Genomic DNA, 121,896 nt, shown 5'->3' with positions numbered 1-121,896 from the left:
CAATCCTCAACACCTGCCAGCCCCCCAACATCCTCACCCCCCCAAACCACACCTGCCAGCCCCCCAACACCCACAGCCCCCCAATCCTCAACACCTGCCAGCCCCCCAACATCCTCACCCCCCCAAACCACACCTGCCAGCCCCCCAACACCCTCAGCCCCACAAGCCCCAACACCTGCCAGCCCCCCAACATCCTCACCCCCCCAAACCACACCTGCCAGCCCCCCAACACCCACAGCCCCCCAATCCTCAACACCTGCCAGCCCCCCAACATCCTCACCCCCCCAAACCACACCTGCCAGCCCCCCAACACCCACAGCCCCACAAGCCCCAACACCTGCCAGCCCCCCAACATCCTCACCCCCCCAAACCACACCTGCCAGCCCCCCAACACCCTCAGCCCCCAATCCTCAACACCTGCCAGCCCCCCAACATCCTCACCCCCCCAAACCACACCTGCCAGCCCCCCAACACCCACAGCCCCCCAATCCTCAACACCTGCCAGCCCCCCAACATCCTCACCCCCCCAAACCACACCTGCCAGCCCCCCAACACCCACAGCCCCCCAATCCTCAACACCTGCCAGCCCCCCAACATCCTCACCCCCCCAAACCACACCTGCCAGCCCCCCAACACCCACAGCCCCCCAATCCTCAACACCTGCCAGCCCCCCAACATCCTCACCCCCCCAAACCACACCTGCCAGCCCCCCAACATCCTCACCCTCCCAAACCACACCTGCCAGCCCCCCAACACCCTCAGCCCCCCAACCCTCAACACCTGCCAGCCCCCCAACATCCTCACCCCCCCAAACCACACCTGCCAGCCCCCCAACACCCTCAGCCCCCCAACCCTCAACACCTGCCAGCCCCCCAACATCCTCACCCCCCCAAACCACACCTGCCAGCCCCCCAACACCCTCAGCCCCCCAATCCTCAACACCTGCCAGCCCCCCAACACCCTCAGCCCCCCAAACCACACCTGCCAGCCCCCCAACACCCTCAGCCCCTCTGAACCCCCAACACCTGCCATCCCCCGAACCAACTCCCAGTCCCCCAACACCCTCATGACCCCGCCCATCCACAGACACCGGCAGCCCGCCCCGTATGCAAATGAGCTGGGCGTGCCCTGCTCGCCCAGGGGGCGGGGCGCATCCCAGGTGCGGGCGGGTACGAGGGAGTGTCGGGGGGGGGGGGGCTCACCTGTGTGACGCGGAGGCGAGGGCGGCGCGGATTGGCTGAGCGCGGAGGGGGCGGGGCTCACCTGTGTGACGGGGCGGCGCGAGCCGGGCGGGGCCGGACCAGTCGCCGCGAGCCGCGCTCGGGGATGGGGCGCTGGGGGCTGCTGCTGCTGCTCGCGCTCTGCGCCGGGGCCCGGGGCCTCGAGGGATCGGGGGAGACCGGGGGGAGCCGCGCGCCCGGGCCGCCGCTTTCGGGTAAGGGGGGGGGGGCTGTGGCTCTGAGCGGGGGGGCGGAGGTCCGGGGGGGGGGGGCTGTGGCTCTGAGCGGGGGGGCGGAGGTCCGGGGGGGGGGGGCTGTGGCTCTGAGCGGGGGGGCGGAGGTCCGGGGGGGGGGGGCTGTGGCTCTGAGCGGGGGGGCGGAGGTCCGGGGGGGGGGGGCTGTGGCTCTGAGCGGGGGGGCGGAGGTCCGGGGGGGGGGCTGTGCCTCTGAGCGGGGGGGCGGAGGTCCGGGGGGGGGGGGCTGTGGCTCTGAGCGGGGGGGCGGAGGTCCGGGGGGGGGGGGCTGTGGCTCTGAGCGGGGGGGGCGGAGGTCCGGGGGGGGGGGCTGTGGCTCTGAGCGGGGGGGCGGAGGTCCGGGGGGGGGGAGGCTGTGGCTCTGAGCGGGGGGGCGGAGGTCGGGGGGGGGGGAGGCTGTGGCTCTGAGCGGGGGGGCGGAGGTCCGGGGGGGGGGGGAGGCTGTGGCTCTGAGCGGGGGGGCGGAGGTCCGGGGGGGGGGGAGGCTGTGGCTCTGAGCGGGGGGGCGGAGGTCCGGGGGGGGGCAGGCTGTGGCTCTGAGCGGGGGGGCGGCGGTCGGGGGGGGGCTGTAGCTCTGAGCGGGGGGGTGGAGGTCCGGGGGGGGGGAGGCTGTGGCTCTGAGCGGGGGGGCGGAGGTCCGGGGGGGGAGGCTGTGGCTCGGTGCGGGGGGGGGGAGGCTGTGGCTCTGAGCGGGGGGGCGGAGGTCCGGGGGGGGAGGCTGTGGCTCGGTGCGGGGGGAGGGGGGGCTGTGGCTCTGAGCGGGGGGGTGGAGGTCCGGGGGGGGAGGCTGTGGCTCGGTGCGGGGGGGGGGGCTGTGGCTCTGAGCAGGGGGCGGAGGTCCGGGGGGGGAGGCTGTGGCTCTGAGCGGGGGGGGGTATCGGGGAGGGGCTGGCCCTCACCCGCCTGGGAGGGCTCCTCCGTCCAGGTGTCCCCCCCCCGTGCTGTGCTGGGGGGTTGAGACCCTGTTCCGCGCACTTCGGGGCCAGGCGCCGTGCCCCGAGGCGGGGTGGGGCTGCGGGAGCCCTCCCTCGACGGGGCGCTCCAGTCGGAGGGAGCCGGTGGGGGCATCACACCCAGCTGGGTCTCTCCCCCCCGCCCCCGCTTAGGCTTCCTGGAAGAGCCTCCTGCAGGTGGGGGTGAGTCGGGCACGGAGCAGCCAGGTGGCTGGTGTGGGGGTGAGTCACTCCCCACTGCTCCGGAAGGGGCTGAGTCCGAGCAAACTCCAGTGCCAGGATGTTGGCAGGGTGGGGACCAGAGTGTCTCCTCCACCTGCTGGCTGCTTGTCTCCCACCCCAAGGGGGCTGCTCCTCCCTGGGATGTCCTAGGTCACCCCTCCTTTACCTCCGAGTCTCAGAACTGCTCGGAGGGCCCTTTGCTGGGCCCCACTCGGCGAGGGGGCGATGGTGACCCCCGAGAGCTGGGATGTGGACCCGTGCCTGGTGCTTTCACCGCTGGGGGCAGTGGTGGTGTGGGCCTGTGGGTCCCAGGATGTTGGCGAGACTGGGGTGGGTGAGATCATGTCTGTCCGACCAGCTGCTGGGAGAGGGACCAGCTGGTAACACATCACCTCACCCACCTGGGCCTGTCTCTGGGCTCCTCTTTCCCAATGAAAGGCGCCCTTAAAAATGCAAGGCATTCTCCTGGCCGGGGCATCCCTGGGGCTCTGGTTTCAATAGGAGAGCACCTCTAGCTAGCAGGGTTCTTAACCTGGGGTATAGCCTACTGTTATCTGCCTTATTTCGGCCTGCTAACATGATATTTGCTTTGTTTCAGTGAATTAATAGCTTTTAGTTTATTATTGTTTTCCCTTTATATAGATTTAAATATGTTGGAATTGCAAGGAGCCTGCAGAATTCATTTTCTGTAGGATGGCTTAAAGCAGTAGATAATCCGGGAAATACTTGTTTGTAACTTTCTATAAAGGGGCAAAGCAAGAGTTTATTTTTTTTCAATCCTGCTCTCAATTTAATGTATAAACCTGCTAACATAGCAGTAATGGCCATTTCAAATTTCCTGCGCAATCACAACAGATAGAGGCCCGTAGACTCCTGCACTTTCTCTGTGGTTTCGGGAAATTATCCAAGAAAACATCAGTCATTCGTAATAAATATTTGTAAGATACCCAAAGATTGCTAAAATCGAAGATGGTACCCTCAGAAATCTTAGGCTGCTAGGCCCAGTTATGGAAAAGGGGTGGTATATCCGGAACACTTTGGTGCCAAAAAGGGCATTTAGGCCTAGGGATTTGGGAGATTGGGGCTGCTGGACCGGCATTGCCGAAATCAGTCCACTCCGGAGAGTTATCTTGTCAGTCAGAGAAACTGAATACTCCTCTCTCTCTCTCTCTCTCTCTGTGGCTATGTCTAGACTGGCATGATTTTCCGCAAATGCTTTTAACGGAAAAGTTTTTCCATTAAAAGCATTTGCGGAAAAGAGCGTCTAGATTGGCACGGATGCTTTTCCGCAAAAGCACTTTTTGTGGAAAAGTGTCCGTGCCAATCTAGATGCGGTTTTGCGCGAGAAAGCCCCGATCGCCATTTTCACCATCGGGGCTTTTTTGCGCAAAACAGTTTTTAGCTGTCCACACTGGCCCTCTTGTGCAAAAACATTTCCTGAAAAGGGCTTTTGCCCGAACGGGAACGTCAAAGCATTTGCGCAAGAAGCACTGATTTTGGACAGTAGAACGTCAGTGCTTTTGCGCAAAATCAAGCAGCCAGTGTAGACAGCTGGCAAGTTTTTGCTTTTGTGGAAAAACTTGCCAGTCTAGATGCAGCCTGTTTCTTAAACTATGTTCTGTGGAAAAACTCGCAATAGTGCCGTGACCTCTTCTTTGTTTTTGTCTCTTTATTTTTTTTTTTTTTTGGTCGGATAATTTTTTAAGAACACTTTCATAAGTGTGCCTCAAAAAAATATTATTGTTTGGTGTTCCGTGGCCTCAAAGTTTAAGAGACTCTGCTCTTGCTTTCTCTCTAACTGCTTTCTCGTTTCCTTAATTTTGCTTTTAGGTATCCTACTACCACTTGCTCCCAGGTCTTCCAGGGGAAGGGAAGCCACCCTTCTCCATCCAACCTTGGGATCCTTGTGTGTGTAGGAATTATTATTATTACTCCTCTTTGTCCACTTAGAGAAGTTTGAATTTGATCGTGTTAATGACGTCTTGGGTAGGAATTCAAGTGGTTTGGGTTCTTCCGGCTGGTTTTGTCGTGGAAGTGTTATCGTTATTCCATTAGCGATAAAGCTGTTTTCTATTTCATTCCCTGAGTTAGTGTGGCTGCTGCCAGCCCTCGAAGGAACCTTGCGGTTCCACTGAACTGTAACCTGGGATAGAGGATGAGCCTAGATCTTTTCCTGATCAGACTGGCGAGCCTTACCATCCAAATTTTACCAAAACTCCTTCTCAGGCTGCAGGGAGTTACCTCTGCTCCCCCAGGGCATTTCACAGGGTTGCCAGGTGTCCGGTATTTGAGCTTTCTGTCTGGGAAACAAATTGAGAAAATACCGGACATCGAAATGTTCAGTATTTTCTAATTACGTTTTATTATTATCATGAGTATCAGTACAGAGTTGCGTACTGCCTGGCTGGTAGACCCGCTCGCGCAGTGTGAGCATGTCCCAGCCAGGCAGTACTCAACTACACAGTTGTGGAGGGGGGCAGGGCGGGCTGGAATCTCCGGGGCTGGACTCACCCGTGCACCCCGCCAGGACCATGCTCTGGACAAGCAGTGCCCTGGAATCTGCGTGCGCCTGGGCCAGCCCTGCTCCCCACCAGCCGGTTCCTCCCCCCGGTCTCCCCTGGCGCGCCCCCCCCCCCCGGGTCTCCCCTGGCCAGCCCTGCTCCTCACCAGCCGGTTCCTCCCCCTGATCTCCCCTGGCGCGCACACCCCCCCCCCCCCCCCGGTTTCCCCTGGCCAGCCCTGCTTCCCACCAGCCGGTTCCTTCCTCCAGTCTCCCCTGGCCAGCCCTGCTCCCCCCCCGATCTCCCCTGGTCAGCCCCCCTCCCCCAACCCCATCCTGGCCAGCCCTGCTTCCCACCAGCCGGCTCCTCCCCCCCAATCTGCCCTGGCCAGCCCTGCTGCCCCCGACCTCCCTCCAACCAGCCCCATTCCCCTCCCAGCTTCCCCTGCCCCAATCTTAGATCAAGTATATCTGATATTTTTTTGAAACCCTCGGGTTACCCTGGCGCTTCACGTAGCCTGCTGTAAAACTAGGCAACATCTAGCTAAGTCTGTCCCAGCTAACGCGTCAGCCGATGGGCGGCTCCGAGTGCTACCCGCCGCAGTATAGGCACTGTCCTGATACTCCAGCCGATGCATTTGATGGGGTGTCTGGCTTCGCAGACCAGCCCTTTTCAAAGAGGGGTAAACCACGGCCACGGCCCACACCGGGCTCTGCCAAGGGGGCCTGTAGTGTGCAAAGAGCTTGCCCGTCGGCAGGGATTTGCCCTCAGCGCTAGGGGTGGCAGCACCAGAACTCACAGCGGTTGTTGGGGGGGGGGGGGGGGGGGAGGGAGGGTCTGGAGAAAAGGGAGCTGGAGCAGCGCTCAGCTAGGCCTGGTGACCTGGGCCAGTGGCGTCTGGCTACGGGCTGCTCCTGCCACACAGCTGGGGGAGCCAAGCCCCGGGCGATGGGTGAGCCCTGAGTTGCTGTTTCCTTTGTCCCACCTGCGATCTGACCGGGCTGGCCCCCACGGCGTCAAGGTGGCTCTGCCCAGACTTTTCAAAGGTCGTTGGCCTCTAGCAGGGAGCTTTCTGCAGCTTCCTCCTGTCCCCACCCCGCAGCCACCTTGTCAACAAAACGACTTCCTGGTGCAGGCGGCCTGGGCCCAGCCCTGGCTGCTCTGTGGCTGGAGCCGCGTCTCGAATCTTCGCTCTGGGGAGCTTCCTCCTGAGTAGCCAATGGAACCAGTCAAGCCTCAGCCAGAAGTGGGCGAGGGAAGACGGAAGCTGGGGTTTCCGCGGGGGTCGCTCTTGCAGCAGCCGAGCCTTGCACGGGGCAGCCTGGCTTGTCCTGGACCCATCCAGTTTGCAGCGTGTTGAATTCGCACCCCTGCGGGGGGAGGCAGTTGCGCCCCCGTGTGTGACGTGGGGGAGACCCCCCCCAGGCCAGCTGAGACCGGCCCGGTGTGGGGGGGCCGTGTGGACACAGCGTAGCAGGCTCCCTACAGTGGCTGCACCTCCCGCCCCTCCCCAAATGCCGTTCTGTGCCTTGCCGTGGGGCGTGGCTCGGGGGCCTTTCCGTGGTTCTGTCTCTCGGGCTGTCGTGTGCCTAGTGCAAAACGCCGCCCTTCTGCCGTGGGGCTGCGGGGATTGTGCCTGGGGGCAGGCGGCTCGATGCGCCTTCGGTGACTCATCAGACGGATGGGAGCCTGCGCTGCCCGGCTGGGGAGGGTGCGCCGGGGTCACGGCGAGGTGGCACCCACGCTGCTGCCGCTTCCTAGAGCTGCGTTGCTGGCTGGGATGTCTCTCCTGTGGCAGCCCGGGCCAAGGGCACGTCCGGAGGGGCGCGGGGTGTGAGACGCTCCAGCCCCACTGCAGGGAAGGCAGCAGCTGGCGCTCACACGGGGGTGGCCTCTGCGGGAACTAGAATGACTCACTGCAGTCGGGGTCAGCGCCCCCCTGCCTGGAGCTGCCCAGACTGGTGGGTGGCCGAGCTGCACAGTTTTGAGCCCTCGCGGCCACAGGCAGGTGGCTCACAGCTTCCCCTCTGCGCCTCGGGTTAGGGAGCAAACACGGGATCCGGAGCAAACAGGTTCACGGCCTCTGCCTCCCCGAGCAAGGAGGAAGCGGGAGACTGGGCGTTGGCGGCTGGCATACCAGGGACGAGCCTGGGTTATGTTCGTCCCTCGGTTCCCAGCAAAGAGGAGGGGGCGGGGTGGGGCTGATAGATGTTCCGCCGGGCATCCAGCAGTGAGTTTGCTCAGCCCCTGGCCAAGCCAGCTGGGCATTTCTAGCCAAACCTGTGGGAGGAGCCAGGCCCCTCAGATCCCTGTCCAGCGATAAGCTCACGGGTGGTGCAAATTCTGGGAAGCTGGTGGCATCTGCCCATCAGTGGCTGGTGAGATTCGAACCTGCAACCCCAGGATTCACAGGCTGAAGCCTTAACCCCTTGCCAGGGCAGGAGAGATTCGAACCCACAACCCCACGCATCCGAGGTTCATGCCTGGCCCACTAGGTCAGGGCCCTCCCTTGCTGAGATCACAGAGCAGGGATCTGGGCTTGGATTGCGAGCAGCGGTGGGGAGGGTCTGGGAGGGGACTGCTTTGGGGCAGGGGCTGTCTCTTGGTTCCCTGTTTGAACTGGGGGTGGGCTGGGGGAGCGGCTGGGCTGGGTCTGAGGCCCCGAGGTGCTACCCAGGGTTCATAAGGGTAACCAGCGCTCCCAGCAAACGGCGCGTCGGCTCCGGCATCTCGCCGCACGGCTGCAGCTCGGGCGTGGGAGCCGGAGTGAAACTGTGGGCGGCGGAGCCGGTCCAGCCTGTTTGGGTGACGTCACTGGGGTGACCCAGCAGCTTTCCGCGCCGAAGGCTCTGGCCTGGCTTGTGCCGGGAAGGGGGGGGGCTCCAGAGCTCGGGGGCGGGAGGCAGGCGCCAGCCCCGGCAGTGGCCATGCCAGGTACCTGCGGCTGGCAGCTCAGACCTTCTGAACTCCCTCGAACGTGCTGCTTCCCATAACTCCCTCCCCTGCGGCGCCCGAGCAACCGCCCGGAGGGCTGCCTTCCTGGGGAGCTGCGTTGCGGGCTTGGCTGGCACTGAGCTCGCTGAGCCCCCCGTCTGCCGACTCCTCCTCTTAGTCCCCGAGGGGCTGAGAGTGGGGCAGGGCCTGGGGAAGTGGCGCCTGGTGTACGGCGAGCCAAGGGATTTTTCTGGGGACCCCGACTCTCGGAATTAGCGGGGCAGGAGAGCCGCCCGGCCGCCCCGGCACTGGGAACGCAGTCTGGTGTTTGCACTAGTGGGGGGCGAACCCCCTTGGGGGGCAGGGGGCTGTAAACGAGCCTCGGCCCCTCTCGGGTGCTGCTAGAAGAGCTGCTCAGGCTCGTCTGGGTGACTCGGGGCTGGGATTCTCGTCCGCGCTGTGGGCTCTGTCCAGGCGGGAGGGGCTTGGCTCCTGGCCCCCTGCCTATGGAAAGGGGGTTCCCCCTCCCCGGCTCAGTTCCAAGTTGGCCAAAAGGCTCATCCTGCACCCTGGTGGAGCCGGCTCGCGTGCTCCTGTCTGGAGAGCGTCTGGTGTCCCGGGTGTGGCGCACCAGGCTCTGCCTCGGTTCCCCAAAGCAGGCAGGGCCCTGGGCTGCGGCGTTAATACGGCCTGGGGCCCGCCGTGGGCCGAGACCCTTCTGACACCGCCCTGCCGGAAGCGCCCGGGTCAGCCTCAGCGTTTCCTGCCCCCCGGCCCCTCCTCGCTAGGTCCCTGGGCGCCGAGCGCAGGGCTGAACCGTGTGCCCCCGGGAAGCACGTGGGGGCCTCGTTTAGAAACCGCTCTGGGGGAAGTGGCGGGAGAGCCGCTGGCGCTGCAGTCCTGCGGGTGGGGGCCGCCCGAGCCCCGTGCCGGACAGGGCTGGTTCCTCTTTGCTGGGCTGCTGCTCTGGCCTTTCTCCCAGCCGGCCCCTCGCGCCTGGGGGGCTCCCTGTGGGCAGAGCCTCTCGGGTTGCTGGCTGCTCGGGGCAGGGGCCGTCCATGAGCGCAGCCGGGCCTCAGGCCCCTAGTGAGGGGGCGCTGACGGGGTCCCTCTGCTTCCCTCCCCAGAGCTCTGCCTCTTGCCCAAGGTGGTGGGGAGGTGCCGGGCCTCCTTCCCCCGCTGGTGGTACAACGCCACGAGCCAGGCCTGCCAGGCCTTCGTCTACGGCGGCTGCAGGGCCAACCTCAACAACTTCGTGACGGAGGACGCGTGCCGGCTGGCGTGCGTCGCGCCCACAGGTGAGGCCCCCGGTCTCTGCTCTCCTGCTGGGTGCCCGGCCTGGGTGGGGTCTCTCCGTGGGGTGGGGGCCATGGGCACCGGGGGGGGGGGGGGCTGTGCTTGGCGGATGCGTGGCGCTGGCAGGGCAGTGCGTCCTCACACCCGCTTTCTTCCCAGACGGGGAGAGCTTGGCTGAGACGCCGCTGCCCAGCCGGAAGGAAGTGCCCGATGCAGATGGTGAGTAGTGGGGGCGCTGGGGGCCAGTCCTGCTCTGCTAGGCTCCCTAGGCCAGACTGGGATAAACGGGACCTGCATGGGGCCCCCAGCGGCCAGGTCTGGGACCTCCCGGGGAGGGGGGCATTGCTCTGTGCCCTGCTGGCCCCTGCGGCTGCAGCTCCCCTTGGCCGAGGGGTAGCGGGTAGGGGGCTGCCTCGGAGCTGGGCTTTGCCCCTTCCTCCTGCCTCCAGCTTCCCCGCTCCTTGGGGTGACTCCGGAGCCCCGCAGCCCCTCTGGCTCTTCTCCTGCGCCCTCCTAGGGGCTGCCTTGTGCCTGCAGCTAGCACAGCCGCTGGCTGGGACCTCCGGGCCTTGGGGGACTGGCCCCATCTGAGTCCAGTGAGCAGCCGGGTGTTGCTGGGGAGCACCCAAAGCACCCGGTCCAGCTCCCTGGGGTGATGTCCTGGGGCCTCGCCTTGGATGGGCGCACGGGCGGCGGGTTGGGCGCTGGGGTCTTTGCTTTGCAGCTGCCTCCCTGTGACCCGGCTGCAGAACGGAGGGCGGGGGTGGGGAACGGGCCACCAGGCTGCCTCCCCCCAAAAAAGGAGCCTGAGGCTGCTTCAGCGCCTGCTTGGGGTGTGGGATCAGAGCAGGGAGCTCCTCTGGCCTGCCCGTTCTCTTCCCCCGACTGCAGGGGCGCCCCCGCAGCACGGCCGGCCAGCCAGCAACTCGCCCAGCTATGGAGGTGGCGTGTCTCCCCCGCGGGGGGGGCTGGGTCTCGGCGGGCAGGGCGGGGCCTGCAGGGAACGGGCTGCGTTGCTGCGGCGCTTGTGGGGTGCCAGGGCTCTGCAGGGGCAGGTGGCGGATGCCCGGCGCCGTGGGCGGGACGGTCACCGGGCGGCCTTGTCCCTGCGCTAACGCTCTGGCCTCTCACGCCGCCCCTCCTCCCCCAGAGTCCTGCACGGCGCCGCGCGTGACCGGCCCCTGCCGCGCCGCCTTCCCCCGCTGGTACTACGACCCGGCCACCGGCGCCTGCCAGCAGTTCGTCTACGGGGGCTGCAGGGGCAACAGGAACAACTACCTGCGGGAGGAGCAGTGTCTGCAGCAATGCCGCGGGGCTGCCGGTGAGCGAGCCGCCCGGGAGGCAGGGCTGGGGGGGCGCTGGCGGGGCTGTGGGGGGAGGGGCCCTGAGCTGCTGGAGGTGGTGGGGCCCTGAGGTGGTGGGGCTGTGCAGGGTGGGGCCCTGAGGTGGTGGGGCTGTGTCGGTGGGGCCCCCAGCTGCCCCACGTGGAGGGGCTGTGGGGGAAGGGGCTGTCTTAGGGCTCAGCCTGTCTCTCTCTCTCTCTCTTTCTCTCTCGCAGGTGGCCCGGAGGGGCCTGACGTTCACTCCACCAGAGGTAAGAGGCCAGGCCGGGCCCCCCACCTGAGCCCGGGGGCCCCCCCTGCAGTGCTGGGCTGTTGGTGTGAGGAGGGGGCCACGGAGCAAGCGCCTGCCCCCCACATTCACCCGCTTCCCCTCTGCTCCCCGCAGTGGTGGCGCTGGCCGTGCTGCTGGCCGTCCTGGCGGCCGTCCTGCTGGGTTTGGGGGTCGTGGTCTTTGCCAGGCTGTGCAGGAAGAGCCCGGAGCTGCAGGGGGGCGTTCCCTGGAGGCCCCTGGACGACAAGGAGTACCTGATGAGCAACACCTACACGCTGTGAGGGGGCACCGGCCCCCCCCCCGCCCGGGGCTCGGCCCGGAGCCTGGGACTCGCCGGCGTGGAGGAGCGTCCGTGGGTTATAAACGCCCCCTGCCGGAAGCTGCTGCCCGACGACACTTCCAACTTTTTTTTTTACCACAATAGTTAGTGTGCAAACTGCTCCGGCAGACCCTGGGCACTCAGCCCCTGCCCCTGCCCCGACAACAGGGCCTTGCTGGGCAGCTCTCCCCCCCCCCCCCCCCCCCCATGCTGGAGAGGGGCACCCATGCCCTGTGGGGCTGATGGGGGAGCTGAGAGCACTGCAGCCAGCCTGGTCTCTTCCCAGCAGCTGAATCTGACGGGATCCCATCTGCCCCTGGCTGGCGGGCTCTGAGGGGCCTGTGGTACAGCTGTGGCTCCTGTTCCCTGGCATGGCCCGGCCACGGGATGGGCTGCAGAACCGTGGCTGCTGGGGGAGGCCCTGTCATCTGGCCTAAGTCTGGGGGTTAGGACAGATCTGGGCTCCCAGCCTGCAGCAGGCTCCTCCCAAGGGTCCAGCCCAGCTCCCCAGCCTGGCTGCTGTGCTGAGAGAGGAACAGCCAGTTGCCCCCAGACCAGCTCTCTGCCCTGCTGAGGGGGCCTGGCTCACCCCCCTGCCCGGTGCAGGGGGGGGTTGCAAGCCCTGTTAACTCCTGCAGGCTGTGGGGCTGACCCCTGCCGTGAGGGCAGCCTGAACTGGGCACAGTGGGGCCAGCCCGGGGTGGGGGAGCTGTAACGGCTCCGGAGGGCGAGTCCCTCCCTGCTCAGAGATGCTGGGGCTGTCCCCTCCTGCGGGGTGCTCAGTGGCTAGGAGTAATGCTACAGCCCATGATCCGGCACCTTCCTATGGGCACAGAACTGCCCTCCTGGGCTCTCCTGTGCCCTTCTGTCCAGCCGGCGCCTGGACCTTCTGCAGCCGCTGGCGTCTGGGAGCGGCCTCCGCAGGGTCCGGCCTGTCGGGTGCCAGCACCGCCCGTGCCTGTGTCTGAGCCAGCAGCGAGCAAGCGGTGCTGCCGTGCAGGGGCTGAGCCTTTGGCGTCTGCCAGGGACCCTGTTCAACTTGTTTTTTTACATTCTGAGATTTCTTTGAATAAAGGGGAAAAGGAAACGGTTCCTCTCCTGCGCCTGCCTGGGCCCCGGGGGGCTTGCGGGGCTGGGAGCCGGCCTGGAGAGTGTGGGGTGGGCAGGGTGGCGTGAGCACGGCTGCAGGGCTTTGGTGGGGGCGCTCCGTGGCACCGCAGCGCCCTCCCCTCCATGCGGGTAATGGCCCCATAGCCTTGCACTGTCTCAGGCTGCAGGGAGACCAGCCCTGTCCCCCGCACCTGGGCTCCGCAATAGCCTGGCCCTGGGAGCAGTGGCAGCTCATGGAGGGAGCCAGCTGCTGAGCTGTGTGCATGGTGGTGGAACCAGGGCTGGTACCAGGCTGGCCTGCCAAGGGTCAAGTGGGCCCAGCCAGCCTCCAGGTGCAGGCTCTGAGCTCTACCTTGGGTGGCTGCTCACCTGGAAACTGCCCCCCCCCAAGCTCTGCCCAGCAGCCTCAGGAAAGAAGCAGCTAGGCCTAGCGGTCACAGCTCTGCTGCACAGTTCCAGGCTGCCTGAGCCTAAAGCCACCTCTGGGTCTCTGCCATGCAGGCAAGGGGGGGTGAGTCTATATCAAATGGGGCTGAAACTCTTTATTCAGAGGGGATCCCTCAGGGGTGCAGCATGTCCTGGGTGCCTCTGTCCCCTCCTCCATGCAGGGGACTGGTCTCCTAGGTCCAGGGCCTCTTGTCCTTTGCTTGCTGCTTCCTGGTGCTGGCAGGGCACAGAGGGGCCTTGGAGTAGCCTGAGCCTCACTCTGTCCTGCTGCCTTTGCCCCCCTGCAGCAAGGCCACCGCTCGCCCTCCGGCAGCCAGATTTGTCAGCCCCAGCGGAGGGAGTGATGGGGAGCAATTCCCAGCTGTCCAGGTGCTGGCTGCCAGCTGTGGGCCTGGCCGGGGTAGGGGACAGCGTCCAGCTGGCCCCACCATGATCCATCCAGCAGGGGTGAGCTCTAGCCCCCCAGGCCGCCTCTGGCCTCCTGGCTCTGGGCTAGCCCAGCGTCCTCCGGCCGGCTGCTGTTACAGGTCTGGGGCCGGTTCCTCTTCCCGGGCCAGCGGGCCCCACGCAGGTCTGCAGCCAGCCCGGCCCAGCACTGTGCAGGGAGAGAGCCTGGGTCAGTGAGGGTCCTCCCCACGGCCCCTACTTGGCTCAGGCCCGGCCTCCGTTAGCCGGGTGGGCCAGGGGCTCCTCGCTGCGGCTGTGCAGCCCCCGGTCTCCCCCTCCCTCCCAAGGTGCCCAGCTCTGCCACTGGACCCAGCTGGGGGCCGCCGCTGTCAGCGCTGCTTGGGGCTCAGGGCAGCTGCTGTGGGGCTGGCTCCAGCCAGTTCCCCTCCTCTCCCCCTCCCCCGGGGCCCCAGAGCAAAGGCTGGGTCTGGTTCTGTACCTGCAACCGTGGGGCAGCAGCGGCTCACCTGACCAGGACGTAGAGCACGTGGCTGGGGTCGGAGACCAACACCCTGTGGGGGGAACAGGCTGTCAGGCAGGTCCAGCCCCTCCTGGCCTCCCTGGGGGGCTGTGAGCCCTCCTGGCCTCCCTGGGGGGCTGTGAGCCCCCCTGGCCGTAGATGGGGCTGCCCGTGGGCCGCAGCAGCCAGCCTGGCTACTGAACCCAGCTTGCCTGAGGCTCCCCCCTGCCCTGTCCCACCCCTGGGCTCACTGTCTCTGGCTGCCCCCCCCCCCCCCCCCCGCTATCTCCGGAGCGGGGGCAGCTAAGGGAGGGGTCTGATCTCGGGGCAGGCACCTGGCTTCTGTCTCTCTGGGTTCCCTGCCAACCGCTCCCGGCCCGGCCCCTTGCCAGCTCTGCTCCCTGCCTGGGCCCCAGCCTGCAGGGCGAGGCTGCTGCTGAGTCACAGAGCCCGGGGGGCAGGGAGCAGAACCGGGCCCTCACCTGGGGGCGGGGGGCAGCCTGGTCTGCAGGGAGAGGGGGCGGGGATGGAGCTAGCAAGGAACCCAGGAGTCCTGGCGGGGGCCCCCTTCTCTGACCAGCTCCCCGGGGGGTCCGAGGCCCGGGGACTCACCGCCCGCCCCAGTGGTGGAAGGCCCGGGCCTGGGACACGGTGCAGAGGAAGAGCCAGAGGCTGATGGTCTCCATCCAGAAGATGAGGAAGAGGAACCAGAGGGAGGAGAGGAGGAAGAGCTCGCACGCCATCCTGCCGGGGAGAGGGAGGGGGCTGGGAGCAGGGGCCAGAGCCCCCCCGGCTGCGGGGGGGGGCACTTCCCAGCGGGTCGGAGCTGGCTCTGGCTGGAGCCCAGCAGGGGGTGCGCCCCGACCCAGCGGGGGGGGGGGGGATGAAGCCAGGGCGGGGCCGCCAGGTGCGCGGGAGGGTCCGTGCGCCCAGCACAGGTGCAAAGCGCGTCCCACGCGCGGGGGAGGGGGGACACCTGCCCAGCCAGTGCCCCCCCCGCTCCCACCCCACAGCCCAGCCAGTGCGCCCCCCCCCGCTCCCACCCCACAGCCCAGCCAGTGCCCCCCCCCCGCTCCCACCCTACAGCCGAGCCAGTGCCCCCCCCGCCCCCACCCCACTGCCCAGCCAGTGCCCCCCCCCCCGCTCCCACCCTACAGCCGAGCCAGTGCGCCCCCCCCCCGCTCCCACCCTACAGCCCAGCCAGTGCGCCCCCCCCGCCCCCACCCTACAGCCCAGCCAGTGCGCCCCCCCCGCTCCCACCCCACAGCCCAGCCAGTGCCCCCCCCGCTCCCACCCCACTGCCCAGCCAGTGCCCCCCCCCGCCCCTACCCCACAGCCCAGCCAGTGCGGCCCCCCCGCTCCCACCCCGCAGCCCAGCCAGTGCCCCCCCCCGCCCCTACCCCACAGCCCAGCCAGTGCGGCCCCCCCGCTCCCACCCCGCAGCCCTGCCGCGCCCCTGGCTCCCGCCCGCAGCCCCCCGGCCCCGCTCACCCAGCGCCTGGGAGCTGCCGGGGCTGCCGCGGAGGCCTCTGGCTCGGAAGCCCCCGGACCGGAGTCAAGTCTCGCCTCCCCTGGGTCCTAGCGCCGCCGGAACGCGGCCGGGGCGGAACCAGCCGGAGCCCCCCCCCCCGGTCACACACCAGCCGGGTCGGTACCAGGACAGGTGCGAGCCCCCCCCCCCCGCCCATCTTCGGGGTCCCACCGGGCCCCCCAACTCAGCACAGCACGAGCCCCCCCCCCGCCCATCTTCGGGGTCCCACCGGGCCCCCCTACTCAGCACAGCACGAGCCCCCCCCCGCCCATCTTCGGGGTCCCACCGGGCCCCCCTACTCAGCACAGCACGAGCCCCCCCCCGCCCATCTTCGGGGTCCCACCGGGCCCCCCAACTCAGCACAGCAGGGCTCCCGGTTCTGTCCCCAGATGGGGGGGACCCAGGACTCCTGGGGTCGCGCCCCGGCTCCGCTCAGCTCCGCGGTAACGTTACACCGGAACGGGGGGGGGGGGGGGGGGCAGGCGCGGCCCGGCACGAGGTTCGCTCGCCCCGCCCTGCAGGCCGCCCATAAAACCCCGCCCGGCCCGGCCCGGCGCGACTCGCTGCGGGAGCCGGGCGCGGAGCGGGATGGATTTCGACCTGACGGCAGGTAAGTGGGGCGCCCCCCCCGACAGTCCCTGGGCTCGCTGCGCCGCCCGGCCCGGCCCCCTGGGTCCCAGCCCGGCCGGGGGGTCTCGGCTCGAGTGAGTCTCCCCCGGGCAGCCCCCACCCCGCACGCACGGGCGCGCCTCCCCCTTGTTCTGCCAGGCAGGGGGCCTGCAGCCCTAACCCCCCTCTGCCCCACAGCGGTCGGCTCAGACCCCAAGCAGCAGACGGAGAAGAAAGGGGGGCACCCTGCCAAGCACAAGGTGAGGAGCGGCTGGAGTAGGAGCCTGGGATGGGGGGGGGCAGGCTGGGCCCCAGCGCTGCTAGGAGGCTGGAGCTGGGGACACTGCTGCTCTGTGGCTGGGGGGGGGGGGGGGCGCATCTGCTCCAGGTATCCCCCTCTGCCGCCGGGCCCGGAGCCCCACAGCCAGCGCTGGCCTTGCTGTGCCTGGGGGGGGGGGAGGCTGCGATTAGGATGGGGGGGGCCAGGCTGCGGTTGGGGCCCCCCGGCAGTGCTGTCTCCTCTCCCGCAGGACGGGCACGGATGCTCCTCTGACTCCAGCAGCAGCAGCTCCTCGGAGAGCGATGGGGATCACCACGGCAAGGTAGGGGCAGCCGAGGGGCCGGGCGGAGAGCGCAGCTGCCCCCCCTGGCCCCCAGCACCTGCAGCTCTGGAGGTGCCGTGGACTGGGCTCCTGCCAGGCGATTTCCCCCAGCGGCCTGCCTGGGGGTGGGGGGAGACTGAGCCAGGACTCCTGGGTTCTGCCCCTGCCGGGGGAAGGGGGGCGTGTCTGTTTCCCGTCTGGGGCATCCCCCGCAGACACAGCCCCCACCCTCTTCTTGCTGGGAGGGAACTGGCCGGCAGCCCCTGCACAAGAGCCTGGGTCCTGTCCCTGGTTATGCAGCCCCCCCCCCATAACGGCTCCCCAGGAGGGCAGGATCCTGCTGGCTCTAGTGGGTGAATGCAGTGGGGGGGGGGGGGGAGATGTGCGGCGGGGAGTAGCTGCCTCATGGCAGCTGGGGCCCTTACCCCTCGCTGCCGCTGCACCCCCTCCAGGCCCACAGCGCTGGCCACGAGCACAAGAAGAAGAAGCCAAAGGAGAAGAAGCCCAAGGACAAGTGTAAGGAGAAGTCCAAGGACAAGAAGAAGAAAGAGACCAAGAGCCATTGAGACCAGCGCCAGGCCCAGCCCGGCCTCGCCCAGCCGCACCCCTGGCCTCAGGCCTGGGCCCCAGTGCAGCATCGGACCCAGCCCGGAGGGGAGCGGCTGCGCAGCCAGGGCCTGCCTGGGCAGCTGCACCCGGCCCCGTTATCTTTCCAGCTTAAACCTGCCCTTTGGAGCCTTGATTTGAAATAAACAAGGGTGAGTCTGAGCACGCCTGGCAGCTGCTGTGGTATGTGTGTGCGTGCGTGTGTGTGGGGGGGGGGGGGGGGGATTAGCCTGCCCTAGGCGTGGCCTGACCCACAGAACAGGCTCCTGCAGGGCTGGCCCCACCCCGGGGAAGGGAGCAGCGTGGCAGGTGGCCCTGGGGGGAGGCAGCTCCTACTTCGGGTGTGAGCCAGGCCCTGCCCGCTAGGACCAGAGCGCAGTCGTGAGGGGTGCAGCAGCCGCAGGCTGAACCAGCGTGGACAGCGCACGGGGCAGGTGCTGCGGCAGCTCCCTGGGGGGCCCCACCACTGGCTACGTGCAAAGCTCCCCCCCCCCGCACAGCACACAGCCCCAGTGAAGTCAGCACACGGAGCTGCCCTGGATGCTGTTTATTGGCTTGGGGGTACAGATGGGTGGGGGGGCTCTAGGCTGCATGCAGGCACCCCCGGGCACAAGGCCACGCCCCAGCAGCAGCGATGCTCAGAAACCAACAGGCAGGCATGCACACGAGAGGGGGAGCCACGGGGCCTGCCCAGGCCTTAGCCAGAACGGCAGGAGGTGGCACGTGAGGCCAGATGAGCCGTGGCTGCCTGAGCAACCCCCCAGAGCCTCTTTCTGATCAGCAAGGAAAGGCAAATGCACCCCACACGACCCCTCTCCCTCCCCCTGAATCCTAGCCCAGGGACGCTGGCTGAGCTGGAGCGGAGGCAGCCTTGTTTCGCGCCCGCCGGCCGCCTGGCTGGGGCCGCAGGGGAGCTCCGGGGCGGGGGGCCGTCACCTGACGAGGTGGAACGTCAGCCAGTACATGAAGAGCGGCTGCAGGGCAGCGATGGCCATGGTGAGGTACATGCGCAGCTGGTTCTTGGCCCCCCGCACCAGCACGCCCTCGGCCGCCGCCTCCGACAGGATCTTCAGCCGCAGCGTCCGGATCTGGGGGGAAGAGGGAAGAGTGTTGGGCCCGGGCCGGGCGGCAGCTGCCCACAACCACCGGGCGCCTCCTGCTGCCGTTTCCCCACCCGCCAGGGTCCTGGCACCAGGTCCGCTCCTGGCTCGGTGCAGGGCGGGCGGGGGAGATGCTGCTCCCCCACGGCCCAGCCCCACAGCCCCCGCCCTTACCATGAAGACGAAGATGGCGAGGCAGCACCAGCTGAGCAGCAGGTAGTAGCCGGTCTTGCCGAAGAGCAGGCCCGACACGACGCCAACAATCATCCTGCCATGGGAGAGGCAGGAGGTGAGTTGGGGGGGGGCAGCAAGCCCTGCCCGCAGACAGCACACGCCCTCCTGGCTCTCCATTGCCCATGCTGGTCACTTATGGGACATGGGACACTCCCCTACATTTGCCCCTGGCGCTAATCCCATTGGACAGGGATCCGGAGCCACGCACGTCACATCCCCTTAACTCTGCCCATGGCCCGGCCTGACTGCGCCAGAGCATGCTCCAGAGAACCCCCCCGCCTCCGCGCACTGGCGGGAGCGGCCCCCGCTCAAGCCCGGCGGCTGCAGCTGCAGGCTGGTTGGCTGGCGGAAGGGGGGGGCACTCACCCGACGTACTTGTACCCCGAGAAGGCGACGAGGTCGATGGTGGTGAGGTCTGTGTTCACAGTCACCAGGTAGAGGCTGAGCAGGACGGCCAGCACCTCCACAATCAGCCAGGCCAGGGCCGAGCTAGCCTGCAAGCCCAGCAGGTCGGGAGAAAACCTACAGCCGCACAGCCGGGAGGAGGGTCAGAGGGCCCCAGCAGGACCTCCAGTCCCTCCCACCCAGCCCCCAGGGCAGCCCATGGACCAGGAACAGGGCCAAGTTTCCCCCCCAGCCCCCTTCCCTCTGGCCACAGAGAGCTGCAGGGAGCCCCGGCCCTGAACTGGCTCCTCCGGGCTTTCCAATTGAGGCCCTGGGGATGGGGGGGCTGGTTCAGGCTATGCCCCCCCCTGCTCCCCCACTCCCATGGATTCTCCCGCCTGAGCTCACCAGGCCCCAGTTTTACCCTGGGCCCCCGAGAGCATCAGAACGGCCCATCTGCGTCAGACCACCCCCTGCTGCCCATTCCCACCTTCTGGGAACGAGGAGACGCCCACGAGAACTAAGCGCCCACTGTGGCCCTGACCGACATTGCTAAAGGCAACTTGTGCCAGTACGCGGCCCCCGCACGGCCTTGGGACTGGCGCCTCCAGGGAGAATGTACGCAGCATCCCCCTTTGTCACGAGACTGGTTCGCTGAGCCTGTGCTTTTTAAACGCTCCCATACGCCCTTGCCGCCACGTACGGCGCAGGGGGCGAAAGGGAGACAGCCCCCCTGACAACACCCAACGTCTGGGCACAGGGAACGGCTCGGGAAGGGAGCCCCCCATCACTGAGTGTTTTATGAACCCAAAACTTGCACTCGCCTTCCAAACAAAGGCCAGACACGCAGATTAGACACTGAAACGCCATCCCCCAACACAAGGCTGCTGCGCCCCTGGCCCCCGGGGAGCGCAGACCCCAGCTAGCAGCCTCCTCACCTGTTCTGGGTTCCCAGTGCTAAGCCCGCCACCAGGAGGTAGGTGATGAAAGCCATGACTGCGAAGGAAAGAGACAAGCAGAGTCACCTGCCTGACCTGGGCTCCTAGCAGAGCTGAGAGGAAACACAGGAGGGGCGTGACTCCCACCACCGGGTTATTCCCACACTGTGGCTAGGCCACTCAGCTTCCTCCTGTGAGTGCAGGGCCACGGTCCTAAGACTGCGTACGTAAGATTCTGACCCCAGTCTCTGTTAATCTCTCACGTACGCCCAAACTGGACGGGCCTGATCCGAGCCTGAGACCTAGCGAACAATGGACAAAACACGGCTGAAGGAAAGTTAAGATAAGCAGGAAACAGCCTTCTTTGTTTACCGAGGCATAAGACAAGGAGTCAGCACAACCCCAGGTGCAGAGCAGTAACTGGGGGCTTATCGTGAGTTACATAGGCACATAACTCACAGAGAGGTCTCGAAGTTTGGGAGAGATAACAGTGTATCCTCCCCGAATACCAGCCAGGGTTCAGGGAGAGGGCTAACATGGCAGCAGGAGACGCTATCCGCCCCTCAGAGATGCCAATCCGAGTTCAGAGGGACGCACTGATAAGCTCTACACAACTGCCACAGCTGGGTACTGTTCACTGGTCTCTTTAAGACCCCCTAGGAATGCACCTGAAATCAGGACTTAAGCTACTTCCTGCCAGAGAACTTGAGTAACAGCTGTGTACTAGCAAAGGTGAACCTGAGCCCTGGGCGGGGCATGCATGGAATCTTGTAGACTATTGGCTTGTTGTGCTCATTTTGTCTGGCTACAAGGACCTATCCAGGGGCTTGGGAACTCCCGTCTCCCCGCCCCGCCCGATATAATCCACTGCACCAGCGCTGTGCATAATAAACCCGCCTGCTTGGATTTACACGGTGTCGAACTTCTGTTCCTTCAGTTGGCCACGGGGAGGGGATGCAAGCATGTGAGCTACTTGGGAGCCAGAGACCGACATCCAAAGAGAGGTGAGTACGTTTAATTTACCACCTCATTAGGCTAGGGATCGGAGTCTCTCGTCCCCTTCGGACACATCTTGCCTCCGCTTTTCAGAGTTCAAACAAAGGAACCTAGACACATGTGATCCGAGTATAGAGGTAGAAGGGGTACCACTGGGGAGGGGGACGAGCTGTTAAACTAAGGGGTGTGTTACGGAGGATCTGGACAAGCGACTAGCCAGTAACTGGCTGTGAGTTAAGCCCAGGACTGGCTGGGTACGCGAGCGGCAGGCAGTGCAAACGGGTGGCCCTGCTTCCTTATTGCACGTCCTGACGGAGCGCCCCCCCTCCAGGCATGTGAAGTATATACCCTCGAATGGTACGAGTCCCCAGTAAGGCCAGCGATGGTGTGACTCGAGACCACACACATCCCCAGTACGGTCAGGAGTTGTGGTGATCAAAAGCCATGGCATCCAAGGGGGAGGCGAAAGTCACCCCACAGGAATACTTAGAACATAAATATGTAAAAACCCGGCAGGCGGCCGTTAAGGCAAATTACGCTGCAGCCAGGTCTGAAGAAGAGTTGGTGAAATGGTGGAACGACCAGAAAGTGAAGAAAGCAGACAAAGCGGTGATAATACTATTGGATATCCTCGCTATGAAAGAAAAGGAAATTGAAGCTTTAAAATCTGAAAACGAGGCGCTACGAGACAAAGCCCTTTCTCGGAGCGATAAACCCCCCTCCACCAGGAGTAGCTGTGAGGCAGGCAGGCAGGATCCCAAAGCAGGAGAATCAAAGCTACAAGGCCAAGGGCCCACCCCTAGATCAGAAGAGGGCGAGCTCCCAATCAGCACTTGCCAGCCAACCGCACCACCGGTAGCTTACCCGTGGGGGGATCTGGCAGTGAGGGACAAAGGAGACGGGCTAGAACCCCCTCCATACACGTCCCCGTATGGACCAGCACCTCAAGGGCCAGATCCGGGCACTGCCAGGGCTGATGGAGGGTGGCCACAGGGACCAGTCGCCCCAGATGATCACGTCCAACATGTGGCCCTAATTCAAACGCAGCTAAGAAGGCTCAGAAATATTAACGAGGAGGGGGAGCCAGCGTGGGGATTCCGGATGGAAACCCCCCAGACCTACCGCCCCTTTACCCCACAGGAGAAACAGGCACTGCTGTCCTTTCTGCCCGAACTTCAACGTGATAACAAAAACATGGAGTTCTGGGACAAACTGGACGGCCTGACTGAATTGCACGGCCTGCGTAAGAAGGATGTTCACATCCTGGCCAAGTGCAAGTGTCCCAGAGACATGTGGGACAATTTGGCCAATAGATGGAAAAGTGGGCGCTGGGCCGAGGAACATGACCCCAGACCCGCGGGAGCGGCCCCTGATCTAGAGCCATCCCCAAACCCAGACTCCGGCAGCGTAGCTGAATTCAGGGCTGCGCTTTCCACAGTTCTGGGAGCTCAAGCCACCAACTGGGGGGCCTTGCAATCAGTGACCCAACAGAAAGGGGAGTCGGCCATGTCCTATGCCGAGAAGAAGTGGAATGCATTCCGCTCTTATTCAGGCCTGGACAACATAACATCCCGAGACCACGACGTGTTTCTCCAAATCCTAAAGGAAGGGTTGTCTGCGGATCACCAAGCAGTCCTGGCCTTAGGCCTCTCGGTTGGAGATTCGTTCTCGGCCGTGATGAAGTGGGCCACAGATCTAGAGAACAGGAAGAAAAAGGCAGCGGCGACCCTCGCCTCCGAGGAGGCGGTGGCGGTCCATGCAGTCGGAACCGCTACTTGTTACACCTGTGACAAGCCAGGACATCTGGCACGGGACTGCAAGGACAGGATGAAAACTAAAATGTGCAGCAACTGCAAAAGAAATGGTCACAGGGGTAGGGAAGGCCAGTGGCCAAGCAAGCTAAATAAGACCAATAAACCAAACCCCCAAGAGCAGGAACAGACTAAACAGATCCAGGAGCTGCTCAAACTCCTGGCTGGCAAATAGGACATAGCAGCCTCCGTGGCTGGGACCGTAGGCGACCCAAGGATGTTTCTGAACACAGGAACAGGGGGCCGGTCGTGCAAAGTGTTATTAGATACGGGAGCCTCGGTATTAATAACCGGCCAAGACCTCCCCCGATCCGTCAAACCATATGGATGGAAGGGGCGGGAGGGGGAAGGTTAAGAGCAACCCTAAGCCAGCCAGTAGAAATAGAATTTGATGACATGATCACAGTAAGTCAAATCTGGGTTTGCCCCGAGCAAGGGGACACAATTTGCGGCACAGATCTCCTTAAGGAGCTCGGAGGAGTGATCAATCCCAGAGCCAGCAGCGCTGAATGGACTGGAGGGTCCAAGCAGGAACAGCCATCCGAAAACCGTCTCTACCGCTAACTCCCTGATAACGGCCCGTTCGGAAGCCGGACGGGACCTGGAGGTTAACTATAGACTATACTCACCTTTACAGGGTGACCCGAAAGGCTCACCCGATTGTGGAAAACCCTGCCATCATCCTCAGCTTGCTAAAACCGGAACACTGAAAGCAGCATTAACGAACGCGGTGCTGGAGACCACAGACCTAACAGGCTGACTCAGTTAATGCCCCTTGAATTAATGAGAATGCCTAGCGGTGTGGTCCTACCAGCCGACGGGTCAGGGCCCTTCGCAGACAGGTTGCAGAACTACATTAAAGTGTTAGACAAAGAGTTAAAGGAATTATACCACCAAGTAAAGGGAAACCAAGCCCAGCTGGACGATAGCAGCAGTCTGGACAAACCTGCATTTAAGGTCGGGGATCTGGTAACGTGTCCCGTTGACCCAGAGGTTAGAGGAATTCTAAAACCGAAGTGGCAAGGCCCCATGCGGGTCCTTTTGACCACTAACACGTGTGTGAAGGGTGGGGGAAAGATGGGACCGTCTTGGAGGCACCAAAATCGGTTAACACTGTTTGAACCAGCGCCCGCGAGTGCTAACAATGTCTCCACAGGTGAACAAGAAGAAGGACTGATGGGTGACCGTGAGGCCCCGCGCTGGCCCTGTGGATTATGGTGAAGGATGCAAGGAGGGTGCCGTGTGAAAGGGAGGACTGGGAATGGGTCACTAACCCCCTCCACCGGGCTTGCTCCGCTTTAACTTTTTGGGGGAGGGGTAACTCAGTGGTTTGAGCATTGGCCTGCTAAACCGAGAGTTGTGAGTTCAATCCTCGAGAAGGCCATTTAGGGATCTGGGACAAAAATTTGTCAGGGATGGTACTTGGTCCTGCTGTGAAGGCAGGGGACTGAACTCGATGACCTTTCAAGGTCCCCTCCAGTTCTAGGAGATAGGCAATCTCCATTAATTTTTAATTTAACTGCCGTACTAAAGAAATGCTTCGCTTTTGCAAAACACGCGCATTAACCATCAAAAAGGCCTGGCCAGAGATAGGGGTAGGACCACAGATAGGGCAGGGGCAGGCGGAACATAAGAAAATTCAAATAAAATCATACACGGATTTTCAGGTAGACTCGTAACATCACGATTTCAGTAACAGCCGACTGCCCCGTTACTCCCTGGTGCCAAGTGCCAGAGACTATAGAATTTTTGGGAGCCTTTGGAAGGAAACATGAAATTGCAGAGACTCCCCACCTATAATGAAAGTCACTATCAAATCATGTTGCAGCCCTCTCAGAGGGACAGTGTCTACAATTAATATGACTAGTATCCAAATTACCTTTAAAGGTAACTAGACAGAAACGGGGACTCATGGACACGACTGCGGGGTGGTTCCGTGCAGGTAATTCTGTTGGCAACGCCTATGCCGTAGCACACATAGCTAAAAAGAGAAACCGAATCGAATCAAGCCTGGCAGACGCTGTGCTATCTAATGCTCGGGGAGGACTGGATACTGAGAAAGGCAGTCGGATACTCCTCGACAGCTTAAACGACCTGTCAAACTCTGTATCCACCTCACTGGACATCACAAAATATTTGGGTCAAAGATTAACCAATTTGTTAATAAATGGTACAAAAACAAAGGACTTGGAGGAAAATTATTGGAGAACAGGACAGACATTGGCTGTTAGCACACAGGGAATTATAACAGACCCCCTGGATAGCCGGGTCCACCCCAGCCCTCATGAAAGTATTAGGGCCCCATCTCCCCAGTTCCCCTCCAAGGGAGTGGGGACACAGAGAATCAATGAGGGTCCAAAGACCAGTCTAGACAAGTCACAGCATAATCTTTAACCTCCTAGTGCCTCTGGGCATCCCTAACCCGCACCAAGCTAGAATGGTAACCTCCCTGTCAGCGTGGAGAGGGGGTCACGTCACTAACAGAGGAGGCATCGCGTATGCCGAGGCTGCTGGGAAAGCATTGTACACCAGCGAGTGCTGCACCCGCTCCGATAGAGAAATCTTGTGTGCATGCCCACGTAATACTCCAACGAATCGGTCTCGGTACGAGGTGGCTGTCACAGAGAAGCTGGTCCAGATCAACGGTCCCTACTGGTGTGACTGCCCAGAACCGCTCCATCGAGCTAAACGGAAAGCCCTGCCCCTCGACACACCCATCCGTGTGCATGACGGTCCCTCGAGGGGCAACCCTGGCCGTTGGCGGGACGCGGCTCTACCGTGCTCCGCCAATGACGGGTAACCGAACGTGGGATCCGGAATGGCACTACGGCAGTTAATACCAAGAGGGGGGGCTTCGGGCCCTGCAGGTGAAGATTGAGGAGCTGGTGGCCGAGGCCCAGACACACTGGGGTAGGCCGTCTGAGGTACACTCAGATAGGGGAGACCGTGGACCAAGCCGATGCCAAATATTCAAAGGCATTGAACCAGGCGGCGGAAGTTAAAACAATGATTATGGGCAATGCCATCTCCGGTGATGAAATCTTGTGGGGATGGATCTGGGTGCAATTCTGTGGGGAGTGTCCAACCAGACATTCCTGCTGGTGTTGGTGCTTTACCGGCGCTTCCAAAGTAAGCTGAAAACGTTAGAATGGTTGTATTTGACCAGGCGGGTTAGGGAACCCTAGGGTCAAAGGGGGGACTGGAGGGCCAAGATCCTAATGCGATGTATGTAAGATTCTGACCCCAGACTTTGTTAAGAATCTTTCACATATGCCCAAAGTGGACGGGCCTGGTCCGAGCCTGAGACCTAGCGATCAATGGACAAAACACGGCTGAAGGAAAGTTAAGATAAGCAGGAAACCGCTTGTTTTATGCCCAGTTAAACAAAGAAGATTGTCTCAGCACAACCCCAGATGGAGAGCAGCAATCGGGGGCTTATCATGAATTATAGGCACATAACTCACTGAGAGGGGCCTCAAAGTCTGGGAGAGAGAACAGTGTATTCTCCGTATACCAACCAGGGGTCAGGGAGAGGGCTAACGTGGCAGCAGGAGTGAGGCTATCCGCCCCTCACAGATGCCAATCCGAGTTCAGAGGGAAGCATCGATAGTCTATGCTGGGTGCTGTTCACTGTTCTCTTTGCTTTAAGACCCTCTAGGAATGTACCTGAGGGCAAATCTGTCTGGGAGGTGCCACCTGTCATTTCTGAGGACCTGAAATCGGGACTTAACCTACTTCCTGCAAGAGGAGAACCGGAGGAGTAACAGCTGTGTACTAGCAAACATGTGAACCTGAGCCATGGGCGGGGCATGCATGGAATCTTTTAGACTATTGGTTTATTGTGCTTGAAGGGATAAAATAGCGAATAGCCCATTGATATGTAGGTAAGATTCTGAACCACAGACTCTGGTTAAGCTTTTCCGCATAGGCCCAGGCTGGACAGCCTGGGCAGAGGCATGAGGCCTAGATAGCTCTAGGGAAGCAGGAAAAACACAGGAAAACAACCCCGCCTGTTTATCACAAATGGAAGGAGCTGAAGTGCCATAACATTATGTGGGGAGGAATAACTGAACACCCTTATCATGAGTTTTTCACACACAAGGCCAAGGCCCTGAAAGGGGCCTCAGTCTGCCAACTGGTATGGGAAAAAAAACAACAACTGCCTTCCCAAGGCCTAGCACATCACTAGGCGATAACACCCTCCCCCCCAGATCCCAAGTTCACCCCTCCCTGGCAGTTCCGGCTAGCAGACATACCAGAATAATATTATAAACAACTGCTTTGCTGTGTACCTTACATGGTCTTTTGTTTTAGACCCCCAGAAAAGCACCTATGAACTGCACCTGTCGGGAAAGCGCCGTCATCACTTCTATGGATCCCAATCGAAATGTAGCTTATGCATGGCACAGCAATTTTCGGGGCAAGGAGGGGGGATACTTGTGTTTTAACAAATATGTTAACTGAGCTATGGGCGGAGCTACTATGTAATCTCTTAGACTACTTGCTTATTGTGCTCATTTGTCTTGCTGCTAAGATCTATCCAGGGGTTTGGGAACTCCCACCCCATCGTTTCTCTCTGCCCATTGGTCCCCTATATAATCTATTGTAATCAATTGCTTAGTAGTGTCCACTGAGCCTAAGCAGCAGGGTGACACTCCATCAGCGCTGTGCGTAATAAACCCTCCTGTTTGGATGTATACAGTGTCCATATTTACGTTTCCAACAGTGCTCATTCTGTCTTGCTGCTAGAACCTGTCCAGGGGCTTGGGAACACCCACCCCGTAGCATCTCTCTGCTCATCAGCGCCCAATATAATCATAGAATACTAGGACTGGAAGGGACCTCGAGAGGTCATCGAGTCCAGTCCCCTGCCCTCATGTCAGGACCAAATACTGTCTAGACCATCCCTGATAGACATTTATCTAACCTGCTCTTAAATATTTCCTGAGATAGGGATTCCATATCTGCCAATTGCTTGGCAGTCTCACTGAGCCTAATAAGCGAAGTGACACTCCCCCAGCTGTGCGTAATAACAGGCCTTGTGCCTGAACCTGCACGGTGTCAGACTTCTGTTCCTTGGCCAAGCACCCCAAAAGACAGGCCACACCACCCAGTGCGGCAATCTGCATAGCTAGGCCCTGTGGCGCTCAGGGGGTCAAACCAGAGCAGGACGTGCTGCCCAGCGAGGTACCTGGAATGTACAGATCCGGGGCGTTGATGTCAAACCGCGGCGCTACAGGCCTGTCCTGCTGGTATTGCACCTGCCAGTCCTGCCAAGAGACACCCCCGTCAGACACCCGGCTGCTGCAGAGCCAGGAAGGGCGCGCTGGCCAGGGAGGGCCGTCTCGGCTTGGTGCCCCTCCTCCCAAACCAGCCTCATGGGACAAGCTCGCAAGGGAGCCGCCAGCCTGGTTTAGCACTAAGCTGGCACCCTGCACTGGAGAGTCCCTTCTGAGGTGAGCAGGTCTGGGGGCGCTGCTCTGCCCTGAGCCCTGCCACTAGCATCCCCCTACAGCAGAGCGGCTGTAAGAGGCTGCAGCATGGACCCTGTGGAGTCAGACAGGCTACCCGGAGAGCGCTCCCCATACCAGCTCCAGCCACTCCATGGAGTGGAGAGAACCCAGACCCTCGCTGGGATAACAGGCAGCACCCTGTGCATGCAGGGGATATGACTGCAGGGAGCCCCCAGGCAGAGCTTTGGGGCCCCAGTCAGACTGAGGAGCTGCCTGCACTCACGTGTGAGCAGTGGCACTTTGGAGGGGGAAACGCTAACCCTCCATTTAGGGGTTTCAGACCAAAGAGCCGTTTGCAAAACCCATTCCCCAACCTGATCCGAAACAAGGGCCTGGCACCAGTTACTGAGCAAGGCCAGGTGCAGCCTTTTAGGGCTCACCTGGTGCATGAAGGGGAAGAGAAGCAGCCCCAACTTTTTGCCCACGTAGACAGTGTCCACAGCAAAGTAATATTTCAGCTTGGTCACCGGGATGAAGCGGTCAATCTGCAAGAAGGAGAAAGCAGCTCAGGACACGCACTCAGGCCTGGGTTACAGCAGCAGTGCAGAGGGCAGGACAGGGTTGGAGAAAAGCAGCCACTGTGGGGGGGGGGGGTTTCTCCCCCCAGCTCCTCACCCCCGGCGCTATACTCACATTCTTGTCCACAATCTCCTTGCCCTGGCTGGCCAGGGTGCTGCCGTAGGCCATGGCGAAGTTGGACATGGGCTCGGCCAGGAAAGAGCCCTGTGTGGGGTAGCCGACAGTGGGGGGCTGCTGGGCACTGTAGCCCCTGCCCGCCGGGGTGCTGCTGGAGCTGGTGTCATCGAAGAGCTGATGAGGATCGGCCATGCTGGAGGAGGCGGCTGGCAGCCGGCGCTTGGAGGCTGTGGGAAGGAGAGACAGCAAGTGAGTGGGGGCAATGGAACTCCCCCCCCAACCACCTCTCCTCCAACCCCGCCCTTTCCCCATGGCCCCGCCCTCTCTCCCCACGACCCACCTCTACTGCCCCGCCCCTTCCCCATGACCCCACCCCCTCTCCCCACGATCCCACCTCTACTGCCCCACCCCTTCCCCATGGCCCCGCCCCCTCTCCCCACGACCCCACCTCTACTGCCCCACCCCTTCCCCATGGCCCCACCCCCTCTCCCCACGACCCCACCTCTACTGCCCCACCCCTTCCCCATGGCCCCACCCCCTCTCCCCACGACCCCACCCCTACTGCCCCACCCCTTCCCCATGGCCCCGCCCTCTCTCCCCATGACCCCGCCCCTACTGCCCCGCCCCTTCCCCATGACCCCACCCCTTCCCCATGACCCCGCCCCTACTGCCCCGCCCCTTCCCCATGGCCCCGCCCCTTCCCCATGACCCCAGCCCTACTGCCCCGCCCCCAGCCTCTCCCCCCACGGCCCCGCCCCGCACTGACGCTGCCTGAGCCCCCCGCCGGAGCCGCCGTCCGGGTCCATCCCGCTCCGCTCCTGAGGCCGGGCGCTCTGCCGCTTTAACAGTCGCCCCGCCCACTCAGGGGCAACCGACCAATCAGCGGTCGGTCATGAGCGTCACGTGCCGGCCGGCGGGCCCGCTGATTGAGCAATAGGCGTGGAGGGGGGGGTCTCGTTGCTCGGCGCGCCGCATCGCAGCGCGTACGTCAGACAATGCGCCGGAAGCCGGGGGTGTCACGTGGCAACGCACGTCACATGACGCCGGGCGACCGGAAGGGTCTCTCTCTGTCTCCCTGCCCAAGATGGCGTCTGCGGGGCAGTCACGTGTTGGTCGTCGCGCGCTGCCCGTTTCCAAAATGGCGACCGGAGCCTCTCGCTCAGGCTTTGCCCATTGCTGTAGGCCCAGGCGCGCTGGGATTGCCCCCCCCCCCCCCAGCCACGGCACAGGTCACTCCATGGAGCAAGGCATGCTGGGATTGCCCCCCCCAGCCACGGCACAGGTCACTCCATGGAGCAAAGCATGCTGGGATTGCCCCCCCCCCAGCCACGGCACAGGTCACTCCATGGAGCAAGGCATGCTGGGATTGCCCCCCCCAGCCACGGCACAGGTCACTCCATGGAGCAAGGCATGCTGGGATTGCCCCCCCAGCCACGGCACAGGTCACTCCATGGAGCAAGGCATGCTGGGATTCCCCCCCCCCCAGCCACGGCACAGGTCACTCCATGGAGCAAGGCATGCTGGGATTGCCCCCCCAGCCACGGCACAGGTCACTCCATGGAGCAAGGCATGCTGGGATTACCTGCCCAGCCACGGCTCACGTCATACCATGCTGCAAGGCATTCTGGGACTGGAACCTCAACAGGGTATATTTCGTTCTATACAACGGAACAAAGCATGCTGGGAGTGGCGCCTGTCTAGGCCACAGTGCTTGGTCAACAGTGGAGCAAGGCATGCTGGGACTGGTATTTCCATAGGTCAGGGCTCTCAGTTCAGGGTGGCAAGCAGGGACTTGGGAAATCCTGGCTCGAGGGGGCGTTCCTGCGGACAACGTGTTCCGCCTGCATTATACACACCTGCCTAGTGAGACAGCAGGGGGTTCCTCTGAGCCCCAGGGAACACAGGCAAAGGGGCCAGACCTGCTACTTTGGTCTGGTCTTGCTCACAAACAACAGGCTCTGTGCAATACTCAGCCCCTTGTGTACTCTGTCCTCAGAGGGCCCGTGAGGCTGGGTCGGGTCGGGTCAGTATGCCTGCAGTGGCCCATCCAGCAGCCTCCCACACCCAGAGACATTCCTCCCCCGTTCCACCCCACCAGTGGCTCTGCTTTGTTTGCTCACGGCAAATAAAAGAGGAAAACGAGGCCTTTAGGGACGGGCTGTGGGGTGGCTAAAACCCAGGCAGAGTAAACCTGGTGGTGGACACCCCTGTGTTAAACAGAGAGGGCGGGACTAATGATGTCACCGTGAATGACAGCCAGACCTCACTGTGAAACAAAAAACAGGACTATGTAGCACTTTAAAGACTAACAAGATGGTTTATTAGGTGATGAGCTTTCCTGGGCCAGACCCACTTCCTCAGATCAAATAGTGGAAGAAAATTGTCACAACCATATATACCAAAGGATACAATTAAAAAAAGGAACACATATGAAAAGGACAAACCAAATATCAGAACAGAAGCGGGTTGGGGGGGGAATGTCTGTGAGCTAATGATATTAGAGGTGATAACTGGGGAAGCTATCTTTGTAATGAGTAAGATAATTAGCGTCTTTATTCAAATTTGAGTGTAAAGTGTCGAATTTGAGCATGAATGACAGTTCAGAGGATTCTCTTTGAAGTGCAGTCTTAAAAGGCCTTTGAAGCAGGATGCAGGTAATCAAGTTGTTGAGACAGTGTCCTTTCTGGTTGAAATGGCAAGAAACTGTTTTTTCTTTGTGATCCTGTCTGATCTCAGACCAATGGAGCTGAGCAACAGATGCCTGGAGGGGGCTACCCTTTGTGATTCATGGGGGGCTTGGCAATTGGATTTGGATGCAAATGTCATGGGGGGGCGGGCGGGGAGGTGTGAATTAGGCAGGTGAATGCTTCCTGGGCAGGGGCCTGTGGTAGGAGCCAGGAGAGTGGTGTGGGGGAAGGGATTGGGGGGAGGGAGATAAGTGGGAAGGTTCAGGGGAGGAAGATTTAGCACCCCCCCCCCCCCCAGGCCCCTGAACTCTGCTGTTCCTCCAGGCTCCAGTGCGGAGAGTCATAAATTCCAGGGTGGGCAGACTGCTCAGGAGTCATTGAGCCTAACCCCTGCCCAAAGCAGGACCAGCCCAGCCTTAAACACCTCCAGGGATGGAGATTCCAGCCCCTCCCCAGGGAACCCAGCCCAGCGCTTCCCCACCCGCCTAGGGACTTTTTCCTAATCCCCAACCCAGTCCTGCACTGCACTCCAACACACTGCCCCCCCCAGCAGGCTCTGAGAGCAATGGAGACAACACAGTTTAAATAATAATCTCTGGAGATATCCTTATCTCCTAGAACTAGAAGGGACCTTGACAGGTCATCAAGTCCAGTCCCCTGCCCTCATTGCAGGGCCAAGTACCATCCCTGAGAGATCGGCCTCAGATCCCTAAATGGCCCCTCGAGGATTGAACTCACAACCCTGGGCCCATGCTCAAACCACTGAGCTTTCCCTACCCCCCTTTAAATAGGAGGGAACACACGTGGTGCTTAAGTCACTTGACGGCACCTTCCCAAATCTAGCAGCCACGGTTTTGCGGCCAGTCCCAGTGGCTTAGGGCAGGGAAGTTCCTCTCCATCCAAAACGACTGAGAGCTGCCCACAGCCAACGGGGTCTCCAGAGAGGCCGGGCGCAGAGGGGAAGTAGCTGCAAACCTGCAAGCCCGCGATCTCAGAGCAGCGGGTGCCGCCAGGAAGCAGGGTTTCACCATGGAAGAGCTGGGGCATGGGGCTGCTGTTTTAACGATTGTAAGAATGAAGAGCTACCGCCGCGCCGCGCACAACCAGGCACTGGGCATTGTCAGCATGTAGCCGGCAGCCAGAGTTGCGCCGCACGTTCACCGTCACCAGATTTCACCCGTATAAAACCGTTAAAGGGGGCCCCCATGTAGGTGACTGGCCCTGCACCTCCCGAGGCCGGGCCCTGACCCAGCAAGCTCAGGTTGTTCGATGCCCCTTTCGCAGCGTAATGGCCAAGGGTCCCCCTGTGTCAGAGCCAGCCGTGGGGGCTGGGAATGGAATGGGGGCGGAGGGGGTCTATTCCCACCTGGACAGTGTCGCCTGGAAAGCAGGCGCTGGGAGGCTGCCAAGCCAAAGCCCTGGTGCAACAGCTCAGGGAGGAGCAGCGGGGGAGGCCTGGACCTCTCCTGCCCACAGGGGCTGCCTGCCGATGCCTCCTGCCGCGCCGGGGCCCACGCCAAAGCCCTGGGCCTTGTCTCCACAGCTGGGCCGCGCTAGCACCCTTCCTGCCCCACGGCTCCCTTTGCCTGCCACCGTCTCTGGGGGGGAGCTGGGACCACAGCCGGCAGGGGGTGGGTGCCGGGTGGCCCTGGCGTGGGGCTCAGTCTCCCTGCGCACGGCGCGTTTCACCAGCTGGCGGCTGGAGACCCCGGTGGGACCTCGCCCAGCCGCCGGGGCCCCCGAGTGAGGGCCTGAGGATGGGGGACCCGCGGCGGGAGGCAGCCGGCTCTGGCCAGCGGGAGAGGAAGGGCGGCAGGAGACGACCCCACTGAGCTGAGCTGGCTCCAGCCGGGGAACAGAGGACGGCGGAGAGAGGGCCCCAGGAACGACCCCTCCTCCCCGCCCCGCCGCAGGGAGACCTACAGGGACAGGCCCAGAGCCGCCCTAGTAAACCCTTATTGTACGCCGGCTCAGTCTCTGCCCCCTCGGGCCCAGGGAGGGGGGGCCCACGGCAGAGACAGGCCTTAACCGGGGACAGCCCCTCCCCCGCGCTGCCCAGCCTGGACTGGCCGCGGAGGGGGCTCTGGCCCACACAAGGGGACCGCGAGGGGCTGCTGGCGGAGGGGCAGGCTGGGCTCCGCTTCTGCCCCGGCCGTCTTCACCCGGGCTCCGGCCACGTCCCCGGAGAGCTTTTCTGTTCAGACGGGGACTTTGGGTTGAGACTTCAAACTGCCGGGGGTAGGGAATTCGGTGCAAGGCAAAGCGGGTCCTCTGTCTTCCCCCTCCCCCCGTGCCCAGCCAGCCCTCCACTTCCCCTCCTCTGCCCCCCACCAGTCCCTGTGCCCAGCCAGCCCTTCCGCCTCCCCCCCGAGCACCCTGCCAGCCCTACCACCTCCCCCCCCGAGCACCCCGCCAGCCCTTCTACTTCCCCTCCTCTGCCCCCCACCAGCCCCTGTGCCCGGCCAGCCCTTCCGCCTCCCCCCCAAGCACCCCGCCGGCCCTTCCGCCTCCCCCCCTAGCACCCCGCCAGCCCTACCGCCTCCCCCCCCGAGCACGCCGCCAGCCCTTCTACTTCCTCTCCTCTGCCCCCCACCAGTCCCTGTGCCCGGCCAGCCCTTCCGCCTCCCCCCCGAGCACCCCGCCGGCCCTTCCGCCTCCCCCCCCGAGCACCCCGCCGGCCCTTCCGCCTCCCCCCCCGAGCACCCCGCCGGCCCTTCCGCCTCCCCCCCCGAGCACCCCGCCAGCCCTTCCGCCTCCCCCCCCAAGCTCCCCGCCGGCCCTTCTACTTCCCCTCCTCTGCCCCCCACCAGTCCCTGTGCCCGGCCAGCCCTTCCGCCTCCCCCCCAAGCACCCCGCCGGCCCTTCCGCCTCCCCCCCAAGCACCCTGCCAGCCCTACCGCCTCCCCCCCCGAGCACCCTGCCAGCCCTACCGCCTCCCCCCCCGAGCACCCCGCCAGCCCTTCTACTTCCCCTCCTCTGCCCCCCACCAGTCCCTGTGCCCGGCCAGCCCTTCCGCCTCCCCCCCGAGCACCCCGCCGGCCCTTCCGCCTCCCCCCCCGAGCACCCCGCCGGCCCTTCTACTTCCCCTCCTCTGCCCCCCACCAGTCCCTGTGCCCGGCCAGCCCTTCCGCCTCCCCCCCGAGCACCCCGCCGGCCCTTCCGCCTCCCCCCCCAAGCACCCTGCCAGCCCTACCGCCTCCCCCCCCGAGCACCCCGCCAGCCCTTCCGCCTCCCCTCCCGAGCACCCCGCCGGCCCTTCCGCCTCCCCCCCCGAGCACCCCGCCAGCCCTTCTACTTCCCCTCCTCTGCCCCCCACCAGTCCCTGTGCCCGGCCAGCCCTTCCGCCTCCCCCCCGAGCACCCCGCCGGCCCTTCCGCCTCCCCCCCCAAGCACCCTGCCAGCCCTACCGCCTCCCCCCCCGAGCACCCCGCCAGCCCTTCCGCCTCCCCTCCCGAGCACCCCGCCGGCCCTTCCGCCTCCCCCCCCGAGCACCCCGCCAGCCCTTCCGCCTCCCCTCCCGAGCACCCCGCCGGCCCTTCCGCCTCCCCCCCCAAGCACCCCGCCAGCCCTTCCGCCTCCCCCCCCAAGCACCCCGCCGGCCCTTCTACTTCCCCTCCTCTGCCCCCCACCAGTCCCTGTGCCCGGCCGGCCCTACCGCCTCCCCCCCGAGCACCCCGCCAGCCCTTCCGCCTCCCCCCCCTGAGCACCCCACCAGCCCTTCCACCTCCCCTCCTGTGCACCCCACCAGCCCTTCCGCCTCTTCCCCTGTGCACCCTGCCAACCCTTCCCCCTCCCTTCCTGTGCCCCTCGCCAGCCCCAGGGTCCTGCCAGCCCTTCCACTTCCCCTCCTGTGCCCCTCCCGCCCCACTTCCCAGGTCCCATTGTTCTTCGATCTGGCTTCCAGCCCCTCCCCAGCCCTTGCAAGGCCCGGAGGGGCGTCTTCAGCCTTATCCATTCACACCCCATTCGCTCCCCGTTCAGCAATGGGGCACAAAGGCCTCACTCCTGTTTAGGATCCAGCCTTCCAGACCCCACCTTCCTGTGTAAAAAGACTTTTACTACAAGGCTTGACAAAAGGCGAAAAGGACTTGATACAAAATTAACAACTTCAGGGAGCAAATGACTCATACAGAGATGTGTCTACACCGTGCCCCCCACCAGGCCCTCTGCTCGGCCAGCCCTTCCCCCTCCCCTCCTGTGCCCCCCACCAGGCCCTCTGCCTGGCCAGCCCCTCCCCCTCCCCTCCTGTGCCCCCCACCAGGCCCTCTGCCCGGCCAGCCCTTCCCCCTCCCCTCCTGTGCCCCCCACCAGGCCCTCTGCCCGGCCAGCCCCTCCCCCTCCCCTCCTGTGCCCCCCACCAGGCCCTCTGCCCGGCCAGCCCTTCCCCCTCCCCTCCTGTGCCCCCCACCAGGCCCTCTGCCTGGCCAGCCCCTCCCCCTCCCCTCCTGTGCCCCCCACCAGGCCCTCTGCCCGGCCAGCCCCTCCCCCTCCCCTCCTGTGCCCCCCACCAGGCCCTCTGCCCGGCCAGCCCCTCCCCCTCCCCTCCTGTGCCCCCCCACCAGGCCCTCTGCCCGGCCAGCCCTTCCCCCACCCCTCCTGTGCCCCCCACCAGGCCCTCTGCCCGGCCAGCCCTTCCCCCTCCCCTCCTGTGCCCCCCACCAGGCCCTCTGCCCGGCCAGCCCCTCCCCCTCCCCTCCTGTGCCCCCCACCAGGCCCTCTGCCCGGCCAGCCCCTCCCCCTCCCCTCCTGTGCCCCCCACCAGGCCCTCTGCCCGGCCAGCCCTTCCCCCTCCCCTCCTGTGCCCCCCACCAGGCCCTCTGCCTGGCCAGCCCCTCCCCCTCCCCTCCTGTGCCCCCCACCAGGCCTCTGCCCGGCCAGCCCCTCCCCCTCCCCTCCTGTGCCCCCCACCAGGCCCTCTGCCCGGCCAGCCCCTCCCCCTCCCCTCCTGTGCCCCCCCACCAGGCCCTCTGCCCGGCCAGCCCTTCCCCCACCCCTCCTGTGCCCCCCACCAGGCCCTCTGCCCGGCCAGCCCTTCCCCCTCCCCTCCTGTGCCCCCCACCAGGCCCTCTGCCCGGCCAGCCCCTCCCCCTCCCCTCCTGTGCCCCCCACCAGGCCCTCTGCCCGGCCAGCCCTTCCCCCTCCCCTCCCCTCCTGTGCCCCCCACCAGGCCCTCTGCCTGGCCAGCCCCTCCCCCTCCCCTCCTGTGCCCCCCACCAGGCCCTCTGCCCGGCCAGCCCCTCCCCCTCCCCTCCTGTGCCCCCCACCAGGCCCTCTGCCCGGCCAGCCCTTCCCCCACCCCTCCTGTGCCCCCCACCAGGCCCTCTGCCCAGCCAGCCCTTCCCCCTCCCCTCCTGTGCCTCCCACCAGGCCCTCTGCCTGGCCAGCCCTTCCCCCTCCCCTCCTGTGCCCCCCCACCAGGCCCTCTGCCCAGCCAGCCCTTCCCCCACCCCTCCTGTGCCCCCCACCAGGCCCTCTGCCCGGCCAGCCCTTCCCCCTCCCCTCCTGTGCCTCCCACCAGGCCCTCTGCCTGGCCAGCCCTTCCCCCTCCCCTCCTGTGCCCCCCTCCAGGCCCTCTGCCTGGCCAGCCCTTCCCCCTCCCCTCCTGTGCCCCCCTCCAGGCCCTCTGCCCAGCCAGCCCCTTGTGGCGCAGTGGGGGGGGGGCTGTCTGCTCTGTGACCCGGGGTCCCCCTGCGCTACGAGGTGCGATTCCCACTGACTCCCCCACATGTGGATTGGGTGGGCTCAGCCTGAGGAGATAACGGGATTCCTGGAGGAGAGACAAAGGGGGGGAGGCCGAGACCAACAGGAGGCTGGGGGGGGGTGGGACCGGAAGGGAACAGCCTGAGCTGAGGGCTGAGGGGCTAGGAGCGATGGACCCCCTAGCCCAAGGGGGCTGAGGCATCCTGGCCCTGGCTCCTGTAGCCACATCCCGTCTGTGCCGTGCTGTACCCTGGAGAAGCAATAAACCCCCCTGTTCTACTGCCTGGTGGAGTCTGTTCTGGCTGCTACGGGGGAACCCGACATGGCGTCACCGTGGTGCCAGCGGTGGGATACCTCAGACCCCCCCCCCCGGGTTAGCAGACAGCCCCCCGTTACACTACCCCCCTCCACCCCCTCTGCCTCCTGCCATGCAGACGCTGCACTCAGCCACTGAATATCCGTCCCACCTGGGTTGGCCCGGCCTGGCCCACTGGCGGACGTCGGGCCAGGGCCCGGGCTGTGGAGCCTGAGGCAGGGAAGAGAGGGGCCAGGGTCACACGGGGACAGGCTGGGGCTGAAGATCTGGGAACACCCAGGTCCAAGTCACCCTGCGCCACCACTGGCCTCTGGTGCTCCTGGCTGGCCCAGGCCCCCGGCAGGTGGAGCCTGGCGCAGGCTGCCCAGGCGGGTGAGTCCGGGCTCTCTCTGTTCCCTGCCCAGGGTGATTCCCGTGCCCCCAGCTTCCCCGCAAAGACAGGAGGCCTGATCCCCAAGGGCTGAGTTACAGGGAGACGCTCACAGTTCGGGGGATGCTGGGGGGAGCCGATGTCTCCCACCGAATATTTACTCCACACAAGAGGACCCGTCCTGGGAGACAGAGGTGCCCTGGTCCCAAGCTGTGTGTGCGTGTCTGTCTCTGCACACGCCTGTGCGAAAACCCATGTCACTTCCTTAGCCTTCCCCTCCCAGGGGCCAGACTGCACGGTGGCTTTTCCAGCCTTCGCTTCTCCATGGGAGCCAGGCCTGGACTCCTGTGATCTGTTCCCAGTGCTGCTGTTCAGTCCACCCTTGGCCAAGCTCGCCTGTCCCCGTGCCTCAGTTTCCCCAGCTGCAGCACAGGAAACGTGGTGGTGACCTGTTTCCTTGGGGAGATGGGCGGCGGCGTATAAAGCGCTTGGAGATCCCCGTGGAAAGGCCCGGCAGAGCAGCCAAAGGGGGGGGGGGGATCGGTGCATGTGCCCCACAGGAGGGGATGAGGCAGGGAATCCAGAACGGGAGGGGCATGGAGCCAAGCTGTATAACCCCCCCCCCCCCCCCGGCTAGAATGGAAGCTGCTCCCCGCCCCGCACCCCCGGACAGCCCTCTGAGAGGCGGGAGGGGCCCGGAGCCCAGCCCCGCCCGGCTGGGAGGGGCTTGTCCCCAGCCTAAGAAGCGAAGGGGACCGGCGGGCTGCAGGGGTCGCTGCGCAGCCGCTCGGCGCCCGGCCCGGCTGCTCTCGGGGGCGCCGGCGCGGAGACTTAGTCCGGTTGGCGGGGCCCCGCGTTCCTCCGTTCCCTGGGTGCCCGAGCGGGCCGCGCCAGGGCGCACGGGGGTCCGGCCGTGCCATGAGCCGCTGCGCCCTGCTGGCGCTCCTGCTGCTGGGCTACCTGGCCTACCTGCTGCTCGGCGCGCTCATCGTCTCCTCCATTGAGCGCCCCTACGAGAGCCGGCTGCGCGCCGACCTGCGCGGCCTCAAGGCCGCCTTCCTGCGCGCCAACCCCTGCCTGAACGAGAGCGCGCTGGAGACCTTCCTGGAGCGGGTGCTGCGCGCCAGCCGCTACGGCGTGTCCGTGCTGCGCAACGGCTCGGCCGGCGCCTCCAACTGGGACTTCGCCTTGCCTTCTTCTTCTCCAGCACCCTGATCACCACCGTGGGTAAGCGCCCCCGCGCCGGCTCCCGCCCCCTCCCCAGCGCCGTGCGCCCCCCGCCGGCTCCCGCCCCCTCCCCAGCGCCGTGCGCCCCCCGCCGGCTCCCGCCCCCTCCCCAGCGCCGTGCGCCCCGTGCCGGCTCCCGCCCCCTCCCCAGAGCCGTGCGCCCCCAGCCCCCTCCCCAGCGCCGTGCGCCCCCCGCCGGCTCTCGCCCCCTCCCCAGCGCCGTGCGCCCCCCGCCGGCTCCCGCCCCCTCCCCAGCGCCGTGCGCCCCCCGCCGGCTCCCGCCCCCTCCCCAGCGCCGTGCGCCCCCCCGCCGGCTCCCGCCCCCTCCCCAGCGCCGTGCGCCCCCCGCCGCCCCCCGCCCCCTCCCCAGCGCCGTGCGCCCCCCGCCGCCCCCCGCCCCCTCCCCAGCGCCGTGCGCCCCCCGCCGCCCCCCGCCCCCTCCCCAGCGCCGTGCGCCCCCCGCCGGCTCCCGCCCCCTCCCCAGCGCCGTGCGCCCCTCACCGGCTCTCGCCCCCTCCCCAGGGAGGTGCGCTCCGCGCCGGCTTCCATCCTCTTCCCGCCCCGTGATCCCGTCCAGGACCCTGCGCCCCCCGCCGGCTTCCCCAGGGTCGTGCGCCCGCCTGCGGCTCCCGCCCCCTCTCCAGCGCCGTGCGCCCCTCGCCGGCTCCCCCCGAGCCTCCCCAGCGCTTTGCTCAGGGCCGGGCACAGGCCCCCGGGGGCAGCCGCTCCCAGATAGCACATGAGCCTCCCGGTGCGCCACCCCCTACTCCTGCTCGTCCCGGAACGAGCTGTCCCCTCCGGCTTCCAGCCTACTGCGGCCAAGGGGCCCCCGTCCTCACCCCCAGCTCCCCCCCCCCCCCCCCCCCGGGCTCCGTTCCCACTGAAGCCGAGGCTAATATCCGGCTTCGCTGGGATCGCCCAGGCCGGGGGTGGGGGAATGTTCCCGGTCGTGGGGCCCGGCGCCCCGGGGCCAGGCGCTGCCCAGAGTCCGAACCAGCAGGAGAAACTTTCAGAAAGTGTGTCCGGCGTGTAAGGGACAGTGTCCGAGCCACCCCCCCCCCCCCCGCCGACACTGCACCCCCCCCCGGGACTTGACAGCCCCCTGCCCAACCCACAAAGCAATCACTGCCCTGCCCCCACTTCCAGCCCCCCATCTGCCCCTTGGCCTCTGCCATGCAGGGCCCCCAGTGGGATGGGACTGGGGGGGGGCCTGGAAGGACCCTGTGGGGCCTTTGGATCATGGGGTGTCAGGGCCCGTGCCCGTAGCCAAGACGGGGGGGAGGGGCTGTAACACTGAGGCCCTTTCTCCCGAGTGTCTGCTGGGCCTTGGAGTGACATGGCCTGGGAGCGGGCCCCCGCCCTGGGCAACCCTGCCAAGGGCTTGCCCCATGCTGGGACTCTGCCTCTGGTCTTTTTCCGGGGGGGGGGGGGGGGTCGGGCACCGGCAGCCCCTGCTCCCGCCCTGGGGGTGCTTTCCAGGAGGGGTGGGGGGAGGGCTTTGGAAGAACCCTGCCCCCGCAACAGCACTTGGGCGCCAGGCTCAGAAAGTGAAAGAGTCGGCAGCCTGCCCCCGCCCCCTCCCCCCTCCCCCCCCCCCCCCCCCCGCTCCTGTCCGGGTTAGTTCCTGTCCCCCCTCCCCCCATGCAGGTCCTCCCTTCCTGTGCCAGGATCCCAGAGAGCAGAAGCCCGGCACAGCTGGGTCTAGCCAGGAGCCAGCTGAAATCCCTGGGACCCAGGCGTCCTGGCTCCTCGCACCCGCTGCTCTAACCACTAGACCAGCGGGTCCCAAACTTTTCGGCATCGCGCTCCCGTCTTGATTTTTGAGAACCCTCGCCCCCCCCCCCCCAAATATAGCAGCCAAGCTTGCTGAGCAGAAGGAGGGTTGACGGGGGGGGTGTCACCTCGCACCCCCCTTGGAATTTTTTCACCCCCCCCCCCTCGTCCCGGCACCGCTTGGGAACCCGTGCCCATGACCCTCCCGCACTTGCAGCCGCAGCCAGAACTCCAGAGTCCTGGCTCCCAGCCCCCCTGCACTAACCACTAGGCCCCGCTCCCCTGCCCTGAGCTAACTCGTGAGCGTGGCCCAGCTCAGCTGACCCCTTCAGAAAGGGGCGGTAGCTGCCTCTGGCTCCTCTGCTGTGTGATCTGGGCTGCCCCGGTGGCTCCCGGGCAGGGGAAGTGGCGGCTGGAGATGCTGAGCCAGCTGCTGCTGGCGGGGAAGGAAGAGGGGGGGTCCCCTCCCAGCCCAGCTGACCACTGCCATGCTCTTGCTGGCGGTGGTGAGCAATCCTAGGTGGCCTGGGGTTCATGGTGCAGGCGGCACGGACGCCCCCACACCGGCCTTTGGCCCACACCTGTGGCTGGGCCCTGGCAGGGAGGGAGTTAACCTGGAGATGAGCTGGCACCGGGGCCTCACCCCTGGGCCCGGGCGTTCCGGCCCTGCCCGGGGCAGGCGCCCAGCCAGAGCGTCCTGCTGCCTGCCAGGCCGAGGGCGGGTCCCTTCCAGGGCCCAGCCCCCGGGATACCATGTGCCATGGGGTGGGGCGCACACGGGGCTCAACCTTCGGGGCTTTGCTGGATCCAGGCACCGGCAGGGTCGGGCCCTAAGGCAGCTGCATGACCAGCTGGGCACCTCCCGGGGGGTCCCGTAGTGTGTCTGCTGCATGGCATGGGTCATGGGGGGGGGGGGGCCAGCCATGCGGGGTGGGGGCCCTGCAGCTGCCCCCCAATAGTGGCACCCTCACCTGGCACCCTTCTGGTGCAGTTGGAGCCCGGAAGCTCTGGGCAGGGGCTGGCTGTGGTAGTAGGCTGTTATCCTGATGAGTGGCCCGGCCTGTGTCATCCTGCTCCGGCATCCCTAGATCCCGTCTCGCCCCGAGGTCCCCGCTTGTAAAACGGTGACCGGGCCGGGGCCGTCCCCTCCCCGCACGGGGTCGTGTGCAGCCTGCGGTCCCCGGGGGCCCTGGCTTGGCCGCTGGATTAGCAGCGGGTGCAGCGCTGCGCCCCGCACAATGGAGCCTTTCACCGCCTCCAGCAGCCGCCTAATTGCCCGGCTTACAGCCCGCCTGGGCGTGAAATCTCATTACCCGGCTCCCCCCCTGGAGCCGTGCCCAGAGCCAGCCACACGGAGACCGAGCACATGAGCCAGGGTGGGTATGGACCCTGGGATCTGCTCGAGTGGGCCAGGGCCTGTACCTGGGTTCTGTCCCTGGCTCTGGGAGAGCGGTGGGGGCTAGTGGTTAGAGCAGGGGGGGACTGGGAGCCAGGATGCTTGGGTTCTGTCCCTGGCTCCAGGAGGGCAGTGGGGGCTAGTGGTTAGAGCAGGGGGATTGGGAGCCAGGATGCTTGGGTTCTGTTCCTGGTTCCCGGAGGGCAGTGGGGGCTAGTGGTTAGAGCAGGGGGACTGGGAGCCAGGCCTCCTGGGTTTTCTCTCGGGCTCTGACACTGATTCCTAGGATCCCAAGGACAGTCCCTTTGCCGGCCTGTGCCTCAGTGTCCCCCCCCCCATGCAGCAGGGTAACTGCTCCCCCGTGCCTATTCCAGGCTATGGCTACACCACACCGCTCTCGGACTCCGGCAAAGCCTTCTGCATCTTCTATGCGCTGCTGGGGGTGCCCTTCACCATGCTGGTGCTGACGGCCACGGTGCAGCGCCTGGCCCGGCTCTTCACCCACCGGCCCCTGGAGTACCTGCGGCTGCGGTGCAGCTACAGCTCCCAGGCGCAGGTCCAGGTCCACTTCTTGCTGCTGCTGCTGGCCGTGCTGGTCGCCTTCTTCCTGCTGCCGGCCGCCGTCTTCAATGCCCTGGAGGAGACCTGGAGCTACCTGGACGCCTTCTACTTCTGCTTCATCTCGCTGTGCACCATCGGGCTGGGCGACTACGTGCCGGGCGAGCAGCCGGGCCAGAAGCTGCGGGCGCTCTACAAAGTCTCCGTCACCGGTGAGCGGTGGGGCCGGAGGGAGGGGGGCAGGGCCCTCGTCCCGGCGCCCCGTGGGGCACCATTGCAGGAGAAGGAGCCTCCCGGCTCCGACGCCCGTGAGCAGGATGCAGGGAGAAACACGCACGTGCACACACACGCCCCAGGCAGGCGTGACTCAGCCAGCGTGGAAAGCAGGTTTATTAGTCACGGGGAGGAGGCGTGAAACGGAGCTTGTCAGCCCAGATGGCAGGTGCAGCGAGAGGCTGTTTGGAGAGGCCTGGGCCTTCCCTCCCGCCCCACCCCGCTGCCCCTTTCTCTTCCTCGGAGAGGGCCCTGGCCAGCGGCTGCCTGGTGGGGATCTACGCTCAGGGGGCTAGAAGGCACCTGCCTGGGTCCCTGCCCCCCAGTCCCTCGCCGGCGGGACATGTCATGCTCGGGGTAACCGAGGCACACGCGGCGCTCGTGCAAAACAGTAGGGACCTCCCCACACCCAGGTGTCTAGGGGGGCAGGTACCGTGGTGGGGGCAGGGAGAGGAGGCCCCGGAAGCCTCGCTCTGGGGTAGTGCGGGGGGCTGGGAGCCAGGACTCGTCTTTCCCAGTTCTGGGAAGGAAGTGAAGTCTAGTGGTTAGAGCTGTGGGGCTGGGCGCTCGGCCGCCTGGGTTCCGTCGCTGGGGGGGGGTGGTATCCCTTCAAGGGGTGACCCCTGACAGCTGACCCCTCCCCTCTCTCCCAGTGTACCTGCTGCTGGGGCTGATGGCCGTGCTGCTGGTCCTGCAGACCTTCCACAAGGCGGCCGACCTGCACGGCCTCACCGACCTCATCCTGCTGCCGGCCGGTCGCCCCCAGGACCAGGAGCCCATCCTGGAGCCCGAGGCGCCGCCCGCGGAGCCGGCCCGGGGCGAGAAGCTGCCCACCAGCGCCCAGCTCAACACAGGCGGCCGCACCAACTACGCCTCCATCGACAGATAGCGCCGGCTCCGCAGCGAGCGGCCAGGGGCACCGCCGGGTTCTAGCCCGGGGCGAGCTGCTGGGACCTGCGGCTGCCCCTTGGCTGGCTGGGAGGGGATGGGCCCAGCGCTGGGTGTGGGGTGAGCCTGGCCCAGGCCAAGTTGACTTGTGTAGTTGGGGGGCAAATTCCACCGCTGGCCAAGGCCCCACCCCGGCTACACTCCTTGGCTCTGAGCAGCCCCGAGCCGGAGCCGCCCCTGCAGGGCGCGACATCCCCCACCCCCAGCAGTGGGCCAGCCCACCGCCCCAGGGGCTGCGGGACCTAGCTCTGCCTAGGAGCAAGCTGGGCTGGACTGGGGATCTCCCTGACCCACGGGCGGGGGGTTCCCCCTGCGGCTGGGGGCCACCCCCCCACTCTGGCAGGAGCCGAGAGCCAGGCTGAACAGGCCCTGGGGGGGCGCCTGGCACCGCTCAAGGAGGGTTCTGCCCAGACACGCTGCCCCTCGGTTTGGGGACCAGGGGTGTTTGCCAGGGTCAGCGGCTGGGTGCCAGCTGCAGGCTGGAGCAATGCAAGACAGGCACTGGGCGGGGGGGCCATGGCCCCTCCTGTCCTGCGTGGGGCTGCCCCCCAAGGGGTGTGGTTCACCCCACAGAGGCAGGGGTTGGGCGGCGGGACTCTGATCACACAGCCACACGCCAGCTGTGCTGCCCGGGAATCCACTCAGGGTGATAGGGGGCGGGGGGGAGTTTGCTCCCAGTGGGCCCAGCTGTGCCAGGCGGTGGGGGGCTTGGCTGGGCAGTGCTGGTCTGAATAAAGCCTTGGTGGAAGGAGATGGCAGCTTGGAATTGGGCCTCTGTCCACCCAGGGGCTCCCTGCCCCCTTATTCTACAGCCCCCCAGGGGAAGGGAAGCAGGAACCCGGAGCAGCGGCCTCGGGGGCTGTGCCTGTCGCAGGGGGGAAATTGTGTGGGGATGGGGGCAGTGCCATTCCGCGCCCCTGCAGCCAGCCGGAGCCCCGGCGCGTGGGGCAGCTGTCACAGGCCTCGGCCCCTGCCCCCCTTCTGCCCCAGTGGCAGCCCGCACACCACCCCCACGTCCTCGGCGTGGGTGCAGTCGTGCTGGCCGGGGGGGGCGCTCCGGCATTCCAGCAGGGTGCGCTCCCCCCCGTCGCACTGCACGTCGTCCAGCAGGATGGGCAGGGCCACCCCTTGCCCGAACTCCGCCCGCCGGGCCACCCGCAGCGCCTGCCCGTAGCCCAGCTGCCGGCAGGCCACGGCGGCCGCGCGCCCATCAAAGAGGTCGTCGCAGACTGTGCCCCACTGGCCCCCCAGCAGGATCTCCAGCCGGCCCCGGCCCCGGCCTGGGCCCTTGTGCACCAGCCGCACCGTGCCGGGGGGCAGCTGCCTCCGGGCTCCTGGCCTCCTGGGGTGGGGCCTGGCCTGGGGTGGGGGGGTGATAGGAGATAACACTGTGCTGGTGGGCAGCTGGGGGGTGGGGGCTGGTTGGGGTGGGGGCAGGTGGGGGCTGGGGCCTGGTCCCGTGCTGGGGGGCAGGTGGTGGGTAGGGGCTGGCCTGGTGCTGAGGAGTGGCTCGCTGCTGGGGGGCAGGTAGGTGGGGGCTGGCCCTGTGTTGGGGGGCAGGTGGGGGCTGGGTGCTGGCCCTGTGCTGGGGGGCAGGTGGGGGCTGGGGGCTGGCCCTGTGCTGGGGGGCAGGCGGTGGGGGAGGGCTGGGGGGTCAGTGGGGGGCAGGTTGGCATGGCCCCATTGGCTGATGTTGGCCTCCAGGCGCTCCAGCAGCTGCTGGTACCAGTTGAGGGTGGGGAGGGGGTGTGGCCCCGCTGGGCTGGTCCCAGAGGGGGGCACGCTGGGCGGCTCTGGGGCTGAGCCGGGCTGGGTGGCAGGCGCTGTGGGGGGGGCAGAGGGGCTGGTGGGCTCAGGGCCGGGGGGCGGGCTGGTTCCTGCGGCGGGGGGGGCTGGCGTGATGAATTCTGAAACAAGAAGGGGGGGCGTTGGGGATAGCGCTCTGCCCCTCCATGAGGCCACCCCCAGCATCGATGCAAGGGGGTTAGGTCCATAAGAGGTTGTCAGCCGGGGGGGGGGGGGGGGGCGGTGCCCCGACCTCTGCCAAAGGAGGGCAGGAGCCAAATCGCTTGACCATCGTCCTGGGTCCACCCCCTCTGGCCTGACCCCGTCGGGCCGGTCCTAGGTAACACGGCCTCCCCAACCAGCTTGGCCCCCCCAGCTCCTCCCCCGGCTCTAGCAGTCCCCACTCCCCCCAGCCAGGGTACAATCCAGGCTACCAGCAGCCCCCTCCCGCCCTGCTGCTGCCCCGGGCTGGCTGGGTCGCGCGTGGCCCCCCCGCCCCCGCCACTCACTCTGTGTTGGGTGGAAGTGAACCAGCTTCCCTGCGACGGGGACGGAGACTGGCCTGATCTCGCACTGGCCCGGGGACGCCCGCCTGCGGGGAAGAAGCCCGTTATGGGGGCAGGAGGGCTGGTGCCCGTCCCAGCTGGCAGGGGAGGGGGGGGCGGGTGGCTACCTGGAGGGGTCCACGAGCTGGTACACGATGCCGGCTGGCACGGCGGCGCTGGGGGTGGCCGTGGAGAGGAAATAGAGCTCACCTGTGAAGACAGCGGGGTTCGTCGCTGGCCAGGAAGACCGGTGCTAGGCAGGGGAAACTGAGGCACGGAGTGGCCAGAAGCGGGAGGACCAGCCCACGGCCACAGGAAGTCGGTGGGAGCAAGGGGAAGGGAACCCAGGAGGGCTCCTTCCCCCTCGCCCCTGGATCCCAGACCCCTCCCCGCACTGGGGCCCCCTCGGCTCTGCCCCCTTACCCGCCTCGTCCTCGGCAAAGGAGATGATGTGGGGCACGTGGTGGTTGAGGAGGCCGGGGAAGGCGCACGTCCGCCCCTGCCCCATGCACAGCTCCTTGTAGTGCCAGTGCCCGGAGCCGGCCTCCTCCTGCAGCGACATCAGGCGCCTGGGGGGGAGATGGGAGCCATGGAGACGGGGCCCGTCGACAACACCCCCATGGGAGCCATGGAGATGGGGGAGCCTGTGACCAATGCCCCCAATGGTTGCCATGGAGATGCAGTGCTGTTACCAACCCTCCAATGTCACCATGGAGATGAGGGGCCTGTCGCCAGCCTCCAACAGGCGCCACAGAGCTGGGAGGGCCTGTCACCCAACCCCCCAAAATGAGTCATGGAGACGGGCCTGTGACCAACATCCTGGAGACAAGCGGGGGGCCGTACCCACCCCCTCCCATAGGCGCCATGGCGACAGCTGCACTGCTGCCCCGGGGCGCTTAGGGTCAGGAATTTGCCCCCAGGGCAGAGGCTGCTCCCGGGGAAGGGGGTCTGTGCCCCATGCGGAGCGTCTGAGCTGGCCGTGGGGCACGCTGCTCAGGGAGGGGCCCTGGGTGCAGCTGCACACGCCCACACCCCCTGGCCAGCAGCAGTAGTAGGTTGTTGGCCCAGGGCCGGCCCCAGGGGCCCAACCTACCCGCTCATGAAGTCCCCGAAGACGTAGAGGCCCCGCAGGTTGGGGCTCTGGCAGCCCCGGTACACGTAGCCCCCCGTGACCGAGCGCCCCAGCTGGTGCGAGTAGGCAAAGATGGGGGGGACGTCGTCTGCAAGACACGGCCGGGCGCAGCTCAGGGGCAGCCTGCCTGGACCCTGCCCCTCTGGGCCCGGGGTGCAGGGCCAGGACGGGAGAGGGGTGCGTGGGGGGGGGGAGAATAAGGGTTTATCATTCCCGGGACCCCAGACTACCGGTTCCCTGCCCCCACCCCCATGAGCGAGCCGGTCCCCTGCCCTCGAGGGGGGCAGGCCCGTACCGAGCGAGGCGTTGGCGCACAGCGCCTGGTCGTAGCAGGCGAACCCTTCCTTGGCCCGCCAGCCGTAGTTGCCGCCCGGCACGATGAGATCCACCTCCTCGAACTTGTTCTGGCCCACGTCCCCGCAGAAGATGCGCCCGCGCCCGGCGCCGCTGGCGGGGTCGCCCCGGTCCACGGAGCAGCGCCACATGTTCCTCACGCCGTAGGCGTAGAGCTCCGGCCGGGCCCCCGGCACCCCCACAAAGGGGTTGTCGGGCGGGATGCGGTAGGGGGGGCTGGCGGCGTCCGGCTCCACCTGGATCCGCAGCACCTTGCCCAGCAGGGATGACCTGGAAGGCAGGCAGGGGAGCTGGGAGGGGGGGAGCTGGGGATGGATGTTTGGGGGGGAGCCGGGGATGGACGTTGGGGGGGCAGAGATGTGGATGGATGTTTGGGGGGGAGCTGGGGATGGATGTTAGGGGGATCGCTGGGGACAGACATGGGGGGAGCCGGGGACGGACGTTTGGGGGGGAGCCGGGGACGGACGTTTGGGGGGGAGCCGGGGACAGGTGTGGGGGGGGGGCAGGGCTGGCTGCCCCACACAAGGCCAGACAGGCTGCATTTGGCCACCAGGTGGCATCTAGGAGCCCAGCTCTCATCAAGCTCCCCCCCCCCCCCATTGCTCAGCTCAGCTCCTTTCCCACCCTCCCCCACATTTCCTGCCAGGGACACCCACCACCCCTCCCCCCATCCCATGCAGTCCCTGGCCTCCCTGCTGCCCCGTGCAGAGCCCCAGGCACCCTCCCAGCACCCCCCCCGTCCTGGGCCCCCCCGTCCCCCCCTCACTTGTTCTGGGCGTTGCCGAAGGCTCCGAAGGGGTCCCCCGCTCGGCCCCCGTCCCCCGTGAAGATGTAGAGCATCCCGTCGGCCCCAAACAGCAGCTGCCCCCCGTTGTGGTTCGAGGCCGGCTCCAGCACCTCCAGCAGGACCCTGTGCGGGAAAGGAGCTGGGTGGAGTGTGGGGGGCCATGGGGGCCGGTGGAGCCCGGGGCAGGAGCCAGGGGAAGGAGTGTGGCAAGGGCGCAGCTCAGAAGCAGAGAGGACACGGATCAGATGCCCAGGTTCTCCAAGGGGCTCGGAAAGGGGGCCAGGGGGCCCGGGTTCTCCGAGAGGCTGGGGCCAGGGGGCCCGGGTTTGCCGAGGGGCTGGGGCCAGGGGGCCCGGGTTTGTCGAGAGGCTGGGGCCAGGGGGCCCGGGTTCTCCGAGAGGCTGGGGCCAGGGGGCCCGGGTTCTCCGAGGGGCTGGGGCCAGGGGGCCCGGGTTCTCCGAGGGGCTGGGGCCAGGGGGCCCGGGTTTGTCGAGGGGCTGGGGCCAGGGGGCCCGGGTTCTCCGAGAGGCTGGGACCAGGGGGCCTGGGTTTGCCGAGAGGCTGGGGCCAGGGGGCCCGGGTTTGCCGAGGGGCTGGGGCCAGGGGGCCTGGGTTTGCCGAGGGGCTGGGGCCAGGGTTCTCCGAGGGGCTGGGGCCAGGGGGCCTGGGTTTGCCGAGGGGCTGGGGCCAGGGTTCTCCGAGAGGCTGGGGCCAGGGGGCCTGGGTTTGCCGAGGGGCTGGGGCCATGGGGCCTGGGTTCTCCGAGAGGCTGGGGCCAGGGGGCCTGGGTTTGCCGAGGGGCTGGGGCCATGGGGCCTGGGTTCTCCGAGAGGCTGGGGCCAGGGGGCCTGGGTTTGCCGAGGGGCTGGGGCCAGGGTTCTCCGAGGGGCTGGAGCCAGGGGGCCTGGGTTTGCCGAGGGGCTGGGGCCAGGGTTCTCCGAGGGGCTGGGGCCAGGGGGCCTGGGTTTGCCGAGGGGCTGGGGCCAGGGTTCTCCGAGGGGCTGGGGCCAGGGGGCCTGGGTTTGCCGAGGGGCTGGGGCCAGGGTTCTCCGAGGGGCTGGGGCTAGGGGGCCTGGGTTTGCCGAGGGGCTGGGGCCAGGGTTCTCCGAGAGGCCGGGGCCCCTGTGGCGAGGCGCGCCCGCCCGGCACACACCTCTCGGACCGGGGGTCGGCGGCGTTGGGGTCGCGGGCTGAGGCGCGGAACTGGGAGACGCGGATGGCCTCGCGGGCCCCGGCGCGGGCGGAGTAGTAGACGTAGAAGGCGCGGGTGGCGCGGAAGCGGGGATGGAAGGCCAGGCCCAGGAAGCCCCGCTCGTCGCCCGCCCAGGGCGAGGTGAGCACCGAGGCCCGCAGGTCCAGGAAGGGGCGCGCCAGCCGGGAGCCGTTGGCCAGGAAGACCCAGACGCAGCCCAGCTGCTCGGCCACGAAGAGGCGGTGGGAGCCGTCCCCGGCGTGCGCCATGGCCACGGGGTTGTGGAGCCCGTTGGCCACCTCGCGCAGGCAGAGCTGCAGGCACCCGCGGGCGCCCTCCTGCACCCGGCCCAGCCCCTGGCTCAGCGCCATGCTGTCCCGCACCGCCGGGTAGCAGTAGGTGGGGTCACCCAGCTCCAAGGCCCCGCAGAAGCGGGCGCGGTCGCCCTCCAGCTCCAGGCTGGCGGGGTCCTGGGTGAGCAGGCTGAGCACGGAGCGGCACCGGAGCCAGAAGGCGGCACAGTAGGCAGGGCACAGGCCGGGCAGCGCCCGCCCCGGGGAGCTCCCGTCCTCCGCGTCGTACAGGTGGGCGGCGTAAGGCGAGCACTCCTGCGGGGCAGGGAGAGCGGGGTGAGGGGCGCCCGGCTCCCCCTGCCCCAACCCACTGGGCCTTGCCGCCCTCCCGGAGCCGAGAGAGAACCCAGGAGGGCTGGAGCCCAGCGCTCCCCCTCCCCCTCCCCCCAGCTTGCAGGGCCGTTAGGCCCTCAGAGGGCAGTGGAGTCTAGTGGTTAGTGGGAGGCTCCTAGATTCTGTTCAGGACCCTGCTGAAACTAGGCCTCCAAGCGGGGCGGGGACAGGAGGGGAATCGGCCCAAGCAGCGGGAGCCCCCCTCACCCGCCCCCCCAGCCATGGGCAGCCTCCCCGCCGGCGCTGTGGGTGATGTCACCGGCCCAGCCGAGACAGGATGTGGCAGGGAGGGGCCGGTGCCCGGCTGCTCCGTGCTGCCTGGAGCCTCGGGGCGGGGCGTCTGGGGGCTCCCGCTGGCACCTTGCCCTGGGTGCCCCCCCCACCAGGATGCCAGGGCAGCCGGGCGAGGCGCTTCTGGGGGACCCAGGGGTGGGAGCTCGGCGGGCGGGGCTGCCCCCGACCCATTCGCTGCTGGTGAGGCCACCCAGGGAAGAGGGGTGGGAAAGGGAATGGGCCCCCCTGGAGCTCACGGGGTCCCCCAACATGACTGCAGGGGAGTCGGGGGGTGCAGAAAACCTGATGTGTTGGGGCCACAGAGTGGGTCTTGGGCTGCCTGCCCCGCACCTCTGCCCCCTGCCCAGCCGGGCTGCCCGCCCCGCGCCCCACACCCAGCCAGGCTGCCCTCCCCGCACCCCACTGTGCCCAGCGCCCCACGCCCAGCCGGGCTGCCCCGCGCCCGCTCACCTGGCACAGCAGGGCGTGCAGGAAGTGCCCACAGGTCCGCAGGCCGGCGGGGTCGAGGAAGGTGCCCAGCTCCTGGAACCTGGCGCCCAGCTGGGCGTCGCGTTGGCCGTCGCAGCAGCCAAAGGCCGAGTATTCGGAGCAGAAGGCCAGGGGCTGGGGGGGCCGGAAGGGGGGCTTGTAGTCCAGGCACTGGGGGTGGGGGCGCACCCAGGAGTCCTGGCTCAGCAGCAGCAGCAGGGCCCCCAGCCCCGTGGCCCCCAGCCCCATGGCACGGGGAGGGGCAGGGCCCTGCGGCGGGGCTCCGGGGGCTCGGGCTGCTCCGGCTGCAGCTGGGAACACGTGCGCAGGGAGAAGGCCGGGGCCTGGCCACGTTCACACAGCTGTAATAGCAGGGTGCGCCTGGCGGGAGAGGCGGGCGGGGGAGGTATTAACCCTGCGCGGGCTGAGGCTGGCTGGGGGGTCCCTGGGCAGTTTGACAGAGCGGGAGAGAGGGGTGGGGGCCAGGACTGCTGGGTTCTTTCCCCAGCTCTGGAAGGCAAGTGGGGGCTAGTGGGTAGAGCAAGAGGAGCTGGGAGCCAGGACCCCTGAGTTCTTTTCCGAGCCGTGCTTTTGAATCACTGTCCTATGGCAACCCCAAGCCCGTGCCTCAGTTTCCCTGCTGCGACTGGGAATGAAGCCTGGGGGGTTGGAAGTTCAGGGTGGGGGGCAGGGGCCCGGGGGAGGGGGAAAGGACCCCACCCACCCCCAACACTGCACAGATGCCACGTTCCTTTTCTAGAAAACCTTTATTCCTGTAACACGGGGGTGGGGGAGCAGTTCTTATAGCGACGCCCCGGAGCCGAGCGGGGCCGAGGTGGCACCTGGCCCGAGCTTCCTACCAGCCGCAGGCAGAAATGCCCCCTTCTCTGTGCTCCCCAGACTCCCCTGGGGCTGCCCCCCACCCAGGCTGCGTGGGCGGGGGAGGCTGGGTCTCGTGGGGGGGCCCTAGGCTCACGTGGATAGCCCGGCACACGCAGGCCTGGGCTCCACCCTGCTCATGGGGAACGCTTGGCTCAGAGGCCTGCGCCCTCTATCCTGGGGCACCCCATCTCTCCCCCCCGCTCTTGGGGGAGGCCCCGGCCTGCCACGCTACCTGGAGCTGCAGGGGTCACTGCTGGGCAAAATGCCTCCGGGAGATGGGAGGGGCTAGCCGAGGGGGCTGGGGTCCCACGGAGCCCACACTTCCCGTGGCCCCTGGGGGACGGAGAATGCTCCCCCGTGGTCACCCTGCTGGAGAGCGCAAGGTAACAGCCTCCTAGAGCTGCCGGCCAGGGAGCTGCTCCCTGAGCAAGGGAGGCGGGGGGGCAGGCTGGAGCCCGCGGGCCCGGTGCCCCTCTTCCTGGGGTGGGCAGCCCCACAGCCACACAATAAATACCCGCTCAGGCCCGGGGCCGGGCGGGGACGCAGGAGTGGGGGGGCCGGCTGAGGACGAAGCCGCGGGGGCAGAGGCAGCGGAAGGAGCCGGCCGTGTTCAGGCAGCGCCCGTGGAGGCAGAGAACCGGGGAGCCGGCGGCTTCGGCGCACTCGTCGATATCTGCAGGAGGAGGGGAGAGCGTCGGGGGGGGCTCTGCGGGATGGGCAGGGAATCGGGGGGCTAGGCACGAGGGGCAGAGCCATGGGGGGCCTCGCCGAGGCAGCCTGTGGGGAAGTGGGAGCAGCTGGCTGGGGGGCAGTGGGGCAGGCTCACCCCAGCAGGCCATGGGGCAGTGGGGGGCGGGTGGCTGGGGGGCAGGGTGGGGGCTCACCCCGGCAGGCCAGGTGGGCGGTGATGGTTCGGAGGTGGGGGCGGGGCAGGGGCCCTACCCAGCAGCCCATGGGGCAGTGGGGGGCGGGGGGCTCACCCCGGCAGGCCAGGTGGGCGGTGGTGGTTCGGGGGTGGGGGCGGGGGCCCTACCCAGCAGCCCATGGGGCAGTGGGGGGCGGGGGGCTCACCCCAGCAGGCCAGGTGGGCGGTGGTGGTTCGGGGGTGGGGGCGGGGGCCCTACCCAGCAGCCCATGGGGCAGTGGGGGGCGGGGGGCTCACCCCGGCAGGCCAGGTGGGCGGTGGTGGTTCGGGGGTGGGGGCGGGGGCCCTACCCAGCAGCCCACGGGGCAGTGGGGGGCGGGGGGCTCACCCCGGCAGGCCAGGTGGGCGATGGTGGTTCGGTGGGGGGGGCGGGGCGGGGGCCCTACCCAGCAGCCCACGGGGCAGTGGGGGGCGGGGGGCTCACCCCGGCAGGCCAGGTGGGCGGTGGTGGTTCGGTGGGGGGGGCGGGGCGGGGGCCCTACCCAGCAGCCCATGGGGCAGTGGGGGGCGGGGGGCTCACCCCGGCAGGCCAGGTGGGCGGTGGTGGTTCGGAGGTGGGGGCGGGGCGGGGGCCCTACCCAGCAGCCCATGGGGCAGTGGGGGGCGGGGGGCTCACCCCGGCAGGCCAGGTGGGCGGTGGTGGTTCGGTGGGGGGGGCGGGGCGGGGGCCCTACCCAGCAGCCCACGGGGCAGTGGGGGGCGGGGGGCTCACCCCGGCAGGCCAGGTGGGCGGTGTCCAGCCGGAAGCCCGGGTCGCAGCGGCAGGTGAAGCCCTCGGGCACGCGGACACAGCGCCCGTTCTCACAGCCGTGCAGCACCCCACATTCCTCGGCCCGCAGCCCCTCGGACTGCTCTGGGGGGCACCACGGTGTCAGAGCCTGCCCCCCGCCCGGCGCCCGCCCCTCCCCCCGCACCTGGCACCTGCCCCTCCCCCCCACTCCTTCTGCCCTCCCCCTCCATGCCCAGCACCCGCCCCTCCCCTGCAAACACAGCATCTACCCCACCCCTCACACCCTCCCCTGCCTGGCACCCTCCCTTCTGCCCCCAGCACCCGCCCTGCCCCCCCACTCCTCCATCCCTGGTGCCCACTCCTCCCCCACACCTGGCATCTGCCCCTCCCCCCACTCCTGGTGCCCTCTTCCTCCATGCCCGGCGCCCACCCCCCCCCTTGCAAGCACAGCATCTACCCCACCCCTCACACCCTCCCACGCCCGGCGCCTGCCCCTCCCCCACACCCTCCATGCCTGGCATCCGCCCTGCCCCCAACATCCCCCTCCCCCGCTCACCAGAGTGGGTCTCGCTGGGGGGCGGCAGCTGCTCGGAGAAGGGGCTGGCGGGGCGGGGGGGGTAGTGCCAGGCCGGGCCGGGCTCGGTGTCTGGGGGGCTGCGGGGCCGGTAGGAGCGGGGGGGGTCGGGGCGGGCGTCCACGTAGCTCAAGTCCTCGAAGTCGCTGGCCTCGTAGGGGGGGGAGCTGTAGAGCGAGTCGCGGCGCCCGGCGTAGCCCCCCAGGCCGTAGGGGTCGTAGTCGGGGCGCAGGCCGGGCCGGGGGCCCTGTGCCGCGGAGCCGGCGAAGAGCTCGGGGCCGTAGGGCAGCCCGTAGCCCGGCATGAACTCGGGGCCGTACTCGTAGGGCAGCCCCAGGCCGGGGGGGGCCGGGCCGTAGCTGGGGGGGCGCAGCACGTTGCACAGCGCCTCGAAGTCATCTGGGGGGGGAGAGACCTTCACTGGGGGGGCCTGGCCCCTCTTCAGGGGGCTGTAACCCCAGCCACACCTCCAGGAACCCTGCCCCCCCCCACGGCTGCAGCCCCAGGGACCCCGACTGCCCACTTCAGGGTGCAAGACCTCCAGCCCCGTGTCCGCCTTCCCAGAGACCCCTCGGCAGCCAACCCCCCCCGGGGGGACCCCAGGCTCCAGCACTCACTGGGGTGGGGCGGCAGCAACCCCTCCCCCGCCCAGCCCTAGAGAACAGCCCCCCCCACGCCCAGGCCCCTCACCTGAGTCTCGGGCCGGGCACAGGGCGCAGTCCATGCCCCACGCCTCCCCATACAGGCAGCAGCACTCGGTGTAGGTGACCTGCCGGTCGAGGCGTGGGCGGCTGCACACCAGGTCCGGACCCACCTCCTGCCAGCACACGGCCTGGTTCTCCTCTGCGGAGACACACGTGTGTTTCGCTGCTGGGCACGGGGATGCACGGCGGAGCCCGACGCCGGGAGTGTGTGCACGAGTGTGAGGCAGCGTGTGCACGGCGGCGTGAGCCCGACTGCCCCGTGTGTGAGTGTGCGCGCACAAGTGTGAGGCAGTGTGTGCACGGCAGCGTGAGCCCGACTGCCCCGTGTGTGAGTGTGCGCGCACGAGTGTGAGGCAGTGTGTGCACGGCAGCGTGAGCCCGACTGCCCCGTGTGTGAGTGTGCGCGCACAAGTGTGAGGCAGCGTGTGCACGGCAGCGTGAGCCCGACTGCCCCGTGTGTGAGTGTGCGCGCACGAGTGTGAGGCAGCGTGTGCACGGCAGCGTGAGCCCGACTGCCCCGTGTGTGAGTGTGCGCGCACAAGTGTGAGGCAGCGTGTGCACGGCAGCGTGAGCCCGACTGCCCCGTGTGTGAGTGTGCGCGCACAAGTGTGAGGCAGCGTGTGCACGGCAGCGTGAGCCCGACTGCCCCGTGTGTGAGTGTGCGCGCACGAGTGTGACGCAGTGTGTGCACAGCGGCGTGAGCCTGACTGCCCCATGTGTGAGTGTGTGCGCACAAGTGTGACGCAGTGTGTGCATGGCAGCGTGAGCCTGACTGCCCCATGTGTGAATGTGTGCACACGAGTGTGAGGCAGCATGTGCACAGCTGCATGTGAGCCCGACAGCTCCATGCCATAAGCGTGTACACACGAGTGTGACGGCGCGGGTGCACAGCAGCGTGTGCCCAACAGCACCGTGTCATGTGCACACGAGTGTGATGGAGCGTGTGCAAGTGAGCACCGCAGCATGAGCCCCACAATACCGTGAATATGCTCACAAAAGCGTGACAGCACATGTGCAGGAGAGCACGGCAGCGTGAGCACAACAGAGCTGTGCCGTGAATGTGCACACAAGTGCACGTGTGCAGGCGAGCACGCCAGGGTCAGTGGAAGTTCAGGGGGAGAAGGGGACCCCTGCAGCGGTGTCGGGGGGCTCAGAGTGGGGCCAGCTCCGGGCCCACATGCAGGCAAAGCGGGGATGCTAGTCACTGTTGCACGTGATTTCCAGGGTCCGGTCGTGGCCCTGGCACTGCCCCAGGGTGGCGGTATGGGGGGGGCGGGGGTCAGGCCCCAGCCCTGCACTGACGCCGCGGCCACTGCCCCGGAAGCAGGACCCCGGCGGGCGTCACTCACCCAGGGCCTGGCTGTCGTTGGCCACGCAGCGGCGCTGGGACGCGTCGAGCACGAGGGGCGGGGTGCAGGCGCAGTAGAAGGAGCCGATGGTGTTCACGCAGCCCCCCCCGATGCAGGGCTCCGCCTCCTCGTCGCGGCACTCGTCGTTATCTGGGACCGAGAGGGGTCACCGCGCTGCAGTCCCCAGAGACACCCCCCCCAGAGACAGGGCGGGGGGGGGGCGTGCCTGGGTTCCATACATGGAGGGTTCCCTGGAGCGCTGGCCCCCCAACATGGAGTGGGGGGGTGCCTGGAGCAACCCCCCGACACAGGGTGGGGGGATGCCTGGGTTCCAGATATGGGGGTACTCTGGAGCACGCCCCCCCCCATGGGATGAGGGGTTCCCCGGCGCGGTGCCTCCACCAGACACAGAAGGCGGGGGTGCACTTGGATTCCAGACATGGGGGGGGACTCTGGAGGGCTGCCCCCACAACACAGGAGATGGGGGTCTCTGGGGGTGGATTCCCAGGGAGGGGCCCGGGTCCCCCAGGGGGCAGGGGGGGTCTCACCAATGCACTCCAGATGATGCGTTTCGTAGTAGTAGCCGTTGCTGCAGTAGCAGGAGTAGCCGGGGGCCTGGTTGACGCAGACGCCCCCCCGGCACAGCTGGGTGCTGAACAGGGCGCACTCATCCATGTCTGCGCGGGGGAGACACACAGCACCTCAGCGGGGGCCCCCTCTGGAGGGGCCCCGCCTGCCTCAGTTTCCCTCCTCCCTTCTGCTTGCTCCCCAGGGCTGGTGACCGAGGCAGGCAGACACGGGGAGCCCTGCCTGGGGGCACCCGGAGTCACGGGGCAAGCCGCCTGCTACGCTGGGGAGTTCTTAGGGGCTATTTAAATGGGGGGGGGCACCGAGGCGGCTGGTCTGGGACATGCAGGTCAGGGGATCCGGGAGGCCTGGACCCGCCCCCCCCCCGCTCAGAGCCCCAGAAAGGGGCCCCAGGCAGCACCCACCTGAGAGCGTGGCGAGGGGTCCCGTCGCCGCGTAGCCGTTCCCGCGGGGGCACAGGGCCTGGTGCTCCGCTGGAGCCAGAGAGACGCTGTCAGAGCCGCACCCCCCCCCAGACAACCCAGGAGTCCTGCCTCCCCTCCCCCCCCGCCAACCATCAGACCCCCTAACCCCACAGGGCTGGGAGCAAACCCAGGAGGCCGGCTCAGCGAGCCAAGGGGCAGGGTCCGTGCGTGGGTCCCGGCCCAGGGTGGGGCCCCCTCACACTGACCAGAGGGACACAGCAAATGGGGGTGGGGCAGGAGAGAGTCCGAGGGGGCAATGAGGAAGGGGAGAGTTTGACCCCCCAGGTTAGGGGCCCCCGAGGGTCGCCCCACTGGAGGAGGGGTCCCCCCAGGAGCCGAGGGGCCAAGTGTGGGCACCACCCGTGAGCCGTGACAGGCACGGGGCCCGATTCTCGGGCCCGGACAGCGGGGGGACCCTGGGCGGTACCTGTGCCCGGGAGGGGCAGGGCAGGACGGGACGCGCCCCATACCTGTGCCGGGGTGGGGGCAGGGCTGGGCCGGGCAGGCCGGGCCCCAGGCCTGGCCCAGGCTGCAGCAGCATTCCTGGCGGGTGACGTTCGGGGCCAGCACCTTGTCGCAGGACTCGTAGTAGCAGGGCTGGCGGCTGGGGTCCCGCACTGGCGCCCCGGGCTCCGGATGGGGGATGGGCAGGCCGGGCATCGGGGGATGGGCTGCAAGGCAAGGGGGGGTGGGAAGCCTGGGGGGGAGGCAGCCCCTGCACCCCATCCCAGCAGCACCCCAGACCCCACCCAAAGGCTTCCCCCCTCCCCCAGCTCCTCCCTCCAGCCCCTCCCCCATCTTCTCCCCTCCCCCGGCCCCTCCCTGTGGGCCCCTGGGCACTCACGGGGGCTGGGCGGGGGGGTGCAGCGCCCCGTCATGGGGTCGAACTCCTGGGCGCTGCTGGCGCAGAGGCAGAGGAAGGATCCGTCCACGTTCTCGCAGAGCTCGGCCCCGCACACGCCCTGCAGCGTCTCGCACTCGTTCACGTCTGGGGGGCGGGGCGGGGGGCAGTGAGGGGGGCTCAGAGCCCGGCCTCCAGCCCCCCCCCGCCGCGGCGCCCCTGCTCCCCAGCAGCCGCCTCTGGCCCCCCACCAGCCAGCCAGCCCCCCGTACCCTGGCAGTGGCGCCCGTCGCGGGTGCTCTCGTAGCCCTGGTCGCAGAGGCACTGGAAGGAGCCGGGCAGGTTGTGGCACATGGCGTGGTCCCCGCACAGCGTCCCGTTGGTGCACTCGTCCTCGTCTGCAACGGCAGCAGCCGGCTCCCAGAGCGCCCGTGGCCCCCTGCCCACCGACCTCTACCCACAGTGCCCACGTGGCCCCCTGCCCACCGACCTCTACCCACAGTGCCCACGTGGCCCCCCTGTCCACCGACCTCTACCCACAGTGCTCACGTGGCCCCCTGCCCACCGACCTCTACCCACAGTGCCCACGTGGCCCCCTGCCCACCGACCTCTACCCACAGTGCCCATGGCCACAGTGCCCACGTGGCCCCCTGCCCACCGACCTCTACCCACAGTGCCCACGTGGCCCCCTGCCCACCGACCTCTACCCACAGTGCCCACGGCCACAGTGCCCACGTGGCCCTCTGCCCACCGACCTCTACCCACAGTGCCCACGTGGCCCCCTGCCCACCGACCTCTACCCACAGTGCCCACGGCCACAGTGCCCACGTGGCCCCCTGCCCACCGACCTCTACCCACAGTGCCCGTGGCCCCCTGCCCACCGACCTCTACCCACAGTGCCCACGTGGCCCCCTGCCCACCGACCTCTACCCACAGTGCCCACGGCCACAGTGCCCACGTGGTCCTCTGCCCACCGACCTCTACCCACAGTGCCCACGTGGCCCCCTGCCCACCGACCTCTACCCACAGTGCCCACGTGGCCCCCTGCCCACCGACCTCTACCCACAGTGCCCACGTGGCCCCCTGCCCACCGACCTCTACTCACAGTGCCCGTGGCCCCCTGCCCACCGACCTCTACCCACAGTGCCCACGTGTCCCCCTGCCCACCGACCTCTACCCACAGTGCCCACGTGGCCCCCTGCCCACCGACCTCTACCCACAGTGCCCATGGCCACAGTGCCCACGTGGCCCCCTGCCCACCGACCTCTACCCACAGTGCCCACGTGGCCCCCTGCCCACCGACCTCTACCCACAGTGCCCACGGCCACAGTGCCCACGTGGCCCTCTGCCCACCGACCTCTACCCACAGTGCCCACGTGGCCCCCTGCCCACCGACCTCTACCCACAGTGCCCACGTGGCCCCCTGCCCACCGACCTCTACCCACAGTGCCCACGGCCACAGTGCCCACGTGGCCCCCTGCCCACCGACCTCTACCCACAGTGCCCGTGGCCCCCTGCCCACCGACCTCTACCCACAGTGCCCACGTGTCCCCCTGCCCACCGACCTCTACCCACAGTGCCCACGTGGCCCCCTGCCTACCGACCTCTACCCACAGTGCCCACAGCCACAGTGCCCATGTGGCCCTCTGCCCACCGACCTCTACCCACAGTGCCCACGTGGCCCCCTGCCCACCGACCTCTACCCACAGTACCCACGTGGCCCCCTGCCCACCGACCTCTACCCACAGTGCCCACGTGGCCCCCTGCCCACCAACCTCTACTCACAGTGCCCACGTTGCCCCCTGCCCACCAACCTCTACTCACAGTGCCCACGTTGCCCCCTGCCCACCGACCTCTACCCACAGTGCCCACGTTGCCCCCTGCCCACCGACCTCTACCCACAGTGCCCACGTTGCCCCCTACCCACGGCCCCGTCCACAGCGCCCGTGAACCCTGCAGCCTCCTGGCCACAGTGCCTTGCCCACAGCCCCCACAGCCACCTGCCCATGGCCCCCTGCCCACAGAGGCCGCCCAAGGTGCCTGTAGCCCCCCGCCCAGAGCTCCCCTGGCCCTGGCAGCCCCCTCCTGTTCTCCAAGCTCGCCCCCGGTGCCTGCGCAAGGCCTCCTGGCTCTCACCCACGCAGCCGCCGGTGGCCGTGGCCCGGTAGCCCAGCTGGCAGGCGGGGCGGCAGCGGTAGGAGCCGGGCTGGTTCTCACAGCGCTGCGCCCCACACAGGGCTGCCCCATACTCCTGGCACTCGTCCAGGTCTGGGGGCAAGAGGGGGCAGTCAGCTGCATCGGCAGGGGGAGGATCTGCCCCCCATCCACCACCCCCACGGGGCTGCCCAGGGTCCGACAGAGCTTAGCACACCCCACACATGCCCTGCCCCCCAACCCACCACTGGAGCGTGGCCTACACCAGGCCCTGCCTGGGCGGGGGTGGGTCTGGTCCCGCCTTGCATTGGGGGGGCCAGACCCAGCCACGGAAGGGGGCCAGGGCCCTGCCAGAGAGCTCCCCCCCCCGGCACCTCACCCTGGCAGGAGCGCTTGTCGGCACTGGCGCGGAAGCCAGCCGGGCAGTAGCAGTCGAAGGATCCGTCCGTGTTGGCGCAGCGCCCGCCCTCGCACACCCCGCCGCGCTGGCACTCGTCCACGTCTGCCGGGGACACGGGGGCCGTGGGTGGGACGACCCGGACCTCCCCCTCGCGGGGGCTGGGTCCTCTGCTCCCGAGATGCTCCCTACCCGCAAGCCGCCCCCCCGCCGCCGCCCGGGGCCCCCACACCCGCAAGCCGCCCCCCCCCGGGGCCCCCACACCCGCGAGCCACCTCCCCCCCCGACGCCGCCCGGGGCCCCCACACCCGCAAGCCGCCCCCCCCCGGGGCCCCCACACCCACGAGCCACCTCCCCCCCGACGCCGCCCGGGGCCCCCACACCCGCGAGCCGCCCCCCCCCAGGGTCCCCACACCCGCGAGCCACCTCCCCCCCCGACGCCGCCCGGGGCCCCCACACCCGCGAGCCACCTCCCCCCCGACGCCGCCCGGGGCCCCCACAACCGCGAGCCACCTCCCCCCCCGACGCCGCCCAGGGCCCCCACACCCGCGAGCCGCCCCCCCCCGGACACACCGACTTCCTACCCAGATGACCTGGCTCCCACCCACAAGGCCCCCACCTCTGGACACCTGGGGCCCCACATCCATGAGGCTACCCCCCAGACGCCTGGGCCCGCCCCCACGAAGCCCCTCCGGACGCCTGGGGCCCCACACTCACAAGGCCCCCCAGACACCCGGGGCCCCCCCAGCCCCCCGCACACCTTGGCAGGCGGTGCCGGCGGGCATGGTGACGAAGCCCTGGGCGCACAGGCAGGTGTAGGAGCCCTCCGTGTTCAGACACTCGCCGTGGGGGAAGCACAGGTCGCCCTCCAGACACTCGTTCACGTCTGCAATGGGGGAGGGGGTCAGCGGGGGGGGGTCAGTTCCAGCCCTGCCCCCCCCCGTGGGCCCGCACTCACCTGCGCAGGGGCCCCCCGGCGCGCCCGCCCGGTACCCCCGGCTGCACTGGCAGCGGAAGGAGCCGCGGGTGTTGGAGCAGCGGCCGTGGGGCCCGCAGGGCGAGCCCCCCGCGCACTCGTCGATGTCTGCAAAGCCGAGGCAGGGTCAGACCGGGGGGGGGGGGGGGGAGAGCTTGTGGGGCAGGCCAGGGGACCAGTCCAGCTGAGAGGTGCTTGGGGGGCCCGCTGCCCGTGGCCGGGGGTGGGGGATGGAGACCCAATGCCGGCAGGGGGCAGGACCCAACACCCACAGGGCGAGGTGGGATGAAGCAGAGCCCCCCCCTCCCCCCCGTCCCATGAGTTTCACTGTGTGCACGATTGCGGGCTGTGCCTCAGTTTCCCCTGGGTAGCGCCTAGACCAGGGGGCTCAGTTGCGGGATCCTACCTGGGAGTCCCACCCCTTCCTGCCATTGCTCCGCCCCCCCCCCCCAACAGCCTCCCCCACCCCCCAAAGGTGCAGCATCAGGGATTACGGGGCCCATGGGGAGGCGAGGGAGCTCAGTGCCGCGGGGGGAAGGGAGGGACCCCCAGCGCCCAGGGGGGTGGGTGGGGGCCCAGCCTGGTACCTGTGCAGTGCCCGTCCCGGAGCTGGTAGCCGTCCCGGCAGGGCAGGCACTGGAAGGAGCCGGGCAGGTTGGTACATTCCTGCCCCGGGCAGGCCATGCGGCTCTCGCACTCGTCAATGTCTGCGTGGGCGCACGGGCACCTGGGGTTAGCGACCTGCGCCCTGCCCCCCGCGCCCTGCTCCCCCAGAGCCCCCACCCCTCCCTGCCCCCCGTGCCCTGCCCCCCGCGCCCTGCTCCCCCAGAGCCCTCACCCCTCCCTGCCCCCCGTGCCCTGCTCCCCCAGAGCCCCCACCCCTCCCTGCTCCCCCAGAGCCCCCACTCCTCCCTGCCCCCCGTGCCCTGCCCCCCGCGCCCTGCTCCCCCAGAGCCCCCACCCCTCCCTGCTCCCCAGGGCCCCCAGCCCCACCACTCACCCTCACACTGGCTCTGCGGGTTGAGCTGGAAGCCGGCCGGGCAGACGCACCGGTAGCTGCCCGGCGTGTTCTCGCAGCGCCCGGAGCTGCAGGGCGGGGGGGGCTGCCGACACTCGTCCACGTCTACGGGGCAGACACAGTGAAAGTGGGGGGGCTGCCTGGCACGCCCACGGCCCCGATCTGCATGCTTCCCCGTGGGCAGTGCCCCGAGCCCCCCGACTCCTGCCCGGAGCCACCCACACTGAAGCAGGGACGTTGGGGGGAGGAGGAGGCTGGGACCAGCCCCCACCCCCATCTCCAGCGCATGCAGACACTAAGGGCAGCTCAGCGCTCAGCCCCACACCCCCAGCTCTTACCCACACACTCCGTGCCCAGGGGGCTGGTCCGGAAGCCGCTGGGGCAGACACAGCGATACCCGCCGGCCACGTTCTCGCAGCGCCCGGGCTTGCAGGGCGGGGGACTCTGCCGGCACTCGTCCACGTCTGCAACGGCCACGGCCCGGCCTCAGGGGGGCTCAGCATGGGGATGGGAAGAGCTGGGACCCCCCCAGGCATAGGCAGGAAGGGAAACCCCCCCCAGGGATGGGAACCCCCCAGGGACGGGCAGGCAGGGGAACCCCCCCCAGGGATAGGAACTCCCCAGGCATGGGCAGGCAGGGGAACCCCCCCCCCCCGGGATAGGAACCCCCCAGGCATGGGCAGGCAGGGGAACCCCCCCCCCACGGATAGGAACCCCCCAGGGACGGGCAGGCAGGGGAACCCCCCCCCAGGGATAGGAACCCCCCAGGCATGGGCAGGCAGGGGAACCCCCCCCAGGGATAGGAACCCCCCAGGCATGGGCAGGAAGGGAAGCCCCTGGAATGCCTAACGCTCTGCCCCCAGCCATGCAGGTCTGGTCCCTGTCTGGAGATGTGGGGTGGGGGATCCCCCGGGGGCAGGGCACGTACCCAGGCACTCGGTGCCCGCTGGGGCCGGCACGGAAGCCCTGCGGGCAGGTGCAGCGGTAGCTCCCGGCCGTGTTCTCGCACAGGCCCTGGGTGCACGGGCGGGGGCTCTGGGCACACTCGTCGATGTCTGCAGGGCACAGGGCGGCTGTGAACCCGCAACCCCCCCCCCGGCACCCCCCACCCTCTCCCTCCCCTCCCCACGGCACCCCCCCCAGCCTCTCCCTCCCCTCCCACGGCACCCCCCCCAGCCTCTCCCTCCCCTCCCCACGGCACCCCCCCCACCCTCTCCCTCCCCTCCCCACGGCACCCCCCCAGCCATCTCCCCCTCCCGGAACCCACGGCATCGCCCGGTGCCCCCGGGCTCCTCTTACCCACGCAGCCGGTGTGGGAGGAGTCCGGCCGGTAGCCCGTGGGGCAGAGGCAGCGGTAGGAGCCGGGCGTGTTCTCACAGCGGCCCTGGGCACAGGGCCGGGGGCTCTGGGCACATTCGTCGATGTCTGCCGGAGCAGGGGAGGGGAGGGGCAGTGTGAGCTGGGGAGGGGATCACAGACCCCCCCCCCCCCCCCAGCCCTGGGTGACAAAGGGAAATTATGTGTCCGACTTTGACCCAGCCGGCGAGTGCCTCGGTTTCTCCCCGGCCTGGTGCCCACACAGGGCAGGTCGGTAACTCGGCGGGCTGAGATGCCGGAGGACCACATCTGAGCAGGGAACTTGCATGGGGGGGCTGAGCCAGGGGCTGGCAGGGCTCCAGCCGGGGGGCAGGGAGGGGCTGTGGGGCAGACCCTGGCGGGACCCCGAGACGGGGGGCTCCCAGGGACCCGTGGCACCGAGCCGAGCCGGCAGCCCCCCCCCCCCCCGGCCGCTCACCTCGGCACGCGGTGCCCGGCGGGTTGGCGCGGTAGCCGGGGGCGCAGACGCAGCGGTAGCTCCCCACCGAATTCTCGCAGCGCCCGTTGGCGCAGGGGGACGGGCTCCGCCGGCACTCGTCCACGTCTGCCGCAGACAGACAGAGGGTGCCCTGAGCCACGGGAGGGCAGGGCCGGGCGCCCCCCCTTCTGGGGGGCCCACAGCCCCCGCCCCTCCAGCCCCGCCCCCCCGGCGCCCCTCTCACCGACGCAGTGGGTGCCCTGGGCGCTGAGCCAGAAGCCGGGGTGGCAGAGGCAGGTGTAGCTGCCCTGGCGGGGGACGCACTGCCCCGGGCCGCAGATCCCGGCGTTGCGGTCGCACACGCTGCTGGGCTCTGCGGGGCAAAGCTCTGATTGGGCTGTGCCCCCCGCCCAGAGATGCAGCCCCCGCTCCCCCAAACCCCTCCCACCCCCCATGCTCAGCATCCTCCCCCCGTGACCCGCCCCCTCTCCGGGACTACCTGAGACTGGCCCTTCCAAGGCAGGTGGCTGGGTTGGAGGGGGCTCGGCAGGGCGCTGCCCCCCCCGGGCGGTCGGGCGGGCACTCCAGCGGGCTGCAGGGCGACAAGGAGGGGGTGAGGCTGGGATGGCCGGGGCCCAAAGGTGGGGGAAGGGTGAGACCAAGGGGTCCTGGGGGCCGAGGGTGGGGGAGGGGGATCTCGGCAGGGCGGGCAGGGAGCGCTCACGCGTGGTGGGGGGGGGAGCGTGTGGCGGCCGGGCGCCCCCCCTGCTGGCGGCTGACGGGCACGCGGGGCAGGTCGTGGCCCAAGAAGCGGGTGTTGTAGCGCAGGTCGGAGGCGGAGTAGTGGTACCCGGGGCCCGCTGGGCAAATCTCCTTGAAGCCGTCTGCACGGAGAGTGGCGGCGTCAGGGCCCCCAGCCGGGCGGGAACCCAGGAGACCCCCCCCCCCGCAGCCCCCCCCAGAGCGGGGAGGGGGCCCAGGAGCAAGGGTCCCTCTAAGCCACCTAATAAGCTCCGCCTCCGCAGCTCCCATTGGTCGGGAATCGCAGCCAACGGGGGCTGCAGGTGAGATGGGGGCAGAACAGAGCCACCTGGAGCAAATGGGAGCGGCTCCAGGTACGCCCCCTGCCCCCCAAACCCCCCCAACCTCCTGCCCTGAGCGCCCCCCCAACCTCCTGCCCAGAGCCCCTCCCCCACACCGAACCCCTCCGCTCCCCTGCCACAGATTGTCCTTGTGCGGAATGAATGTTATTATGTGCACCACTACGGCGGTGCCGTGTCGCACACCTGCTCCGCGTCGCACGTCACCTCCCCGTGGTGCACAACAGCCGCACGTGGACACAAACTTCAAGGGGAGACTGGCCAGGTGCCCTGGCTCTCTGACCGCCACCCCCGCCAAGGCCCTGCTCCGCTCTCACTAGTCCCCACTGCCTCCCCCTGCCAGGAGAGAACTCAGGGGTCCCGGCCCTCCGGCTGCCCCCCACCCCCGCTCACCAGAGCCGAAGAGCGGGCAGCGCTCGCAGCTCCAGCCCCAGGCCTTGCCCACGCGGCTGCAGCAGCAGATCTGCTTGGTGATGTTGCGCAGGGTGGGCAGGGAGCAGGCGCCGTCCCGCATCACCCGGTAGCAGGGGCCCTTGGCCTCCGAGATCACGTGGTGGGCTGGGGGCAGACGGACAGACGCACGGCCAGGTGCTGAGCCCCGGGGCGAGCCGCTGCCAGGGCGCCTCCCCCGTCTTGGGCCCGTTCCCTGCCACCACAGCCCGGCCCCCCAGCCCCGCCCCCCAACCGGGCCCCGGGCCCATTCCCCACCTCCCCCAAACCGGACCCTGGCTCAATTCCGCGCGCCATCCCAGCCAGTCCCCTGCCCCCCCCGGCCTGTTCCCTGCCCCCCCCCGGCCGGCCCCCTGCCCGTTCCCTGCCCTCCAAGTCAGCCTCCTTATGCATTCCTTAGCCCCCAAGCCAGCACCCCGGCCCATTCCCTACCCCTCCCCATGGGCCAGCCCCCCCCCCCCCGCAGTTGTGCCAGCTGGGGCCCCGCTCACAGATGCAGCTGCTGCGGGAGGAGTCCAGGATGTAGCCCGTGTGGCAGAGGCAGGAGAAGCTGCCGGGCGCGTTGGTGCAGAGCCCGTTGTGGCAGAACCCGCCCTCCTGGCACTCGTCCACATCTGGGGAGGGGCGGGGGTCAGCGGGGCTGCGCTGGGAGACGGGGAAGGCCCAGCCCCCCTCACGCCCACAGGGCCACCCGGCGCCCACAGAGGGACAGGACGGCAGCCGGGTGGGACGCACTGGGGCACAGGGCCCGGGGAAAGGGGCAGGGCAGAGGGTGGGAGCAGGGAGCGGGCCGCTGGGGCACAGGGCCCGGGGGGGGCAGGGCACAGGGCCCAGGGGATGGGGCAGGCAGGGCAGAGGGCGGGGGCAGGGAGGGGCTGGGGGGGGCAGGGGCTGCTGGGGTGGATCCAGCCAGACATCCCTGAAACTTTCTTCCCCCTCCTCACCCAAGGGCTGGCCACGTGGGGCGTGACCCCGATGAACCCGCCTGGAGCCAGGGGCCCTGCCCCTCATGCTCCCCGGCTCCCCTGGGGTGGGGCTGGGCGGCTTCCAGCTCCGGGCCCAGGGAGCTGACCCCAGCGTGGCCCTGTGGGCCAATGCCCCGAACAGACACCCCGCCAGGGGCTGGGGCTGACTCCTGGGGCACCGGCCCCTCCCCATAGGCCCGGCTACCTCAGCCCGGTGGGGGGCCCATCTCCTGAGCCCTCCCCCGCCCCACGCCCAGCCCAGCCCACCTTGGCAGGAGCCGTTCAGACGCTGGAAACCCGTGGGGCACGGCGCCTCCTGCTGTCCCAGGGCGGGTGCGTTCACTGGGGGGAGCGAGCGGGGGTCAGAGCGGGGAATGCCCCTCCCCCACCCACTGCCCTTCGCCCCAGGGCCCCCCCAAGCTCCCTGTTCCACCCCAGCCCCTGGCACTGACCCCAGAGCGAGGGGTCCCCAGCCCCGCCCCCCCACTGACCCCAGAGCGAGGGGTCCCCAGCCCCCCCCCACTGACCCCAGAGCGGGGGGACCCCAGCCCCGCCCCCAAGGCTGTGCGTACCTGGCCGGGTGGGGCAGGGCAAACACTCGTGCACGCCCCAGGCCACTCCGGCTCCACGGCAGCAGACGTCCTGGGTGCGCAGGCCGGCCAGGGGTGCACTGCACTGCACGGCAAGGGGGCCGGGTCAGGGGGGCTGCCGGGGGCTCTTGGGATTGGGGGGCAGGCGGGGCCCAGCTGGGAGGGGCTCCGTGTCCTGGGGGCAGTTTGGGGGCGCAGGCACCGGCAGGGAGATGGGGACCCTTGAGAGCGACGCCCCCAATGCCTGGCAGAGCCGGGGGGGGGCACGGCCGGCTCAGGCCAGCGGGAGGCCAAGGGGCTGCAGAGAGGCCCCCCCCCACGCCCCCTGCCCGGCGGCCTTCAGCCGGGGGGACAAAGTGCGGGGGGGGGGGAATTGCGCCCGTGTGGATGAACGAGCATCTTTGGGCCACCCCGGGGCGGAGGAGAGGGGGGCGCTGGGCACGCTCCACACGCGTGTGCCAGCAGGTGTGCGTCGCACACACACACAATTGGGGGCGAGGCTCAGTACACAGGCCCGTTCCCTTGTGCCCCCACGTGTATCCCTCCAGTGCGCCCCCCCCGTGGGCAGGCCCCCTGGCACGCCCCATGCCCCCCCACGGGCAGCCCTCCCCTACGTGCCCCCCGGCCCCCCCCACGGGCAGGTCCCCCCCGACGCGCCCCCCGGCCCCCCCCACGGGCAGGCCCCCCCGACGCGCCCCCCGGCCCCCCACACGGGCAGGCCCCCCCCGACGCGCCCCCCCGGCCCCCACACGGGCAGGCCCCCCCGACGCGCCCCCCGGCCCCCACACGGGCAGGCCCCCCCCGACGCGCCCCCCGGCCCCCACACGGGCAGGCCCCCCCCCCGACGCGCCCCCCGGCCCCCACACGGGCAGGCCCCCCCCGACATGCCCCCCGGCCCCCACACGGGCAGCCCCCCCCCGACGTGCCCCCCGGCCTCCACACGGCAGGCCCCCCCCGACGCGCCCGCGCCCCTTACCTCTCCGGCGTGCAGCTGCCGGAAGCAGTACCCGTAGCCGGCGTTCTCGTCATAGGGCCCAGCGCGGGGGCTGCTCTGGGCCAGGGGGCTGTAGAGGGCAGGGCGGGCGGGCGGCAGGGCGTTGGCACGAGGCTCCCCCAGGTCGCCGGCCTCGTCCACCCGCTCCACCTGGTGGATGGTCACGGGGGCCTCGGGGGGGTGCTGCACGTGCACGTTCACCATGGACAGGGCGCCTGGGGAGAAAGGGGCAGTGCCAGGGCAGAGCGGGGGGGCGGTGCCAGGGGTGGGGGGTGGGCACCCCTGGGGTCAGAGGCTCAGGGCCAGGCCCTGCAGAGCCCCCCCACTCAGCTCGCACGGGCGTGTGACCGTCCCCCCGCCCAGGGCAGAGACGTAGCCCCCCCAGGTCGATCCCCCCCCCGCCGGGCCCCTTACCGTCGCGCTCCTGCTGGTGGTTGGTGAGGGGCAGGGTGTGGACGGACTGGGTGAGGGGCTGCAGCCCCCCCGGGCCGTCGCTCTCCTGGGGCTGGGGGGCCAGGGGCGGGGGGGCCGGGATCTGGCAGAACTTGCCGGTGAAGCCGGGGGGGCAGAGGCACTGGTCCTTCCGGATGCAGACCCCCCGTTGTGGCAGAGCAGGGGGCACAGGACTGCAAGGCAAGGGCAGAGGTCAGCGGGCCCACGGGCTGTGCCCAGGGAGGGAGGGGCCCCCAGGGGTGTCGCGGTGTCACATCCCGGGCGGAGGGCCAGATGGTCCTGGATAGATGGGGCTGGGGGGCAGGAGTGAGGGGCACCGGCAGCGCTGGGGGGCGGGGGCTGGGGGGCAGGAGTGAGGGGCACCGGCAGCGCTGGGGGGCGGGGGCTGGGGGGCAGGAGTGAGGGGCACCGGCAGCGCTGGGGGGCGGGGGCTGGGGGGCGGGAGTGAGGGGCACCGGCAGCGCTGAGAGGCAGGGGCTGGGGGGCAGGGATTGGGGGGCATCGGCAGGGCCGGGGGGCAGGGGCTGGGGGGCCGAAGTGAGGGGCACTGGTAGTGCTGGGAGGTGGGAGTGAGGGGCATGGGCAGCGCTGGGGGGCAGGGGCTGGGGGCACCGGCAGGGCCGGGGGGCAGGAGCTGAGGGGCGGGAGCGAGGGGCCCAGAGGCCCAGCTGTGGGTCTGGGCTGGTACCCGATGTTCCTTCAAGGCAACTGGGCCATTAGCCCTGGGATGCGGGGGGCAGGATGCCCTGAGGGGCTGCCCTGGGGTTCCTCCCACGGCTCAAAGGCCCAGCCCCACTGCCCCCCTAGCTGGGCCACGGCCCCCCAAGGAGCCAGCACTGCCCTGCCCTCCCCCCCTTTGGGCTGGACCCAGGACATCTGTGTGCCTGGCTCCAGCCAGAGCCCCCCACCCGGCCCCCCCATAGTGCCTCCCAGCCACAGGGACCCCCACCAGAACCCCCAGCCACAGGGACCCCCAGCCAGCCCCCCATAGTACCCACCAGCCACGGGTCCCCCACCGTGGCCCCCAGCCAGTCCCCTAACATGGGGCCCCCCCAGCCAGCCCCCCATAGTACCACCCACCAGAACCCCTAGCCACAGGGCCCCCCTCTAGAACCGCCTAGCAACCATGCCCCCCCGCCCGGCCTCCCCCTCTCAGGCTGGTGTCCCTCCAGCCCCCGCGGCCCCCCCGGACCTGGCTGCGCTCCTACAGCCCAGATGTTCCCAGCCAGCTGGGTCCCCTCCCCGGCCCCAGACGTTAATGGATGGACCCTTGGCAGCCGCATCTCCCCACACGGGGGCTGAGCAGCTGGACCGGGGTCAGCTGGAGGGGATGCCAGGGACTGGGGGGGGGCAGTCTCGGAGCCGCTGCCCCCCCATTAACCCAGCCCCCATGGGAAGGAGGCAGCGTCGGGGGACACTCCCTGCGTGCCCCCCCCCCACCAGGGGTCTGCCTGAAATCATTGGGGGGCCTTGGAGAGGAGGGGGCATTTGCTCCCCCCACCCACGGTGCTCAGGACAGAGCCCTGCTGGGCTGAACCCATCCCCCACTGGGTCCCAGCTCCAGACAACCCACCCCCCCCCCCCCCCGGAAACCTGCCAGCTGCAGCAGCTGGGAACAGCTGGGGAAGTCAGGGGCTGGGAAGCAGCCAGACGGGGGGAGGGGGGGGGAACACAGGGAGGAGGCCTCAGAGGGGGGTAGCATCTGCCCCCCCAGGCTGTATTTTCTGACCCCGACATTCTCCTCCCCCCCCCCCCGCCCCCCAGCCCCACCGCCCGGACGTGCCAGGTGGTTCTGAGATGCGGTGCCAGGTTTCAGCAAGGGGACACCTGGCAGGGCAGGCAGCCGCCAACAGCCCCCTCTCCAGGGCAGCCTCCCCTGGACCCTCCAGCCATGGGGCAAAACTAGGCAGTGACTGAAGGGTGAACATGCCGGGGGGGGGCCCTGCAGAAATGGGGTGGCAGGGGTGTCCCCTGGGGCCCGGAGTGACTTGTCTGAGCTGCCTCTGCCCAGTCCTGTGCTGCGGGAAACTGAGGCACCGGGAGGGGGAGGGTCCCAAGATAGGACCCAGGCGCCCTGGGGCCCTGCCCCCCGCTGAGACGGCTGGACCCCGCGCCCCTCCCCGAGCTGGGAGGGGACCCAGGCGTCCGGGGCAGGGACTCGGGGGCCTTGTTTGTTCTCCGACTTCCCAGGTTTCACCCGGAAGCTCAGGCAGGTCCAGCCATGGAGCCGGGGCAGGGCGGAGCCGGCTCCGAACCTGGGGGCCAGCGCGGGGGGGGCTGGGGCGGGGGGGGGTCGCACGCAAGGATGAGCTCATGGGGCAGGCGTGGGCGGGACGCAGAGCAGCTGGGACAGGCTGGGAAAAGCCTCCGCCCGGCCAGAGCTGAACCCCCGGCCCCCGCCAGCCCCACACACCCAGCCCCGGGCTCCCTGGAACCCCCCAGCCACCAGCCCCACACCCACACCCCCAGCCCCCTGGAACCCCCAGCCCCCGCCAGCCCCACACACCCAACCCCAACCCCCGCCAGCCCCACGCCCACACACCCAGCCCTACGCACCCAGTCCTGACCCCCGCCAGCCCCACGCCCACACCCTCAGCCCTACACACCCAGTCCTGGACCCACACACCCAGTCCTGGACCCCTGTCACCCCCACCCTCACGCCCCCAGCCCTACACACCCAGTCCTGACCCTGCCCACGCCCCCAGCCCTACACAAGCAGTCCTGGACCTACGCACCCAGCCGAGCTCCCCGCCAGCCCCACACACCCAGTCCTGGGCCCCCAGCCAGCCCCACGTGCCCAGCCCTGCAGGCCCAGCCCTACAGTGACTTGCCGTCCCCCCCCCCCCCCCAGCCCTGGGCCTTGCAGAGGGGCTGGGCCGGGCTTGAGGCAAGCAATGGAGCATGGGGAACATGTTCCCCAAGCCCCCAGCATGGGGATGCCTAGTGGCTGGGGGCCACTGGCCGACTGTGGGCAGTCCATGGGGGCAAGGCCGGGGCGACCCCGCGGGGCAGCACCCAAGGGGGCAGCCTGGCCCCTCCCGCCCCACAGGACGAGACCTCGGGGAACCCCAGCTCTCCGCTCGGGGCACCGGCCGGCAGGTGTGGCGGGCGGCCCGGGCGCAGGGCGGGCGGGGCCCGGCGGGCGCCCCGGGTACTCACAGACACGGAAGCCGGCGGCGCGGGCGGCGGGCCCGGCGTGGTCCCCGCTGTACAGCATGGTGGCATTGCCCGGGGCACAGCGGTGGGTGCAGCGCTGCCCGGCACAGTGCACCCGGCACACGGTGGGCGTGAACAGCACCCGCAGCTGGCCGGGCGCCTGGGCCGCCGCCGGCCGGGCCGCCAGCAGCAGGGCGGCGGGCACCAGGAGGCGGGCGAGGGCTCGGGCCATGCGTGCGCCAGCCCCGGGCCGGAGAGCAGGCAGGGAGCGATGGCGCTCGGCTCCCGCTCCGCACCGAGTGCCCGGCCAGCTAATTGGAAGCAGCGCGCGGAGCTAGGCTGGGCCCGGCGCCAGCAACAATGTTTGCGAGGGACCTCGGTCACTGCCGGCTGCGTTAACTCTTCCCGGCCCCGCCGCCGCCCCGCCCGCCACCTGCCCGGGCGTCGCCCGTGGGCACTAGTGCACGCTCGTGAGAGTCTCGCACGCACACACAGCCAGGGCTGAACCCCAGTGACCTGATCGGGGCTCCCCCCACTTTGCTAACTACGATGCTGCTCTGTTCCTGATGGGCTGCGGGGCCAGGGCAGGAGGCCCTGGTGCTGCGGGGCAGCTACCTGCCCGGGGCAAGTGCCAGGGGGTGTGCCTGGCCGGTGGGGGGCAGGCCCTTCACCATGCACCGAGACCCCGCCCCACCGCTACCCTCACCCACAGGCCCTGCCCCCTTACCAGGCTGGGGGCTGCGGTGCAGGGTCCGCCCCCTGGGGGGCAGCCGGGTGCTGGGAGGGCCCGTGGGGCGGGCTGTGTGGCTCAGTGGGGCTTCCAAGTGCTTGGCCAGCAGCGATGCCATCTTGTCCGTGGCGCCGGTCCGACGCCGCAGCACGGCCTGGACCTCTGCCAGCCTGGGCGAGCGGGGGACACTGAGTGGGGGCCCCATGGCCAGAGACCTCCCCGCACCTTGGCCCAGGGACCCCCAGCCCTCCAGGGACCCCCACCAGCCCCCAGGGACCCCCGGCCCTCCAGGGACCCCCACCGGCCCCCCCAGGTACCTTCCCTCACCCCAGGGACCCCCACCAGCCCCCAGGGACCCCTGCCCTCGTCCGAGGGACCCCCACTGGCCCCCACGGCCCCTCAGGGACCTCCGCTCGCCCCAGGGACCCCCACCGGCCCCCCCAGGGAGCCCCTGGCCCCCAGGGACCTTCCCTCATCCCAGGGACCCCCACCAGCCCCCAGGGACCTCTGCTCGCCCCAGGGACCCCAGTCTCTACTGGCCATCCAGGGACCTCCCCTTGCCCCAGGGACCCTCACCGGCCCCCCCCCCCCAGGGACCCCGGTCTCCACCTGCCCCTCAGTGACCTCCTGCTCCCCCCTCACCTCCCTTGGCCCCCACATCACCAAGCCCTGAGCTGGGCCTGGAGCCCGTCACACAGGGGAGCCCGGGGGGGGGGGGCTCATCTTGCCCAGGAGGGCAGGTCAGAGCCAAGGAGAGACCCCAGGCGCCCCAGCTCCCCGCAGGAGGCGAGAATCCCGGCTGTGGGGGCGGTAGCCCCCCCCCTCCGACCAGGCTGGGCGGCTCCTTGGCCACCCCCCTCCCCACTCAGCTGCAGACATGAGCTCAGCCAGGGCCCTGGCCGGCTGCCCGCGCCCCTGCCCTGCCAGGACGGGCAGGGCCTGCGAGCCGCAGCCCCTTCCCCTTGGAGCCCAGCCCCCCCAGGACAGACCCTCGGCTGTGGGAGGGGGCTGGAGGCGGTGGGGGCCCGGAGACAGGCCGGGGGCTCGGTGCCGCCAGGCCACCCCGCCCCAGAGCCTGCCGTAAAGAGGAGCAGCCAGCAATGTGTGTGTGTGTGGGGGGGGGGGGGGGGATTGATAAATAGCTGGGGGGGGGGGGGGGGAGTCTGTCTGGGAGGCGAATTCACTAGGTCTATAAATAGCCCCGGAGCAGTGGGAGAGATGGGAGCTCGGTGGGGGGGCTCCTTGCCGGGGTGTGGCCCCCCCCAGCTCACTCAGCGGGGGAGGGGTTTCCAGAGGGGCCCCACTGAGAGTCTGCATTGCCTCCCCCCAAACTCAGAGCTGACCCCCCTCCCCGGTGCAGCACGAACCAGGCCCTAGAGGACCCCAGGAGGTTGGGGGGGGGATCCCAGCCCCCCCCAGGGCCTGGCCAGCACAGAGGGGATGAACAGCCACTCAGGTGCTAGAGGAACGGCTCAGAGCCCCCCCCTCCCGATTGCCCCCCTAGCCCCCCCACTTACGTCAGCGGCTGCCAGCGCACGGACGCTGCCCTCCTGGGGCCGGCTGTGGGGAGCGAGGCCGTGGCGCTGGGCCCTGGGGGGCGCCCCCTCGGCGTGTCGGGGGGCAGCACCTGCTCACAGCGGCGGCCAGCGAAGCCCGGGCGGCAGGTGCAGACTTGGGGCTCCCGGCACAGCCCCCCATTGCGGCACTTCGGGGTGCAGAGGGCTGGCGAGAGACCGGGGCTCAGGAGGGAGGAGACGGGGGGGGGTCCCCGGCTCCCTCCCCACAACCCGGGACAGTGGCCCCACCCCCAACAGGGCAGCATGGCTAGGGGGCAGCAGGGTTTTGGCTGCCCCAAATGTGGGGGGGAGGGGCGAAGGGGACTGGGCAGGCTCCCCCCCCCCAGCCTCCATCCCCCTCCCCTAGCCCTGCAAGTGGGGGGTTACTGCCATCTACAGCCCAGATGGGGAGTAGCACTGACTGGGCGATTCGGGGGGGGGGGGGAAGTGGGGAACGACAATGCCTGGAGGGGCAACAATTCAGTGTCCTTGCCCCCTCCCACGCTGCTTCCTGCCCCCTCCCCCAGTGCCCCCCCGCTGGCTCCCCCTTGCCTCCTGCCCCCCAAGTACCTTTTGTGCACTTCTGGGTTTTGGGGGCCAGGCTCCAGCCGGGACAGCAGGTTGCTCCACACACGTGGGGGCTTCAGAGGGGACAGAGCATAGTGAGGGGGACCCCAGGGCCGGACAGTCCAGCCCCCCACCCTTGCCCCAGATGTCTGCGCCCTCGAGGCCCTGCCTGGTCCAGACCCCTCCTCCCAGCCAGCTCCCCCCTCTGGGGTGGGAGGGGGACAAGAGGGTAGCGGGGGCTGCCTGGCCCCCTGGGAGGTGACCACCAATGGGGGGGAGGGGGCTGCCCATTGGGGAGGGAGAAGCCAGGACTCCTGGGTTTTCTCCCAGGCTCTGGCAGGGGAGCGGGGCCTAGTGATTAGAGCAGCAGGGGCAGGGAGCTGGACTCTGGCCCTGGGGACACCCCTCAGCCCCACCCGGTGGGGGAGGGGCTGCAGAGACAGGACCCCCCTCCCCCTGGCAGGTTCCATCTAAGCCCTGAGGACACAGAAGTGGGGCTGGGCAGCACAAGTGAAAGGAAATGGGGGGGGGCATAGTTGGCTCCTTCCCCTGTGGGCAGCACTATGGGCCCCAGAGCTCAGTGTGTGTGTGTGTGGGGGGGTCACCTGGCTCCCAGGGGGCAGGAGGAGCCAATGCTCCTGGACAGGTGGGACAGCCCCCCTGCTCTGACCACTAGACGCCACTCTCCCCAGCCGCTCCAGGGTTGGGAATGGAAGGCGGGGAGAGGAAGGGGCCAGAAATGCCTGGAGGGGGGAGCTGAGGAGGTTCCGGGGGGGCCAGAATGTATCTGTGGGGGGGCTTGGGGGCCCCTGGGGGACTCTAGCAGAATCTCCGGTGCCCCAAACAGCTTTTGCAGCAGGGAGCCAAGCGCAGGAACCAGCCCCCAGCACAGCCCCCCCCCAACCCCAGAGCTCAATAGGCCAGAACCCGCCCCACCCCCCCAGCACAGGGGGCTCCCTGCTCCTGGCAGATCAGCCCCCCCACTGCGGAGACACGCTGGGGGAGGGGCAGCTCCACAAGGCGGAAACTTGGGCCCGAAATTCCTCAGCCACGTTTCCTCCAAAAGCTGCCAGGGCCCCCCTCCCCCACAGCCCAGCAAAGCCCCCCTCCCTCCCCCTGCCAACAGCACAGAACAGCCCCCTCCCCCAGCGTGTCTGGGGGCCAATCTGCAGGGGACAGTGCAGGCAGGGGGCTGTCGACTGCCCCCCCGGCCCTGCCAGTGCCCCTCACTCCCCACCCATAGCCCCTGCCCCCCCAGCACTGCCACTGCCCCTCGCTCCTGACCCCACTTGGCTCCTGTGAGGGCCAGGCCAGGCCTGCGGCTGCCCCACCCACGGTCAGGTCCCCGAGGGGCAGGGTAGGCTCTGCCCATCTTGGAGGCTGGGGGCAGCAGGGCTGGTCTGCCTGGACAGGTCAGGGGGTGGGCAGTGCCCTGGAGAAGAGCTGGGTACTCGCGTGGCTGGGACCACGTGTGTGTCATGAGCCCTGTAGTGCTGAGCCAGTGAGGAGCCTCACTCCAGAGACCCCAGGTGCCGTTTGGGGCTTTTCCCTTCGGGGTAGCCAGGGGCCCAAACGTCCCGGAGCTGCCTGGGGGCTGCAGATGGAGAGAGCTGGCGCCATCGGCCAGGCAGGAGATTCCACCGCTGCCTACGGCGAGCTCCGGGCCCCCAACCCAGGCAGTGGGGGCTCACAGAGGGCAAAGGGTCCAGGGGCAAGGATGCCGACCCGAGCGTGGGGACAAGAACCACGAGCACTTCAGCAGCGAGAGGCCAGAAGGCCTGGCCGGCAGGGGCCGGGAGCGAGGGGCCGGGCGGGTAGGGTAGGGGTGAGGGGCAGGGCCGGGCTGGGTAGGGGCGAGGGGCAGGGCCGGGCTGGGTAGGGGCGAGGGGCCGGGCAGGGGCGAGGGGCCGGGCCGGGGCGGCAGAGAGGGGACAGGCCGGGGGCCGGGCTCACCTCTAGGATGTCACCGGGGTCATGGCATCGGTTGAGCCTGGGTGGGAATGGGGCTCGTCAGTCACCTTCCCTAAGGGGAGTCAACAGTTGGGGGAGGGGGCGGGGATCCTGAAGCAAAGGAGATTGGAGGGGACGGGAACTCGGGAGTGGGGTGGGGGGACTGGAGGGGCAGCGAGGGGCGGGGGGCTCAGAGGGGCAGGGGGATTAGAGGGGCTATGAACTGGGGGGGCAGCGGGGGGTGGGGTGGACTGGAGGTTAAGAGGGGCTATGAGCTGGAAAGGGGGCCTGGAGGGGCGGGGGGGCTCGGGGGCGGGGGGATTAGAGGGGCTATGAGCCGGGAAGGGGGGGGCCTGGAGGGGCGGGGGGATCAGAGGGGCTATGAGCCGGGAAGGGGGGGCCTGGAGGGGCGGGGGGATTAGAGGGGCTATGAGCCGGTAAGCGGGGGCCTGGAGGGGCGGGGGGCTCGGAGGGGCGGGGGGATTAGAGGGGCTATGAGCCGGGAAGGGGGGGCCTGGAGGGGCGGGGGGCTCGGAGGGGCGGGGGGATTAGAGGGGCTATGAGCCGGGAAGGGGGGGCCTGGAGGGGCAGGGGGCCTGGAGGGGCGGGGGGCTCGGAGGGGCTATGAGCCGGGAAGGGGGGGCCTGGAGGGGCGGGGGGCTCGGAGGGGCTATGAGCCGGGAAGGGGGCCTGGAGGGGCGGGGGGATCAGAGGGGCGGGGGGATCAGAGGGGCTATGAGCCGGGAAGGGGGGGCCTGGAGGGGCGGGGGGCTCGGAGGGGCTATGAGCCGGGAAAGGGGCCTGGAGGGGCGGGGGGCTCGGAGGGGCGGGGGGATTAGAGGGGCTATGAGCCGGGAAGGGGGGGCCTGGAGGGGCGGGGGGCTCGGAGGGGCTATGAGCCGGGAAGGGGGCCTGGAGGGGCGGGGGGCTCGGAGGGGCTATGAGCCGGGAATGGGGCTCGGGGGGCGGGCACACAGACCCTCCCGTGCGGGGGGGGGCCTGCCAGCTCAACGCCCGCCCGGCTCCCGAGCGCGTTTCCATCTGGAGCCCGAAGAGCGGAGCAGCCGAACCGCCCCCCACCTGTCCCGGGCTCGCCCCCTGCGCCCGGCCCGGGGCCGCCCCCACTCACCTGCGGGCCGGGGGCGCCCGGCGCTTCTGCGGGGCCGGCGGGCGGGGGGGCCGGTCCCCGCGGGCCGGGCTCAGCCCCTGGGGTCCTGCCCCGCCCTGGCCTCGCACCTCCAGCAGCTGCAGCGCGGCCAGCAGGGCCAGGGCGGCGAGCGCGGGCTGCATCGTGGCGCGGGGCCCCGGGGCATCCCCCGGGCGGGGCGGGCCGTGGGGAGCCCCGGGGGGGCCCTGGAACGGGAGGGCCGGGAGCGCGCGGATCGGGGGCGCCGGGAGCGCGCGGGCCGGGGGCGCAGCTGGTCCCGAGGGGGCGCGAGGGGGACTCCCGGGCGCGGCTCCGGGTTCCCTCCGGCAGGAGACAAGAGCGAAGCGGCGGAGCCGGCTCCTCGCAGCCCGGCCAATAGGAGCCCGGGCAGGCCCGGTCTCCGGCCCCCTCCCAGCAGCCAATGGCCGGGGGCCGGGGAGGGGCCCCGCAGCGCAGGTGCCTGGAGGGGCTGGGCAGGAAGGGGGACCCCAGGGATGGAACCCGGGCGCCCTGCCCGCCCCCCAGAGCTGCGAGAGAGTCCAGGCGTCCTGGCTCCCAAGCCCCCCTCCCTCCACTCACTAGGCCCCACTGCCTTCCCGGAGCCAGAGAGGGAACCCAGGCGTCCTGGCTCCCAAGCCCCCCTCCCTCCACTCACTAGGCCCCACTGCCTTCCCAGAGCCAGAGAGGGAACCCAGGCGTCCTGGCTCCCAAGCCCCCCTCCCTCCACTCACTAGGCCCCACTGCCTTCCCGGAGCCAGAGAGGGAACCCAGGCGTCCTGGCTCCCAAGCCCCCCTCCCTCCACTCACTAGGCCCCACTGCCTTCCCGGAGCCAGAGAGGGAACCCAGGCGTCCTGGCTCCCAAGCCTCCCTCCCTCCACTCACTAGGCCCCACTGCCTTCCCAGAGCCAGAGAGGGAACCCAGGCGTCCTGGCTCCCAAGCCTCCCTCCCTCCACTCACTAGGCCCCACTGCCTTCCCAGAGCCAGAGAGGGAACCCAGGCGTCCTGGCTCCCAAGCCCCCCTCCCTCCACTCACTAGGCCCCACTGCCTTCCCAGAGCCAGAGAGGGAACCCAGGCGTCCTGGCTCCCAAGCCCCCCTCCCTCCACTCACTAGGCCCCACTGCCTTCCCAGAGCCAGAGAGGGAACCCAGGCGTCCTGGCTCCCAAGCCCCCCTCCCTCCACTCACTAGGCCCCACTGCCTTCCCGGAGCCAGAGAGGGAACCCAGGCGTCCTGGCTCCCAAGCTCCCCTCCCTCCACTCACTAGGCCCCACTGCCTTCCCGGAGCCAGAGAGGGAACCCAGGCGTCCTGGCTCCCAAGCTCCCCTCCCTCCACTCACTAGGCCCCACTGCCTTCCCAGAGCCAGAGAGGGAACCCAGGCGTCCTGGCTCCCAAGCCCCCCTCCCTCCACTCACTAGGCCCCACTGCCTTCCCGGAGCCAGAGAGGGAACCCAGGCGTCCGGGCTGCCCCGGAGGGAGGGGGGCGACTGAGGGGCTCAGGCCTGAGCTGCCAGGCTGCAGCCCCCTGGCCAGGAGGGGCAGAGCCGGGCTGAGAGGGCTTGTGCCGTGTTCTGGCCGTGCGGACGCGGGCCCCTTTCTGCCTGCTCTGGGCCGGGTGTCCCGGTGGGTGCCAAGGGGCTCAGGGCGGAGGCCAGCCGGCCGGGGATCCCCAGCGCTGGACGGAGGCGAAGGGCCGGGCAAAGTCTTCACTGTGGGGTCTCCGGGCTGAGCTGGGAGCTCCGGTTCCTGGGGCGCTGCCCAGCGGACCCCCCTTTGGCCAGGCTGGGGGGGCTGGCACGCCCAGCCAGACCCTGCCCAGGGCCCCCACCCCCCACAGCAGCAACAGCGACACCTGGGAGCTGAGTTCATGGACATTTCATTGTCACTGTTTAACCCCCCCCCTTTGCATATAAAACCGGCCAGTTACCCCAGGGGGCACAAACAGCCCCTGCTGCCCTGGAGCCCCCCTCCCCCCAGAGCAAACTCCCGGTGCAGAAGAACCCGAGCACTCCCAAGCAAGGGCTGTTGGGGGGCTGAGACCCTGCCCCCCCCTCGGCAGGGCCAGCTCGCGCTTGCAAACTGGCTTGATGCCCCCAGCCGGGCCCTGCGGGACACCGGCCCAGACGCCGGAGGACTTGGCGGCCTCCTGGAAAGGGGCGTTCGCCCCGCTGCTGGTGCCAAGCCAGGAAACGGGGAGCGACGCTGCTCCTCAGGGAGGGGCCTGTGCTGGTCCCCTGGGCTCTGCACAGCGGGGGGGGGGCAGCCACCCCCCACCCTCACCCCCACCCTCCGAGAGGGACGGGAGCCCGTGGGCGCCGGGGGGCTGCACAGAGGCCTGCTGAGCCAGGTGGAGCCTGATGTCCTATAAAGCACTTGGAGTGGAAGAGCCCCTGACCCCCGTGGGGCGGCGGCAGCTGGGCCCCGTGGGGCACGTGCCCGTCCTGGGGGGCTCAGGGCAGAGAGCTGAGCCGGGAAAGAGCCAAGGGGCTGTAAAAACAGGGAGAATCTCCCCAGCAGAGGGGCCAAGAATGGGGCACGGGGCCAGTCCTCTCTAGGGGCGGCGGCTCCCACCTGGCCCCCGGGTAGGAACTGGCTGGCTGAGGGGGGCAGGGCCTGTCCCTTCGAGAGGGGTCGGCTCCCATCCAGCCAGAGGCTGCAGGTCTAGGCCCTGGCAGTGAAATGGGGGTCACGGTCCCATGCCCCAGTGGGGCCCAAGCCCCGGCCTGGCGCAGACTCGGTGTGGTTGGGGGAGGGGTCTCCCCATGGCTCTGGGGTGGCCTGTGGCAGCAAACCAGACAAAGGCGGCTGGGGCCACTGGCCAGAGTTGGGGGGTCGGGGGTGGGGGTGGCGAGCGCAGGGGCAGGGCCCAAGAGGGCTGGGCCAGCGTCTTTGGCTGGTTAGACCAGACTCTGGCGCCGACATCTCTGCCAGGGCAAAATCCGAGCCCCTGGTTCTCCCCTGCACCTCTGGGCACTGCAGGGGCCACCCCCCCAGCGCCCCATGCGCCTCCCCCACCCACAGCACAGTCCCTGCCCCACGTTGCGGGGCCGCTGTCTCCGCTCAGGTCCAGGAGCTCCGGGGGCCGGGCAGCAGGTGCCCTCTGGGCCGCAGCCCCCCCTCGCTGTCCTGGGGGGCGGTCCCGGGGGCTGGGCGCTGGGTGTCCGGCGGGGGCCAGGCCCCGTGTGCCCAGGGGTCCGGGGCGGCCCCAGGCTCCGCCATGCAGCCGCGGGGCCCGGGCGCGGAGGCCGGGCGGCGCTAGACCGTGGTGTAGATGTAGACAAAGATGACGACCAGCAGGTTGAGCACGGTGCCCACGATGCCCAGCATGGCCAGGACACGCTCCTCATGGTCCTCCTTGGACTCCGGGCCCGGCCTCCCGCTGCCCCCCGGCACCATCTTCACATCCAGCTTCTCCACGCGCAGCTTCAGGTCCACCTGCTGGGGGGCGGGGACAGGTGAAGAGCGGGGCTCCCCCATTCCTCCGCCCACGGGTCCCCCTTCCGGCCACCGGGCTCTCCACCGGCAGCCCCAGCTCCTGCCGAGAATGGGGAGCCCCGAGTCTCCCAGGGATGGGGGGGCTGCCCCTGCCCTCTTCTCCCAGGAGCCCCCCAGTGCCGGGTTGGAGGACTTTCCAGCCCCTCCTCGTGGAAAGGCGGGGCACAGGGAGCTGGTCTCATAGGCAGGGGGAGGCGTTGCCTGGCCCCGCCCACACTCCGCCCCCAGAACACCAGCTGTAGGCGCATTGCTGCCCCAGCGCCCGCCCGCCCCTTGCACCAGGGCTGGGGAGCAAGTGGGGGGTACATGGTCCCTTGGGGGGGAGGGGGCGGCTTGGCTCCCATGGGGATGGGGCTCAGCCAAAGGGGCTGGGGGCTTCCCTCCCCCACCACCATGACATGGGGGCGACACCAGGAGCCAGGTCTGCACAGCTGTGGGGAGAGACCGGCCAGACACCACCCAGCCCTGGGCTTCCCCGGCCCTGCCGGTGCCCCTCACGGCCGACCTGCAGCCCCTGCCCCACCAGCCCTGCCGGTGCCCCTCACGGCCGACCCACAGCCCCTGCCCCACCAGCCCTGCCGGTGCCCCTCACTCCCGACCCACAGCCCCTGCCCCACCAGCCCTGCCGGTGCCCCTCACGGCCGACCCGCAGCCCCTGCCCCACCAGCCCTGCCGGTGCCCCTCACGCCCGACCCGCAGCCCCTGCCCCACCGGCCCTGCCGGTGCCCCTCACGCCCGACCCGCAGCCCCTGCCCCACCGGCCCTGCCGGTGCCCCTCACGGCCGACCCGCAGCCCCTGCCCCACCGGCCCTGCCGGTGCCCCTCACGGCCGACCCGCAGCCCCTGCCCCACCGGCCCTGCCGGTGCCCCTCACGGCCGACCCGCAGCCCCTGCCCCACCGGCCCTGCCGGTGCCCCTCACGCCCGACCCGCAGCCCCTGCCCCACCGGCCCTGCCGGTGCCCCTCACGGCCGACCCGCAGCCCCTGCCCCACCGGCCCTGCCGGTGCCCCTCACGGCCGACCCGCAGCCCCTGCCCCACCGGCCCTGCCGGTGCCCCTCACGGCCGACCCGCAGCCCCTGCCCCACCGGCCCTGCCGGTGCCCCTCACGGCCGACCCGCAGCCCCTGCCCCACCGGCCCTGCCGGTGCCCCTCACGGCCGACCCGCAGCCCCTGCCCCACCGGCCCTGCCGGTGCCCCTCACGGCCGACCCGCAGCCCCTGCCCCACCGGCCCTGCCGGTGCCCCTCATGCCCGACCCGCAGCCCCTGCCCCACCAGCCATGCCGGTGCCCCTCATGCCCGACCCACAGCCCCTGCCCCACCAGCCCTGCCGGTGCCCCTCACGGCCGACCCCCAGCCCCTGCCCCACTAGCCCTGCCAGTGCCCCTCACGGCCGACCCGCAGCCCCTGCCCCACCAGCCATGCCGGTGCCCCTCATGCCCGACCCACAGCCCCTGCCCCACCAGCCCTGCCGGTGCCCCTCACGGCCGACCCACAGCCCCTGCCCCACCAGCCCTGCCGGTGCCCCTCACGGCCGACCCACAGCCTCTGCTCCCCCAGCCCTGCCGGTGCCCCTCGCTCCTGACCCACAGCCCCCGCCAGCTGTGTCAAGAAGGGCCCATTCTTGGTGTGGAGATCCTGCCCCTGCCCTCCCTTCAGCCCCTGGAGTCAGGCCTGACCCCATAGTCATGGGCCCCTCCATTACCCCACAAGTGGGAAAAGCGGGGGAGGGAGGCTGGGGGAAGTGGCTCCTTTGGGCAAGCTCAGCCTGTGAAAAACAACAAACGCCTGGTCCCCCCCCCCCCACTATCGTCAGCATCCCCAGTGACATGGGCACCACGTCAGCAGGGACAGCCGGGCCCCCAGCTCTGCCCCTCACTCCCCTCCCCCTGCCCCACAGCTCTGCCCCTCACTCCCCTCCCCCTGCCCTGCAGCTCTGCCCCTCACTCCCCTCCCCCTGCCCCCCAGCTCTGCCCCCTGCTCCCCTCCCCCTGCCCTGCAGCTCTGCCCCTCACTCCCCTCCCCCTGCCCCCCAGCTCTGCCCCCTGCTCCCCTCCCCCTGCCCCGCAGCTCTGCCCCTCACTCCCCTCCCCCTGCCCCGCAGCTCTGCCCCTCACTCCCCTCCCCCTGCCCTGCAGCTCTGCCCCTCACTCCCCTCCCCCTGCCCCACAGCTCTGCCCCTCACTCCCCTCCCCCTGCCCTGCAGCTCTGCCCCTCACTCCCCTCCCCCTGCCCCCCAGCTCTGCCCCCTGCTCCCCTCCCCCTGCCCTGCAGCTCTGCCCCTCACTCCCCTCCCCCTGCCCCGCAGCTCTGCCCCTCACTCCCCTCCCCCTGCCCCGCAGCTCTGCCCCTCACTCCCCTCCCCCTGCCCTGCAGCTCTGCCCCTCACTCCCCTCCCCCTGCCCTGCAGCTCTGCCCCTCACTCCCCTCCCCCTGCCCCCCAGCTCTGCCCCCTGCTCCCCTCCCTCTGCCCTGCAGCTCTGCCCCTCACTCCCCTCCCCCTGCCCCGCAGCTCTGCCCCTCACTCCCCTCCCCCTGCCCCGCAGCTCTGCCCCTCACTCCTCTCCCACAGCCCCCTGCCCCCCAGCTCTGTCCCTCACTCCCCATCCCCACCCCCACCCCCAGAGCTTTGCCCCTGCCCCTCACTCCCCACCCTAACCTCCTACCCCCCAGCTCTTCCACTCACTCCCCACCCCCAGCTCTTTTGCTGTCCCTCACTCCCCTCCTCCAGTCCCCTCCGCCAGCTCTGCCCCTGCCCCTCACTCCCCTCCTGCAGCCCCTTGCCCCCCAGCTCTGCTGCTGCCCCTCATCCCCTACCCCAGCCCACTGCCCCCTAGCTCTGCCCCTGCCCCACACTCCCCACCCCCAGTCCCAGAGCTCTGCCACCACCCTTCACTCCCCACCTCCAGCCCCCCAGCTCTGCCGCTCCCCCCCAGCTCTGCTAACCCATTTTTCACGGGGGGGGGGGGAGGGTGGCCTCCGTGGAAGCCTCATCCCCAGCTAGTCATCAGCTGGGGGACTAAGGGGGGGCCGGGGGTTCCCCAGGTCTGGGATCTTGTGGGGGGGCCCTCCAGACACTGCCCAGCAGGAGTGGCTGGAATCCCACGAGGGCTGAGCCAGATCCCGGCCCTGGCTGCCCAGCTGGGCAGGGGGCGCAGAGGGGGGGAGGGGCAATCCCCAGCGGGCCCCCCGAAAGCCCACGTCCCCTGTTGCCGATAGAGAAACTGAGGCCCACGGGAGGAAGGGTCAGCAGCCCCCCCCCCGAGCCGGGGAGAGAACCCAGGAGCCCTGCCCCTCCCCGGCCGGGCTACAGGGCGGGGCCAGCGGTGGGGCTGCCCCATAGGAGGCTGCTGGGGGCCGAGGGGGCGGAGGAACCCCCCCGCCCCAGGCCCGCGCGAAGCCCCCGGACGCCTGGGTCCGCCGCCCATCCCCGCGGGGCACCTACCAGGCGCTGCATCGGGAGCGGCCGGCGCGTCGCGGCTCCTTCCGGGCCGGCTGCAGCGGGCTGGGGAGACGGAGCCGCGCGCTAGGGGGGGGGCAGACCCCCCGATGGGCTCCGAGCGGCCTGGGCGGCGGCCCGAGCCCCACGCGCGTGAGTGTGCGCAGGGGGCGCGTGCGAGGGGCGAGCATCTGAGGGGGGTGAGGGGCTGGGCGAGTGTGCAAGGGGGCGAGTGTGCAATGGCGGCTGGGGCGAGTGTGCAACGGCGCGAGTGTGCAAGGGGCTGGGGAGTGTGCAGAGGCGGTGCACGGAGCTGGGCGAGTGTGCAAGGGGGCTGAGCGTGCAAGGATGGACGGTGGTGAGTGTGCAAGGGGGGGCTGAGCGTGCAAGGGGCTGGGGAGCGGCGAGGGTTACTGCGTCCAGCTCAGCCCCGGGCAGTCTCCGTGGCTGGGTCTCGGGCCGCACTCCAGCCGGACCCGAGGCCACGGGGAGGGGCGGGGTCCAGCCCCATTTCCCCGCCGTCTGGAAGCGCCGAGAACCGCCCCGCAGCTCGCGCCGGGGATGCTCCAGGCGAACCCCCCCCCCCCCCCAGCCGCAGCTGCCGAGCTGGTTGCTAAGCAACCGTCTGCGGAGCAACATCCTGCATCCCAACCAGATTCCAGCGAGGGGGGGGGCGGGACCGTGGGGGGGGCTCTAGGGAGGGGCACCTGGGGAGCAGGGGGTATTGACCGATGCGGGGGGGCGGGGCCTCACGTGGCCTCATTCCCCAGCCCACAGGGGAGGGGCCTGGACCACAAACAGCAGAGAGCCCCCCCCCACAATTCCCAGCTGGAACCCACGTGTCCCGGCCACCCTGGGTTACAGAGACTGCCCCCCCCCCAGCCTGGGCAGGTGACCCAGCGTGTCGGGTCCCCGGATCCTGCACCCCGTCTGCAGCCAGATGACACCCCGCCCGCCAGTGGAACGGGGGGGGGTCTCGCTTCTCCAGGGCACAGCCCAGTGGTGTGGGCATACGGAGTGGGGCTGGCAGCCCCACACCCCTTGGGGCGGGGTCCACAGGCCCCTGACCCCCAGCACTCCCCGGCCCTGCCCCCCAGCCAGGCGTCCATCTCCCCCTCCCTCCCTTCTCCTCTCCCCTGGGAAGAGCCTTGTTACCTGCCCAGGCCGGGACTGGGTGTCTGGGCCAATCCACACGTGGGGGAGTCAGTGAGGATCTCACAGCGCAGCAGGGGAACCCCGGGTTACAGAGCAGACAGCCCCCCCCCCCATGGCACACCCAGGGCTCCCAGCTGGAGAGGGGTGTGGGGCAGCATTCAGCTCGGGGGGCCAGAATGAGGAGAGACCTTGTGGAAATAAAGTGGGGTCTAGTGGTTAGAGCAGCGGGGCTGGGAGCCAGGACTCCTGGTTTCTCTCCCTGCACGCCCCAGTTCCTGCCCTTCTGCGGGGTGCTACTAGTCTGGGCTGAGTCCCCCCAGACGGGAATCCTGCCACGGGGCACCATGGTTCTGGGCTAGGCAGGGAGTTGGGCTTCCAGGGGCTCCCCAGCCCCACGGAGATGGGGGAGGGGAAGGCACAACCCCACGCTGGGATGACTGTGGCCGGAGCAGGTGAAATGGCCACAGGCGCCTGCTCAGTGCCACTGGGGAGCCAGGGACCTCCCTGGGGGTGAGTCCTCGCACAAAACGGGGGTCCCTGGCTCACCTCCCCATGGATACAGTTAGACCTGGGTGGCTCTGGGCATTGGACTTCCCCTCTGCGAGGGATCCTGATGGGCCCTGATCTCTGCCGGGGTCTGGGGGCGCCCGGCCCGACGGGCCCTGATCTCTGCCGGGGTCTGGGGGCGCCCGGCTCGATGGGCCCTGATCTCGGCCGGGGTCTGGGGGCGCCCGGCCCGACGGGCCCTGATCTCGGCCGGGGTCTGGGGGTGCCCGGCCCGACAGGCCCTGATCTCGGCCAGGGTCTGGGGGGTGCCCAGCCCGACGGGCCCTGATCTCGGCCGGGGTCTGGGCTTGGAGCTCTCAACACTCCAAGGTCCGTGCTGCCGTTGTCAGAATCATTATCTGCTTTCCAGGTAGGGACACAGAAGTGCCAGGGCCGGGGAGAGATTTGCCATGGGTCCTGTAGGGCATCTAGGGCAGAGACAGGAGAGGAACCTGGGCCCCTGGGCCACACTACCCCCTTCCTGAAGCTGCCCCAGCATTGCAGTAGCCCCGGTTACATAACCCGGCCCAGGCTCTGCTCCAGCACCGGCTGTTACATAAACCTGCAGGGAGGTCCCTGGGGAGACGAGTCCCTTCCCACACAGCCCCAGCCCCCTCTGCCAGCCTTGGGCTGGGCCAGGGCCCCCCACTTTCTCTTTGCCAGGGGTGTCCAGTAAACACCCCAGCAGAAGCGACCCTGCAGGCCCTATGAGAGCAGAGCGTGGCCAGTGGGATCCCCTGAGGGCAAGTGGGGGGGCTATAGGGCAGTCAGGAGCATGCAGGGGTGTAATGGGCCACCCCTGGGGAGTTTCACTGGCTTCCCATGGGTGCACGTGCACCTGGGGATGGTGGCAGTGCAAAGGAAGCGTGTCTGTGTCAGTTTGTGTGTGGTGAGTGTCTGGGCACGGGGGTTTCAGTGTCAGTGTAATGTGCGTCATGCATGGCCGTCTGTGTCAGTGTTTGTGTAACGTGTCGTGCACGTGGGTCCATGTTTGTGTAACGTGTCGTGCCCAGCAAGCAGTGTCAGAGTTTGTGTAACGTGTGTTCCATGCACAGTGGTCTGAGTCAGTGTTTGTGTAACGTGTTGTGCACGAGGGTCTGTGTTTGTGTAACGTGTGTTGTGCATGGCCAGCTGTGTCCGTGTTTGTGTAACGTGTTCAGTGCATGGGGGATCAGTGTTTGTGTAATGTGTATCGTGCACGGGGGTCCATGTTTGTGTCATGAGTGTTATGCATGGCCATCTGCATCAGCATGTGTGTCATGAGTGCTCAGTGCACAGGGGTCCACATTGATGTTTGTGTAACGGGTGTTCAGTGCACAGGGATCGGGTGCTGTGACGTAGTGGGGGGCTGTCTCCTCTTGTAATCCTGTGTTTCTGCCTGGCTGTATTGTGTCTCTCCAGATGTGTGTTGGGCCCTGACACCTGAGGGGCCAGACTGAGAAGATAACAACCCGGTTCCCAGGGAGAGAGACACAGGAGATAGGCAGGGCTGTCCCAGGCTGGGAACTAGGCGTGCGAGGGGGGTTCGTCTCCGCTGGGCTAGGATGAGTGAGAAGGTTTTAGAGCAGGGAAGGGGGGTGCAGGGCCTGGGCACCCCTTCCCCTGAGAGGAATATGGCTGTCTGCTCACGGGGCCTGTGCTGACATCGCCCCTCTGCTGCGCTGTGTCCCTGAGAACCAAGAAAACCTTCTACTTTACTGGCCGTCTGACTGCGGATGGGGGTGCAGGGTCGGGGATCCCCTGACACGCTGCTACACGTGTCAGTGTTTGCGTAACGTGTATCGTGCACGGGGGTCCGTGTTTGTGTCATGTGTATTGTGCACAGCCGTCTGTATCAGTGTTTGTGTAACGTGTATCGTGCACGGGGGTCCGTGTTTGTGTCGTGTGTATTGTGCACAGCCGTCTGTATCAGTGTTTGTGTAACGTGTATCGTGCACGGGGGGTCCGTGTTTGTGTCGTGTGTATTGTGCACAGCTGTCTGTATCAGTGTTTGTGTAACGTGTATCGTGCACGAGGGTCCGTGTTTGTGTCATGTGTATTGTGCACAGCCGTCTGTATCAGTGTTTGTGTATCGTGCACAGGGGTCCGTGTTTGTGTCATGTGTATTGTGCACAGCTGTCTGTATCAGTGTTTGCGTAACGTGTATCGTGCACGGGGATCCGTGTTTGTGTCGTGTGTATTGTGCACAGCCGTCTGTATCAGTGTTTGTGTAACGTGTATCGTGCACGAGGGTCCGTGTTTGTGTCATGTGTATTGTGCACAGCCGTCTGTATCAGTGTTTGTGTATCGTGCACGGGGGGCCGTGTTTGTGTCATGTGTATTGTGCACAGCCGTCTGTATCAGTGTTTGTGTAACGTGTATCGTGCACGGGGGCCCGTGTTTGTGTCATGTGTATTGTGCACAGCCGTCTGTATCAGTGTTTGTGTAACGTGTATCGTGCACGGGGGGTCCGTGTTTGTGTCGTGTGTATTGTGCACAGCTGTCTGTATCAGTGTTTGTGTAACGTATATCGTGCACGAGGGTCCGTGTTTGTGTCATGTGTATTGTGCACAGCCGTCTGTATCAGTGTTTGTGTATCGTGCACGAGGGTCCGTGTTTGTGTCATGTGTATTGTGCACAGCCGTCTGTATCAGTGTTTGTGTATCGTGCACAGGGGTCCGTGTTTGTGTCATGTGTATTGTGCACAGCCGTCTGTATCAGTTTTTGTGTATCGTGCACAGGGGGCCGTGTTTCTGTCATGTGTATTGTGCACAGCCGTCTGTATCAGTGTTTGCGTAACGTGTATCGTGCACGGGGGTCCGTGTTTCTGTCATGTATGTCATACACAGGGGTCCATGTCACTGTAGCCAAATAGCCGTAGTTTAGAGTTGGATGACGAATACAAGTACGACAGTACCAAGTCCTCTCTGATTTGCTCACAAATTTGTTGGCATCTGTTTCAAGCCGGCTTTCAGGATCAGGCAATGCCTGCATTGCAACCTGGGCTGTGTCTTGCAGTAACTCTCTTGCCCTTTGTCTGGGATGCGCTGCCCAGTGTGTGGGGTGAGGGCGGGATGCGTGAGACCGGCAGCCCCAAGGGGCAGAGGGTCAGAAAGACTTGAGCCACTTGGAGGTGAGGAGAGAACAGCGTGGGTGCCTGAGGCTGAACGAAGGACCAGAAGACGAGCCCTGAGACAGGCGGACGCTCCCACAGGTGAGAAACAGACCAGAGATAAGGATGGGAAATGGAAGAAGGGCAACAACCCAGAGATACCACCACTGAAGGGCGAGCGCCTGCAGCCGGACACTGCAAAACCCAGGCTCCAATGGGAACAGAGATGGATAAAAGGGGGCTCTGGCCATTCGACTCTGGGGTGGGTTCTGCAAGCCAAGTGTCAGAGAAGCCTTGAATTGCGAGTCACAGATCCTCACTCCTCATTCCCTGGCTGTGTCTAGACTGGCCAGTTTTTCCGGAAAATCAGCCACTTTTCTGTAAAAACTTGCCAGCTGTCTACACTGGCCGCTTGAATTTCCGCAAAAGCACTGACTTCCTACTGTCTGAAATCAGTGCTTCTTGTGGAAATACTATGCTGCTCCCGTTCGGGCAAAAGTCTCTTTTGCGCAAAACTTTTGCGCAAAAGGGCCAGTGTAGACAGCTCAGATTTGTTTTCTGCAAAAAAGCCCTGATTGCGAAAATGGTGATCGGGGCTTTTTTGTGGAAAAGCGTCCATGCCAATCTAGATGCTCTTTTCCGCGAATGCTTTTAACGGAAAACTTTTCCGTTAAAAGTATTTCCGGAAAATCATGCCAGTTTAGATGTAGCCGGTCAGTCCTGCCTGGCCAGTTCAGACTGACCTGAGCCACAACAGCCTGGTACCTATGCACCATCCGCAGGGGGGTGTACATGCAGGTGCTGTTTTTGATGCTGTACTTTCAATAAATGCAGCATGTCACCTCTTGTGACAGTGTACAGGGGAGCCCCCGATCCTGCACCCCCATAGCAGCCAGAACAGACTCCGCCAGCCAGTAGAACAGAGGGGCTATGTTTAGACTGGCATGATTTTCTGCAAATGCTTTTAGCGGAAAAGTTTTTCCGTTAAAAGCATTTGCGGAACAGAGCGTCTAGATTGCCACAGATGCTTTTGCACAAAAACACTTTTTGTGGAAAAGCGTCCGTGCCAATCTAGACGCGGTTTTGCACAAGAAAGCCCCGATCGCCATTTTCGCCATCGGGGCTTTTTTGCGCAAAACAATACCCCGTTGTCTACACTGGCCCTCTTGCGCAAAAGCATTTGTGCCAGAGGGCTGTTGCCTGAACGGGAGCAGCACAGCATTTCTGCAAGAACACTGACAATCTTACATGAGATCGTCGGTGCTCTTGCGCAAATTCAAGCGGCCAGTGTAGGCAGCTGGCAAGTTTTTCCGCAAAAGCAGCTGCTTTTGCGGAAAAACTTGCCAGTCTAGATGCAGCCAGGGGGTTTATTGCTTCTCCAGGACACAGCACAGCACCGACAAGATGTGTTTACAGGAGTCAGGGCCAGGATGCCTCAGACCCCTTGGGGTAGGGGGTCCGTTGCCCCCTCAACCCTCAACTTAGTCTGTTCCCTTCATGTTTCCCAGCCAGAAACTGCCCAGCTCCCAGGCCCTGCCCCTCACCAAGTGGCCGTTTCCCCCTCCCTCCCTTTGTCTCTCCCCCAGGAAGACTCCCCCAGGAAGACTATTAACTCACAGACATCTACCCTTCCCCACCTCTAATATCATTAACTCACTGGCATTCACCTTCCCTTCCCCCCCCCCTGCATCCCCCTTCTGTTCTGAAATGTGATTTGTCCTTTTCATATGTGTTCATTTTTTTTAAATTGTATCCTTTGGTATATATGATTGTGACTATTTTCTTCCACATATTGATCTGAGGAAGTGGGTCTGGCCCACGAAAGCTCATCATCTAATAAACCATTTTGTTAGTCTTTAAAGTGCTACATAGTCCTGTATTTTGTTCCCCCAGGAAGAGCCTTGTTACCTGCCCAGGCTGGGAGTAGGTGTCTGGGCCAATCCACATGTGGGGGAGTCAGTGGGAATCTCACATCACAGTGCAGGGGAGCCCCGGGTTACAGAGCAGACAGCCCCCCCACTACGTCACACCTCTTCCCCTGAAAAAGATTTCACATGCTTCTTCCAGGCATAACATTCTTGGAGGAGAAATGCGCAAGGGGGGAGGTGTGCTCTGTGCTTCGTGATCAATTTTGCGAAAAGCCCTTGCAATATGATAACTGGTCTATGTCAAAATGGATGGGTCATTCAGGTGGGCACACCCCTGGTCGTAGTGCCACCAGGAAAGAGGGAGGAGAATTAGATTTCTTCGCTGCCACCTTTGCTAAGTTTGGAGGGGGGTCTGTGATATACACACTCCCAGTCATAGCAGGACTGAGCAAGGGAGAAAGGTTTAGCATCCCTCTCTCTGCCCCAGGAGCCGGGGGAATTAGCCGAGGTGGATGTACGCTCGGTCGCAGCAGGAAGGAGTTCAGAGACAGAAGCTTAGCATCTTCTTTTGACCCCACTAGGCAGGGTTTTTACAAGTACCGGACAAAAGGAGTAAGTCCCACCAGTTAATTGGGCAAACTAGACTGAGAAGGATAAAACAGCCGCATTTGAAACCATTTAAGAAAAAGGACCAGGTGGTGTGAAAAAAGGACCCGTCTTCCTTGCTAACCTGACAGTAGACAAAGCCCGTGTCCGTGGGAAGGGGCCATTCAGCAAGGAAAGCAGGATCCGGCCCAGACAACAGGCAAGCCACAGACAGATTGAAAAACAGGCTGGGAGTCCTGACGGCACAGCAGCAAAGAGCAGGCAAGCAGTTAGTACGGGCATTGGAAATTCAGCTCCCTGGAGTGATAACATCTGAACCAATGCGCCGCGTTTTCAGTTGGGGAGCCAAGCAAGTGTTTGAAGGAAACAGAGTGAGAAGTTAATTCTGCAGAGGCTGGAGGGAATTGAGCCGCTAAAATGTTATAAAAATGCTAAAAAAGGAAAAGTGTTGTAAGGAAAGAATTCTTGGTCTCTCTGCAGCCTTTCTGAAGGAAAAATGGGCCCTTTTCCAAAGGAGCATCTGTAAATAATCCAGGCAAAGAGACAATCTGATTTAAATCATTTGACTATGAACGCTTTAGCCAAATCTGCTAAAAGAACATAAGGGGGTTTCTATTAGAACTTAACTACCCCAAATATATCTTTGTACAGCAGTGCAGAAATAAAAGTGTAAGAAATATTAAGAGAATGTATCTGTGTGTAATTCTATATAAATGTGAGGTTTTGTAACACTTCTATTTTGTAGGTTTGTGAAACTCTTTTGTAGGCTTAAACGAATTGATTTGGTTTGGTTTTTAATAAGGCCATTTTATTGAAAGTTACAGACCTGACAAGCCACTTTTTGCCAGGCACAGCTAACTAATGTTGCTTGGCTTTTAGTATTTAGCATTTAAACCTTAGGGTACCTCAATGCTTTCTAAGGTTCAATATCTTTTTATAGACCAAGTTGTGGCTGGTACCCGGAAACCCACCCCACCACCTTACCGCAGGGAGGCCCCTTATCCCGCCTGCCCCGGGGCCGCCTGGCATGACCTGACCCAGGGGAGACAGGACTCGAACCCACGACCCTGTGCTCCCCGGGCAAGCGTGGTTGTGGCAGCCAGAACCTGGAAAATGGGGAGAAATTCTAGATTTCTTGGGGTTTTTTGGTAACAAAATAGCAGATATTTAAAATATTTTTACTCTATTTAAAATATTTGAGGCAGCTTACACATTTTTATTGCTAACAGATAAGAGCTGTAGTAAAAGAGTAAGGGGGAAAAGGCAATTTTAGAAACACACCAAGTCTTAAGGTGGTTCTTAGGGATGTTAAATATCAGTTAATTGAATAGTCGATTAACCTCGTGAATTCTGGTACGTGACTAGTCTATGGTCCCCAGGGATGGGGCCAGCAGCCACTGCGCTCTGACCCCCTCCCGAGGTGCCCCCTGCCACTCCGCACTGCTGCCGCTGTGTCAGAGGCAGCTGCATGCGGTGCCAGGCAGCAGCTGGTCTGCGGGAGGAGCCAGTTTTAAAAAACAGCTGCCCTCGCGGACCTGGTAGCAGCCCCTGCCCGGAGGGGTCTGAGCTTCCAGACCCAGCAAGAGTCTGAACTGAGCTGGGCTGGTGTGAACCAGGATTGAACTGAGCTGCTGGCCAGCCTGCTAAAATATTTACTTGGGGAGAGGGAGAAGAAATGCAGAGAGTCTACAGCATTAACCGATAAGCTTTTGCTCACCAGTTAATCAGTTCATTGCCGACACTATTACTTCCCAAATTAGATTGCCACGTTAATAAAAGTACACGAACATTCTGTGAGCATAAAAGAAATAGTTACACCTGATGTAAAAATTAACGTGGCTCAGGTAACGATCTAGGCATCAAACTATGGAGGGTTGCGCATTTCCCTATGACATGTGCAAGGTGCGCTGTAAAAGGGGTAAAAGAACTGCAAACAAAACTTGCTATCTAGTGGAAGTTAATTGTATCCCTTTTTAGGGCAGAGTCTCTGAACTGCCGAGAACTTTGGGTCTAAAGCAAGCCAGAAATCGCTTGTGGACGCCAGTGACTTCGCCGGCTGCACACGTTGAATCGACCTGGTCAGCAAACAAACCGCCTGAAATCAAAAAGTGCAGCTTGTGAGCCTCCAGAAAGGAAGATGGAAAAAGGAGTCAAACTGAAAAAATATGAGCAATGAGTAGTCCTGTGGCACCTTAGGGTGCGTCTACAATGCACTCTTACCTCGAAAAAAGTGACGCAAATTGCGCTATGCAAATGGTGTCTCTTATTTTGAAATAAAGCACTACTGCAAAATGTCCCTTACTCCTCGTGGAATGAGGATTACAGGGAATAGCGAGTCCGTTATATTTCGAGATAATGAGCTTATTTCAAAGATGCAGAATAGCTACCTTGGGATACTTCCAGTGTTCCAAAATAGCGCCACAGTGTAGACGTAGCCTTAGGGTACATCTGCACTGCAAAACTATTTTGAAATAATGAGTGCTATTCCGAATTAACTTAGTCCACCTCTACACAACAGGCAGTTATTTCAAAATAGGGGAGAACTCCTAACTCTGACTCCTGTAACCCTCATTGTACAAGGAGCAAGGGAAGTCAGAGGACGAGCGCTCCATTTCGAAATCAGTGCCATGTAGACGTTCCCTATTTAGAAATAAGCTATTTTGAGATAAGATAGGCAATTGACGTAACTCGAAACAAGCGACGCAAATGGAGCTAAGCCCTGCTGTATAGACACACCCTTTGAGACTAACAAAAATATAGAATCGTGAGCTTTCGTGGGCAAAACCCACTTCCTCAGATGCTTATATAGTATAGTGTTCACATATATACACTACATATGTTAGGCTGTGTCTAGACTACATGCCTCTGTTGTCAGAGGCATGTAGATTAGACACATAGGCAAAGTCAAATGAAGCCGCGATTTAAATGATCGCGGCTTCATTTAAATTTACATGGCTGCCACACTGAGCCGACAAACAGCTGATCAGCTGTTTGTCCGCTCAGCGCGCTAGTCTGGATGCTCCCCTGCCGACATCAAAGCCCTTTGTCGGCAGTCCCGTTATTCCTCGTGGGATGAGGTTTACCGGGGCTGCCGACAAAGGGCTTTGATGTCGGCAGGGGAGCGTCCAGACTAGCGCGCTGAGCGGACAAACAGCTGATCAGCTGTTTGTCGGCTCAGCGCGGCAGCCATGTAAATTTAAATGATGCCGTGATCATTTAAATCGCGGCTTCATTTGACTTTGCCAAAACAACAAATCTACATGGCTCCGTCGACGGAACCATGTAGTTTAGACATACCCTTAGTGTCTAAGGTGCCTTGTGACTGCTCGTTGTTTTACATGGCCACCCCCTGAAACTAAAAATCAGAGGTTAACCATAAGCAGGAAAAAAAAATCATATGCACAGTAGTAAAATCTGAAAACGGATACAAAAGGGGGTCTGCTTATATGCATGATCTTCCTACCTATTAATTCACCCAAAGCCCAAGGCTATAATTAAATTAAAGTCTTTGCAAAGATTTCAGGAAAGTATGAAACATACACTGGCCTCAAATATAAATTGTCTAAACAAAAGGCATGGTATAAGAAGATACTTAAACACCCACTTGTAAGAGATTTGATGCTAATGTTACTGTTTAACACTGGGATAAATTTAGTGTTCTCGAGTAACCCTGTAATGATATATAACGCTCATGATTTTCTTTTGGAAAAAGAAAACCTTTCAGCACGCTGAAATGCTAATTGGAAACACACCTCATGCTAAAAACCAAAGCATTCTAGTAATAATGCTTCTTGGCTTTTGTCAGTGACTGATCTTAAGCTTACAATAGCAGAGAAACTTACTAACTTAGTCTGCTGTATAAAGAAAAACTGAGGTACGCCACCTCCTGAATGTGATGATTGAACAGTGGAATAAATAATTCACCTTAAATCCTTAAAGGGCAGAAGCCATTGAAACCCAGCCTGCCCACCGAAACACAGGCCAAACAGAGGAATCAGCAAGGATATTTGTAACAGTATTTGAGCAATAATCTGCCACCCCAAAGGAGAAGAAGAATTTTGTCTTTCAGCAAATCAGAAAGAGCTGGTACCAGCTGAAGAACAACCTGAAATGCCATGGATCTACTGTCGCGATGAAGATTGTGTTATATGTTTGTCTTGTGGTGTTTGTCTTATTGCTAGCATTGTTGTGTAGTGTATTAAAAAAAACATGCTGCATTAGGCAGAAAAGGATGAATAAGTATTTACAAAAACCAGTGTCAGAATGGCAAAAACCAAGGAACGCCAGGCTTGCTAGTAGGAAAACATCCAAAGGTAGTAAAGGCTCATTTAAAGGCAAAATATGCATTGCAAACGCAGGGTTAAATGACTAGTGAGAAACATTGGTTACTGGAGGGGCGGGGAGGGGGGTAGAATCCAGTGCTAATTGGAAAGTATTAATCAACTTGCAGCCGGGAAGCCCAGCTAAAGGCACCTGGAGGTTCTACAGCACTGGAAGGTAGAAACGGGAGGCCGTTGTAACGCCATCTGTACAGGGTAGGTCCGTAAAGGCCCCCTCCCTGAAGATACAGCTGCCACATAAAGCTCCCAAGCTGCGCATTCAAAACTGTTTTGGGCAAGACTAAATGAAAAGCAGAAGTGCTGGGTGCCAAACCAACGGTTACAGCTGAAACACAGGAGCTGGAAAGGCCTGTCCCTGCTTCTCGGCCAAGTCGGACATGGGGCAACAATTCTTCTCTAAAATCTCCCCAGTTTGGCACGAGCAAGGTGAGCAGACTGTGGCAGTGTTTCCCAATCGGTGCTCTGCAGAACCCCCCCCCCCTTTTTTTTTTGCTCGACAAATTTTACCCTGGCAATTCTTTCAAGCAGAAAAGGGTTCCATGGCCAAATAAAATTGGGAAACACAGGACAATGGGATCAATACAGGAAAACAGGCCCCTAGCAATAGCCTGTACACAGGCCCAGGAAATAAGTCAGCAGTTGGTCACTCAATCTGGAAGCGTCTGCAAGGAAATTCGCCTTTGAAAAAAGCAAAAAGCTGTGCGGAAATGTTACAAAAGGGGCGAGACAATCAATGGCCTGGCGGAAAAGGGGTGCACTTTACCTGAAATAAAAATCATATGGTTCTATAAGCTGCTGCCTGCGGGAATCCAGTTAACAAAACTTTACCTACGTATTCCGCTACCATCTAGTATTACTAAGGTACAGTCTGCTAAAAGGAGCTGTGTGCACATTGTGGGATTAGTGTCCGCTCTATGGAAAATGGGTATTTCTTGACCCCTCCGTGCAGCACCGTACGTAACCACAGTCAGCATGCGGATATATTTTCCAGTCCCAAAGGCTAAATCTGTCACTGGAACCCTGAATGTTACTGATTCCTGTTCAGCATTAGGCGTTCATCGGACAAAGCCATATAATTGGATTGATTAAAATGAGCAAATTAGCCAACTCATGGTGATCAAAACCACACACACGTGTGGGCAGTTCTACCTCCAGCGCGTGAGTGCTTCAATTTCAGATGAAGCTGAAGCAATGAGTACTGGGGGGTTGTGTTTGCGGGATGGTCGTCCACCTGCGTTTCCACCTCCGACAGTGCTTTGCCGCCTGCCGTCATGTGATGCCCACTGGATTATTGTTCTGTGCCACATGCTGCTAGCTGGAAAGGGTGTCAGTCTCACTGAAGTCACAGGCTCCAATTGTGACTCCATCCACAGCCCTAAAATAACTGCAGAGAATTTAGAATTGTTCTGGTGGGGAGGGGGGTGTTGAAAGGGGGAGGAGTGGAGCCAAAAAGCCGTAGTTTAGGGCTGCATGACAAATACAAGTACGCTAGTAACATGATTTGCTTACAAATTCTGTTGGCGTCTGTTTCATGCCTGCATTGCAAACTGGGCTGTGTCTTCCGGTAATTCTGTAGCCCTGTTAGGGAGGCACTGCCCGGTGTGTGGGGTGGGCATGTGCGAGGGGCAGAGGGTCATAAAGACTTGTCAAAACAACCCTAGCACACGGGGATACCGAGAGGCAGCCTGACAATCATCACCAAAGGAGAACGGCAGAGAACCCGGAGATAACTAGGCGGGTGGGGAAGCGCTGGAATGGGTTCCCTAGGGAAGTAGTGAACCTCCATCCCTAGAGGTGTTTAAGTCTCGGCTTGACAAAAGCCCTGGCCGGGTTGATTGAGTTGGGATTGGTCCTGCCTTGGGCAGGGGGCTGGACTTGATGACTTCCTGAGGTCTCTTCCAGTTCGATAATAACACCACTGAAGGATGAGCACTGGATACTGCAAAACCCAGACGCCAATGGGAACGGACATGGATCAAAGGGGGGCTCTGGCCATTCGACTCTGTGGTGGGTCGGTATGTCTACACTGCCACCCTAGTTCAAACTAGGGTGGCTAATGTAGTCATTCGAACTTGCAAATGAAGCCCAGGATTAAAATATCCCAGGCTTTATTTCCATGTTCCCGGGCGCCGCCATTTTTAAATGCCCGGTAGTTCGAACTACCTGCCCACAGCTACACGCAGCACGGGCTAGGCAGTTCGAATTAAAGCTCCTAATTTGAATTAAAGCTTCTAATTCGAACTCCTGCACCACGATCCATGTGTTTGTGTAACGTGCATCTGTGCCCGGGGGTCCGTGTCCGTGTTTAATGCAGTGTTTCTTAAACTCTGTTCCGTGGCGCACAGGTATGCCACGAGGCTGTGCCACAGAGAACAGAATTCAAAGTGGCCACCCTTAAAGGGGCAGGCAAACTTGTTTCCCCCCCCCCCCCAATAATCCCCCCCCCACACTTTTTCCCCAACCTTTTTTTTCCCCCCTTCTTTTCCTCAACAAAAAATCCTTGGTGTTCCTCATAAAAAAAATTGTTTGGCGTTCCTCGGTCTTAAAAAGTTTAAGAACCAGGTTTAATGTGTGTCTCTGCACAGGGGTCTGAGCACGGTGCAGAGGGGGGCTGTTACACTGAGCTGGCATGGCTGCTGGGGGGTCCCAGGGGCCAGTGCCTGGCTGCAGTGCAGCCCCAAGTGAGAGCCCCGAACCGCATCCACCTTGGTGAGAATGGCCAGGCCTGGCCCTTTGGCTGTCACCTTGCACAGCCCAGGCGAATGGACAGACACTGCCCCACCCGGGGACCCTTAGCAGTGCAACGCCCCTCTGGGTGCCACGTCAGAGGGTGGGCTTAGTCCAGGGGGATGTGGCAGCAGATGGGGGGTTATTTGAGGATGTCACCAGCTCTTGCAGCTGTCTCACACACACACGGGGGGGGGGGGAGGGTCCCCAGCAATTCAAGCAGATGAAAGAGCCCAGGGCCAGGCACCCCCCGAATATACCATCTTCCCCTGCTCAGACACTCACCCCCCAGTGCTCCCCCTTCCACAGGGTGCGAGCCACCAGGGCCTCTGTGTCCCCCAATAACACCTGGGGCCGGTGTGGGGTTTGGGCCTGCCCCACGAGGCTCCATGCAGGCCAGTCAGGGAGGGAGCTGCTGCTGGGGAGCCCGCCCGCCCCCCAGACACACACAGGCAGGCAGAGCGCGGGCAATGGAGGTGTATTGGCCCCTGGGCCCCCCTTTATCACCCACAAGGGCCTTTGGCTTGAGAAGGGGGGCAGGAGCCCGCCGGCGGCTTCAGGCTGTGCCCCGCCTGGGGCAGCGAGCCAGAGCCCGGCCGGGGCCAGCGTGGGTGGAGCAGGCTGCGAGCGCAGGATGCCCCCAGGGCACACAGCAGGAACACGGGTGACTCCAGAGCGCTGGAGCCGGCTGCACGTGCGGAGCAGTCTGTGGGGCAGCGAGCATAAGGCCTCTGTGGTGAGTCAGTCCCTGCCAGCCAGAGCCTTGGGCTGCCGGCGAGGGGGCAGCAGTGGGGCGTCCTGAGGCAGGCAGGAGTTAAAATGAGGTCTCGTTGAGCTGGGCTTTGGGTGCCACCAGAGGGATGATGGGGCTGGCTTCGCTGGCCGCCGAGGGGGAGGAGGAGCCAGGCGCTGGAAGGGCGGGGGGCAAAGTCCTGACGGAGGGGGTGGGGCTGGCCCCAGGGGGCCTGCGGCCCGGCATGGTGGGGGCACGGAGCAGAGTTTTGCCCTTTGCCCCAAGACGCCCCAAGTCCGGCTCTGGCCGCCTGCCCTCCAGCCCAGAGCTACGGGCCAGCTCATGGCACCGCTCGACAAAGCTGCCCCCGCCCCGCAGCCCGTGGGGAGCCCGGGGGTCACTGTCCGGGCCCTCTGCCGGGCGCCGGGGGCATTGCTCCAGAGTGGGGCTGTCGCCATGGGTCAGGGAGCTCTGGCTGGCTGTCAATACCAGGAAGGGGCCCTCGCGGGCTCTGGACAGCGGCAGACTCCGGGGAGGGCTCAGCAGGAACCCGGAGCTGCCAGCCCCCTTGGCAGGCTTGTCTCGGGCGCCGTCGCTCCCCTGGGACTGGAGGCTGTGGAGAGGAGGGATGGGTGTGAACTGGGTAGCCCCTCGTGGGCCCTGGGCAGCCTGGCGGGAGCCAGTCAGGGTGCCCAAGGGGCTGGCAGCCCCACGGCGAGGTGCCAGGGTGTGAGGTCAGGCAGCCAGGCGCTCCAGCTTCCCGGGGCGCAGTACCTGGAAACGGAGGCCCGGGGGGTGCTGGGATGAGCCAGGGAGCTTGCTGGGCTCATTTCCGGGGTGCGCGCCAGGGCCAGGTCGCACTGCTCCAGCTGCTGCAGCAGCTCCTCCTCCGACAGGCCCCCTGCTTCTGAAAGGGAGGGAGCAGGTGTGGGTCAGGCAGGAGTCGGGGGGGACAGAGCATCGCACAGGGCCGGGCAAGAGGGGTCAGTCCCTGGATTCCCATGACGACAGGAGGGATGGGAGGGGTTAATCCCTGGGTTCCCATGGCAACGAGCAGGATGGGGGTCAATCCCTGGGTTCCCATGGCAACGAGCAGGATGGGGGGGGTCAATCCCTGGGTTCCCATGGCAACGAGCAGGATGGGGGGCGTCAATCCCTAGGCTCCCATGGCGACGAGCAGGATGGGTGGGGTCAATCCCTAGGCTCCCATGGCGATGAGCAGGATGGGAGGGGTCAATCCCTAGGTTCCCATGACGACAAGAGATGGGCGGGCTCAATCTCTAGGTTCCCAGGGTGACAAGAGATAGGCGGGGTCAATCCCTGGGTTCCCATGACGACAAGAGATGGGCGGGCTCAATCTCTAGGTTCCCAGGGCGACAAGAGATAGGCGGGGTCAATCCCTGGGTTGCCATGGCGACAGGGTACCTGGCGGCTTGCCCAGCATCTCCATGGCTGTGGTTAGGTCCCACATCTGGACGCTGCCGTTGGCGTGGCCCGTGAAGAGGTAGCGGCGCGGCCGGGAGCCGATGCGGCTGGAGCCCTCGCACTCGTGCACTGTGAAGGAGGTGATGGCCGTGCCGTCCACGGAGCGCACCTCGCAGATCCTGGGACGGGGGCCAGAGCAGGGGTTGGGGGCCAGGACACCTGGCTTCTATCCCCCCCCCGGCTCTGCCGCAGCCTGCCCTCGGAGACCAGCGGAGCCCCGTCACCCCTCCCTTGGGGCTCTACCACCACCGGGCCGCCCTGCCCAATGCGGTGCCCAGTGCCAGCGAGGCGCACGATCCCCTCCCCCTCCCCGCAGCCAGCCCCTCGGCCCAGGTTCCGGCACCCCCAAGCACCTCTTGCCAGTGGAGGAGAGACGCACGAAGACCTGGCTGGCATCAGGAACCACCTTCTGGATGAAAACCTGCTGGTCGTCCCGCTCCCCGAAGGGCCCTGCCGAGAGCCGCCGGTTAGCGCCACCAGCCTGGAGCGTGGGGGCACACCTCCCTATTCGCTAGAGCCACGGACCGCCCCCCTGCACTGTCACCCATCCCTGGCGCTGCCCCCAACGTTTGACACGACTAGCGTGTGCGTGCCTCGGTTTCCCCATGGGCTGCCTGCATAACAAAGTGGTGGCAGCGTTTGTTGTCGCAGGGACCACGCCTGGCAGCCGTGGACAACAGCCTGAGGAGGGGGGACCCCAGGGAGCGGTGAGCAAGGCCTGTGGGGTTGTGGATGGGGGGTGCAGGCCGCTGGGGGCCCATGGCACAGGGCGGTCCCAGGAGGCCAAACTGCCCAGCACTGAACGGGGCTCCCCAGGAACCGTACAGAGCAACACGAGGGCCCCAGACCGGTGAGGCTGTAATACCTCCCCCAGCATCGTCACCCCCCCCCCCCCCCGTCACCCTGCCCCTCCCCCTTCCCACAGCATCATTAGCCCCACCCCTGTGAGCTACTGGCCCCGCCCCCAGCAGTCGCCCCACCCCTGGCTCCACCCCCTTCCCCGCCTCACCCACCGATGGCGGTGCCGGCACTGAGCCCCCCGTGCCCGTCGATGTCCTCCAGGGACAGGACTTTGAAGGAGGCCAGGGGGGTGGAGCCGGGCTGCGTGGAGATCATGCCGCGGAACCGCGTCACCGTCCAGGTGCGGACGTGGTTGTTGTCGGCGCAGACTGGGCGGGGAGGGGGGGGAGTGAGTCCTTCGCCAAAGGCCCCCCAGCGCCGCCTCCCCCACCTTCATGGCCTGACGCCCCCACACACGTACGGGAAACGAGGACAGCTGGAACTGGGCCCAGCCCTGGCGGTGCCCCTCACTCCCGACCCACAGCCCCTGCCCCCCCCAGCGCTGGCGGTGCCCCTCACTCCCGACCCACAGCCCCTGCCCCCCCCCAGCCCTGGCGGTGCCCCTCACTCCCGACCCACAGCCCCTGCCCCCCCCCAGCCCTGGCGGTGCCCCTCACTCCTGACCCACAGCCCCTGCCCCCCCCCAGCGCTGGCGGTGCCCCTCACTCCCGACCCACAGCCCCTGCCCCCCCCCAGCCCTGGCGGTGCCCCTCACTCCCGACCCACAGCCCCTGCCCCCCCCAGCCCTGGCGGTGCCCCTCACTCCCGACCCACAGCCCCTGCCCCCCCCAGCCCTGGCGGTGCCCCTCACTCCCGACCCACAGCCCCTGCCCCCCCCCAGCCCTGGCGGTACCCCTCACTCCCGACCCACAGCCCCTGCCCCCCCCCAGCCCTGGCGGTGCCCCTCACTCCCGACCCACAGCCCCTGCCCCCCCCAGCCCTGGCGGTGCCCCTCACTCCCGACCCACAGCCCCTGCCCCCCCCAGCCCTGGCGGTGCCCCTCACTCCCGACCCACAGCCCCTGCCCCCCCCCCAGCCCTGGCAGTGCCCCTCACTCCCGACCCACAGCCCCTGCCCCCCCCAGCGCTGGCGGTGCCCCTCACTCCCGACCCACAGCCCCTGCCCCCCCCAGCCCTGGTGGTGCCCCTCACTCCCGACCCACTAGCGCTGGTGGTACCCATCACTCCCCATCCCCTGCCCCCAGCCCTGCCAGTGCTCCTCACTCCCACCCCGCAGTCCCTGCCCCCAGCCCTGGGCCACGCCCCAGCCCTGCCGCTGCCCCTCACGCCCACCCACCAGCCCCTTGCCCAGCTGGGGGTAGCCCCTACCTGAGATGAGTGCTTCTCGGACAGCATGATCCTGGTGACGGGGCTGCGGTGCACGGTGAAGGTCTGGAAGAGCTGGGGCCCCGAGCCCACGGTCTCCGGGTGCTGCACGTCACCCGCACTGTCCCCGAGCTGGTGCCGTAGGCGATCTCGATCCAGTTCCCGCTCTCGCCTGCGGGGCCCCAGGTGAGCCAGCGAGGGCCACGGGGAGGGGAGGGGAGGCCTCAAATGCTGCACCGGGGTGGGGGGGGTGGGGGGGGCTCCAGGGTTCTGCTAACGACTAACGAGCCAGGCCTATTCCCCTCTGGAGAGCGGGGCTGAACCCAGAGCAGCAGGGCTGGGGGTGGGGCCAAGGGCCCAGGGGCACTTACTGGTCTTGGGGGTGAGGTAGACGCTGAGGGCAGTGATGGCGTCTTCCGAGGGGTCGCGGTACAGCTCCGTCACCAGCAGGTCGGTGTCCTTCATGCGCAGCGGGAACTTCTGCACGTCTGGGGGGGGGGGGGGGGAAGGACGGGGGGGGGGTCAGCGCAGCCCCAGCCCCCGCCCCACCCGCAGGAGACGTGCCCATCTGAGGTCATGGGGCATCAGCACCAGCCTAGTGGTTAGTGCACTGGCCTGGGACCCAGGGGCCGTTTCCAGACCCGCCCCCACCCCTGCCCTGCTGCAGCATCTGTCGGATTCCTGCGCCCCTGCCTGGCCCACAGAGCCAGCCCTGGGGCTTCCGGGCGAGCAGCTGCACCCCCCCCCAGACCTGCCCAACACCCTGCCCCCAGCTGCACCCCCCCCCAGACCTGCCCAACACCCTGCCCCGGGCTGCACCCCCCCCCAGACCTGCCCCAACATCCTGCCCCCAGCTGCACCCCCCCCCCCAGACCTGCCCTGCCCAACACCCTGCCCCCGGCTGCACCCCCCCCAGACCTGCCCAACACCCTGCCCCAGCTGCACCCCCCCAGACCTGCCCAACACCCTGCCCCCAGCTGCACCCCCCCAGACCTGCCCAACACCCTGCCCCCAGCTGCACCCCCCCAGACCTGCCCAACACCCTGCCCCCAGCTGCACCCCCCCCCCAGACCTGCCCAACACCCTGCCCCCGGCTGCACCCCCCCCCAGACCTGCCCAACACCCTGCCCCCAGCTGCACCCCCCCCCCAGACCTGCCCTGCCCAACACCCTGCCCCCGGCTGCACCCCCCCCAGACCTGCCCAACACCCTGCCCCCGGCTGCACCCCCCCCCAGACCTGCCCAACACCCTGCCCCCAGCTGCACCCCCCCCCAGAGCTGCCCAACACCCTGCCCCCGGCTGCACCCCCCCCAGACCTGCCCAACACCCTGCCCCCGGCTGCACCCCCCCCCAGACCTGCCCAACACCCTGCCCCCAGCTGCACACCCCCCCCAGACCTGCCCAACACCCTGCCCCCGGCTGCACCCCCCCCCAGACCTGCCCAACACCCTGCCCCCGGCTGCACCCCCCTCCCCAGACCTGCCCTGCCCAACACCCTGCCCCCGGCTGCACCCCCTCCCCAGACCTGCCCAACACCCTGCCCCCGAGCTGCACCCCCCCCCGACCTGCCCAACACCCTGCCCCCGGCTGCACCCCCCCCAGACCTGCCCAACACCCTGCCCCAGCTGCACCCCCCCCAGACCTGCCCTGCCCAACACCCTGCCCCCGGCTGCACCTGCCCCCCATCCCGCGCTGGGTCCTGTCGGGCTGCACCTACCCCTGTGCCCTGTCCCCCCAGGCTGCAGCTGCCCTGAGCTGTGCCCACCCCGCCCCCGCCCCCCCCCCCCGCCCCCGGCCACCCCCGCCCCCGCTCACCCACGTAGTAGATGGAGCCGTTGTGGCAGCCCAGCAGCAGGAAGGTGCCAGCTGCGTCGTAGCTGCTGATGGGAACCACGTCCTGGATCTGCCAGGGCAGAGGGAGCCTGCTCAGGGGGGCCCGTAGCACCCCGCACACCTCCCTGCCCCCAGCTCCCCAAGCCACGGCCCCCTGCCCCAAGCCACACCCCCTGCCCCCCAAGCCACGCCCCCGGCCCTGCGCACCTGCCAGTGCTTGTGACGGCGTTCCACACCCCGATCTTGCCGGAGTGGCTGGTGGCGATGAGCTGGCTGCCGACGAAGAAGATCGCCTCCACCCGGGACGCCCAGGTGGAACACGCCTGGCCAGGGAGAGGAGCCGTGAGGGGGCCATGACCCCACACGACCCCAGGTCTGTCCAGCCTGCGCCACTCTCACCTGCCCGCCTGCTGGCCTCAGCTCCCCGGGACTCCCGCTGGACGGGTCTCAGCCCGACCCCCTGGAGCCCCCCCCGCTCCCATCCCCACGTCCCTCCTGGGGGGCTCCCGCCAGGTGCCCTGGGAGCGTGCGCCGATAGCCGTGGCGAGGTTAGACAGAGCGGCGCACGGCTGGGCTGCCCACGGACACGCACCACGCCCCCGTGGCACCGAGGCCACGCGTAGGGAACGCCAACGGCCCAGAGCCCCGGCCAGCGACCGGTGCCGTGAGTGGTTCTCCCGGGCCGAGGGGGCACCTGCCAGGTCATGTGACCGGTCACCTGACGCCGGGACCCATCCTGGATGCTATTTGCCCACAGGAGCAGAGGGGAAGTTGAGGCCCAATGGGAAGGATTCCCGCCCTCTGTGTAGGGCGCCGGGGGGATCGTGGCTGTCAAGTCTCCCTGGCTGCCCACCCCAGGGAGAGCGGGGGGCTGGGTGGGTGCCCCGGGCCCGTCCCAAGTCGCTTAGTGCACGGAGCTGCGCTGGCGTGTTCGCCTTGTGTCGTCAGCTCTCGGGCGCGGCCGCCTAGCCCCTCCCTCTGGGGCTCCCGACAGCTCCCTAAGCCCCCACCACCACCCCCAGCGCCCATGATTGGTACCGGGGGACACGCTGGGCCCCCTCGCCCCATCGAGAAAGAGGGCGGATTTCAGGTGTGCGGCACGGGGGGGGACAGCACCCGTCACGCCTCCCCCGAATTCCCTCTCCCACATTGCCCCACTAAGCCCCACCCCCCTCACCATGCTCCTCCCACCCTGGGCCCCCCTCACCGATCTCGCTGCCTGTGCCGTCGGCCTGCAGGGCCCAGAGGATGATCTCGTTGCAGGACGCCACGGCCACCATCTTGTCCTGCTCGCCCAGCACCCTGGCGTTCAGCGCCGCCGCTCGATCGCCCAGTCCAGCCGCGGGCTGGTGAAGATCTGCTGCCAGCCCGACGTCTCCTTCATCCTGGGGCCAGGGCGGGCGTCAGACCAGGGTGAGCCAGGGGGCAAGCCCCCGGCAGGCTGGGCGAGGGGGGCGGGAAGACAGGGCCTCCGAGCTGCAAGGGCAAGGGAGCTCCACGCTGGAGGGTGTCTCTCCCCGATGGGACGGGGATGGGGGGGGCTCTGTGCTGTGTGGGGGGCTCTCCCTGACAGGACGGGATGGGGGGCTCTGTACTGTGTGGGGGGCTCTCCCCGACAGGACGGGATGGGGGGGCTCTGTGCTGTGTGGGGGCTCTTCCGGACAGGATGGGGTGGGGGGGGGGCTCCGTGCGTCTATTCTCAGAGGGGCCCCTGCCAGGGAGACAGGACGTCCATGCGGTTACCTGTAGCAGACGAGGAACTGGGCGTAGGCCACAGCGATCCAGTTGTGGTGCCCGCAGATGATCCGGACCATGCCGGGGTCGCTGGCCGGCCCTGGGGCAGGAGGGCAGAGACCAGACAAGCCGGTACAGCTCAGAGAGCACAGAGCGGGCAGCCCCCACTCCCTGTCCCGGCCCCCTTGCTCTGACCACTAGACCCCACTCCTTTGTAGAGACGGAAAGAACCCAGCCGCCCAGGTCCCCGCCAGGCCCCCTCTGTGCCCCCAGGCCTGGCCCCGCCCCAGGGCCCGCGGGTACCTGGTGCAAGGACCCGCTCCTCCAGCAGGCGGCCCAGCAGCCCGGCGTTGCCCAGGTTGGGGGGCATGGTGTTGCTGCAGGCGCACCGGGGCCCTCTCGGCGGCGCTGGGCAGCCGGGCGGACACCTGCAGCCCTGCCATGCTGTGCCGGTTGCGCCGCTTGGCGGGGAGCACTGCGGGCGGGACGAGGGGCCACGTTACGGGGCGGGACCCACGAGAGCTGAGTCCGCCCTGCCGGGCCCCTCCCCAGGCCCCGCCCCCTGCCCCCATCAGTCCCTCCCCAGGCCCCGCCCCCTGCCCCCATCAGTCCCTCCCCAGGCCCCGCCCCCTGCCCCCATCAGTCCCTCCCCAGGGCCCCGCCCCCTCTCATTGGTCCCCTGCCCAGGGCCCCACCCCCTCCCATTGGTCCCCTGCCCAGGGCCCCGGCCCCTCCCATTGGTCCCCTGCCCAGGGCCCCGGCCCCTCCCATTGGTCCCCTGCCCCTCCCAGCAGTCCCTCCCCAGGGCCCCGCCCCCTCCCATTGGTCCCCTGCCCCTCCCATCAGCCCCTCCCCAGGGGCACCCTCTCCCCCACCCACCCCTCCAGTCCCCTCCCTGTGGCCCCACCCTCTCACCCATCGCCCACCCCCCAGTCTGTCTCCTTCCATGCCCTCATGGTAGCCAGCCCCTCCCGAGCTGGGCCCCAGGGCCGCGCCCACCTGGCGGGGGCAGGTAGCCATTGAAGAGGACGCTGCCGCAGGCCGACCGGTCCAGCTCTTCTCGCAGCTGCAGGCGCCGAACTGGGCAGAGAGGGGTCGGAGTGAGCTGCAGAGACCCCGCAGATGTGCCCCTCCCCCGAGCAGGAAGCCTCCTGCTTTCCCCCTCCTCCCCGTGCCTGGCAGGGCAATTCCTCAGCCGCCCCCGCCGGATCCAGGTCCTCCAGCTGCTCCCGTCCCCCACCGGATCCTGATCCCCCCAGCTGCCCCCCTCCCCCGCCGGATCCGGATCCCCCAGCTGCTCCCCTCCCCCGCCGGATCCGGATCCCCCCAGCTGCTCCCCTCCCCCGCCGGATCCGGATCCCCCCCAGCTGCCCCCCTCCCCTGCCGGATCCGGATCCCCCAGCTGCCCCCCATACCCAGCGGGGTGATTCCGTAGAACTCGGCTTCATGCAGCAGCAGGGAGATGTTGACGCCCCTGGACAGACACAGGAACAGTCAGGGCGGCCCCAGCAGGGCCCGGCGGCCGGGCAGAGCCCCCCTGGCTCCCAGCGCACGGCAAGGCCTGATCTGCCTGGAGCTTCCACCGCCCCTGGCAGCCTGGGGCACAGGCCAGGACCCCACCCTGGCACTGCTGGCAGGCCTGACCCAGGCTGGGAAGACCCCCACTTGCAGGCACTGTTGAAGGGCCGAGGTGGGAATGCCCCACAGCCCAGCCCAAGGATCTGCTGCCCCTAGCCCTGGGGCTGAGGTGGCCCCGTGGCCCTGGCCAGGTGCCAGCGCCCACTGCCCCATACCTGGGGTCGAGCTCCTTGGTGCGCAGGAAGTTGAGAATTGGCGCGAAGACGGTGGGGTCTCGGTCGATGAAGATCTGGGGGGACAGAGAGTGGGTCAGGGGCGACTCTCCCACAGAGCAGCCAGGTCACCTGGCGGCAGCAGCAGCGCATACGGGGCAGGGCTAGGGAGCGCTGTGGGGCACGCAGGGGATCTGCAGGGGCGTGGCCCCAGCAGGCAGGGCTGGCCCCCCTGGGTGGCGCTAGGGGGCGCTGTGGGGCAGGGAGCAGGCAGGGGCTCAGCAGGGGGCGCTGTGGGGCAGGCAGGGGCTCAGCAGGGGCGTGGCCCCAGCAGGCAGGGCTGGCCCCCCAGGGTGGCGCTAGGGGGTGCTGTGGGGCAGGGAGCAGGCAGGGGCTCAGCAGGGGGTGCTCTCTCCAGCCGGCAGGGCTGGCCCCAGGGCTGTGCTAGGAGGTACTGGGGGGCACGGAGTGGGGCAGGGGCTCGGCATGAGATGCTCTGCCCTGCAGTCGGCGCTGGCCTTTGGAAACACGGGGCTGCTCCGGAGCTCTGTGTAGACAAGGGCTCCCCACGCCGCACCCCAGGACTCACTCACCGCTCCGGTCTCATCCTTCAGGGTGGAGATGCGGCCGCTCAGGAGGCTGGAGCAGAGAGAGAGGGAGGTCGCTGTGGTGAGCCCCCGCGTAGCAGCCCCTCCAGGCCCTGCTCCGCACCAGGCCCCCAGGCACCGGGAGTCCGCACGGACCCCACCCAGGAGAACCCCAGACTCTGCTGCTCAAGCATCACCAGCTCCGGGCAGGGCACAGCCTAGCAGCCAGACGGGGCCAGAGCCAAGGTCCAGCCTGTGGAGGGCGGTTAGCGAGTGATCCTCCCCTGGGGGCCAGTCCCAGCTTGACAGGTAGAGGGGTAGGGATACCCAGAGCTTGGGGCTGCCCCCAGACCTGCCCTCCAGCAGCTTCTCTAGCTCTTTTTGGAGCCTAGTGATACTCCTGGTCTCCATGTCATCCTGTGGCAGGGAGTTCCGCAGACTGGCCTTGTGTTTGTCTCACACCTGCTGCCTACTCACAGCACTGGGTGACCCCAGCTTGTGTGTTACGGGACGAAGTAAACAACCCGTCCTGAGTCGCTCTCCACCCCAGTCGTGTCTGTGGGCCCCCCGTGTCCACCCCTCCGTCGACTCTTTTCTGAGCAGCCCTGCCCCGCTCTCGCTAACCTCTCCTCCCACAGCTGCTCTTCCTCCCCAGCCACGTCTGTCACCCTTTTCGGGACCTTTGCCTATTCCCAGGGCTCTTTCTGAGCTGGGCGATCGCACCCAGCGCTCGAGACTGGACATTTTGACAGGCCATTTTCAGTCATATTATTGCTCCCTTTCCAAGTGGCTCCTAATGCCCGTCAGCTTTTCTAGCCGGCAGTATGCCAGAAAAGTGGTTCCGGAGAGCTAGCCACCAGGCCCCCCCCAAATCTCATGTGGTAACAGCTAATTTGGGCCCCCCTGGTTTTGTCTGAAGGGCTGGTATTGAGGTTTTGCTCCCCCACACTCCGGACCCGTCCCTTGTATTGGCTCAGAGCAGACTGGTTCCTGGGGAACAGACCAGGCTGGGCCAGACGGGACCAGCGAGGTGCCCTGATGAGGGGCGGTGGGGCACAGACCAGCTCCACGGCTGGGGGGGCACTAAAGCCTCGCCCAGCCCCACAGATCAGCAGGCGAGCTCCCCAGAGTCCTGCCCCGCTGGGTGGCTGACAAGCCTGCCTGGCCAGAGGCTTCCCCCCGAACCCAGAGCCAGGGAGCAGTGGGGCTGCACCGCCCGCCCCGGGCCACTCCTCCGCCATCACCTGGAGAAGAAGGAGTCCGAGATCCACGTCAGGGTCTGCCGGGAGGTGCTGAACCTGCAACGCAAGGGCAGGGTGAGCCCGTGGGGCCTGGTACTGGGGGGGGCAGGGGCTCAGGGACGCTCAAAAGTCCTGAGGGCCAGGACTGGGGGTCCCCAGGGGCAGGGCTCAAAGGGGACGGGGGGGGGCAGCACTTGGCAGGTCCTAGGGGTAGGGCTCGGGGGAGGTCCAGGGTTCAAGGGATGGGGGGGGGCAGGGTCCCAAGAGGGCAGGGATGGGCAATACGGGGGAGGCGGTTCCAGGGGGTGGGGCTCGGGTCCAAGGGGTGGGGTTTCAGGGGGTTCTGGGGGGGGTCCTGGGGGCAGGGCTCAGGGGCGGTGTGAGGGGCTCCCAGGGGGCGGGGCTCCGGGGCTTCCAGGGGGGTCCCAGGGGGCGGGGCTCCGGGGGTTCCAGGGAGGTCCTAGGGGTCGGGGCTCCGGGGGTTCCAGGGGGCGGGGCTCCGGGCGCTCTAGGGGGGCCCCAGGGGGCGGGGCTCCGAGGGTTCCAGGGGGATCCCAGGGGGCGGGGCTCCGGGGGTCCCAGGGGGATCCCAGGGAGCGGGGCTCCGGGGGTTCCAGGGGGCGGGGCTCCGGGCGCTCTAGGGGGGCCCTAGGGGGCAGGGCTCCGGGGGTTCCAGGGGGCGGGGCTCCGGGGGTTCCAGGGGGGCCCCAGGGGGCAGGGCTCCGGCGGTTCCAGGGGGCGGGGCTCCAGGCGCTCTAGGGAGGCCCCAGGGGGCGGGGCTCCGGGGGTTCCAGGGGGGCCCCAGGGGGCGGGGCTCCGGGGGTTCCAGGGGGCGGGGCTCCGGGGGTTCCAGGGGACGGGGCTCCGGGGGCTCTAGGGGGGCCCCAGGGGGCGGGGCTCCGGGGGTTCCAGGGGGCGGGGCTCCGGGGGTTCCAGGGGGGCGGGGCTCCGGGGGTTCCAGGGGACGGGGCTCCGGGGGCTCTAGGGGGGCCCCAGGGGGCGGGGCTCCGGAGGGGTTCCAGGGGGCGGGGCTCCGGGGGTTCCAGGGGGGCCCCAGGGGGCGGGGCTCCGGGGGTTCCAGGGGGCGGGGCTCCGGGCGCTCTAGGGGGGCCCCAGGGGGCGGGGCTCCGGAGGGGCTCCAGGGGGATCCCAGGGGGCGGGGCTCCACGCTCGCCTCTTGCCCCCCACGTTGAGCTGGATCAGCTCCGCGCCCGGCCGCGCGCTCCCGCCCAGCGCCGCCATGTCCGGCCCCGGGGCCGCGCTTCCGCCACCGCCCGCCGGGGACACGCCCACCCCGCGCGCTGATTGGCCCCCGCCGGGACCCAGGCCCGCCTGTCCGGCGCGCTGATTGGCCCCCGCCGGGGACACGCCCACCCCGCGCGCTGATTGGCCCCCGCCGAGCCCCGCGCCCGCCCACCTCGAGGGGCCCCGCCTCTCCCTCGCCCTTAAAGGGGCCCGACCGCGCTCGACAGCTCCCCCCCCCCGCCCTCCTGACCCCGCTCAGAGACCCCTGACTCCGCCCAGGGCGCCTTCTAATGCCCCCCCCGGAGTGGAATGAATTTTGTTACGTGCACCAGGGTGGAGGGGACGAGCGACACCGTCACACCAGAGCGCAGAGAGTCGGGGGGGGGGCGGGGGGGCTCACAGCCGGGGCGCGGGGGTGGGGGTCGGGGAGGGGCGGGGGGGGCTCACAGCCGGGGCGCGGGGGTGGGAGTCGGGGAGGGGCGGGAGCGGCTCACAGCTGGGGCGCGGGGGTGGGGTCGGGGAGGGGCGGGAGCGGCTCACAGCCGGGGCGCAGGGGTGGGGTCGGGGAGGGGCGGGAGCGGCTCACAGCCGGGGCGCAGGGGTGGGGTCGGGGAGGGGCGGGAGCGGCTCACAGCCGGGGCGCGGGGGTGGGGGTCGGGGAGGGGCGGGAGCGGCTCACAGCTGGGGCGCGGGGGTGGGGGTCGGGGAGGGGCGGGAGCGGCTCACAGCCGGGGCGCAGGGGTGGGGTCGGGGAGGGGCGGGAGCGGCTCACAGCCGGGGCGCAGGGGTGGGGGTCGGGGAGGGGCGGGAGCGGCTCACAGCCGGGGCGCAGGGGTGGGAGTCGGGGAGGGGCGGGAGCGGCTCACAGCCGGGGCGCAGGGGTGGGGTCGGGGAGGGGCGGGAGCGGCTCACAGCCGGGGCGCAGGGGTGGGGGTCGGGGAGGGGCGGGAGCGGCTCACAGCCGGGGCGCAGGGGTGGGGGTCGGGGAGGGGCGGGAGCGGCTCACAGCCGGGGCGCAGGGGTGGGGTCGGGGAGGGGCGGGAGCGGCTCACAGCCGGGGCGCAGGGGTGGGGGTCGGGGAGGGGCGGGAGCGGCTCACAGCCGGGGCGCGGGGGTGGGGGTCGGGGAGGGGCGGGAGCGGCTCACAGCTGGGGCGCGGGGGTGGGGGTCGGGGAGGGGCGGGAGCGGCTCACAGCCGGGGCGCGGGGGTGGGGTCGGGGAGGGGCGGGAGCGGCTCACAGCCGGGGCGCGGGGGTGGGGGTCGGGGAGGGGCGGGAGCGGCTCACAGCCGGGGCGCGGGGGTGGGGGTCGGGGAGGGGCGGGAGCGGCTCACAGCTGGGGCGCAGGGGTGGGGGTCGGGGGTCGGGGAGGGGCGGGAGCGGCTCACAGCTGGGGCGCAGGGGTGGGGTCGGGGGTCGGGGAGGGGCGGGGGCGGCTCACAGCTGGGGCGCAGGGGTGGGGGTCGGGGAGGGGCGGGAGCGGCTCACAGCTGGGGCGCGGGGGTGGGGGTCGGGGAGGGGCGGGAGCGGCTCACAGCCGGGGCGCAGGGGTGGGGGTCGGGGAGGGGCGGGAGCGGCTCACAGCTGGGGCGCAGGGGTGGGGGTCGGGGAGGGGCGGGAGCGGCTCACAGCTGGGGCGCAGGGGTGGGGGTGGGGGTCGGGGAGGGGCGGGAGCGGCTCACAGCTGGGGCGCAGGGTTGGGGGTGGGGGTCGGGGTAGGGCGGGAGCAGCTCACAGCTGGGGCGCAGGGGTGGGGTGCTGTGACGCGGCGGGGGCTGCATTCACTGGCTGCTGTGTCGTGCCGTGTGGGATTCCTGCTGCAGTGACTCTGTGTGTGTGTGTCCGGTGCCCAGCGGGGGTTGGGGTCCCTAGGGGAGGACTCCTGGGGGGAGGCAGGCGGGGAAGGGCCCAGGCCGGCCTGACACCTGAGCCAGGTGGAGGATTCCGTCAGGCGACACTTTGCCGGGGAATCGGAACGGAGGGGGGGGCAGCCTGGAGGGCTGTGGGCAGTTGCTGGGGGTGGGAGTTAGTTTTCAGCTAGTTTTTTTTTTTTTTTGATCTGAGGAAGTGGGTCTGGCCCACGAAAGCTCATCATCTAATAAACCATCTTGTTAGTCTTTAAAGTGCTACATTGTCCTGCATTTTTTTTCAGCTGGGTGGGGGAGAAGGGAAGCTAGGGGGCTGGGGGGGCAGGGCCCGGGGAACCCCCCACATCCCATAACAGGTGTAAGGGCTCTGAGGTGGGCTCCAGCAGTGTGTGGGGGCTCCAGGGCTAGGGGAGTCTAGCCATAGTGTGGGGGGGCGGGGGGAGAGCCACAGCAGGGGAGCTCCAGGGCCAGATGGGGTCTGAGCCACAGTCGCTTGGGCTGGGGGAGACACCTGGTTCAGGCCAACCCTTCCCCAGCCACCGGCCTGGATCCGAGGCTGGGGGAGGGGCAGCCCTTCTCGTGGGGTGTCTAGAGCCCCTGCACAGCGCTAGCTCGGCGGCTGCAGGCAATCTAGCCTCTGACCCCTGCATGACGTGTGGCAGCACGTGGGTTTCACCACCCACTGCCCATGGGCTCCTCGGGGAGGTCCAGGCACAAGCGGAGGGCTGAGATCCCTAGGCTGGGCCCAGGCAGCATGTGGGCGCTGCGTGGGTCAGTGACCCCCCCAGCTGGGGATACACTGCAGGGGGCCTCCCTCACACCCGGGCACGGGCTGGGGCCACGCCTCCAGGTGCAGCAGCCAGCTGAGAGGCCCCTCCAGGCTGGCCGACGTGGGGGCCGGGGCAGCTTGGTAGCTCCCTTCAGGCTCTGCCAAGCTTAGCCCAATTGGAGGAACGTCCCGTCGCCCCTGTGTCTCCTGGAACCTCCCCCCCTCTGCACAAGGCACCCGGGGGCAGGGCCAGGCCTGCGGGCACCACCAGGCAGTGGGGCATCCCAGGCTTGTGGGCAGAGGGGAGCCGATGACTGCGCCTAGCAGCTCGGTGGCCAGAGCGGCGCCCGGGGAGAGGGCATGGGAGCATAAGAACACACAGCAGCGTGGCACCTGTGACTGCAGCAAAGCCTGTACCCAGTGGCCCTAGTGGGGTGTCTAGGAAAAGCTGCTGGCAGTGGCCCCTGGGAGCTGCCAGCCCCCACCCGAGGAGTTTTGGGGCCTTTCAGACCAGGCCCGGGCAGGGGGCTTACTTGTGTGGCCATCCTGGGGGACAGTCCCCCACCGTGAGAACCATGGAAGTCCCCTGACGCCAGCCAGGGTCTACCACGGACCCTGGAAATCCCGCACTTCTGTCTTCAATCCGGCCTCCCCGCTCCGGAGGCTCTCTGCTAGGAACAGCAGCCCTGAACACGGCTCCGAACAATCCCTCCAGTGCAGAGCTCAAAGGACCGTGTCACGGCAGTAAAGCCTAGTGGTTACATGTACTGCAGGCTCTGTGGGGCAAAGCTTGTAGAGACGGTTTATACGGCAGGGGAGCCAGCATGTAACCTGCAGTGGGGGGCTAGGCCTGCCCCAGACACGGGCTATGAGACAGAGTCCTTGGTCCTGAGACCGGAGGCAGCCGGCGTCTCCCCCACATCTGCAGCCCCCGACCCCACGGACCGGCTGCGCCCTCTGCCAACAGACTGGACCAGGTGCTTCGCTTGCCACCACGCTCCACAGCCATTCCTGTCCCTTTATTGGCTACACGCGTAACACGCTTCCCCCAGGTGCGACGACAGGGGTACAGTGGAACAGGATAGATACCGTACGGCGCCCGGCAGGGCTGGTCCAATTGCCGGCGTGAGCGCGGGCCCGGGGCCGTGGGCATGCAGACGGAGCAGCCCGCCTTCTACTCTCATGCAGCCGCCGGTACAACCTTTACAAATCGGTCTCTGGTTCAAAAACACCAACCCTCCAAAGATGTACAGCCAGAAAAAATAAATTAACTCGCCCCCCCGCCCCCCAACGCACTGACCTCGGGAAGGGTTTCTTTACACAGGAGAGGAAAACCGGTATTTAGAGCAATTACACTATGGTACAAGTTCCTGGGACACACGGGGCAAGCGGGGGCTGCGGCCTCGCGGGGAAATCCGAGGTGGAAACGGCTCCGGCGCAGAGAAGCGGCGTCGTTTTTAGGTCCCGTCTTGTTCCAAGGAGGAGGGGGCTGGCGGGGAGCCGGGGGGCTGGCCGGGGGGGTGGCGTATGAGACACAGACAGGGGCTAGCACGAAAGCAGCGACGCGTCCTCGGACCGGCAGGCGTGGGATCTGTCTGCGAGCCGGAGGCCCCGAATCTCGACTCCCTGCCCGTCACGCTGGCGGGAAATGCTCCGGAACCCCAACGGCAGCACGGAGCCGTGCAGACCAGCCCCACCGATGGGCCCGGGTGCCAGCGAGAGGCGACATGCATGCTCACCCCCGCCCCCCGCAGCCTGCCCCGGCTCATTGCCGGGGCGCTGGCCCATCGCCCGCTAGGATCTCACACGGGGCACATGCCTTCCTTTGGGACTTCTGATTCTGCGTCACCCGGGCCCCAGGCCGTGCCCCAAAGGCAGGGACCCCGGCAAGAGGCCAGTCCCTTGTGTCCAGCTGGGCTCCGGCGGGGACACAGCGGGGGAGGGAGCTCCTGGCCCACGCAGCAGAGCTAGGACCAGCAGGCCGCCATGGGACATGCCCAGAGCTGGCGGGGGAGGAGGAACCAGCGGTTCGGGGGGGTGAGTCTCAGGCTCCCTCGGACGGCAGCGGGGCCGGTGCTGCGACGTCAGGATCCTGGCGGGGGCCCCCCAGAAGAGCCCGCTCCCCCGGGGACGCGATGCCGAGCGCAGGGAGCCCGGAGCAGACCGGAGGGCAGGGAGAGGGGCAGGAGGGGCCAGGCCTGGCGCGGGCTCAGAACCCGGCCTGTCCCGGCCCTGCGATGGGCCAAGGAGGGTAGGAAGCCAGGGATGAACGCGCGGAGGAAGCACAGTGGAGCCCTGGGCCGTGGAGGGAGAAGGCTCCGGCACGTCCTTTGGGATGAAAGGAGGGGGGCCAGGCCAGCGCCCCCCAGGGGTCTCCCCATGGCCTGGGGGTGCTGAGCCCGGTGGATTTCCCGGTGCGGATTTGCATATATCTTCCCGTGGCGAGGAGCTGGGCCGGCCGGCGGCTCCCTCTGGCATGGGGCGGGTCCCTGCGGCCCTCCAGCGCCTGGGCCTCGCCCCGGAGGGGTGTGTTCCGGGGCGCCCCTCTCCCCGTGAGCCCTCTTCGGGCATGGCTTCCTGCAGCGGGGGGTTCCCCGTGTCCAGAGGGGGTCCTGTGCCGGCGGAGGGGCCGTCTGGGGCGTGCACAGGAGGGGGCTCCGTGCTCAGCTCCCGGCCCGGTGCCCCGCCCGGCCTCACTTCTTCCTGCCGGACGTGCTGGCCCGTCGGTCCCCGTCCCGCTTGGGGTTGCCCTCGTCGGTGGAGGAGGTGGTGAGCAGCGCCTGGCTCCAGCGGGCGATCTCCGCATGCTCCTGCGCCGAGGTCGACAGGGCCTGGAGCCAGTTCTTCATCTCCTCCTGCGGGAGAGAGGCCAGAGCCCCGTGAGCCCCTCACCCTGGCCTCTGGGCGGCACCACGCTGCTGGGAGCGCGAGGATCTGGCCACGTGAACCCAGCTGCCAACACGCCCGCTGGCAGGGGCTGGGCATGCCTGGCCAGACCCCCGGGGGAGGGAGCGTCGCGGCAGAGGCCCCAGCCTGGCCAGGTGCCGGCCGTCAGGCTCGGATGCCCGGCTGGGGACATGGCTCCCTGGCTGGGCTCTTGCAGCGTAAGGAGGCTGAGCAGGACCGTGCCCACGCGGCGATCGGCAGTGCCCTGCACCGGGAGATGGGGCCGGGCAACGGGACCCGAGCGCCAGGGGAAAGGTGGCAAAAGCCCCGCAGGGCTCCAGCCTGCCGGGAGGCAGCAGGCGCAGAAGCCGGGAGCAGAACCCCCCGCCCCCCTCGGCCTCAGCAGCCTGGCGCCCGGCTCCCGCGAGACCCCGGCCGCGTCTTACCTCGTCCTTGGCCTGCAGCAGGAACTCGCCGCCTTCGCCGGTCCTGGGGGGGCAGGCAGCAGTTAGTGCCCCCAGGCGGGGTGCAAAGGGGGCAGCCCATAGGCCACGCTGGGCAGGGGCGCTGGCTGGCACACGGTCCCCTACGCTGCCCTCCCCAGGCTGGGCTGGATGCCAAGTGGGAGCTCAGGGCACCCCATGTGAGGGGGGGGGACAGGTGATGGGCCTAGAGTCTGTGACCCATGGGGCGGGGCTATGGGCCTGGAGTCTGTGACCCTGGGGGATGGGAGGGGGCCTGGCGTCTGTGACCCAGGGGGGCGGGGCCTGGCATCCGTGACCAGGGGGAGGGGAGGGGCCTGGCATCCGTGACCAGGGGGAGGGGAGGGGCCTGGCATCCGTGACCAGGGGGGCGGGGCCTGGCATCCGTGACCCGGGAGAGGGGAGGGGCCTGGTATCCGTGACCGGTGGGGCGGGGCCTGGCATCCGTGACCAGGGGGGCGGGGCCTGGCATCCATGACCCGGGAGAGGGGCGGGGCCTGGCATCCGTGACCCAGGAGAGGGGCGGGGCCTGGCATCCGTGACCCAGGAGAGGGGCGGGGCCTGGCATCCGTGACCGGGGGGGCGGGGCCTGTGGGCAGCTGGACTCACACGAGCTTCAAGACGTTCTTCTTCTTCTTGTAGTCGCTGGCGACCTGGCAGGTGGCCTGGTGCAGGCTGAGCAGCGGCTCCCCGCCGTGCGTGCTGCCCGACGCCTGCCCCTTGGTGTCCTTGTAGAAGCCCAGGTCCCCTTTGCTCAGCACGCAGTACAGGTTCACCCAGGACCTGCCGAAACAGCCGCCCCAGGGAGTAGGGCGCCGCCCAGACCTGGCCGAGATCAGGGCCCGTGGGCCGCCCGGACCTGGCCGAGATCAGGGCCCGTGGGCCGCCCGGACCTGGCCGAGATCAGGGCCCGTGGGCCGCCCAGACCTGGCCGAGATCAGGGCCCGTGGGCCGCCCGGACCTGGCCGAGATCAGGGCCCGTGGGCTGCCCGGACCTGGCCGAGATCAGGGCCCGTGGGCCGCCCAGACCTGGCCGAGATCAGGGCCCGAGGGCCGCCCGGACCTGGCCGAGATCAGGGCCCGTGGGCCGCCCGGACCTGGCCGAGATCAGGGCCCGCGGGCCGCCCGGACCTGGCCGAGATCAGGGCCCGCGGGCCGCCCGGACCTGGCCGAGATCAGGGCCCGCGGGCCGCCCGGACCTGGCCGAGATCAGGGCCCGCGGGCCACCCGGACCTGGCCGAGATCAGGGCCCGTGGGCCGCCCGGACCTGGCCGAGATCAGGGCCCGTGGGCCGCCCGGACCTGGCCGAGATCAGGGCCCGTGGGCCGCCCGGACCTGGCCGAGATCAGGGCCCGTGGGCCGCCCGGACCTGGCCGAGATCAGGGCCCGTGGGTCTGGGCACCGCTCAGCCCCATACCAGGAACCCCCCAGCCTCTGGGAGGCAGGAACAGGCCCTGGGTCACTGGGGTGTCTGTGACCGAGCTAGGAGCTGAGTCCCAGCCCCGCTGCAGGGGGGCAGGGAGAGGGGGGTGGGCAGCGCCCTCCAGGGAGGGACAGCCCACGAGGGGGGAAGCCACAGAGCCCTAGTCCCTGCCCGGGGGAGGGGGGAGACGCCTGCTGGGGCCCCGCTTGCAGCCCCAGCCCCTCACCTGTTGGAGGCCTTCTTGTTGGGCCCCTCCAGGTCGTGCTTGCGGAAGAGGAAGCCCTCCAGCTGGACGGTGTGGGTGGGGGGCGGGGGGGGCGGGGCGGCGCTCTGGGCGGGCGCGGAGCGGGACCTGCGCGTCTCCCCCGGCAGCTGGCCGGGCTCCTTGGGCCGCGGCCTCCTCCTGGGCTTGGGCCTGTCGCGGGCCCGCGGCCGGTCGGGGCGTGGCGTCCGCTCGGGCAGCAGGTCCAGGCCGCTGGGCAGGTGGGCGGGCGAGTCACGGGGCTGGCGGGGCCGAGGCAGAGCGTCAGGCACGCGGCAGGGGGCCCTGGACGGCAGCACCCCCCCCCCGGGAGGGGGGCTCTGGCCCTGGTCCCCAGCCCGGGGGCTCCCCTGGGGCAGCCCGAGGCTTCCTCCTGCCCCACGGCACTGAGCGAGCCACAGGACCCCAGCTTCCCTCCGCAGCCGGCCCCAGGCAGCGCCCCAGCGGGGTGAGCCCGGATCCCGCTGGCGGGAACAGCCCCCTCTCCTTCGGGACACTCACCGGGGCCGGCGCCGTGGACTCTTTCTCCTGCAGCTGCTCCACGATATCCGCCAGCGTGGTCTTGCTGCCGGCACAGAGAGAGAGGGTGAGGGGCGCCGCGGCCCCGGCGGGCACAGACGGGGGACCCCCCGTTCCCCCTATGGATTTCCGGGTGCTGCTGGAGGCCGCCTGGGATTGGACACAGGGAAATGGGGGAGCGAGGGGGGGGGGCTAACGGGTTCTTTTTGCTTCCGTGAAAAAACCATCCGGGTCGGGTGGGACCCTGGCAGGAAGCTGCCTGCCCCCAGGAGCCAAGCAGCCTCCGTCCAGGGCCCTGCCAGCTGGAGGCTCCCTCGCCATGCCGGAAGCAGGGTGCAGGAGTGGCCGGGGGGGCATGGCTCCCATGCTGCCCGGGCCCCCCCCCCCCCCCGAGAGGAATAAGTCTGGCTGCGGAGGGGGGCGCCGGGCCAGGGCCCCCCCACGCCCCGTGACAGTTCCCAAGTGCTTTCTGGCTGGGTTCAGGAAGAAAGGGGGGTTCCCCTCTGCAGGGTGCTGGCAGCTACCTCCAAGGCCGGGGGATCTGTCACCGGGGGGGGCTTTTAAGCAGAAGCCCCTAGAGACTGGGTATCCTCTTGTGGGCCCCCCACCTTCTGCGCTGGGCGTGGGGCTCAGCCCTGACAGCTCCCGGCGCAGGACCCGAGCCGACCCAGCCTCGCACTGAGGCCTGAGACGCCGGCGGCTGCCTGCCTGGGTGCGGAGCCCCTCACTCACCCGCCCCCTTTGGGCTCCTGGCGCGGCGTCTCCTGCTCGCTGGACTCCTGCCGCGCCAGCCGCCGCTCATGCCGCTCCCGGCGCCTCTCCGACGGCTCGTGGCGGGGCGTCTCCTGTGGCCCCGGCTCTGGGAGCGGCTCCCGCGCCCGCTCCGGCTCCGCCCCTCTCTCCGGCACCTGTAGGGCCTGGCTCGGCTCCGCCCCCGCTCGCGCCTCGCGCAGCCTCTCGGCGCCGGCACCCAGCCCCTCCTGCACACGGTCCAGCCGGGGCTGCAGCCGCTCCGGCTTCATCTCCTGCCGCACGTAGGCCACCTTGGCCTCCAGCGCCTCGGCACGCTCCCCCCTGCCCCCGCTGGGCGGCGCCGGAGCCTCTGGCCGGCCCCGCAGCAGGTCCTGGCGCTCCAGCTTGACCTCGGCCTGGCGCAGCAGCGTGGCGCCCCTGGGGCCCGGCTCCCCGGGCTCCCCCAGGAACTTGCGGCCCAGGAGCGGCGTGGCCGGCTGCTTGCTCTGCTCGGCCCGCAGCTTCTCGATCTGCAGGCAAGACGGGCGCTGCTCAAGGCACAGGCCTCCGGGCCCCCCTCGGGCACGGCCTGC

General features: G+C 67.4%; 9 protein-coding genes and 2 long non-coding RNA genes across 21 annotated transcripts in view; 6 read left to right on the top strand and 5 right to left on the bottom strand.

The window, feature by feature from the left end:
* The first annotated feature begins 1,274 nt into the window (after positions 1-1,274).
* On the top strand, positions 1,275-12,400 carry SPINT2 (serine peptidase inhibitor, Kunitz type 2). Its single transcript, XM_075915523.1, has 6 exons — positions 1,275-1,435; positions 9,212-9,382; positions 9,540-9,599; positions 10,531-10,701; positions 10,939-10,974; positions 11,109-12,400. Exons 1-6 carry the CDS (start codon positions 1,327-1,329, stop codon positions 11,273-11,275), a joined length of 714 nt encoding a protein of 237 aa, XP_075771638.1. The 5' UTR covers positions 1,275-1,326; the 3' UTR covers positions 11,276-12,400.
* Positions 12,401-12,948: 548 nt separating this feature from the next.
* On the bottom strand, positions 12,949-29,724 carry YIF1B (Yip1 interacting factor homolog B, membrane trafficking protein). 5 transcript variants are annotated; one of them, XM_075915516.1, is made up of 11 exons: positions 29,504-29,724; positions 28,735-28,964; positions 28,482-28,586; positions 27,780-27,858; positions 19,782-19,839; positions 18,826-18,981; positions 18,400-18,493; positions 18,062-18,213; positions 14,390-14,521; positions 13,785-13,829; positions 12,949-13,465 (listed from the first exon to the last, which is right to left on the bottom strand). In XM_075915516.1, the coding sequence occupies exons 1-11, from the start codon at positions 29,541-29,543 to the stop codon at positions 13,363-13,365; spliced, it is 1,194 nt and encodes a 397-aa protein (XP_075771631.1). In that variant the 5' UTR covers positions 29,544-29,724; the 3' UTR covers positions 12,949-13,362. The 5 variants fall into 5 exon arrangements, with proteins under 5 accessions (XP_075771631.1, XP_075771632.1, XP_075771633.1 ...); XM_075915517.1 differs by having other exon boundaries at positions 13,757-13,829; positions 29,504-29,723; XM_075915518.1 differs by lacking the exon at positions 14,390-14,521 and having other exon boundaries at positions 29,504-29,723.
* On the top strand, positions 15,786-17,287 carry CUNH19orf33 (chromosome unknown C19orf33 homolog). The gene is made up of 4 exons (XM_075915524.1): positions 15,786-15,918; positions 16,116-16,177; positions 16,448-16,519; positions 16,972-17,287. The coding sequence occupies exons 1-4, from the start codon at positions 15,897-15,899 to the stop codon at positions 17,083-17,085; spliced, it is 270 nt and encodes an 89-aa protein (XP_075771639.1). The 5' UTR covers positions 15,786-15,896; the 3' UTR covers positions 17,086-17,287.
* Positions 20,652-27,285, top strand: LOC142818210 (uncharacterized). The gene is made up of 2 exons (XR_012898945.1): positions 20,652-20,785; positions 23,745-27,285. It is a non-coding gene; the product is annotated as an uncharacterized LOC142818210 (long non-coding RNA).
* LOC112545935 (uncharacterized) lies at positions 20,784-27,285 on the top strand. 3 transcript variants are annotated; one of them, XM_025185058.2, is made up of 2 exons: positions 20,784-23,805; positions 26,903-27,285. In XM_025185058.2, the coding sequence occupies exon 1, from the start codon at positions 21,222-21,224 to the stop codon at positions 22,761-22,763; it is 1,542 nt and encodes a 513-aa protein (XP_025040843.2). In that variant the 5' UTR covers positions 20,784-21,221; the 3' UTR covers positions 22,764-23,805; positions 26,903-27,285. The 3 variants fall into 3 exon arrangements, with proteins under 3 accessions (XP_025040843.2, XP_025040841.2, XP_075771630.1); XM_025185056.2 differs by having other exon boundaries at positions 26,238-27,285; XM_075915515.1 differs by having other exon boundaries at positions 20,784-26,472.
* Positions 29,725-38,542: 8,818 nt separating the features above from the next.
* KCNK6 (potassium two pore domain channel subfamily K member 6) lies at positions 38,543-44,738 on the top strand. Its single transcript, XM_075915576.1, is given in 4 exon segments — positions 38,543-38,996; positions 38,999-39,037; positions 42,581-42,976; positions 43,691-44,738. Coding segments are annotated over 4 exon segments (939 nt in total). The 5' UTR covers positions 38,543-38,728; the 3' UTR covers positions 43,927-44,738.
* LOC142823876 (HHIP-like protein 1) lies at positions 43,137-51,862 on the bottom strand. Its single transcript, XM_075915565.1, has 9 exons — positions 51,211-51,862; positions 49,742-50,388; positions 48,568-48,711; positions 47,743-48,071; positions 47,409-47,535; positions 46,739-46,884; positions 46,444-46,525; positions 46,280-46,362; positions 43,137-45,892 (listed from the first exon to the last, which is right to left on the bottom strand). Exons 1-9 carry the CDS (start codon positions 51,475-51,477, stop codon positions 44,940-44,942), a joined length of 2,778 nt encoding a protein of 925 aa, XP_075771680.1. The 5' UTR covers positions 51,478-51,862; the 3' UTR covers positions 43,137-44,939.
* Positions 51,863-51,976: 114 nt separating this feature from the next.
* On the bottom strand, positions 51,977-78,625 carry LTBP4 (latent transforming growth factor beta binding protein 4). Its single transcript, XM_075915577.1, is given in 35 exon segments — positions 51,977-52,783; positions 53,748-53,888; positions 54,322-54,738; positions 55,030-55,182; positions 56,393-56,542; positions 56,941-57,069; positions 57,385-57,453; positions 57,915-58,115; positions 58,289-58,432; positions 58,558-58,683; positions 60,422-60,553; positions 60,819-60,941; positions 61,597-61,722; positions 61,795-61,920; positions 62,400-62,519; positions 62,813-62,935; positions 63,169-63,294; positions 63,759-63,783; positions 63,785-63,885; positions 64,130-64,255; positions 64,626-64,751; positions 64,870-64,998; positions 65,125-65,244; positions 65,369-65,509; positions 66,119-66,283; positions 66,667-66,789; positions 67,408-67,482; positions 67,713-67,815; positions 68,707-68,939; positions 69,139-69,318; positions 69,321-69,350; positions 73,061-73,233; positions 74,581-74,785; positions 75,190-75,260; positions 78,266-78,625. Coding segments are annotated over 35 exon segments (4,848 nt in total). The 5' UTR covers positions 78,427-78,625; the 3' UTR covers positions 51,977-52,628.
* A 21,148-nt stretch (positions 78,626-99,773) lies between these two features.
* LOC102446235 (SH3KBP1-binding protein 1) lies at positions 99,774-112,440 on the bottom strand. The gene is given in 23 exon segments (XM_075915578.1): positions 99,774-100,896; positions 101,058-101,190; positions 101,709-101,887; positions 102,122-102,218; positions 102,782-102,937; positions 103,937-103,945; positions 103,948-104,046; positions 104,049-104,105; positions 104,305-104,421; positions 105,749-105,855; positions 105,974-106,065; positions 106,067-106,089; positions 106,974-107,084; positions 107,087-107,151; positions 107,510-107,600; positions 107,804-107,879; positions 107,881-107,975; positions 108,500-108,580; positions 108,916-108,974; positions 109,294-109,367; positions 109,884-109,929; positions 111,122-111,175; positions 112,293-112,440. Coding segments are annotated over 23 exon segments (2,421 nt in total). The 5' UTR covers positions 112,361-112,440; the 3' UTR covers positions 99,774-100,364.
* LOC142823879 (uncharacterized) lies at positions 102,233-107,164 on the top strand. The gene is made up of 3 exons (XR_012898952.1): positions 102,233-102,475; positions 103,961-104,119; positions 107,030-107,164. It is a non-coding gene; the product is annotated as an uncharacterized LOC142823879 (long non-coding RNA).
* Positions 112,441-116,003: 3,563 nt separating the features above from the next.
* Positions 116,004-121,896, bottom strand: part of SPTBN4 (spectrin beta, non-erythrocytic 4) — a 52,846-nt gene continuing 46,953 nt past the window's right edge. For 4 of the 5 annotated variants that reach the window (XM_075915559.1, XM_075915561.1, XM_075915560.1 and 1 more), the window contains 5 exons: positions 121,304-121,833; positions 120,554-120,617; positions 118,977-119,150; positions 118,332-118,374; positions 116,004-117,854 (listed from right to left, as the gene is read on the bottom strand). In XM_075915559.1, the coding sequence (XP_075771674.1) occupies positions 116,845-117,854; positions 118,332-118,374; positions 118,977-119,150; positions 120,554-120,617; positions 121,304-121,833 (1,821 nt within the window). In that variant the 3' untranslated portion in view covers positions 116,004-116,844. Of the gene's footprint in view, positions 117,855-118,331; positions 118,375-118,976; positions 119,151-120,016; positions 120,295-120,553; positions 120,618-121,303; positions 121,834-121,896 lie in introns of all 5 variants that reach the window. The other variant, XM_075915562.1, reaches the window with a different exon arrangement.

Source organism: Pelodiscus sinensis, unplaced genomic scaffold (genome assembly GCF_049634645.1).
Source record: "Pelodiscus sinensis isolate JC-2024 unplaced genomic scaffold, ASM4963464v1 ctg34, whole genome shotgun sequence".
Lineage (NCBI taxonomy): Eukaryota > Metazoa > Chordata > Testudines > Trionychidae > Pelodiscus > Pelodiscus sinensis.
The sequence above is the reverse complement of the archived record's forward strand: the minus strand, read 5'-3'. Positions and strand labels throughout refer to the sequence as shown.

What these genes read in the sequence shown, in the direction of transcription:
- SPINT2 (XM_075915523.1), top strand. Translation starts at nt 1,327, where the DNA reads ATGGGGCGCTGGGGGCTGCTGCTGCTGCTCGCGCTCTGCGCCGGGGCC. An exon ending in GGAAGTGCCCGATGCAGATG is followed by an intron (nt 9,600 to 10,530) that starts GTGAGTAGTGGG and finishes CTCCTCCCCCAG; the next exon opens with AGTCCTGCACGGCGCCGCGC. An exon ending in TGACGTTCACTCCACCAGAG is followed by an intron (nt 10,975 to 11,108) that starts GTAAGAGGCCAG and finishes TGCTCCCCGCAG; the next exon opens with TGGTGGCGCTGGCCGTGCTG.
- CUNH19orf33 (XM_075915524.1), top strand. Translation starts at nt 15,897, where the DNA reads ATGGATTTCGACCTGACGGCAG. An exon ending in GGATTTCGACCTGACGGCAG is followed by an intron (nt 15,919 to 16,115) that starts GTAAGTGGGGCG and finishes TCTGCCCCACAG; the next exon opens with CGGTCGGCTCAGACCCCAAG. An exon ending in GGCACCCTGCCAAGCACAAG is followed by an intron (nt 16,178 to 16,447) that starts GTGAGGAGCGGC and finishes CCTCTCCCGCAG; the next exon opens with GACGGGCACGGATGCTCCTC.
- LOC112545935 (XM_025185058.2), top strand. Translation starts at nt 21,222, where the DNA reads ATGGCATCCAAGGGGGAGGCGAAAGTCACCCCACAGGAATACTTAGAA.
- YIF1B (XM_075915516.1), bottom strand. Translation starts at nt 29,543, where the DNA reads ATGGACCCGGACGGCGGCTCCGGCGGGGGGCTCAGGCAGC. An exon ending in CGGCGGGGGGCTCAGGCAGC is followed by an intron (nt 28,965 to 29,503) that starts GTCAGTGCGGGG and finishes TCCTTCCCACAG; the next exon opens with CCTCCAAGCGCCGGCTGCCA. An exon ending in TTCCACCACTGGGGCGGGCG is followed by an intron (nt 13,830 to 14,389) that starts GTGAGTCCCCGG and finishes TTCCCCCCACAG; the next exon opens with GGTGTTGGTCTCCGACCCCA.
- LOC142823876 (XM_075915565.1), bottom strand. Translation starts at nt 51,477, where the DNA reads ATGGGGCTGGGGGCCACGGGGCTGGGGGCCCTGCTGCTGCTGCTGAGC. An exon ending in TGCACGCCCTGCTGTGCCAG is followed by an intron (nt 50,389 to 51,210) that starts GTGAGCGGGCGC and finishes CCTGCCCCGCAG; the next exon opens with GAGTGCTCGCCTTACGCCGC. An exon ending in CAGCTCGTGGACCCCTCCAG is followed by an intron (nt 46,363 to 46,443) that starts GTAGCCACCCGC and finishes TCTTCCCCGCAG; the next exon opens with GCGGGCGTCCCCGGGCCAGT.